The following is a 133263-nucleotide window of genomic DNA, read 5'->3' on the forward strand; positions in this document are numbered from 1 at the left end:
AGTACCAGGCAGTTTTGGACTCAGTCCCTGTCCAAAGCCCATTTCATTTCAGAGCAAATCAAACTCTGGTTGTTTTCTTCCAATTGTGTTTCTGGCTTGTGAGGAGCTGAGGCAATTCCAAACAACACTCTTTCTCTGGAATGCTAATGAATTCGGGGTTTTACAGAGCTATCAGAGGTCTTCCTGGAAGACTCGAGGTACTGGGCTTTCCGGGGGGGGTTGCAAGATTTTTTTCCTTTCCTAGCTTCGGTATCCTTTTCAGCGGTTGGGATGGCTCCCAGCTCCCTCTGTGCATCTGCACACAGTGCTGAGGCCCCCAAGGACATGTCTCCTTTCCCTGGGAAAGAAGCTGGCCCATCCTCCAGTGTGACTTCCAAACTGGGGAGGGATATACAGGGAAGCCGACATGAACCTGTGTAGCTGGACGGGGCTGGGGGGGGAACTGAATGTCAGGCTGGGTAAAGCCTTGAGCTCTTATTCAGGGAAACATCCAAACATGCATGTGTTATCAGCCAAGTTACCTCCCTAAACTCATTTGCACAGATGCATTTCAACACTCCGCAGCACTCTGCGAAAAGGAAAAAATTGATTTTTCCCACTGGTTCAGTGACCAGAGTGTTTGGGTTCTTTTTAAATCCTTATTTCACATTGAATGAAGCACTTGATTCTACTCAAAAGAAAACACTTTGGTTTTGTTCTGCAGTACTTACCATTCTCATTTAAATTTAGCTTGATTTCTAAATGAAACATTTCTAACGGATCACTGGAGCCTCTCAGGATTGCTTCTATTTAACATTATGACTTGGAAACCATAATAGTTTGGGGAAGGAAAAACACTTTGCCAAATTTACAATCATTTAAGTGAGTCTGAAAAGGCAAACAGCCTCTAAACAGATGACCATGTGTCCAGAGCCTTGTTTGGGGTCCACGGATGCTGAAGTAGCCAGGCTGAGCTGGTGTCTTGGATATTCCTTCCAGGCACACAGAAGCCCCAGATCTTTCTCTTTGTCCATGTCTGGCTGGATGCTGGTTTGGCATGATGTGTAGGCAGGGGACCAGCAATAACAGGCTTCCTGCTGAGAGGAAGTAACTGGTTTTGGTTGGGAGGCACCCCCAGCCCCATTCAGGCTGGATTCCCTGTCTCAAGTCATGGGATGGGACAGGATGGGGTGGGGTGGGGTGGGGGAGGGAGGGCTTTAAATCCTCAGTCCTCTTCCCCATTTCTCTCCCTCCTCCTACACCCCTGAATTATTCACTTCATTGCACAGATCTCATGAATTATTGATCTCAAGTTTGGTGTCTCCTAGCAACATGTTTACTTATTCCATCACCATCCTTGACCAGTCTCTTGGACACATGGATTGTCTCTGGCCCCTCTCCCAGGGACTCCCCTTGGTAGTTTTCTGCCTGGAGTCACCACGCTCAGATGACTGGGATCCAAGTGCCATGGTTCTTGGGACAACCTCTGTGCTGCACGGGGCTGGTGGCCACTGGCAATGGGAAACTTGAGCACTTGAGTCCAGATCCTTTATAGATCCCCTCTAAGCTTCTCTGTGCTTGCAGCTGGCTTTGAGGCTGGCATGTGTTTGCAGGGTGTGCTTACAGAAAAGCTTTCCTTCCAGCTCCTGCCGGAGCAGTCCCGCACTCTGTGCAGGTGCCTGATTGAATCCCCAGTGCCCATGTTAAGAAAGGACTGATGCAGCCCATGCTACAATTTCCTATAAAATGCCACCTTCTCTCCCTATGTTTCATGCATAATTCAGAGGATCCTCTAAAAATAAAGTTCCCCAGGCAGCCTCTGAAGCCTGAGTAATTTGCCTTCAGGATCATGGGAGAGGTGAAGAGCTCTGTTCTCCCTTGGGGCTGCTCATTAGCAGAGAGGCTGAGGTCTGCCCGAGGTCCCAGGGGGACACTTGCTGCTGTTACAGCTCAGAGAGCAGAAACCCAGCTGGTGCGGTGCAAGATCATGGTCTCTCCTCTGCGAGGGAGTCCAGGCTGGGCTCTGCCTTCCCCTTGCTGCAGGGACAGGCTGTGAAAAACCTCCACTCATATATTTTTTTCCATGTTGCGTTGCCATGCCACTGACTGGCAGTGACAGAATAATGCCATGGGGGTTTCGGAGAACCATGTCGTACTGAGCAAGAGTAGCAAAGGTTGCTCGTTAACAAGATAATAGCAATGAGAGGACTATATTTAGCTGTTACACGTTGACTTGTGCGCGTATCCACAAATGTCTGCTACCAAACTGAGAGCTGCATAAGGTAAAATACAGTACATCTGCCCATGGGAATGTGCTTTGAGTATGCTACGTCACCCCCAGTCCAAGGTTTAATATCCCTAGGTCAGATTTAAAGGGAAAAAGAGAAAAGGCAAAAATCTCAGCTTTCCCTCTAATGTCCCCTGCTTTCCTGAGATAACCTTGGTGTTCTGCCTTACTGAATCCAGGTTTCATGTACAGTAAAGATAGATCCTCCTATCCAGCTCACATTCAACTTTCATCCCTATTTAGTGACTCCCAGTATAACATTTAAAAGACTAGAAAGGGCAAAGTTGGAAAGAGTCTGTTCCCTCTTTATTTTTATTTTTTAGCATGCTGGCAACCCACTGTTTATCTGCTAGAAACTCTCTTCTCATCAATGGACTGATAAACCTAGAAGTTTCTAGGGCTCATCTGAAGGCTCCCTGAGCAGGAGTAGATGGATAGGTCAGGAATAAGAATATGATGGGCAGCAGACAAGGGTCCCTTTGCATTTTCTGCTGGTCCATTAGTCCTCTCCTGGTCTCTCAAAATAAAATCCAAAATAAATAGTTCTTTTGAACCAACATGACAATAATGAATGGTTTGGGAGTGGCTCTGTGCCCTGCTCGGGCAGGGATGCAACCCTGAGATCCTCTGAATCCCCTGTGTGCCAGCGCGGAGCTTTCTGCTGGTGAGGGCTGGAAGACCAGGACAAATCTCTGTATACTGGACCTCCTCACTCCTTTCCATGTAGCAGGTACTTAAATGGTGGGCCTCAGTATTGCAGGATGCAGTGTGTGATAAGCTTCTGCATGACTTTGAAAAGTTCCTAGGCAATTGTATGAAAATAAACCTGTCACAGGGTACACACACCAGCAGGGTTGGTTTTGCTCTGGGAGGGTTGCGCTCTGTCACGCTCCATGCTTTGCCCATGACTCTGCCATGCAGCTGATAATGTTCACTGGTTGCATGAGCATGTCGGCACAATTTCAGCTGCTGCCAGCATGCAGGCCTGCGGTTTGCACAGGTATGTGTGCAAAGGGGATTTCTCCACAGAAATGATAATTGCAGTGTTTCCAGGCAATGCTTTGGTTACCGACAGAGAGATAAGGTGACTGTAGATGAGAAAGCAGCTGGAGACTGCACTAGACAATAGCTCTTAATTTAAATTGTGTTTCCAGGCTGTTTCTGTTGGTTTGGGACTCCTGCTTCTGATGCTTTTGAAATGGACCTCATCTCATTTCTCCTGGTTTACTCTGATCTAAGCTCTCTGGAAGGCAATGGGGTGACTCTGGGTCTTGCTGATGGTCAGGACTCTCCTTGCCCATGCCAGCCTGAGCATGGGATCCAGCCCCACAGCTGTGACTTCAGTGAGGCTGGGAAATGGCCAAGATACATCTTATCGGATGGGAAACTGTTATATAGTTTTAGGATACTTTTCTATTGCCGTTGATTGTTTTACATCATATTCAGAGGCAGTATACTCAGTTTGCTACTGCATTATTTTAGAGCTTTGGAGCTCGTGGCAATGTTGAATGTATTTATTTTTTTTTTTTGGTTCAAAGATTGGGAATTCTTCCCCATCCCCTGACCTTCTATGTTAGCAAAAGTAATGCCTCTTGCTTTGCAACTAACGGTTTCAAAGTGGAAAATGTGTAATGGAATTGGAGACAGCTGCTAGGATTTGCAAAGAGCCTGAAATAGTTACTTCAAGATGCCAACTGTTGTGTGCATTTTGCTGTGCTCCTACTCACAGCGCAGGAGGCATTTTCATTATGTGCTTATCAGCATGTCCAAGGAAGAAAAGATCAGATAGTAGAGCTGTAATACAGGAAATGAAGGAGGGAAGAGATGGAGATGTAAAAATTCAGCTGTGCCATCTGGTAGCAGCTCTTGAAGGAACATCTCTAGGTCCCTTGATGTTGCAGGTGCATCCAAGTGCTCAAAGTTTCTCCTTGCCTGGGTCAGAAAGCTCAAAAAACCTTGCTGGGATCCAGGACTGAAGTGGCTAGAAACTGGAGAAGTTCCCAGCCACCCCCGGGCAGTAAGCTTAGCTTACTGGAAGATGCTGCTCCTTCTGCACCCAAAAGCTGCTGTCCCTGGAGTGTCTGGAGTAGCACACAGTTATCTTCTTTTCTTTTTAATCTAAGCAAAGCACGCAGCTGGAGGGAATGGCAGGGCACAAGAGCCTTGCTCAGATGCCAGGGGGGTGTGCAAGCAGGAATCGTTCATCTCATTCATCCATGGGAATGGCAGGATTCACCTTTTGCTGTATCCTTCCCACCAAGTTGCTGAGTGCAGGTGGCTGAAGCTTGCGCCACTGTGCTGGCAGGATTGCTCTTGCAGGCAGTGTGAGGGGCAACGGCTCTCTTCTCTCTCCTGAATGGATGGGCAGTGAGAGCTAAATGTGAAAGTACAGCGGAGCTCACATATGAGGGATGTGCAGGCTCAGACTTCTGCACGCCACCAGCTCCCTGTAGCCAGGAGGAGAGGGTGAGCTGTGGCTCACACAAGCTCCGGGCTGAGTCTCTGCTCTCCTCTCAGTGCGATGCGCCACAGGTCAGGCCAGCATCAGTGTCTGACACTGCTTCACATGTTTGATTTCCCGTGGAAGAGGTCAGCCGAGAATAACATTGGAATAGATGAGGGAAAAGAAGGGAATTTTGGGAACACTGACAGCCCCTCCCCATGTCTGCGTCTGGGGGAAACAAGGTCATTGCTGCAAGCCCAGTTCCCTGCAAAATGTTTCTGGCAGAGTTGATAAGAAGCTCTCTCTTTTGCTAGGAGATTCCTTCGGGCCTTTTTTGAGATGCACACAAAGACGTCCCCTGTCTCAGAGAGCATCTCTCACTACAGTGGGAACGTGCAGTGCATCGAAACAACCGGCCCCCTGCCACCACACACCTTGGCTGCGGTGTCCTTGCAGGACGAGCACCAAACCCCTGATGTCCTCCTGCCCTTGCGCCCTCTCTGCGCTGGCCGTGCTTATCAGTCCAGTATTGGGTAGGTACCAGCTTGCTCCTGGAGGTGCCATGTCAGAGAGTTCAGCGGACTGGAAACTAAATGGGCTCTTTTGGTCACTATTGAGGATCAGGGCTCTGCAGCCCTGCTTTCCATCCTGCCCACAGGTACCTCAGCCCCTGCCCTCCTGCTTGTTTCCCACGTGCCCTGGACAAGTGCAGCCCTGTAAAGCTCTCTCCTGCTTCTGCCATTCGTTGCTTTCAGACCCCTCCAACCTGCCCGTTTCATCGCAGTAACCACTCTGTCCCTTGCCAATGCGCTTGTCTTGCATGGAAACTTCTGTTTGCCCAAAAGGAGCCTCAGCCATGCTCCAGCACCTGAGCGATGCTGCAGCTGCTGGCTAGAGAGAGGCTCTGAATGCTGCAGCATTCAGATAGCTGTCCCTTTACAGTACTTTATAAATTTAGGTTGGGAATATTTGTTTTAATGGCATGACCCATTTAGCACATTCAGATGTCTCCTGCTGAACTGACAGTTTTAACGTTTCCCTTTAACCAGTACAGATTGTGCCACTCCTGGGTAATGTGTTAGCAAATCACATTGTTAGTGGTGCACAATAAACCACTTTTATCTCATGCTGGGAGAACCCACAGAGGCCTTGCTGAGATCACACTTGCTTCATGAGCTGTGGCCCAGGTTTGGAGCCAGCCAATGTTGGCTGGCCAGCATCATGCTGGGCCTCCAGTAAGAAGGTGATGCTATGCCTGAACTGGACGGGTCAGGCTCCCAGGGATGCTGCGCACCACTACAGAAATTATCTCTGCATCACCTGAGGGTGGAGCAAGCAGCAGAGGCTGAACTCTCCTTTTACCTCCCATTGCTTGCTCTGAATGAGTCCCCTTGTACAAGGGGAAGGCAGAAACAGTGAACACTGAATCAGTTCTTCATCTGTGGCAGCCCTGCTAGCCCCATGCTACATTCTTGCCTGCTGAAGATATATCCTAATTTGTGGTTCTCAAGCAGAATAGGAGTTGTCATTGGATATTCCTTTCAGGTTCTGGAGGAGAGAAAATGGGATAAGGTGCCTAAATATCTCAGCATCTCACCAGAAAGCCTGTCACAGGTGCCTGTGACAGAGGACGCCAGAGGAAGTTTGGCATGATATACTTATTATTCCCATAAAAGTGAAATATTCTTGTTTGTTGCTGTTGTTAGGTGGCTCCTTTGATACAGGCCTGTTTATTTACTGAGGTGGCCAGATCTATGTGACTTCAAACATCAGGGAACACAGTAAGCATTGGAGAGTACCAAGTTATTTAGGACTTCAGAGGGAGCCTTAATGTTCACCTACATAAAGACCTGCTGCCTCCTCCGTCTGTGTCCTCACACCCTATGCTACACCAAGAGAAAAGCTGCTGGACGTGCCTGGATTTTCTTGGCTGACAGAGGTGGGGTTTTGGTCAGCACCTCTGCTCAGCTGGGCAGTCATTCAAAAGCCAAAGGTTCTTCAAAGATGGCAATCTGCTTTCTCTGGAGAAGCTTGCAGACCCAATGGTAAATGCCACCTTAAGTCCAGTGAAACTGCAGCAATGCCTCAGGAGAAGACAAATGGCTTTGTCCAGAAGAAACACCACCAAATACAGATGGAGAGATGCAGCTTGTGCACTACCCCTAAACTTGTAGCCCCCTGGAAAACGTCTTCCTGCTAGGCTCCAGCCCGAGCCTGGCACTTCCCAGAGAACAAGGGCATCCCCACAGCCACCTCCCATCCACGCCTGCTCTGCACAGTGTCCTTGCGCTATGGGCATCCCAGCCTCTGCCCTGAGCCCCTGCCCACACCTCCTGCCCTTAGGGAATCAGAGACAACCCCCAGCAGCGCAGGGCTCACTGAGCACGTATCTGGGGAAGCACACAGGCTCTGTGATGCCTTCAGCTGGGTCCATGTTGAAGTGAGCAGCCTTCCAGTATCTGAAGGGGGCCTATAGGGATGCTGGGGAGGGACTCTTCGTCAGGGACTGTAGTGACAGGACAAGGGGTAACGGGTTAAAACTTAAACAGGAGAAGTTTAGATTGGATATAAGGAGGAAATTCTTTCCTGTGAGGGTGGTGAGGCACTGGAATCGGTTGCCCAGGGATGTTGTGAGTGCTCCATCCCTGGCGGTGTTCAAGGCCAGGTTGGACGAAGCCTTGTGTGGGATGGTTTAGTGTGAGGTGTCCCTGCCCATGGCAGGGGGGTTGGAACTAGATGATCTTGAGGTCCTTTCCAACCCTAACTATTCTATGATTCTGTGATTCTATGATTCTTGCATTCCTACGCACTGGCATGGCGCCATAAATCGTACCTAACTGCTGTCACCTGCAGAAAGAAAAAACAGCTCTTTGGCCAGGCATGCCTTGTGGGGCAGGTTGCTGTAGCTGTTCAGGGCAATTTTAGCATGTCTGTAGGTTAGAGGTTGCTGTGTTTTGATATGGGGAGGAGAGGGCTTGCTCAGGCCAGAGCTCTGCAAGAGCTCTTAAATCCTGCAGCAACACTAAAGCCATGCATATCAATTTGCACTGACCCTAAATGCCATGGGATGAATTTGCCGCTTAAGAGGGTTTTAATGTACTTTGCATGCTTTAGCATCGTTAATGACTTAATGAATTAGGCTAATGATGACTTCTGAGTTGCACGTAGGTTTACATACAAATGCTCAGCCTGCTGCATGGGACTGAAAAGATAATTTCCTTTTCCTTTCAGGCTATTAGGCAGGCTGGGAAGAGGAGGAGATGCACAGATTCCAGAAGGAGCTGGAGATGAGATGCTGTGTTAGGCAGCACTGGTGAGTCTGACCAGGAGGGCTCTGCAGGCAAGGGACCCCAGGAAGGCAGCTGAGGCCAAGCAAAGGAACCAGTGAAACACAAAGGAAGGGTGTATCCTGCCCTTTGGGAGGGAGAGGGAGAAAGAATGTGAGGGACCAGCAAGAGAATGAATGCAGTGGACTGAGCTTGGGATGGTGAGGCTGGTGAGAGTACCCATGATGGCTTCAGTTCCTGCTGAGAGACCAGTTGTGATAATGCTATGTGCTCTGGACCAAGACTGTTTCCAGAGCATTTGACCCAGGTAGCTCACTGGCATCCTTATGCAGCCAGTCACAGTGCCAGGGAACCTGGTCCGGGCAGGTTAATGACCTAGCAGCCTGTGTTTCTGTAGTGCTGCTATCCTGTCCCTGACATGGCCCTACCAAGAGGACTCTGCAAATCCTGCCTCTGCAGAGCCTGGAGGGCCTTGTTTGGCTGTCTGCCCTGTGTTGCTCAGTGCTCTTCTCATCCTGGGAAGGACTTAGCTGATGTCTCTTGCTAAAAGTACATGATACACTGCTTCCAGATCTGCAGCCAGCACGATTTTTTCTTCGCTAAGTAAAAGAAACTGGTGCACTCTAATGATTTTCCTCTCCTTAAGCTTGGCTGATTATTGATATTGGCTCAAACACAAGGAGGCTCAACAATAGCTAAGGAGCAGCAATCACAGGCAGGCTCTCAGAAAAGCCTTTCATCTCCAAACCAAGCCTGGCCACATGGCTGCCAGGCTCAGAGATAAGCAAAACAACTATTTCTGCCCAGACGTTTAAGAAGAATAGGCAGTGGATAGTGAAGGCTGTGGATATATTGGAGTGAGTCTAGTAGAGGCCACCAACATATTGAGGTGGACAGAGATAAGGAGAGGCCAAGAGCACCAGGTCTGCTTAGAGAAAGTAGCTTGAAGGATGATTCTGCTGTCTTCAACTACCAAATCCAGGGGGTGTGCGAATTGAGAGGGCAGATGAATGCAACACAAAGAATTCAGAGTAAAGCTTCCTGAAGGGCAGACCAGAAGGAAATGCAGTGCTTCCCACCATCCCCACATCCCTGTGCTCCCTTTCTCCTGACCCTCCCAAACTGGCACAGTGCCTCACATGGGTTTTTGCTTGTAGACTTCAGTATGTTTTCTCCTGGTGCAGTCTCTTCCTCTTTAAATAGCACTCCAGCAGCCATGAGACGGAAAGGTGAGTTATGTCTGGCTTATGAAGTTGCCAGCTGGAGTTACAATGAACTGTACTTGTATCATAAATCATGTACCCGACCCCTCTTTCAACCGAGGCTTAGCTACAACTTCTCTAATGTGAAAAACACTTGAAGGGTGGAAGCAGCACTTTGTCCTGGTCAGGAATAAGGAACTCACAGCTTCCAGCTGCGAGCTGTGAGTAGCTCACAGCTACTTGGGTGAGCATAGGTTAGCCCCAAAATCTCTCTTAGAGGATTACCCCTCTAAAAATATCACACTTATGATTCAATGGGGCATTGATCATGCAGGCTTTTATTAATGATCGAGGACTGTGCTGATCAGCCAGGTAGCAAATGCAGTGTAATTCTTCCAAAGTGCTGTGCGGTTGTGGATGAAGACACTGCCAGGACGCACAGGAATTATGAGTGCTCATGAGGAGTTTAATGCTGTGCACAAATGGACTGGTGAGATCCTTGGACGAATAAAAAGGAAAAAGCTAAGCAGAGATATGGGCCGGTATTGGCACTTACACTGATCTGCCTACACATCTAAAAGCACATGTAGGAAAACCAGGAGAAGGGTCATCTCTAAAAGCCACTTTACAGGGAGAAACCTAATGGTTTCAATCCATTTACTTTGTCCAAAGATTGAGATGGTTTGAACACAATTTTGTGAGAATCTTTGTAAGGAGATTATACTTCCAGGTCTATTCATTTAAGGGCTTGTTTATAAACAGGGCTCTTAAAACTAGCAGGCAAAGCCATAAAAAAGATTAAGGACAGGATGCCCTGATGCTTTTATTCAGGGAATGTAATTGACCCTCAGACGCTCCAGCACAACTTCAGGCAAGCTGTTCCTTTATACATCATTTCAAAACCAGATTTGATGACTCTTTAAAAAGCCAGGGTGTACCTAGACGTAAAACCTCTTGCTAAGGTGGCTGGAACAAGCAAACAACGCTCTGGGGGCTCTGAGCAATGATCAGTGCCATCTCAGAACAGACGCTCTTCTGTGGAGCAAAGGAGCACCCATGGGTGGCCAGGGATGTCCCCACATCTTGCCAAAGAGTGGGTTTGCTGCATATCAGCCTCCAACCAAAGTGCTGGGGAGGAGGACAGTGGCCAGCCAGGCAGGGGCTGATGGCCCAGCACATGAAGAAATTCAGGCCATCCATCCTTACATCAGCACGCAGAGCCTGCCAAGGGCATCAGGGAGAAAATCAGCTTTGCTCCTTTCCCCTCTTGCCTCCCATTCCCTTCATTTTTCCCTGCCTTGTTGCTGGGTAACTGTTTGCCCAGCATGGAAGGACTCCCTTTTCAGAAGAATTCAAAACAAAAGTGTTTCCTCTTCAAACATAAGAAATGATTAATCGGAAACTTTGCTTGCTTTTTCAGCTTAGGGAGTCTGCAGCCAAAAGGGAATGAAAGAAAAAAAAGAAGGCTTAAAAACTTTTGACTACAAACATGAGCAGATTTTTTGCTGCTCTTAGCTAACCTCACCTTAAAATTAAATCCAGCTTCGAGGTTTCAAGGCTGTCGCAGCACTTAAAGCAAGCAGAGAGTGAGGTGTTGATGTGGCATGCAGAGGGAGAGTCCTTCCCTGCAGCCAGGCAGGGGCCCTTGCCCTGTTTTTAATGTGTGGTCTTCCAGACCTCAGGTTGATTTTCGTCTCAAGGAAAACCTGTTGCTGCTCCTGCAGCATTTGTAAATGCCCAGGGGTTTCCTCTATGTTAAGCATCAGTCCCTCCACAATGCCAGGGAAAGCTCTGATTTCTTCTCTTCTTTCATGGCATAGGGGCTTACTGCAGGCTTAAAGTTAGCATGAAAAATGGGCATCAAGTAAGACCTCCCCAGCGCTTGCTTTGAGAACAGGTCACTCTCCGCAGGGATGGTGGTGAGAGCTAGCAGCGACTGCCTCGCACGCTGCCTTGGGGGACCTGGACTTTTCCTGGCAGATTTTTCTTTCCCAAGCACAGATCAGATTAAACTGTTATCTCAATCTAAAATGCAGTGGATTTCTCTTCTGGCTGGCGCAGCCCACGTCAGAAGCAGATATTACAGCACAACATCGCCTGTGAAACACTAATCAGGCACATAACGGGAAATGCTTAGAATAATGAGCTGAAAAAGAAAGCTCTGAAATTCATTCCTCGTGGCAAAGGGGAAGCTGGAGGGAAGTCAATTCACTGTGGTCCAGGAAACTGCTGTATCTCTCAAAAAGAGAGATGTGAAGCAGTCCTAAACCTATCTTCTGAGAATTACTTTGCATGCTCTAAATCAGTTAAAATGGGCATGATGGGATTTTTCATAGAGCAGTGGGTCATTGCCTAGCTTTTATTTGTGTGTACAAATAAGACTGTGCAGGGAAGAGTGTATAAATAAGAGTGAAGATTTCAGAAGTTGCAGGGATGCAGCTCTGCGCTTTAGCCCCAGGGAAGCATCACCATCTGCAGGCTGCCATGAATTCAGGGCTGCCCAGAGTCCTGGGGTAGGTGGTCCTTCTCTCCCCTGTTCCTTCTGCCTTCAAGCTGCGCCTTGCCCCAACCTACAGTCATGCTGCCAGCCATTGCCATTATGCTCAGGGTTCACCATGGTGTTCATTAAAGAGCAGGCTTTTGATGGATGCGGCACCAGTGGTCTCACAGAAACTCTGGTGAGATATGGATAATACATGAGCCCGGATTTAGACACAGCAAGCTGAATCACTGCCTCTTCCCCAGGACATTTTAAAGCCTCTTTTCAGCTACAGGACCTTGGGTTGTACAGGCGTGGCTGGATTTGCTGGCTTACACCAGCAGCAGATAAGTGTTCTCCTTGATGATCATTGAAGCACCTGCTTTCTCCCACCCATATGATGCTCAGCCTTCTGCCCTCAGGGCCGGGCAGCATGGGACTGCACTCAGAAAATGCATGTGATTTATTGTACCTCCCTGCAGGGACAGAAACACCAAAGGGAAAGATGACTGACATCAGTGCACATAACTCACCAAATTGTTTCATCTTGGTGCTGGTATTAGCAGCTCCCTGGTCACAGACTCTGCTCAGAGGCTCCCCATGGGAGGACTTCTCTTACATAGGTCAACCCTGGGCTGCAACCAGCTCCACCAAATAAATGGCTATAAACTGGGTAGAATGAGAGGCAGCCTTTTCCTCAATTCCTAATGCTTCAGAGTTTTGGGTTTAGTCAGTTCCTGCCACTGGGGGAAGGACGTGGGCCAGGGGAGCCAGCATTTCCCTTCACCTCTCTCTTAGACAGGCAGGCATGGGCATCAGCTTTGGGCAGCACAGCTCAGTCCTCCCGTGCGATTTACTCCTACGATCCATTGCCCTGGCTTTCTGCTGCTGCACAATCACACTTGATTAGTTCCTGGAAATACAGAGCAATATTTCCATTGCAATTTATTACAGTCACTGAGACGTAAATTCAGGAGGAAGGGAGAGCCAGGATGCTGCAGGAAAAGGCTTTCGGAAGGCGGGGGTAAAAACGAAAAGAAAATTAAACCCTTTCCATTTAGCAGCTTAGAAAAGCTTATTGTAATGTAATGCTGTTGAGGTGCCACACCTGCCTGCAAAGTCATTCCCAAGGATGCTGCTGGGAAGCAGTCCTGAAGAAAAGAAATTGGATGGCAAAGCAGAAAACAGGGCGCAGGACAGGCATGGTGCAGCAGTGAGTGCTGAGAAGGAGAAGACCTAATTGCGCTTGGAGTGGATTTAGCCACTGTCTTTGCTCTCACAGGATGCATTGCCCTTTGCGCTTTCCAAGAGGAGACAGAGGATATAAAGAAGGCAGAGGTGCTGAATGCCTTCTTTGCCTCTGTCTTTACTCCTGCAGACTCTCCCCGAGGGCCCCGGATTTCTATAGCCCCAGAAGGAGTCAGGACAAAGGAAGAGTTTGCTTTGGTAGATGAGGATTGGGTTAGGGATCAGCTATGCAATCTGGACATCTGTAAATCGATGGGTCCGGATGGAATGCACCCACGGGTGCTGAGGGAGCTGGCGGAGGTCATTGCTAGGCCACTCTCCATCATCTTTGGTAAGTCGTGGGAAACGGGCGAGATGCCTGAGGATTGGCGGATGGCAAAGGTCACACCAATCTATAAGAAGGGCAAGAAGGAGGACCCGGGTAATTATAGACCGGTCAGCCTTACCTCCATCCCTGGAAAGATGATGGAACAACTTATTCTTGACTCCATCACTAGGCATATCAAGGATGAGGGGGTCATTAAGAACAGCCAACATGGTTTTATGAGGGGGAAGTCATGTATGACCAACCTTATAGCCTTCTATGAGGAAGTGACTAGGTGGAGGGATGATGGTAGAGCGGTAGATGTAGTTTTTCTTGATTTCAGTAAGGCATTTGATACTGTCTCCCACAGCATCCTCATAGATAAGCTAAGGAAGTGTGGGCTTGATGATCAAGTAGTGAGGTGGATCGAGAACTGGTTGAAAGGAAGAAGGCAGAGAGTTGTGGTCAATGGCGCAGAATCTAGCTGGAGGTCTGTGACTAGTGGAGTTCCTCAGGGGTCGGTGCTGGGACCGGTGCTGTTTAATATTTTCATCAATGACCTGGATGAGGGAACTGAGTGCACCCTCAGCAAGTTTGCTGATGACACAAAACTGGGAGGAGTGGCTGACACACCAGAGGACTGTGCTGCCATTCAGCGAGACCTGGACAGGCTGGAGAGTTGGGCGGGGAGAAACTTGATGAAATTTAACAAGGGCAAGTGTAGAGTCTTGCATCTGGGGAAGAACAACCCCATGTACCAGTACAGGTTGAGGGTTGACCTGCTGGAAAGTAGCGAAGGGGAAAGGGACCTGGGGGTCCTAGTGGATAGGAGGATGACCATGAGCCAGCAATGTGCTCTTGTGGCCAAGAAGGCAAATGGCATCTTAGGGTGCATTAGAAAGGGAGTGGTTAGTAGGTCAAGAGAGGTTCTCCTCCCCCTCTACTCAGCCTTGGTGAGGCCGCATCTGGAATATTGCGTCCAGTTCTGGGCCCCTCTGTTCAAGAAGGACAGGGAATTGCTTGAAGGAGTCCAGCGCAGAGCCACAAAGATGATTAAGGGAGTGGAACATCTCCCTTATGAGGAGAGGCTGAGGGAGCTGGGTCTCTTTAGCTTGGAGAAGAGGAGACTGAGGGGTGACCTCATCAATGTTTACAAATATGTAAAGGGTAGGTGTCAGGATGATGGAGCTAGGCTTTTTTCAGTGATATCCAGTGATAGGACAAGGGGCAATGGGTGTAAACTGGAGCATAGGAAGTTCCACGTTAACATCAGGAAGAACTTCTTTACTGTAAGAGTGACAGAGCACTGGAACAGGTTGCCCAGGGGGGTTGTGGAGTCTCCTACACTGGAGATATTCAAGGCCCGCCTGGACAAGTTCCTGTGTGATGTACTGTAGGTTACCCTGCTCTTGCAGGGGGGTTGGACTAGATGATCTTTTGAGGTCCCTTCCAACCCTTGGGATTCTGTGATTCTGTGATTCTGTGAATATTGAAAATCAATGCTTCTGTTGGTGTTTAGAGAATTACTGGCAGGTAATAAGTGTCAGTGTTGCATCAGATGATGGAGCAAAGTATGGCAAGAGTTGAGGTTCGCTGTTGCGGCTCCAGGGTGCCCACCTGGGACCATGTGCCTCCCCCAAAAGCAGCATTCCACCTTGACAGCAACGTGCTTATCACCGCATGGATGCCTGCTAGAGCAGCAAGAGCAGTCCTTCAGTAGGAGGAGGAGGCGGTACTTCATTGGCACTTGGCTAATTCAAACTGAAGCCAGCCTGTGGGTGGTTGCTTGAATCTTTGCCAGTGGGAAAAAAGGGGAAAAATAAGATTATTTCTTTACAAACGACCTTTTTCTCTTTAGTTTATCTTGAGTCTCAATGTTGTTCTTGATCTGCTGAAGAAGACAAAATGAAAGGAAAACTTGTTCAATCAAAACATGGCTGAAAAAGAAAAGATACTGGTCAGAAACAGTGATATCCTAGTGTAAACGTCCAACACAACTCACTTTGCAAGGTCAGAAGGTGAATGGCCCCCTGAAACCTTTGTAAAAGCTCTGAAAATTGAGACACTTGAACAAGGGAACCCCAGGAACAGGTTGAGACAATTTTGTCCTACTTTGTGAGTGAGTCATGTCTGTGTGAGAGATGGGAGCTGCTCAGGACATCACGGGGACTTCATAGCTGTGCATTTCCAGAGCACATATGCTGTGCTGGCCATCCCACTGGAAGCCGGAAGAACATTTCCACACTCCAAACTCATCTTCTTCACGGGGTCCAGCCAGGCAAGGCAAGAGCTAAAGCTTTGTGGATTGCTTTGTGCCAAGAGACTTATCCAATGAAAACAGTGGGGGTTTTCCTTAATAATAGACATGAGGGGGAAAAAAAGCAAGCTATGAATTTACAGTTACTTCTAATTCAAGTATTGAGCTCTTTCTGCAGGCTGGGTCTTCAGGCAGGTACAGCTGTGATGGACATGCTCCCTCACTACTTCAGCAGCAGCAAAGGCCAGGGATGATGAGAATCCTGCACAAGGAATGTGTCTGGGAGCAGGCCCCAAAACCTCAGCAGAATCAGTCCTCACTATGTAGGATGTAAGCACAGGGTCTTGTGCTGAAAACCCAAAGTCACAAAATGCATGTAGGGGAAGAGGAATGAGAGGGTGGAAGTTGATCCAGGTACCAAGAATACCTCTGCAGAGTTGTGGCACTGGAGGGGCTGGGTTAAAGGATGAGGCTGGAGATTCTGAGGTTTCCATGGGCTGACTGAGGATGAGCCACGTGGCAATGAAACAGCTTAAGGCATATGCAAGTAGTGTACATCCTGACACATCATCCTTCCCATACCACAGAGAGCAGTGGGCAGAAAGGACTGTGGAGTCAGGGTGAGGGAGACAGGAGGGACGCAGAAAGCATTATAAATATCCCCCAAAACCTATAGCTATGCTCAGTAAAAAGGTGTCATTCTCCAACTAGATGAGCAGCAATCAGAAGTGAAGCAGGAAATGTGGTGAGGATGGTGACGCTGATGGAGTAAAAACCGCACTTGGGTGGCCATGGATGCGTGTCAGCGACTCACCTTCGGTATCTCAGTGGCTTGAACCATCCCAAGGTGCAAAGAGCGTGAACGTGAGGTCCCACCCCCATGGTAAAGGCTGTGTGCACAGTGCAAATGGAAAGAAGCATGGAGCGAGGCACGGAGGGATGCCTGCCTGTGCTGACCAGCACAATGGCCTCCGGCAAGGGATGCCAGAGCTGGGTGCATAAAGCAGTAATTGCTGTGGCACCCTGAAGCTCAGGGTTTCTGATGGAGGCAAAATTTTCTGAGCCAGCTGTCTGATCAGTGGGGAGAGTGGACAGGGTTAGCGAGACCCTGCCATAGAAATAGATCTGGTGTCTCCAAGTTGGTAATTGGTGATGATTTTAACAGTGTGCTTGAGCCCCACAGGACAAGCTGCTCTGCTTCAGAGAAAATGAGCCTTGACACAGGTTTCTAACCAGGCCAGGCAAAACGCTGCAGCAAGGAATGTAATCAGAGATGGGCCTGCTAGTGTCAGCATCTCACAGGGAAGCCAGTATCAAAAGGAATAGGGCCAAGAGGCTTAGAAAGCCCACAAGGTTCTGGTACCCGGCAGAGCCTCAGGCAGCTTGCAGGGCTGGGCAGGCAAGATGGGCATGCCCAGGCTGTGGGCAGAGCAATGGCTGGCATCAGCAGACAGTGCCCAGCAGTCCCTAGGACCAGGTTTCCTCTGGGCTTTGAGCTTGGCAGGACAGATGGCTCTGTGGCTACTGCCAAACCTCATTTATCCTGAAAGCTGAGCCCAGACTGCAGGCTGGGTTATTCTCCCAGAGAATAAGCTTTCAGATAATGTCTCATGCGCTGTGAAGGGCCAAGGCTGATTTACTAGCTTCCTTGCAAATTTAGTAACTTACAGTTAACTAAGCAAATGGAGTTAACTGAGCAAATGGAGGCTCAAACCATAAACACAGGCACGCAGATGACAGGTCTCTCCTCCCTCCACAGAAGCAGAAGTCTCTTGTGGCTGCAGTGTTGCCTGAAATGAGATTTTCAGTGTTTTAAACGATTTGCACTTGGGGATCCACTCCGGGAACCCTAAAACCAGCTCAGAGCTCCACAGTGCTGCCCCTTTGGCTCTGGGGGAGCAGGGTCTGGCACAAGCAGCAGGGCTCTCTGAAATGAAGCACACACCAAATAATTAATAAGAAGAAAAGAATTATTAAATAACTTCTTGTTATTGCCATTCTAATTGCACACTGTTAATTTCATACACAAAGGGTGCTGTAATACTCTTCTTGTATCATACCTTACTGGTCTCAAATTTGAGAGTTTCAACACACCTATGTGGCTGAAAGAGAAAAGCAAAGCTGGGGGGGGCAGAGCAAGCACTTCAGAGGCAATTTTACCATTCACTTTGCAGCAAAATAAGTAATTTCAGCAATCCCCTTTCCCCAAACCCTGAACAATCCTCAACCCCTGAACAATCCCCAACCCCCTAAATCACTGCTTTTCTTTCCCCTTGCTCCATACAACTAAAATGCATTTTAACAGGAGTAGCAGTCTGGAGGGTCAGTCTGCAGGACGAGGATCTGTTCGTAGGAAACCAAACCTTGTCCAAAGGTCCTTGCAGTGCCCAGTTACTCCTGTGGAGCAGCAAGACTGCCCATGGTGCTTCATCAGGCCTGGGGAGCTGGGTTTGCCTCCATGCTGGGACCTCTTCAGGCAGCTCCCTGTGGTGGGCCCTGGGCTTTGGCAGCTTCCCCAGTATCACCTGGGGCTCCAAGGAGCGCTCCTAAAGGGCTCTGTACAGGTCCCTGTTGCTGAGAGAAGAAAGGATCATTCCCGGGACATGGCAGTTTCCCTGATTTGTGTGAGCTTCTTTGCGCTTTTACGGCAGCCCATAAACCAGATCATCTGTCTTAAAATTCATGGGCAGGTAATTGTAAGCTCAGCTGAGGTCTGCCTTGTATACCAGTGCTGGCTGGGGAGCACAGGGGTGCCCAGGAGGAGGCTCCAAGCTATCGGCCCCATCCAGAGCACACCATTGTCACCAGCAGATTGAGCTAGCGGGGGACTTTCGGAAAAGTGCCTGGGCGGGGGGGGGTGCTCCATTCTCCTTGGGAGAGCAGGAGACAGCCACAACTCTTCTTTTCAGCTGAGGTTTCCAAGGCGCTTGTTTACCAGCACTGCCAACAGAAGCTGTTATCGCATTGGCACTGCTGACAGCTCTGTCTGGAGCTGACTTTTCAGGGAAAGCACCTCAAGAGCTCCGGAGGCAGCACTGAGGCTTTGTAGAAAGGATATTGTAGCTGCATGAATTTGCCCATCTCTGGAACCCATTAATCAGCACCTGAGACCAGGTGCTCTATCTAGCCTTGCTGGGATGAAACCAGTCCCTGCTGACTGGTGACAGAGTGCCAGTGTGTCCCTTTGAGGTGCTGCCTGCTCTGGGAGCTGGATCCTTACCAGCCATCAGTGCGGTTATGTGTCAAGGGGTGGCTGATGCCAGCATCCCTGCTCAGCATTGCCCTCTGAGCCTGTCTCATTAGCCAGATCCAAACCTGCCATGCTCATACCTGATTCTTTCCCCACACCTGGGATGTACAGGGGTGCAGGAGAGGTTTTTCTAGAGAATGTGGTGTTATATCTGCTGTGCTCCTCTCACCTAGTCATTAGGTAATTACCTGGAAATTCAATTGGGTTTGCCTGTGTGAATCCTGCTGATTTCTCCCAGGCCCACAAGCTGTGAAGAGCTTCTCCCAAGCAGTGATACCAGTGGCCAGGGTCCTCAGCAGCTGCATTAGGAGATACTCAGTTTCTCTGGTGGAGCAGTGAGCAGTGCCAGGACAAGAACAACCACCCTCTCGGTGCCCATTTCCAGGGTAGCATCCTTGTAGGGGTCTTGTCCCGTGCTCCAGCTGCTGCTGTTACCATCAGGACCCCATCCTATGCACCCCTACTGCCCACTGCCACATCAGGGCAAGCTCGGGAGCTGGTGTAGTGTCTCCCATGGAAACCCTGGGGGAGAGAGGGTATGCTTCTCCCCACAGACAGGGAGATGAGCTAGGGGGGTTGTGAGCTCCCAGACAGTCCCATTTCAACAGCCCTTGGAGCACAGTGGGGAAGACAATTTGGGGACTGTCATGTGAAGCATTCAGCCTCACGTCAGTCTCCCATCAATTTCCTGAAGTAGCAAAGAGGTAATTAAATTTTGCAGGGGAACGGAAGCTTCACCAATGGCAAGAGCGTATTGAAGCTCCCGATCTCATCAGGGGAAATGCTAGGCTCCAAATTAAATGCGTTTACTGTTTCATGTACCCTGGCTTACAATCGTTGTAATGAATCTGGGAATTAATTGTTTGCCCATTTAAAACAAGTCCCCTCTTGCACTGTGCCGTGCTCCCCTCCTCCCTGCCCTCCGTAATTTGATATTCCGGTTAGAAAACAAATTGGCATTCATTGGAAAATCAATCTTTTCATTGTTTAACTCTCGCTTCTCTGGGGAATGTGTGGGAATGGAATTACATCCTCTGATATGAACCCTCTCTGAATGCCTAATTGCAGCTGAGGAGCAGAGAGGCTGCCCACATCCCAGGAGCCGCCAGGACCCTGAGCCAGCAGCATCCAGGATGCTGCCTAAGGAGGAGTGTGGTGTCGGTCCATGCCGGAGAATATCAGCCAGTCACCTTAGTAATGACCCTAATAATAGATCCTGTCATTTATTAGCTGGGGTAAAATGGAAAGTGCTTGTTATGGTGGGGGAGACAACAACCATCAGTGTGAAGAGAAGTCTGAAGACCCACCGTATTGTGTTTACTCATGCCGAGGAGAGGAAGAACAAACAAAATATGCCCTTTTCATGCCAGTTCGAGAAGAGCTTGGCTGCTGCACTTCTACTTCCCAGCACTGCTGCTCCTGCAGCCCTGGCCTTGGGCCACCAGGGTCCCGAGGGACAGGGGCTGATTGGTCCCCTGGGTGCTCACACAGCCTACACCAGCCACCCCCTTTGCACAAGGACAGAGCAGTACTCACTTCGGACTTTGCTTTTTCCTTGTAAGAGGGCACTTTCGAAGCACACCAGGCAGCTGGCCTGGCAATGATGCTTTTGCTTCCCATGGAGACACTTGCTGCTAAAATAAAATGCTGTTTTTATGAGTAACATTGGTTTCTTTTATACTTACTGCAGGAAAATGAATAGCCACTTTTATGCAAAAAAGCTTTTACTGTGATATCACAAAGCGCTAATGAATATACAGAAACAAATTATATGGTACCCCATGCGTCAAAACTCCCGGCCAGAGATTTACAGCACAACGAGTAGCAGGCAAAGATAAAAGCCTGAACCAAACCGGGTCATATAATTAATCAGGCACAATAAATTTCTGAAAAATTGAGCTGTCAGACCCTTCATCCGGATGCCCAGCTCCATTTCAAAGCTAAGGATCTCGCAGCCGCAAAGAGTTAATGCAGCAGATAAAGCAACACCACGAAAACCAGCTTCTGCATTAGCAAGGGAAAAGGTTTCCTCACACCCATCCCATGGCGGCCAGGATGCACTGGGCAGGTGCTCTGATGCCCCTGGATCATTGCTCCCCATCACTCACTTGCTTTGCCTCTTCCCTTCCCTCCCTCGTTCACAAATTACACACAATTGTCCACACAGTCACACACAAATTAGGAACAAACACGTACCAGGTTGTACTAATGAGTTGTTTGGAAGATTTCAACGGATCATTTGGGCGAGCATATCCCAGCTCTGGCAGGCTGCCTCCCCACTGCTGCCTTCCAGCTGCCCCACAGCCATCCAGTTCCCAGCACAGTGGGTCCACCCGCTCCTCCTTATGGCCCTGGCACATCAGCAGGGAAGATTTAGGGTCCCTAAAGTTGGGTGAACAAGGTGCAGTCACGCTGCTGCCATCCTTTTGCATGAGGGGGCTCTGCCTCCCCACAGCCAAGTGTGCCTCCCACCCTTTTCAGCCCCAGTGTGCATTTGGCATGCAAGGTATCAGTGGAGGTGCTGTGAAAGATGGCATGCCACTGTCTGCAGCACCGTAATCGCATTCCCTCCCTTCTCTCATATTCTCACTTAGCAACACTATATGAGCATCTTTGTCAGGCACATATTAAGAACCATTCTTCATAAAAAATTAAGGGCTTTAGAAATAAAGTGACCTCTCCGAGGACTTCAATTACACTGTAAGGTAATTGTGTCTTCCCTAGGCCTCCATCACAGTGTTTGGGAGTCTTCAGCAACGATTTTTGTATTTATTACAGTTTAAGTATCCTTAGCCCTCAGCTCTTTCCAGTAATGAAAATATATAGCGCAAAACCCAGCAAATAGAGGCTGAGCCACGTGTAAAAGATGATGGCAATCCTCCCAGGCACCACACCACAGAGAGGAGCGGCAGTAACCCACCTACACCTTGCAGGGCTGCAAAGCTGCTCCATGTGCTGGGCCCCATAAGACCTCCACAGGGCATGTGTAGGTGGCAGAAGAAGGGAAACTATAGCAAAGGGTTCGGGCTAAAACAGTGCAGACTGTATCAGGGCAAGGCAGAAAACCTTTCCCGGGAAAAAAAAATGTATTTATTATTGTTCTTTGCAATAAAGGTTGCCTGGAATTGGGACAGGAAGGCAAAGCAGCCTCTACTGTGCAAAGCCTTTTTTGTGTGTGCAGACCATTTTTAGAGAGAAGGAGCAGGGCTGCAGAGGTTGGAGACAGGCTGAGCTCGTTATGCACCATGGGAGCATCTCTGGGGACAGCTGAGGCTGTCTCCAGCTATAAAGGGAGCAGGGCTGGGACAGTGAGGCTTTGCTTCATCTATTGAGGTGCTGCAGATGGGATGCAGGGGAACCCCAGCCCTCACAGCCATGCCTCAACGCTGCCATGTGTTTCAACCTAGGCAGGTGGATCCAGCCAGGGCAGCCACCATGAAAGGAGAAGAAATACTGTAAAAACCAAGGCAATTTGGGTTCCCCTCCCACCCTTGAAATGATCTGAACATGATGGCAGGGAAAAGTAGTGTGAAGGGACCAGACTTTCTTTCCCCTCAGCTCTGAGGGGCTGGTTCTCCTGGACCACTCAGCACAGTCTGTGCTGAAGATGCGACAGAGAAAAAGAGCCTTGTAAGATGCCATTGGAAAAAAGAAAGACAAAAAGCAAAGTTTTTTCTTGTCAGAAAGACACCAAGTCCTACACCTGGGGTGAGAAAGAGATGATTTAACAAGAAAAAGATGTCACTAAATCCCTGAGCTATAAATCACTCTTCTTGCAGTCTTGCAGCAAAAAATACTTAACAGCCGTTCTGTGCAGTACCAGCGCAGGAGCCTGTGGTGGGGATTGCAGCTGATCTAGGGTAAATGGGCAAACAGGGCCCAGCCGCTTGTTTTATAGTTGTAGGAGAATTATACAGCAGCTGGGAAATATTTCTTGCTCCTGCTGTGTTACAGGCTAATACCATGAAGACGGTGCAATAAGTATTAGATGTGCCTGAAAGCCTCAAGGACTGTCCAATGGGGGCACCCTGAGGGAAGCGTGTTGTAATAAAAACCTTTTGATCATTCATTCAGGTGGCATCATCAGGCCATTTAGGATTTTGGATTTTGTTCCAAATAAAAAGAAAGAACAAAAAAAGCCTGCTGAGTTACAGCAGAGACTGGTGCCAGGTCCCAGCAGCCTCCCTTGTGCGGGGTTTGGATGGTGATGCTGTGTGGAAACCTCCACAGGGGATGTGGGTGACCAGGGTGAGCATCAGGAGAATTTCCAAAGGGTTTATATCAACATTTCCCGATACAGAAACTGTTAAGCTGGAGGCAAGAGGATGCTGCATTGCTGTTTGGGGAAACGATTTAGCAAACAGAGGGCAGTCCCAGCCACTACTACAGCTACTAAATGTTTCAAAAGGGCTAAAATAAATCAGGGGAAATTACCAGTAAAACTGACTGGGTGGAAAAAACAATAATTAAATGACTGTGAATGGAAAGTTAAAGAGCTCTTTAAGAAGTGTTTAAGAAATGGCAAAGCAAACAATTTTGCCAGAAGTTTAGCCTGACAGCTGTTAAAAATCAGAAAACAATAGCTGGAAAACAAGGAAGAGAAAGGAGTCTGTGAAGAAGATGCTATGGGAAGCACAGGATATTGAGATGAGAAGCAAAGTAATAAGAAAGTTTCCAGTGTTGGTATAGATGCCACTGCTCCAAAGGGGAAAATTCCAACAGAGTTAGAAAAGAGAAAGCAGATCCTCCCATGGGCAGGAAAGGCTCACAATTCAGAGGGAGCAGGCAGGTGTGACGGAAAGAAGGAGGGCATGCATTTATACCAGTTGAAGATGATGGATGCTCTCCCTTCTATTTACACTAAAGAAGCGTATTTTAGAATTGGCTGGCTTACCTAGCTGCTCCTTCAGAGCCTGCAGCATTTCATGGGTGACTCCTACCCCATGGTTAGCGACTGAACCAGACCAGAGCTGCCTTTGCCTGGCTGGAGCATGTGAAAATGGATGGAAACCATGGGGCTGCAGACACCATTCGGGGACTGATTGATAGCAATGGGGATTGTGCCCAAGCCACAGTGATGCCACCACCCTCCTGCCCTGTGCTCCCCACCTGTTTTGCAGGGCTGATCTTCCATGGTAGTGTCAAGAGCAGCCCTGTGCCCACCTCTCCCCAGTGCCCACAGACTGGCTGAGAAAGGGCCAAAAGCAGTGTGTCCAGCTGGAAGCTGAGAAGACCACAGCAGCCTTGGCATGCTGGTTCTTAGGCACCAGGTATGGCCTTACTATTGCCTTGCTGCACCTGAGCTCAGCTTCTGCTTGAAGGGCAGATGAAGGAGGCTTCCAGGTCTATTGCAGCCTGGTGATGCTGGGTGCAAGAGGCAATGTCTCCTTAGGGGAAAGCCAGCTGGTTCAGCTGAGCAGTGGTATCCCCGCCTGGAGAGGCAGGGCCTGCTGTGAACATGCTGTTTTGGGAGCATCACTACACACCTACCCTTCTTCGGACAGTTTTGCTCACCCAAGGGAAGCCACTGTTGTTGTAAGCGACTGCTCAGGACTTCACTGCCCTTTGCCCCATGGAAGCTTTGTGGAAGAAAGCACCACTATCACCCTCTGCCCTGATTTTCAGGTTATCTAAGCATCAGAAAGCAGGTCTGCAGCCTAGCCAGAGCATAATTTGGAGATCTGCCAGCACAGCTGAGGACATCACCTCTTAATCGCAGAGCAGTCACCTCTTGGGTTGCCTGCTGCCATTGAACCAAAACAACTTGATCACATTTCACTTTCGGTTTAAAACTTTCTGGTTTGATCCCGAGGAAAGCAGCTGGGAGTTAATGAGTGGCACTTCTTTTCCTGAACCCTGCCAGTGCCACAGCAATGACAGTGTAATTATTGCAAGATGGACATTAACCTACATATGAGCCTGGTCTCAGTGCTTTTCATTCGCTTGGGTTTATTGATCCTTTTTTTCTCTTTTTCTTTCTTTGACTTGTTCTTGCTTCCTCTTTTTTAAAGATTGCTGAATTTACAGCCGGCTCAAAGGGAGCACTGCTGTTGTAATGAAAAAACATCGCAGTTTGGTGCTGTAACTTTCTGGCTGTTTCCTTGGGCCCTCATTACGTTTGTTTTCATCTGAACACCATTTCCGTATAACAGTTGCAAGCAATATTGTATTAGCCTTAATTTTGACCTTGCTGCAGTTCATGTCAGAAAATTGTTTCAGCTTGGAAATGGCCAGATTTACTCTTCAAGCCAATGAAAATAAGTCTGCAAGGTTGAAAAGAAGATGTCAAAAGCAGGCACTAAAGATCACTTTAAATGATAACAGTTGTACTTGAAGCACAAATAATACACAAAGCTTTCATCTTGCAATTTTCATCCTTGGACGGCAAAGTGCTTTACAACAGAGCTCACTGTCAGCAGCCAGCCCTGGTTCTAAAGGTGAGCAGAAATATGGCTTTTGCTTTCTTTGCTGTGTTTCTCTACCCAAAACCCGCTTGTTAATGAGACTCACTGGCGCTCTCCTTCTCCCCCAGGACATGCCTGTGCCCGCCTGGCTGAGCAAAGACATTCACAGCAACTGCTCCGCAGGGTCCAGTACTGAGGTCTGTTCTTGCCTCATTAGCTGCCTCCCCATTGAATAGAGAGAGTTGGCTTTAGTCTGGGCCAGGGGGAGGAGGGTAGTGCAGCTGCTTGGCTTTTGCACCCTGTTGGCTCACCCTCATGCTGCAGAGGTGGCTGGAGCACAGGTCTCACTACCCCACCAAAACATGTCGCATACGCCCTGGTGCCTGGTGTGGCCATACCTGGGGGCTGAGCACCACAGCATGGGGCCATGAGCCAAACGTTGGCCCAGGACAGGGCAAACCCAGGTGATGGTGCAAACACATCCAGAATGTCCCTGAACTCATCAGAGCAGCTCTGTGCATAAAGAAGATGCATCCTGCAAAAGCAAGTACCAGGACTGGCATGGACAGCCAAGACTGGCTTCAACCCTGGGTTCAGCATCCCTCAGCTGCCATCACATCCAATGGCTGTACCCTTCTTCCTATATTGAACGAGACAGTGACAATCTGCTGAGAGGGGCTTAAATAAGTCAAAATGGCAACCTCCTGCTCCCTAGGACTTTGGGGTTTGGGGACATGAGGTGCCGTGGGGCCTTGCTGCAGCTCCCATGCAATATCGCAGGATGCTTCATCTCTGTATGTGAATGAGTTTTGTTAAATAAACCTCACTGTCTCACATTAGTACTTCTGGAAAGCCTATTTCTTGTCTTTGTGTCCCTGGGGATAAGAACTAATTAGGGTAAGACACTCACTGCACAGACTGAATTAGAGGGGCTGCTGACAGGAGGTCTCCATTGCCCCAGGAGTGGCTGCTCTTCACTCCAGAAATGCAGCCTGCAAAACGCAGGTGCCTTTGAAGGTCCGATGCTTGGGGAAGTGCAGACAGGGCACAGCCCTGCACTGCTGCTCGCTGGCACCTACCTCTGCACGTAAATGTGGGTCCCATGGGGGAGAGAGGGGACCCTTCTCACCCGAGGGCTTGGCTAGGCGGCTGCACAGGGGGTGTGATGCCTCTAAAGGACAGCACCAAATGCCTGTCTCCTGCCCTGTGGCTATTGGGTACTTTCTCCCTGCCTCTGAACTGAACTGTGTGCTCCTTTTAATTGAGTGGTGTTCCTAAGTGCTGCTGAAAGCCGGTGGGTGTTTCCTGAGCAGAGCGTGGCTGGGTACCCTGCCACCTACCCACTGGTTTGTATCACACCTGCCCTATGCCCCTTCTGCAGAGAGAAGTGTCTGAGCAAGCCCTGAGATGCACCAGAAATGCCTGCTGATAGAGCTGCAAATGGCCTTTAATCCTATCAGCGGCCAAGAGGCAAGAGGCTGCACCTCTGGCTGTGCTCCTGCTGGGCTGTGACTTTGCACCTCCTTACTGCTATAGAAATGCTGGCAGCACAGTGTTTGCTGCCAGGTAAAGCTCAGCAAGGAATTTGTTCCTGCAGGAAGTTTAATTGCAGCCATTAAGCCTTTCATCTAACCATGGTTTGTGTCTCTAAATGGCGATGCTGTCCCTGAAATACAGGCATAACTCCACATACCTACTTACTGCTTGTTTAGCATTGTGGTCACGGTTATATTTAGAGACAGAAGCAGGTATTTACACATTCTTTTTTGGCCATAAAATTAGGAGTTTTTTAAATAAAGACAGACCCCCCGCACACACAAAAGCAAATCTGTCCATCCTTGACCCCCCAGCTCGCAGTTCCACCAACCTTGAGAGCTGTTTGTGGTTGGGGGCCTCTCCTGGTTTTCTGCTGTTGAGGCCCCATCACCTGAGCCCACACGGGACACTGGTGCAGTCCGCTCCCTGCACCGCGGCCGAATCCTGGCCCCAGGGCAGGGCTGGAGCTGTTCTGCAGGGTGTAAATGGGTGAGAGGGAGAAGCCCATCTGTGTATGGTGCTCTGCGCTCTCTAACCAGAACACATCAGATCAATCTGACTGAATCATAGAATCATAGAATAGTTAGGGTTGGAAAGGACCTCAAGATCATCCAGTTCCAACCCCCCTGCCATGGGCAGGGACACCTCACACTAAACCATCCCACACAAGGCTTCATCCAACCTGGCCTTGAACACCACCAGGGATGGAGCACTCACAACCATCCTGGGCAGCCCATTCCAGTGTCTCACCACCCTAACAGGAAAGAATTTCCTCCTTATATCCAGTCTAAACTTCCCCTGTTTAAGTTTTAACCCGTTACTCCTTGTCCTGTCACTACAGTCCCTAATGAAGAGTCCCTCCCCAGCATCCCTATAGGCCCCCTTCAGATACTGGAAGGCTGCTATGAGGTCTCCATGCAGCCTTCTCTTCTCCAGGCTGAACAGCCCCAACTTCCTCAGCCTATCTTCATACGGGAGGTGCTCCAGTCCCCTGATCATCCTCGTGGCCCTCCTCTGGACTTGTTCCAGCAGTTCCATGTCCTTTTTATGTTGAGGACACCAGAACTGCACACAATACTCCAGGTGAGGTCTCACAAGAGCAGAGTAGAGGGGCAGGATCACCTCCTTCGACTGCTCCCCTTCTTGTGCCTGTGGCAGTGACTTCCCCTTGCTGTCTCATCACGCTGTCTGCGGTCCCTCTAACATGGGCACGGATGCCCACATCAATTATCAGTCCTAGAACACATGTTTCAGACCTTAATAATAACAGGATGTGTTGCATGGTGATAAAAAAGGGGGAGCAGCATGGCTCACCTGGTGAGGCTGGAGAAGAAGATGATGGTGACCAGCACAGGCTCATTTGCCAGTGGGGGCTGCTGGTATGACTGCATGGCAAGTCCCTTCCTCTGGCTCCTTGTGGTCTTCATCAGCAAGGGAGAGCCCAGCAGAGCCCTTCGGAGCTATGTGACAAGCATGAAGCCTTCCCATGGGGAGGGCTGTCTGCCACTGGCTTCCCAGCCTACCTTGCCATCAGGGTTCAGGACTCTCAGCTGAAAAGAAGAAAGAGCTTTCATTTTTGTCCAGCCAAGCTTAAATGAGCTGTCCTACAATAAAACAGATGCTTTAAAATTACAGGAAAACACAGACCAAGTGCAATAACCCCCAAAAGGCTGCCTTAAATAGAGACTTCGTTTCATCTGGATGTCTTATTCCAGTAAAATCTTATCTGCAAGTTTCAGGGCTGCCTGGGAAATCTTGCTGCCTCACCAAGGAGGAGGATATTTAAAAAGGATTAAATCTGACAGTCTTATAATGAAAGTGGATTTTTAAGACATAAGCAAAGATTCAAGAGGAAAAGGTTAGTGGGCTGTTGAAAATGCAACCACATTTATGCTAATAAAGCTTAATTTCTAGTTAGATATTAACAGACTGACTGTGCTGAGCCATGCTGACTGCTGGGCTCAGGTACTGATGGAGGCAGGCATCTGCTGCAGTGGTGATGGGAGGGGAAGGGAGCCAGAGCCCCTTTTCAACACAGACTCCCACCAGGCCACTCACCCTCCCCAAAACACTGCTGGGGTTCTATGTGAGCACATGCAATGCAAGCACATTATGGGGCTCATGAAAGCATGCGTTAAGGAAGGCTTGGTTGGTATATCCAGATCCCAGAGGCAAGAAAAGCTGTGCCCTGAATTTAAAGCATATTAGGCACCAAAGAACCCACTAGTTGGAGGTCTCACTCTTTCCTCCATCCCACAGGAAAACTCATGCATCGATTAGGGCTCAGCTCACCCTGCAGCTACAGAGTAATTCAAATCAGTCAAACACATCGACTCTTTGGCCATTAAGTCTTGCTCCAATTAGCTTCAGCTTTAAAACAAAGCAAGTGAGGTATACATTCTGTTTCACAAAGCTCCTGTCTGTATTTCTCTTCAAATATTGAAATGACATTTCTGCCCACTGGAAATAGGACCTTGGAAAAGACTCTCTGAATAGTTCATTTACTGGAAAAAGAATTGACAGCCCAATTAATCTCACAGCCTGTGACTTTTAAACCAGGGCTGTCATTGTAGGCACCCTGTAATGAGAGCAAGGGAGGCTGGATAAATATCACAAGATGCTGCTGTCCCAGGGACATCAAGCCTCTCCCCTGTGCTTTGCACCATGCCCCTGCCTGCCCACCCATCCCAGGGATGGTGTAACTGCCCAAGCATCTATGGGCTGCCCTGAGCTCACATCTGGATCTGTGTCTCTTTGCACACAGCTGGCATGGGCATGTCTGATGGGATGGGGACCAGTGTCCCTGACCCCAGATCACCTCTGAACTTGCCCGGCAGAGTGCAGCCAGGAAAGCTGGAGCAAACACTGGCAGCGACCTGAGCCCAGCCATGCTGCGCCATGCTGCAGAGGCACCAGCACTGTCAGTCGAAGCTGCAGTCCCATGCAGGGTGCCCACAGCCTACAGCCAGCACAGAAAAGGTCCAAAGAAAGGAAATGCTTTGCTTCCCATTTTCCTCTCCAGCTAATCATCTCACTGTGCAATCGTCTCCCTCCTTTGCAACTGATGCTCCCCAGACTTTCTCTTCTTGTTTTCCCCATGAGAAACCTGTGGCCTGGCAAATCTGTGCACTCTAACCTCCCTATCCAGGCCTCTGTCAGGGGCACAAACACCCCTGGCAAAATAACTCTGCATGCGCTTGTGAAGAGCAGGCATCATTGCACAGCTCAGCCCCACCAAACAAGCCCACCAAGCCGCTGGCCACAGCAGCGGCAGCTCTCCAAGGCCAGGTTTCCATCACACGTCTGCCCCTCAGCATGGATACAGGGGCAGAGCTCACCCTGGTGTGCCTGGCCTCATGTGGGCCACGCTTCAGGGTGGCATGGGCAGCAGGAGGCAGTGATGGCTTTGCATCTGGATGTGCCTGTGACCTTACCAGGTACAAACCAGCCCCACATTTCCCACACAAATGATGGGATTGATCCTGCAGTCCATTTTAGAGCATTTATTACCTTGTTCCTCATTTTTATTAGTATTATTATTATTCTTTTCTCTACAGGCACAGAATCACCTCGGGCTAGCAGGCACTGTTGTGGCAACAGCTTAAATCCTCTCTGACTCCGGCACATAATATTTGCCATGCAAAAGGTCTCAGCTGGGTATGTTTCCTTGGCCTCATCACAAAGTGCTAGAAGAAACAGCATCACTTTCATGCTATTTTGTTCTTGCTGCTATCTCCTGATCTGCAGATTGAATACATCACAGTCTTCTCCTAGCCTTGATCCCGAGGCCAGATCAATGGGATTAACTTCCAGCTTTCCATAAAACCTTTCTCCCAAGAGCTGACTTAAATAACTTGCAGTGATGTCCCTTGGCATCCTACAGGATGGAGGACCCTTCGTCCTTCCCTGGCAGCAGTTTTTAGGCCAGAAGATGCCCCAGGAGGACAAGACAGTCCAAAAAGCAATGGCAGAAGCACTGCCAATGCAGGATTACTATGAGCTGAGCCATGTCAAGTGCTGTCAAGAGCCTGGCAATCACTGGGAGCTGCTCTCCCACCCGCCCACCTGCATCCTGTTTCTAAATTCACCGGGAAACAGAGCAGTTCATTCCAACGTGGACTGAATATTCCCACTGCAGCCCACACCACAAACGAGTTAGACCTCTGTGCTGCCCCTAACACAGGGGAAATTGCTTTCAACTCTGCGCTAACAGAAAGCAGCCGTGCATCACTTACCAGTACTGAGTCCGTTTATAAAAACATGGTTTTGCTCCGCTCTAATTGCTTCAAATGAAGCAATTGCATTACGCTCCCTCCCATTCATTGCACCTCACCAGCAGACGCTCTCCACCAGCTCGCTAAGGTTGCTCTCAACATGAATTAGATCTCAATGCTCAGGCAGTGGAAAAGTGGCCACCCTGCCTGCCATACCTTGCTGGGATGCAAACAGGCTCTTGCAGGTTTCCCAACTCCTTAATGCAGGCTGGCAGCAGGGGCTCAGGATCTGACCAGGCTGAGCAGTGGGCCTCTTCCATCTTCACCAAGGGGTTAATTTAGGAAAGAGAGGGACCCGTCAGGCCTCCTCTGCAAAGCAGAGATGCAGCCACACTTGTTTGCTCACTCTCAGCTCCTAACTGGGGCTTTTGGTGCTGTTTCTGCATCCTGAGGCCCAGCCTGGCTCTGGTCCCATCCCAGCAGGTTTCCAGGTACCCAGAGTACACCTGGAGTCTTGCAAGCACTAGACAGCAAGATACCACTTCTGCTGTAATCTAGTACTTAAGGTGAAAAGCAGAATAAATAGTCTTAGAGAGCTGTCACACTTAATTATGATACAGGTTAGGCCATAAATCACCTGGCCTTGTATTTCACATCATTTCTAATGACATATGTCATCAGTAAGCAGCTTATGACTTCCCTCTGCTCTCAGGCTGCTGCTGCAGAGCACAGGGCATCCCTCCTGCAGGTATTTACACCTGAGAGATGCAGGGTCACTGCTCTGGGTTTATTCCTTCTCCTGCCATAATTTTCCCTTGCAACATTTAGCATCCAGCAAGGGACACAGGACTGAATGACCCTTCTACTTTGGAATGGCTCTGTGCCACTACACACAGGCTGACAAGCAGAGGGACCGCAGATTCTCCAGGGACACTATCACTTGGGAAGGAGCAGGAACACTGCCTCCTCACCACCTGGAGCTGAGCTACCTGGGCTTTGATCAAAGAATCATAGAATGGTTAGGGTTGGAAAGGACCTTAAGATCATCTGGTTCCAACCCACTGCCATGCACAGGGACACCTCACACTAAACCATGTCACCCAAGGCTCTGTCCAACCTGGCCTTGAACACTGCCAGGGATGGAGCATTCACAACTTCCCTGGGCAACCCATTCCAGTGCCTCACCACCCTCACAGTAAAGAACTTCTTCCTTATATCCAATCTAAACTTCCCCTGTTTAAGTTTTAACCCGTTACCCCTTGTCCTGCCACTACAGTCCCTAATGAAGAGTCCCTCCCCACTATCCCTATAGGCCCCCTTCAGATAACTCGAAGGCTGCTATGAGGTCTCCACACAGTTTCTCTCCTCCAGGCTGAACAGCCCCAACTTTCTCAGCCTGTACTCTACACAGTACTTCAAGTGAGGTCTCACAAGAGCAGAGTAGAGGGGCAGGATCACTTCCTTCGACCTGCTGGTCTCGCTCCTTTTGATGCAGCCCAGGATACGGTTGGCTTTCTGGGCTGCAGGGGCACACTGGCGGCTCATGTTCATTTTCTCATCGACCAACACCCCCAAGTCCTTCTCCACAGGGCTGCTCTGAATCTCTTCTCTAATGGGGAATCTCCCTCTTGATGGGGAAGAGCTGTGCAAAGGGGAGTGCTGAAGCACAAGGGCTCAGCACCAGCAGGATCGGCACTGCTGGTGCTATGGCTCGGAGTCCTTCAGGCTCTGGCATGGGGCTGGCTGCTCTCCTGTGCTCCCCATGCTACAGCTCCCATGTGCGTGCACACACACACACACACACACGCATACTCTTCCTGCCTGCCTCCGGAATCTGCCCATTGCCATGGAAACAGCAGTGACATCAGGCGCTGCTAACGTTACTCCAATGACTAATTGCGTTAAGAATGGCAAGCCAAATTATGGCAACAATTCCCAGGCCCCAGGGATCTGCATCTAACATCGCAGGCAGACGACAAAATGTGTCCCTCACCTGCAGAGATGGCAGGCAGGGCTGGAGGAGAAGAGCTGGGGACCCTCGCCCAGGTTCATCTGTGGGGCACAGAAGGGCTGCTTGGGCTCCAGCCCGCTCTTACATTGAATCCTAATTTTCTGAGGCTCCTCAAGAGCTGTTTTGTACCTGTTCAAGCTGCCTGCGTAGTGCCTCAAGGGCTACTCTCCCTGGCACTTTGCTGCAGCAGGGCTGATGGCACTGTTGCTGCATGGTGTGCAGGAGGAGATGCTGCACAGCCAGGACAGGAGCTCAGACACCCAGAGAGAGTGACCGTGGACTGGTGGGATCTGCCCCGGCCAAAACAAAGCCAGGCTTCTTTATGTCCCCCCAACTTTGTTAAATTTATCCATTTCCCCAAAGCCTTTCAGAGGCTGGCTGGACACATTCCACCCTGTTGCTGCAGCAGGGAGGAAGGCTGTACCCAGAGCCATCCTACAGCACAGTGAGTGTCTGGCCTGGGAGATGCTTTTTATCCCCTCAGAACATAATTCCAGAGATTTCATCAGACTTCAGAGTAAGGAAAAGCTCTGGAGAGAAGGCACTTTGCCAAAACAGCTGATATGAAAGGCAGCCAGGGGGTTAGCTATTCAACTATTTTGCTTTTAAGTGACAAATACCATAAAAAGGGCTCCAGTCAGAGGCAATTCACAGGACGGGGTGATGGAACTCTTGCTCTAGCTGACAGCAGCTATGTGCAGAGCCGACTGCTTGTGGACTCCTTTTCTCACTAATCTGCTGGATACTGGAGCCATCTGAAATAAACCAAATCAGGCCAGCTCTACCTGTTTATTCATTTATATATTTTAAATCCCTTCCTTAAAATAACATGATAGCTTATTGCATCAGCAATTTATAACTCCTGGCTCCCTACAACATCCTGGCTGATTACAGCTCTGTATTATTTACTATCTGACGCCAAATAAGAAACATTATCAAAATATGCTAAGGAATTATTCGGGCACCCCAGATGCAGCCTGAAATACACCAGGGCTCACATCCCTCTGACAGCGTTAACCCTTCACCGCCCGCCCGCAGGCAGAGCAGTAGTGGTTCCTTCCTCCCTGCAGCCCTCACACACCCGCTGCATTCTCCTCCCGGGCCCTCCAGGACATCAGGAGCAGGCACTGACAGTTCGTAATCATGTTAATTAGCAGGAGACACTGATTTCACCCTTCTGCCACTCCAGGAAGCACTAATTACAGCAGAAAGCACCACTAATGCAGAGGTATTTCTCCTTGTGCCAGGCACCTTGGTGATATCCAGCCACTGGGGAGGCCAAGTGGTGCGTCAGTACTTAGATATCACCATGCTATGTTCCGACAGGGCTCTATGAATACATTTAACGCAGCAGCTCTACTCATACATCCCCATCCATCCCAAACTGTTAGTCCCTCCTTGAGTGGTGTCCTTTAAATTCAGGACAGACCGGTCGTGTTTTTCACCAGCAAATGAAAAATTTATTCTCTCTCCTTGTTTTTGTTTTTCTTTTCTTTCCTACACAAAAGTGCACTTCCCAGGCTGGACAGGAACACAGGTTTCCCTGCGGGCTGCAGCGGCTCAGGCTGTAGCCTGGGTGAACCACTTGGCTGTGGCCAACAGTGGCAGGGAGCCTGCATCAGCTCTTCCCCATTAATAGGCTCATTTAGGCAGCTGTCCCCCGCAGCGCCCATTAACACACATGAGAGAGTGCCCGGAGGTGAGAGCTTCACTAATCAAATGTGCTATTAAGATCCTAATCCATTTCATTAGCCCGTTTCATTTGACACTTAGTGAGGCTCAGAGATGCTCTGTGTAACAGGGACGAAGGCACAAGGCCTGTCCTGTGGAAAAATAATCCCTTTCATTAGGCCCGTAATTCCCCTTCATCCTTTATCAGTTTATTTCTAGAGCCAAAGGGCGCTGGGGGTGTGCAGCTCTGGCAGAGCTGCTGTGGACTTTCACTTTGTGCGATATGCACCATGCAGAGTGTGAGACTGGGAGGGGTATGCAGACAGCAGTAACAGCCAAATAAAACCAACCCCTGAAGAATAGGTGACCTGATTATTTGATTACATATTACTGGACTGTATTCTGGGGATGTTACCTAGAAGACAGGCTGAATATTTAGAAGACAGAATATCCTGGGGACTGACATGATTAAATACTTAAATCCCATCTGAAATCATTTCTGATTTCTTTCTCCTTTTGATTGGTAGCCACGTGAGAGGGTTTCAAAGGTCAGCAGAGGAGGAAAGAGGAATGAAACAGAGATTGCTCAGGAGGCTGATAAACCAGCGAGCTAAACTTGCACCAATGCCTGAGGCAGAGAGGCTGACACCAGTTAATTTTCAGCACAGATTCTGTATCACCTCTTCAAAACAAATGAACATGAGCATGTGTGACTCTGCCTGGGAGCTGTTCATGACTCTGGGGATCCTGTGCGTGGGGAAAGGGCTCAAGTTATCAGATAAGCAGGTTTTCAGTCATCAAATAAGCATTCCTAAATATGTAGTCTCCCTGCACAGAAGCACACTTGAAACTGCATTAAACCTTCACACTATTAAAGGAATATTTTATGAAACAGTAATTTTGTGAATATAATATTCACCTCAAGCACTAGGTTGTGGTAGTTCTTCAGAACAGAGCTGCGGAAAATTTCTACATCTTACTGAAATGTTCCCTCTGAGCAAAGCTGAAATGTTCCAGCCACAGGTTTAGCAAGCTCCTACCTGAAAGCAGCCTTCTCCCTGGGCATCCGAGGGTTATTTGGGAGCAGCTCCATGTGCCAGCAAGGCTTCCAGGCCATGTGCTGGCAAGGAGTCCTCCCTGAGCTCACCCCAGAGGGCTGATGCCGGCGGCTGCCTGGCAGGAGAGAAGATGAGCTGGCCACAGCCGGGCTGAGCACAGCTCTGTCCTCACTGTGTCAGACTGGTAGGGCATGAAGCAGGTAGATGCAGCCTTGGAGCACTTTGTACCATCCTCCCCGCTGGCAGAGCCCCCTGGCCTCCCTGACTCCACCTTGCTCAAGAACATATCACAGAATCATAGAATAGTTAGGGTTGGAAAGGACCTCAAGATCATCTAGTTCCAACCCCCCTACCATGGGCAGGGACACCTCACACTAAACCATCCCACCCAAGGCTTTGTCCAACCTGGCCCTGAACACTGCCTGCGATGGAGGATTCACAACTTCCCTGGGCAACAGCAGCACACACCTCGGTTTCCATACCCAAGCAGCATGTGAAAGGAGAAGACATACAGCCTGGTGGCCTCCGCCTTGCTTTTTCTTGCTGGGGTTGCTACTTGAAATGGGGAAATGAGGAGAGGCCCTGTCCTCACAGCCAGAGGTGGCCATGGAGGGAATGAGCGGCAGATGGGACATCTCTTACAGTGGGACTCTTAGGGGGGCTTGGGCCCTTTTGATAATTTATTAGCATACAGAGTCCCTGCAGCCAAAACATCAAAATCCCTGTTTCCTGCTCTGCTCTAACCCATTTCTTCTGAGACAAACAATTTCTGAGCATCTGATGCAAACATGTATTTTAAAAAGCATCTCTGCCCTCAGAAACTCAATCCCATCTGCTCCCTCAGCATTGCCCAGGGCAGTCACCTCCCCCTGAGCAGCCGGCAGAGGAAAGCCAGCTCCCACCCGGACCCCTGGGCTGCTGCTCCACAGTGCTCCCAGGGGTTCCCAGGAAGGTGGCTCTTCCACAGGCACCATGTTGCTCCATAGGGTCCCCGCTGGAAAGACAGACCTCAAAGCCGAGCACCACATTGCTGTGCTCAGGAAAACGGTGCCAAGAGAGGGGAGCGATGTGCAGCACTGCCGGTAGGGAGGGCAGCAGGGAGCTGCTGGGGGCTCCAGACCCACTAGTGCTGCCCTTGGCAATGCAGCCCAAGGCCAAGTGCATGTCTAGCCAGCGCTCAAGAGCAGTAGCAGTGTAGGCAGTAATGCTGAGCGGTAGCTGAAACAGGAGGAATTATCCCCACCAGCTCCTCAGCATGCCCCACATTAAGTACTCATGGCATGACTGCATTAAGCACTGCCAGGGCAGGACCAGGAAAGCTCAGCCCCAGGTTTTCTCTTCGAATGTACGGGAGAGGTTATTTTTCTTTTTAAATGCACCATCATCTCCAGACAAAATTAAACACAGGCGAGCAAAAAACCCCTGCTGAGCAGCGAGACCATGAATCACTCCCCTTCCTATCCCTGCCAGCTGCAAGGCTGGAGCGTGCACATGGCCGCCGGGCAGAGGCATGCTCTTGCAGATAGCTCCCCAGTCTTCTGGGCTCTGCAGTGTTTTCCCTGGGCAGTTTCACAGCCCCACGAGACCATCTCCTCTCCCACCAGCACTGTGCACCCCCGTGGCTGGGCTGGCCGCAGCAGCAGGGCCCCACAGCACCCTCCTAGGGAATGGCAGCTTGGGTTGATGCCATCCCACCCCACTGCGGTCGTGCCTTTCCCATCCTGCAGCCCCATCCTTCCCCACACCACTCACAGCCTAAATCACAGCCTGACATTCCCATGGCAATGGAAGTTTGTGCCCATCCTGTGCCAGAAGCCACCATCCGCCTGCCCAGCCACAGCCACGCAGTGGATGTGCGGGCCCCAAGCATGTCAATGAAAAGCTCTTCTTGATTTAGTGGTATGAATTACAGCATGATATAAAGGCCTATTAAGGGCTGCTTTCTAGAACAAATGCTGCCCCCGTGGCTAATCAGCAGAATATTTCCTTCATTGAGAGACAAAATTAATATCGTTTGGCAGATGCAACAACGCCAAGTAAATAACTTGCAATCGAGCTTTATTGTTATGATGCCTTTTGTTGCTGGTCTTGGCCTCAAGAGGATAGCAATGAAAAAGGGAGAATACAAATGGAAACCTGTAAGAGCCTGAAATAAATGCATGCCCTGAAACTGTGGGGAGCTGGGGATTAATAGGGGCTGTCAGCATGCATGGGACAGGCCAGCCATGCTGCCCTGTCCCCTGCAGAGGTACCCAGCAGGCAGGGGACAGGCACACAGCCTTGGCCAGGCTTCCCCCCCCCAGCCCCAAGGGCAGCCCAACCCTCGTCTGCAGGCTTTACATCATGCTTGCACTTTTAAAAGGGGTTTGAAAAGAGAGAAGACGCTGTGCCAGAGCCATGAAAGCTGGCGTTAATCAAGGGTGATAGCACGGTCTCCTCGCGGGTGGTTAGCATTATAAAACACATATTAGCAATTTTTATATTAATCAGTGTAAGTAAGAAAAATCCTTTAAAAAAGCTAATTAGAAAACCCATTTACTTAGAGGACAGGAACAAATTAATAGCAGGTCTCAGGGCCACGAAGCGCTCGCGGAGTGAACTTCCCCAGGCTCATGGCTCGTCCACGCCTCACATGTTCAGGCTCTTCCCACACTTGATGCAGGGACCTTGCCTCCCAGCTCGGATCAGAGGCTAATCCTGTTCCAGGAGTCACAAACCGTCTCATGCCAAACACAGGATGAACTACGCTTCGGAGCTCACTGTCAGACTAACACTTCTTCCAGCTCCCTGCTGAGCCTGTGGCAGCAGTGGGCGTTTTACAGCATTAACAGCGCAACCAGGAGAAGCCAGGTCATTACAGGGGCCTGATGCTGTTGAGTGATGGGGCTGGACCAGGGCAAGAGGCAGTGATTTCTTTACTTACAGAAAACGCACAGGCTTTTACTTGCCTTTCATCTTTCATCCCTCCCCAGCAAGGGATGCAAAGGGGTCATAGCAGCAGAGAACAGTGGGTAGGGGCCCCACCAGCTCCCCAGCTATGCTCCATGGCCAGCCCTGTTCAACAGGAAGCCTTCATGTAAAAGCATCCCAAGAAAAAGTCTGCCTGCCCCCGTTCCATGGCCAGACGCTTCATGCCCTGTGTCCTCCTGGGACGTAGCTGCTACCACAGCCCCAAAATCCATCACTGTATAACCCACGGAAGCTGCAAATCCCACATGGAGGGGAAGAGTAGGCATCATTAAGCAAAATCCTTTGCTTGCCTCCCAGGTGCTGGAGAAGATATTGCCAGCTGAGCAGCTGAAATACAGCAAATACCAGGTTTTTACCTTGGATTTGTGTTTGCAACATAAAGGGCATTTGGTGGCTCCTGCCAGCCAAGCCCAAGGGCAGGCACGGTCCTGCCTCACCGGCTCACCTGCTGCATCCTGCTCCCTCCCAGCGCTCCAGTCATGCTCCACCGAGCCATTCGGTCCTTCCAGAGGTTTCACAGCTTGGCTCCTTCCAGAGTGGCCGCGGGCTGCTGCAAGGCAAAGGAGGCATCTTGCAAACAACCAGACTGCATTAATAAGGTCAAATGGGAGACAGAGAGCGTTAGTAAGGGCTGAGAGCCTGCTTTGGCAGCTACCCTAGCGAATTCCTTGTTTGCTTGTCTTTGAGGCACTCAGCCACACCAGAAAGCTAACGCTCAAACATTTCTTAGCTGTACTTAATGCTCAATCAAAGCATGAGCCACCAAGTGAGCATGGCTCCCTCCCAGCCAAATGCCCACCTTGACCAGGCTGGCTGCCAGGGCCGAGCCTCTCCCCTCCAGCCCTGCCGCCCATACCAGCCCTGGGAGCCGCAGGGAGGTGCTTTCCCCCGCTGCTGCGGGCTGCCCAAGGCACAGACACGCACCCAGGGTCCTGCAGGACTGAAGAGAGGTCAGCTCTCTGCCTCCCACTTTAAGTGTGACACAAGTGAGAGCCAAGGGGCAATGAAAGGTCAAGCTCGGGGTAATTTGCCTTGCTGCCTTGCAAAGTGCTTGCACTCTGTTCATCTTCGGTGTCTGGATGGACCTGCATGAGGAGTATTTCTTGGTGACCTAAAGGCTCTCCAGCCTTGCAAAAGAAAGCAAACCAGAAGGACTGGATGCAGACCCTAAGATTCATGCTGGAAAATCAGGTGCACAATTAACAGTGAAGGTACCTGACTGCTGCAGCTCCCTGGCTTAGTGGGACATGGCTGCCTTGCCACTGGGGAATGATGGTGCAAGACTGGCGGAGTTGTCTGTGTGCACAAAGCCCATCAGACCCAAAGCTGGGTCTGGGACAGGCACCCCGAGGCCAGGAGCTTGCAGTACATGAGACTCCATGTTCACACAGTTTACACGGGCTGCACACCTCCGTTTTCCTTGTCACCCATTTCAGAGTATGGGGAACAAAACTCCTTAGGGATAGGGATCTGGCCATGGCCGAGCAGCTGGCACGCAGGAGAGGTACAGAGGGGTGGGAGGATAGGCATCTTCCCAGCTTCAGGGCTACAGGACACCGGCCACAAGGGCTTGTGCTGTCAGCCGAGGAGCTGTGGTGCTGGCAGACTGCTTCACAGAAGCTGTTGGCTCCTGGAGGCGAAAGGTGAGGGTGACAGACCCGAGACTCTCACTGCAAGCAGCTGAAGGTCAGAGGAGAGGGAGCTGAGCCATCAGGCATGTGTTTACTCCTACTAGGCGTGCACCATGCTGACACACACACACACTCACACCAACTGCTACCAGCTCATCCTCCTGCAGGCGCTGGTGGAGGAATCCCACAGGGAACCCAAAACACTCTAGGCTGGAAATCACTACTCCCAGCAGCTCTTATTTTTAAACATAGGTTGCAGCCCTTATTTACCAGCAGGCGCAATGTTGTCAGGAGCAGTGACTACAGATGCCTCGCTTGCCTCTTGCAAAGTAAACCTCCTGTTTTGACTGCAAGCTGATTGATGCTCAATTTTTTGGGGAGGAATATTTCTAGCTACACACTGTGATCCAGTTATCAGCCAATTAAGTATTTATGGCCAATTCAATTTTCCTAGCAAGATGTTTGGAAAGCAGGAACCTGTTACATCAGAGTAATGGGTTAAATTGTGCTCTTCTGTGAACAGCTCCATGCTTGCCTACCAGCACAGAAGTCCTGTAAAAGCCGCTCTTAAGGCTGTGCTTGAGAAGGAAGCCATCACCAGAGTGTGGTTTAACCACTGCAGCAGTAACTGAGCCTGTCTTCAGCAGGAAGATGATGAAGAAATGGTCATGAGCTCCCAGCCCCACAAGGAGGGTTAGTAGTTAGGGGAGCTTTCCATGGACAGACCTTGCTGTGAGCTATCACCAGATGAACATGTGGGACTGCTCTTTCCTGCCTGACCCTGGTCAGGTGTACCCCATAACCATGTGCAGCATCTTTGGTGACTCCTAGTTTAATCCCGGTTTCCTGCTTTTCCACCATGGCCATCATCTCCAATATGCTACTCTCTTCCTGAGATCACTTAGAAATGGTGAATCCAAACCCGATCTAAAATAACTCTCTAGGATGCACCAGGAGAGAGAACTGCTTTAGCTTCTTCAAGAAACAAAACAAGACAAAGCCTGCTGCCTATTCTACACCAGCCTTCCCCCACTACTTGAGGTTAGCAACCAGTTGCACACAATGTGCAACTCACTCTCTACCAGCTTCTCCAGCCAATACCCACTCTTCTCTGTTCAACTCCATCAACAACTTCAGGGCAGATTCCTGCTTTCACATGGAAACGTACAACCAGCCCAGTGATATGGCAAAGGACAAAACACTTAACAGCTTGTATCTTTGCTTTTCAGGCTGTAGTGGGTTGTTTACAACACTCTCCAATTTCTGTGAAGGAGTACTTCACATTTACAGAGCATGTTTGAGCCATGGATGAAAGGTACTGCTTGAGACATCTTCCACCTGTCCCAGCATCTGCCAGAGGCCAGCACGTCACTTGGTTGTTGGTTGCCGCACATCTCCCAGGGCAGCCATTCACCTTCCTACAGCATCTTCGATTCCTGACAGGGGCCCAAGCCCTGGTGACTGAGAAGGTCATTGCAGCCTTTAAAACCAGTGTGCTATGATGGCAGGTGAAAGAAACCAGGCTAAAACAAGGATAGGAAATCACTTCAGATGCCATGGTAATGGTATAAAGTGACAGACATCTATTTGTTCCTAGGTTATATCCCATTAAGTGTGACTGCAGTCACCCAGTACACTTTCCTGCCCTCACTGCAGCTAATGTTAATACAGGGAGGATTTTCTTGGGATTTTAAGCGGTGTTTATCATACAGCATCTCCCAGCAGTACTGGAGAGACAGCTGATGCCTTGTCAAGCTCACAAGGACTGGAAAGTATCTGCATTTCAGATGCAGAAGTATTCCTCAAGAGCAATCAAAAGTTGTGACCAGTCGCTGAGGCATGACCACAGCTCAGTCCCTCTGTGCCCAGCTCCTGTGGAGATGCTGGATTTTTAAAAGGCAGCCTTCACAGAAGAGCCACCCTCCAAAATTTGGTGCATTAGAACACCAAGCTCTTAAAGTACTTCCCATTTTGTGCTCCCGTGCTGGTGCTGAGAAGAGGGGTAAAGGAACAAGGGGACTGCAGGTATTGGTTTCAAAATCGCTGACAGCTTGAAAGACCGCACTGACCTTCAACAGGGACCACAGAGTATCTGCTCTGGTTTAAACTAACTGATACCTGAAATGAAAGTGGGAAAACAGTGCCAGAACATAGAAACTCTACTTGCCTGCAGTCTTTGCATGAAGTGTCTGAAGTGCGTAATGCCAGCACAGCACCACAGGTGGAAAGGTAATCTTTTAAGCTGCTTTCAGCTGTAGCCCCTCTGGATGTACATGCCAGCACAAGCAGCTCCAGCTCCTGCTGCTTCTTCTAACAGCTTTTCATATGGCTACCTCAGTTCCTGGGTTTGTGCCATGCAGCAAATGCAGCCAGCTGCAATTCTGTAGGCACTTTTATACATCGCACACGCAGATATATACAGACCTACTGAGCACCGTCATCTTCCACATTCCCCTAGAGAGCAAAAGAATTCTTCGCAGTCAAGCAGGGGAAAGGCACTGCCAGTTGTGGTCTCTGCTGAAACAGGATCCTGGGATGAACACTGAAGCACTCTGCACTGACAAACACTTGAAGGAAGTCATCCCATGAGTGACTACTGTCAGTTTAAGTGGATGGCAACATAACAAATTGTGGCATTCAGCATTAGGCCAACCCCCGTAAGCCATAGCAAGGCATGAACCAGACCTGCACTTGAACCTGAGTGCTTTTGCCATGCTCAAGAATATTTGCCCACTCTTCTTTGCTGAAAACCCCAGGAGAACAAAGGATCTTTTGAGAGCAGTGTTTTAAACCTAAATGTGATGCAGCTTGCATAAAAGCTGAAGGAGGATATAAAATGCTCAAAGAGAGAGACTGGTGCTAGCACTCTTGTTAGTTCTAGGATATACTGTCTCCTTCCCATCCATTAATAATTTTCTGTGAAACCTGTGTCTGAATAAGCCCTCTTGTGCACTGAATGTCAAGAGCCCTGAAGCCAACACCCTCCCAAAGCTGTACCAGCTTGAAACAGTTCAGTGTTTGGTATCCTGCACCTACAGAGGTGGTGTGAAAAGTAGAGTAATGTGGGTTGGCTTTTAAAGGTCAGGACTATTCTTTCAGAAGCAGCAGCCTGGGGCCACCTGCCCCAGAGATGGACCTCACTGACCCACTGGGGTCCCAGGACTATGCTTGTCATCCCCAGTGCCAGCTGACAGCAGGCAGGCTGGTTGTAAGCAACAGCCTTGGTCAACACACACCCCACTCCTGGGGGCTGTCCCATCTGTGTAAGGCTCACTTCAGTTGATGCCTTTAGCTGATAATTGCACTTCTTACCAGCTTTGCTCAAGCTTGGTTCTTGGACAAGCCTCCTGGTCCAAACAGAAGAAAGGCTGCCCGAAACCTGGCCCGTATTCAACTGAGCTTCTACACTCCCAGCCTACCAGAAATGGGGTATTCAAAGGGGTCAAGCCAAGGAAAACCAGCCCTCCCCCTGTGTGGCTCTCCACTGACATTGACATTGCCACTCACTCCTGCATAGACTGCATAAGAACCACAATGAGCAGTGTAAATGAGCAGTGTCTGGAAGATCCTGAAGTTTACTTGGTGCAGCAGAAACCAGGAGACCTGAGCCTTGTCCGCCCATTCCCACCTGCACACAGTTTCTCTGCAGAGCAGCAACTGTACTGATGCCAGCAAGAACGTCCTTAAAGATTCCTGATATTTGGCTGTTGAGTGAGCCAAGAGCAGCTGGTAATCAGTGACACCACTGAGCTGGGGTAGTAGACAGAAATCCAGATGGAGGAAAGCCCATTGCTCACAGCAATTCACAAATGAAAAGCAAGCTGTTTTCTCAAAATTTATTTATTCTGAAAGTGTACAACCAGAATATAAAAATATTCTTCAGTGAAAGCAAAACAGAAAAGGGTAGAAAATGAATACCAAGTGAGAAACATTTGCATGTTCCAGGGGAAGAAGTCTCCAGAGACAGAGCTTGGAGACTCCTCAAGCTTCGAAGTTAAGGTCGTATTTCTATTTTACAGGAACTTCCTATAGCAGATCCTATAGCAGATCCTTACTGTGACTCATAACTCGGTGGAAGAGGTTTTGAGTTTTTTCTCTGAGAACCCAATTACTTCAAGTGCAACACACCAGTAAATGAAACCAGTGTGCAGCTTTATTTATTATCAGGTATTTGTTTTTCCTTATGACAACTGCATTAGAGCTGCCACAAATATGCAAACCAGCATGCTTTCCTGAACATTTCCAATCTAAGCTTTGGTACTTTGCATGCTCTCCAATACCTGGATTTTTCTGACTAATTAACTCTTCCATTTGCTGGAAAATACTGAATGCAATTAGTACTTCAATGCGCAGTCTCAATGTATGCTGTGCCTAGCAGCGGAGCACTGTAAGAGAGGCCACTGCTTGGCAGAAGAACTAGAAATCTGAAAGATAAAAAGGCGATCTATGCACACTCCCACCAAGGCCTGCTGCAGAATTTAATTGGCAAGGTTAGCAATAAATGGGCTGCAGAGAGAACCACCAAGGTCATGGCCCCAGTGCAAATCACAAAGCAGTAACAAGTTATGACTGCCATGCTTAAAAATCAGAAACTACATTTGGTTCCTCACCTCACACTCCCCCATGCCAAGCTGCAGAGTATGTTCTGATCAAGTCAAGTCTATTCCTTTGCTCTTCTCAGTCCAGCTTTACCTCTTCAAGGGGAGATACAAATCACTCCATCCAGCCCTTCTGCAACTTCAGCCAGCCTCTGTCTGCTCTCTTCCCGCAGTTGCTTCAGCTCTCTTGCCAGGCTGGTCTCTCTCATCTGCAGTTTTCTGATCACCTCTGTAGCACTGACAATTGAAACAGACTCCTTAGATACAGACCCACCAAAGACCATTTTGCTGGCAGGATGTTTGCTTCTGAACACTAGTCTGTGCGAACCGTGCATTCTTTTCCTGGGAGGAGCACAAAGGTATGCAAGATCTAACAGTTTTAGTTCAACACTTTCCTGTATCTTTCTAGCAGTGGCAGAGAACCCCTCCTTTTGTAGCTCTTCCTCTCTTGTTTTCACCTGTAGAGAGAAGGAAAAAGGGGGAAAAAACCAGTATGGTAGATTTATGTGAAACCACCACCCCTGCCAAGAAACAACACAAAATGTCATAACTGAACTAGGATGTACCAAAGAGAAAAAAGCGCATTGTGAGTGTAAGCCTAAGTGCATGGCAGTGAAAACTCAATTAAGCTAACGTGCACTTTCTACCAGGTAACAGCCTCAGTGACCAAAAGCTGCCTGTAGCCTCTTTTTTTTTTTTTGCAGATTCACAGTCCACCAGCCCCTCCACTGATGACTGATACACAGGGGCTCTGCACGCTTCCCTCTTACCCAGGAGTGGGTGGCTTGACTTCAGAGGAAAACACACGGCACAAAAAGGGAGACCCATCAGAGTGACTTCCATCATGGGTGTACTTCAAGCCACCACACTGTTAGATTAATTGCCTCATGACTAACAGTCTTATTCCAGTTTGCAAATGCTTTCTGTACTTGGCAATTCTAAAAAGTAGGAATGACAACTGTAAGCGAGAAATTCCTTAATTCTTAATTCTCTTTATGGGGTAACAAATAGGAGAAGGAAAATAACGGTGCAGAGACAAAGAAGTAGAGGCTAAGACCATAATGGGTACCAGACAGCACACTCTCACTTGAAGATGCGGCACAGTAAAACAAAGCTTTTGTCGTGACAGAATCACAGTCTGGACGATAAAAGCAATTGTATGTACTGGGATTTCTCCAAAGCATTTGATTTAATGTTCTCTAACAATTTGATTTGAAGAACTTGCAAGATGGCAATTGCCTTGCCAGTTTTACTAGTGGATTAAACAAATTCAGTGACTCATCTCAAAAATGCAGTTGTCAGTGGGGAAACATCCATAAGAAGAGGTATCCTGTTAAGGCCTTCAGGGAAACAGCTCTTGGTCCAATGACATTTTCTGTTTCTGCTACAGCAACAAGCTGCCAAATCAGCTCAGCCAAAAAGCAGCAAAGTTTCAGAAAAGTGATGGTGCCTCTGCAACCTGCACAAATCCCAGAGCTCTCCTGGAACTTGTGCACAGTTCTGGAGTTCATGATTGAAAAAAAAACACAGAGAAACAGATCAGGATTCAAAAGCAGGTCACGCAATGACTTGCAACGCAGAAAAGAAGCCTTACAGTATGAAACTTCAAGAGCTCAAATTATTCTGTTAATAGAGACAGATACATAACTTGGTTTAGAGCCTAAAAGAAAATGATAAAGAAGGTGGTGAGAGACCAGACCTTGCTGACAAAGCCATAAGAAGATCAAATGAATGAAAATTTGAGTTCGATATTCTGCTTCAGAGTAAGACATTGTTTCCTACTGTGAGGATAATGGACCATGAAATGCTTCACTGCAGCTCCAGGGATGAATCCCTCGGCCAAAGCTCAGCTCAGGTCAAGCTCAGTGCTAATGATACCCCTTCCAGCCTTGAAACTGCTGTGCAACCCTTCCCTTCCCTGGCTGTGGGTGAAGCTGAACAACTCCTTAGGGTTTTAAATCTGCAGATCTGCATTAAGATATTGGTACTTCACATATTAGGGCTTTGACAAATTCCCTGTAAAGTCAGGGATTCTCTCTGGCATCTCTCTGAAGCGTCAGAGATAGGTCAGAGCTCAAGGCAGCACCAGCTGCAAGGACAAGAGTCCTAAAGTAGCAAAGCCGGCCCTGCCTTTGCCACTGTCAAGCTACAACTGCTCAGCTTCCATACCTGGGGAAAAGAGGTGGGTTTATTCCCATAGATTAGTCGGGAGGGTTTCACTACTGAAACCAGTTCAGAAGCTTATGACATACAGAGGATCAGCCTATGTTCTCTTATGGTATGAAACACAGGAGGCACAAGGGCTGCAGTCACAGTTGAATTTCCTCACTGACACCAACTTCACCACAGCTTCACTCATCCCACATCTCTCATCAGACTATCTTCTGGAGTTTTTCAGCCAAGTAATTAATCCTCTCCACAGTCTTCTGATGCGTTATTCTCCCCCCTGCCCTCGCTCAAAAAAAGATTAAGAAAAATCAATCAAATCAGAAAAGGAGTAAATTTCTCTGAATTTTTCCTAACATGTTAAAGGACTCACCAATACAGAACCATCCCTTAACGGAGACCACTGTTGATTAAGCCATTTGAACAGAGAGTTGATGCCAAGAGAAGCCTGTCTTTATCTCTGTCCAAAAAACAAGGGTCTCTCTTTACCATAATCCCCAATGAATTCCAGGACATCTGTTGCTGTTGGCTAAAAGACTATCCAAGGTCCAATTCTGCTACACCACTTTTGAAGAAACAAAACTGAAAAAAATAAATTCAATGTTATCTGGTCTCTCCACTGCCAATGAATAAATGGAAAATTTTGTTTGCACAAAATGGATTTAACGCTGGATGGGAAAAATTTCCCATTACTTACAAAGAATAAAATCACTCAGCAAACAGAGCCCAGAAAATGTGATTTATTTTTCACATTAAACTCAGACAGAATACTAGTAGGGCTATGTAGAAGTATTCTAATGGAACATAGGTTTTCATACTCTCCACTGTCCAAAACTGGAGAATTTTTCATTGTGCAAGACGCATGATGGAAAACCATGCTCCTCTCAGCATTAAGTACCTTAAGTTCTAACTCAGTGCAGTAGCAGGAATAGGAATTACTACACTGAAGCAGGAGCACCTGTAAGGACAATGTCAACAGCCTTACAGTTAGGCAGTCAGGAAAGCAGAACTAGTATACCAAATCCTGAAATCTGAGTATCAGAAGGGTACTGCACGTTACCTTCTGCAAAGAAGAAGAATATTTCCTGAACCAACACTAGATAAATTTAATAGGGTACATTTTTAAAGTAATAAATATGAAATAAGAGAACAAGTTTAGCAAAGCACTATTTATTTTGTTTCAGCGCAATCTGGAGCTGGAAAGCTAGCTCGAGTTCCTTTTTGCACTCTTCTTCCTGGTAAGCTCTGCAACCATATGCATGTCCACAAATACTCTTGTTACTGTCTGTAGATTTCAATAGCTAAAAATCTCCGAGGGTTACCTTGAAGTAATATTCTTTACTCTTCACATACTGAATGCTTGTGATAATACTCAATAACCTCCTCTTGTACAGTTAATTGATACTCTTTAACAGCTTGCTGTCTCCCATTAGTCAGCACACAATGATTATCCAACACTGCAACACAATCTCAGCAGACCACTTTGTATTAAACAAACATATTGTAATAGATTAGGAGCCTCAGCATTTTGTGCCTGCCCGTCTCTATCCCACTGCTATGCCTTTCAGTCTCAATCTACCAGCTGGAAGTTGAATTCCCAATTAGGTATGTAGTGCTGTCTGACAAATGCTGCACATCATCTTTGCATAAATACAACAACACAATAATCATTGTTTCCACTTCTACACCACCAACCTCATCCCAAAGGGACCTGCTGCATTTTGAGAAAAGCCATACCAAACATAAGAGGGAATCAGCTGAAGGGGAACCAGCATCTTCAAGCTGACACAGATCCCACTCTGCAGTGAGTACTAATCTGGTGAGCTGTTCACAATAGCACAACAGAGCAGTCACTCACAGATGCTGTAACTGCATCTATGGAAGTGTGGTGTCCCTCTGTGCACTCCATGGTCAACGTAGAATCATAGAATACTTAGGGTTGGAAAGGACCTTAAGATCATCTAGTTCCAACCCCCCTGCCATGGACAGGGACACCTCACACTAAACCATGCCACCCAAGGCTCTGTCCAGCCAGGCCTTGAACACTGCCAGGGATGGAGCATTCACAACTTCCCTGGGCAACCCATTCCAGTGTCTCACCACCCTTACAGTAAAGAACTTCTTCCTTATATCCAATCTAAACTTTCCCGATGAAGTTTTAACGCGTTACTCCTTGTCCTGTCACTACAGTCCCTAATGAAGAGTCCCTCCCCAACATCCTTACAGGCCCCCTTCAGATACTGGAAGGCTGCTATGGGGTCTCCACTCAGCCTTCTCGTCTCCAGGCTGAACAGACCCAGCATTCTCAGCCTGTCTTCATACAGGAGGTGCTCCAGTCCCCTGATCATCCTCATGGCCCTCCTCTGGACTTGTTCCAGCAGTTCCATGTCCTTTTTATGTTGAGGACACCAGAACTGCACACAATACTCCAGGTGAGGTCTCACAACGGCAGAGTAGAGGGGCAGGATCACCTCCTTCGACCTGTTGGTCACACTCCTTTTGATGCAGCCCAGGATACGGTCGGCTTTCTGGGCTGTGAGCGCACACTGCAGCCAGCTCATGTTCATTTTCTCATTGACCAACACCTCAAGTGCTTCTCTGCAGGGCTGCTCTGAATCTCTTCTCTGCCCAACTTGTAGCTGTGCCTGGGATTGCTCCAACTGTCCTGGGTTCAGCAGTAACAAGTCACTTTTTTCTCCTTCTTAGCTGGTGCAGCGCTGTGTTTTTGACTTTCGGCCTGGGAACAGTGCTGATAACACCGATGTTTTCAGTTACTGCTCAAATGTTTAGACTGACCAAGGACTTCCTGAGCCTCATGCTCTGCCAGGGAGGAGGGGAAGCTGGGAGGAAGCAGAGACAGGACACCTGACCCAAACTGACCAAAGAGGTATTCCATACCATGGCATGACATGCCCAGGATGTAACTGAGAGTTACTCGGAAGGGCTAGTGACTATGGGGTTGGACTAGGTATCGGCCGGTGCTCGGTCGTGTGGAGTGGGGCGAGTTATTGGTCAGCTGGTGGTGAGGTGTTGTATTCTCTTCCCTTCTTATTTCCTTTATCATTATTATTATTATTGGTGGTAGCAGTAGTGATTTGTGTTATACCTTAGTTACTAAACTGTTCTTATGTCAACCCGTGGGAGTTGCATTCTTTTGATTCTCCTCCCCATCCCTTCAGGAGCAGGGGGAGGGCAAAAAGGGGGGTGGGGGAGTGAGAGAGCGACTGCGTGATTTATGGCTCACTGTGTTTAAACCACGACACCAACCCAGGTGCAGGACCTTGCACTTGGCATTGTTAAACTTCATAAGGTTGTCATACCCTATCAGGCTTCCCATTCCCAAGACCATGATAAGCTATCAGGAACCTCCCATGACATACAACTGTCCTCACCAGCCCTACAACGGCTGCAGATGGACAGATGCCACAAGTGAACACCAAGGCAACTACTCCAGCCAGGTTCCTTCTACCTCGTCACCTCACCATGTCACTGACCGCTGTCTGGGACACGATACTGGCCAAACTGCCCCACATGCTCCTAGATGATTTCCTTTAAAATAACTTCAGTCTTCCAAAAGACCAGTGTAGGTTTTCAAAAGGTATTAAAAACTAAAGAGTAAGCTATAATAATTTTCATGTTCTAAGGAGAAGCCAGTGAATGAGTGTAGTTGCAGATACAACTATCACATCTTAGATTGTGGAATGAAAAGGGATGGAAGTGACAGACAGCCTGCACTGCCCTTCCCAAACCTGGTACAGTGCAAAGGGTTGCAATGTGCACAGACACTGCTGGCAGATTCACATGTGGGAATATGCAAAAAAAGCACTAGAATGAAACAGGTCTCTTTAACATCAGCTGGAGAGTGAGCAGAGACAGGTGGCCTCTAGTTCCTGACATCCTGGAATTAAGCCAGGCAGGACATCCATCAAGTGCGGAAAGGATTTCCATCTCCCCAGGGACAGCATCATCACTGATGCTGCATTTCCAAGAAAGTTTAGGCTAAGGAAAATGGGCAAGCCAAAACAGAAAAGGGTGAGCCCACTCCAGAGCTGGAAAGTGGCAGTGAGGTGAGGCATATCCAGAAAACAAGCCAAGCAGACAGCTTGGCTCAGTTTGCACCATGGTGGATTAACTGATGCACTGATGCGCAGGAGAGACTTCAAGCCTGCAAACACCTACACACATGGCTCATTTTCCCAGCGCTTCCTCATTCCCACCTTCTCTGAAATTTCTTTTAACCTGAGATACTACTGGCTGTCCTTTTCATCCAGACAGCTATCTCAGCTATTTTCAGTCCTGGGAATCTTCTGGCTATGAATAAATTTTACAGCAATGAGTTCAGCAGGCAAATCATGGAAAAGGTGTCACACATTTTAAATAAGCTGCCATCCAGTTTCTTCACATGTTCCACTGTTTTGAGGCCAGAACAGTAATACCCCAATTCACCTCCTCTGGACGTATGCAAATTCACCATGTGGACAGTCCCAGGCTTTCAGCTGCTCATCTTGTAGAGGTCTACTTCTATAAACTGCTTAGCTGACCTACACATTTAGCTCATTTATCTCTCCTCAAAGAGGAGACCTTCCGGCCCTCCACAATTATTGCTACGGTCTCCTCAGTTCTCTCACATTTACTTGCAACCTTGCTGGTAATGAGCTTCCCAAGCACTTTGTGTCGTTCTGCATGGCTCAGACATCCCTGAAAGCCTGATCTGTCTCAGAGTGTTAACAGCTTACTAATGAAAAGTACAGTAAAAATTATGCACAAAATGATTCTTTTTTGGTTAAGAAGCAAGCTGAATGTGAACTTACTTGGAGAGATTTTTACCAACATGCAAGACATCCCAAAGAGATGCTAAGAGATCTAGATCTCTTTTTAAAGATGTTATTTAAATATCATGTTATTTAAATAATTTACAGTAATGACCTAGAATCACAGAATCATAGAATAGTTAGGGTTGGAAAGGACCTCAAGATCATCTAGTTCCAACCCCCCTGCCATGAGCAGGGACACCTCACACTAAAAAAACCTAACAAAACCTAACAAAAGTGACAATCTTCCAAATGCTGAAATCAACATTTCAGCTTTTAAAACTTCACATGGCAACCTAAAAGCCCCAGAAACCAAATGAATGTTCTGCCTTTCGGTTATGTACTTGAAGGAAGCCACTAGCTAAAGTTTAATATGCAACAGCAATTGAAGATCCAAACACCTATTTTGAGCAATAGAGCAGGGGGAGGCATAGGAGCATTTCTATTTTATGACTGTGTTGTTGCCAACTTCGAGGAAGGAGCAGCAAAGCAAATTGTTGGTGCTCCTTTCGAAGTGGATGATAAAGACCAGAATCATGTCATTATTTTTAAATCACAATCTCTTCAAATTATTCTAGCTTTGCAGAAGTGGCTGTAATAACAGTATTGTTCAGAAAAACAAACTGCACAAGCCTAGCAATAGCATTTTCTGCCTCCAGTCCTATGTGTCCACTCCTCCTCTCTTGTATTTCTGAGTAGGGAGAAGACCCCATTATGCATACAGCATGAAATACAAATTATTCTTGCCATTGTGTACAGATACTACACAGAAAAATCTCAGATCTTGTCTTTTTGGGTTGGGGAGTTAAAGGAAATTAGGAGATATAAATGGATGCAATATCCAAGCCACCAAGTCATACTGCCTTTTTTTATCAGGGCATAATCACCCAACACCTTTCATAAACTCATCTAGTTCCTCTGGAAACACCAAACAGCATTTGACTTGCGAAAAGTTTTATTCCTAAAGGAAGCTAATTTTCAAGCTTTATTTTAAGCCCGTCACATCTAAGATGGCCTCTTGTACCTGGGGAGTTGAAGAGTGAAGTGGAATATGACATGCCTGGAAATAAATTCTTAATGTATTACATTAATGTAATGTAATGGGCCAGATTGCAGAAATAGAAGAGACCCGCCAGGCCAGCCAGTGCCCTCACCTGCCTGGCTCCCAACAGCTCCTGAGCACATTGCAGTAGCCCAAGCACAAGCACTGAGAGACATTCTCCAGTTCAGAGGAGCTTCTTGGAGCTTTCAGTCTCCATGTATACTGAGCAGGCTCATTCAACAGACAAGCATCAATTATAGATAAAGATCTGTAAGTTAAAAATGAAAGCACGATAAGCACAGACATATTGGCATGCTCGAAAACTGCCATGAAGAAATCCTGACAGCTGAGTGCTGGAAACCAGGTGTGGCAAATTAAGGCTAGCTTAGGAGTTTTCAGTCTCCAGGCTGGAATCCAGATCTGTCCAGGGACTGAACCTTGCTAACACTTGTCATTAATCAGTCCAAGCCTGAGTAACGCTTTATAGGTGATCACTGTTCATACCTTTTGCTGTCTTGCAGTTTGTATCTAGTTGTTTATTCCACTACTACCTAGCAAGAAAAGCCTTGAAGAACTGAAATCCCAGCTGAAAGTCTATTTGGGATTCAGAAAACAGGATACAGAAGGATTTGCAGACTACTTGTAAGAAAGCCCTCCTTATCAGCACTGTAAAAACAGCACCAAGTACAAAAGGAAAGAGAGCAAAAGGAAGTAATAAGCAGAGGTATATCAATAACATAGAAGGGTGAAGAGCAGAGTCCTCTATAAGCACAGCAGAAAGATTTGTAAGCATTAAATAAAAGTGGAACACAAGAAAAATAGTCACAGGGATCCTGCAATGCCAACCTGCAACCTCTCTGTGCTCCTATACAAGAATTTCCTGGCTATACAATACACATTCTGCACACTTTGCTGCCTGCAAAGCAGTGCTGAAAAACATGCACCATGTGAAAGGAGATGCCCAAGCAAAATTCATCTTAAAGATCATTAGAGACAGCACAAACTGAACAAGCCAACCCCATGGCTCTCCATGTTTGGCACTGTTTTCTCTACAGAACAGTTAAGTGTTTTGTGTGCTTCTGTGTCCTCAAAAGCATTAAAATAAAGCCCTTTTCACACATATATAGAGTGAGGGCTTTACACTTCCTTAACAATAAACAAATAGCAACTTGGCTACATGGACAGTTTCTTTTGTTTGCCACCCCCCCCCTTTTTTATTTGAACAATCATGTTTAAGTGTATGACAAATTCTTCCTTAGCTATAAGACAGTGACCCATCCAGCTTCCGACAGGGACAGAAAGGCACCATTTCAAGGGACGCTGTGAATATGCAAGTGATGGAAAATCAAATCCCACAGCTCCCACTTCAGAGAAAAATTATGGAGAAGGGGAGACAGGACCCTGCAGAGACTATAAAGAAGTTCAAACAGTTGCTGAACAGTGAATTCTAAGAAAATCAGACCCCCAATCTTCAGAAAAACATCTAAATGGATTTTGCTGCTTATATAAAAAACCAGAAACAAAACCAAAACCATGAGTTAAAGCAAAAGCAGTATCTGCATTCAGCTGTTCTAGAAACACTACAACACTGAGTAAGCAGGTGTTTTAGTACAAAAAAAAAACCACCTTACTCTAATTTCAAATTCATGTTTTATAGTAACTTGCCAAATGTAATTTCAAACCTCTAAGAAAGTTACAGAGTTATTCTGCAGCTCTATAAAACTTGTCTTATTGAATCAAGCTTCTTTGCTGTAAGCTTTCAAGGCTTTTAATTTTCTGCTGCAATTTCTGCACACTGAAGAGTAACCAGTTAAAAACGCTGGAAATCATAATTTTCTATTTTAATAGCTGAACACTTCCCACACTGTCCTGCCCAAATGAGGTTTCTTTCTTTTTGTGAGATCCTTGATGCTCTTCTGAAATAGCCGATTTAATACCAGTTCTCATGCATTTATGGATTTAAAGCCATAATAAACTGTTTGATAAGTCTAACCTACCGCAAAGCACAGGCTACAGTATCTCACCTAGTAATTTCTGCAATGTTCTACTACATTTTGGCAAGCTACAGGGTCTATTATAGAAACATGTACTTCTGTGGTTTTTTTTTTAACATAGGCTCCAGCAGATTGAGAAACTACCCTATCACTGTGTTATCTCAGCAGTGAAATACATCTATGGTTAAAAATAAGTCCCTTTTTAGTGAGTTCTGCCTTAGCCACTGCGTCTTTCATCTGAAGTCTTATATCCTCAAAACTCCACTTCTGTCTAAGAACTTGCAGAACATGATCCAGCTGTAACTTTGCTTTGGTTAAATTACACTATTCTCACCTGTCAAAAAGACAGACCAAATAATTCCTTTATTATGCCTCCTTTAATCCTTTCCAACCTTTTAACCATTTTCCAGTTGTGATGGTGGTTTAAGTGGGGCCAACACATCCCATTAAGCTCCAAATTGTGATCTATATCTTATCCTCCATTTAATGACCAGAAGCAGACAGCAACACTTTGTTGCCAGTAACCTAACAACTTCTCCGTAACCCACTACATTCTATTTCATAAGGCCATTAAATGGAAAGGTTTGCATGTATCCAAAACCTGATGCTGTAGCCCAGTCAAACTGGTTTGAGGTATACACATGGGTATTTCTTACTAAACCAAAAGCCCAGCAACAGTAAGAAACTCATATAATTTCTTTTGGCTTAGCAGTAAACAGCTAAAGCAGAATTTCACCTTAATATAGAATCATAGAATAGTTAGGATTGGAAAGGACCTTAAGATCATGTGGTTTCAAACCCCCTGCCATGGGCAGGGACATCTCACACTAAACCATGTCAACCAAGCCTCTCTCCAACTTGGCCTTGAACACTGCCAGGGATGGAGCATTCACAACTTCCTTGGGCAACCCATTCCAGTGCCTCACCACCCTTACAGTAAAGAACTTCCTCTCTTCTCCAGGCTGAACAGACCCAGCTTTCTCAGCCCATCTTCATACGGGAGGTGCTCCAGTCCCCTGATCATCCTTGTGGCCCTCCTCTGGACACCTTTAGTGTCCCTGCCCATGGCAGGAGGGTTGGTTACTAGATGATCTTAAGGTCCTTTCCAACCCTAACTATTCTATGATTCTATGTTCCAACAGTTCCATGTCCTTTTTATGTTGAGGACACCAGAACTGCACACAATACTGCAAGTGAGGTCTCACAAGAGCAGAGTAGAGGGGCAGGATCACCTCCTTCGACCTGCTGGTCACGCTCCTTTTGATGCAGCTCAGGATACGGTTGGCTTTCTGGGCTGTGAGTGCACACTGCAGCCGGCTCATGTTCATTTTCTCACCGACCAACACCCCCAAGTCCTTCTCTGCAGGGCTGCTCTGAATCTCTTCTTTGCCCAACCTGTAGCTGTGCCTGGGATTGCTGCGACCCAGGTGTAGGACCTTGCACTTGGCATGGTTAAACTTCACAAGGTTGGCATCAGCCCACCTCACAAGCGTGTCGAGGTCCCTCTGGATGGCATCCCTTCCCTCCAGTGTAACAACTGAACCACGCAGCTTGGTGTCATCGGCAAACTTGCTGAGGGCGCACTCAATCCCACTGTCCATGTCACCATGTCAATATAATTACTAATTCCTAACTTGTTATTAGTTCAGCAAGAGGAAAAATTTTAGGCCTTAGGAACTGGTGGTGAATAAATGAAACAGGTGATCCCGAAGTAGTATTAACGGGTGCATTATTTGTACTATAAACTATGAAGACATTTTAGAAGGGCTGTAAAGCTGAGCTACAGCAACTGACAGAAGATGTAATTATACAAGCAGCTGCATTCCAAATTTTGCCAGGATTTGCAATTTCCTGCAATTAGAGAGGAATGTATGAATCTCCATCTTATGCATACTAAAGCAAAATATTCACTACTGAAATGCTAGCTCCCCAGCATACCTATTGTCTTTCCAAAACAGATTGACAGGGAAGCCACGGAGAGGCAATGAACCTATTTCATACAGGAATAGAAGGCCATCTTTTAAGTGGGGGAGGAGTCCTCTGAGAAGAAACAAAAAATATAGTTGTAATACCAGGAATGCACATAGCTGCATCCAATGAGAACAGCTACCATAGGCTGGCATGGCACTGCTGCTCTGTGCTTCCTTTTATTGTATACACTGAATACTGCAAAGCCCTTTGTAAGCCTTCAGAACAACATCCACACTCTTCTCCAATGGCAAACTCTTAAGATGGTGAGGACGCAGAGTAATGGAAAGTTAGAAGTTAATTAAAGCATTTGAATGAAAGAACTTTATAAAGACGAGTGACCTGAACTTGCCTGAATGGGTTTTGTTGAAGATTTTTGTTGAGTTTGTTTAGTTTGTTCTGTGGAGTTTTTGCTTTGTGGCATTTTTTAGTTGGGTGGTTTGGGGTTGTTTTTTTAAGATATAATCAAATGGGTCTGTATTTAGACTCATGTATCTAAATACCACATTGATATGAGTCAGAAAAGTCAGTTTAGCTTAAGATAAAGGAAAATGATACAGGATTAAGAAAACAGGAAAATAACAACATCAATATTTTTCAGGGTCTTTACCAGAAAACTAAAAAGGTATAGCTCCAAATATCAATACAAAACACAAAACCAAACAACTGATAAAAGCATTGCCTGTTTGCTGAGCTTACAAATATCTGTCCCACAGGCAAAGCAAAAGGGAAATTAATCTTCTTAAGTCTAAAATCAACTGAACTCTGTGAGTGCTGTGAGCAGACTTGCTTTCAGTAAGGGGTTCACCCAGCCCTCCTGCAACAGAGATGGCACTGCATCTTACACAATCACAGAGTGGTTTGGGTTGGAAGAGACCTTAAAGATCATTTAGTTCCAACCCCCTGCATGGGGAGGGACACCTTCCACTAGATCAGGTTGCTTAAAGCCCTAGCCTGGCCTTCAACACTTCCAGGGATGGGGCAGACACAACTTCTTGGGGCAACCTGTTCCATACCTCACCACCCTCAAAGTAAACAATTTCTTCCAAATATCTACTCTAAGTCTTACCCTCTGTAAGCTTAAAACCATTTCCCCCTGTCTTGTAAAAAGTCCCTTTCCAAATTTCTTGTAGGCTCCCTTTAGGTACTGGAAGGTGCTCTAAGTTGTCCTAGAGCCTCCTCCTCTCCAGGCTGAACAGACCTAACTCTCAGCCTGTTATCATAGGATACGTGCTCCAGCTCTTGGAGCATCTTCATGGCTGTCACAGTTTAAGCCCGAGCAGTAACTCAGTATCATGCCGCCACTTGCTCACTTCCTACCCTTACTCCTCCACAGGTGGGATAGGGAGGAGAATCAAGAGAATGTAAAACCCATAGACTGAAATAAGAAGTTTAATAACGAAAATACAGTAAAATATAGTGATAATATTAATACGGGAATTACAGAAATTAAAAAAAAAAGAAAAAACCCTATAAATAAAAGCTCAGAAAACACAAGTGATGCACAATACAATTGCTCACCACCTGCTGACTGATGCCCAGCCTGATCTGAGCAGCAACCGGTCCCTTCTGGGGTAACCCTCCCCCAGCTTCTATCCTGAGCACAATGTGCTGTGGCATGGAATATCCCTCTGGCTACTTTGGGTCAGGTGTCCTGTTTCTGCTCCCTCCTGGCTTCTTGTGCCCCTCCTCACTGGCAGAGCATGAGGTCAAAAAGTCCTTGATCGGGATAAGCACTACTGAGCAACAACTAAAACGTAGGTGTGTTATCAGCATTGTTCTCAGACTAAAGCCAAAACACAGCACTGCACCAGCTACTAGGAAGAGAAATATCTCAGTTACAGCTGAAACGAGGACAGTGGCCCTCACTTGGAGAGTGATACCCTCAAAGAGATACACAAAGAGGCAGGTGCTTCAAGGTCAGCCTTTGGGTTGGGCTGCTAAAGGACAGACTTGAGGCAAACAGCCCAGAACAAAGGCAGTAATGCTGAAAGCCTCATGAGACAAAAACCTCTCAGGCAAAGCTACAAAGTTTCCTGTTGTATGGATATTTTCTGAACTGTGTTCCTGAGATTTTTGGCATGAGTAATTTGCTTGTGCAGTGGTTAACTTTTGAGGAGAACAACTGAATGCAAAGAATGTAATGTGCTTATTCTATTGACACAACTCTGGACTGAACCAGCCAGCAACAAATCTTAAAATAATAAATGGTCTTCAAAGAAATCAGCAACTTCTACATCAGCTCTGTTCAGCTAAAGAGGATGCTCGCAGTGCCAGCATGAAAAGCACAGACATGAAGCATCAGCAAGAGCATATAACAAGATGGCCAGAATCACTGTGCTCTGGAGCCAGAAGTTCAACTAAACCTCTTCAGCTACTTTCTGAAAAGATACACAAGCCCATCACCTGGTACAATCCTGCTGCTCTCAGGAAGGTGGGACAGCTCCAGGCAGCAGCATCAAACTTGCAGATTCCTTACTGTCAACTACAAGGAGACAAAGTTCAGGCTTGTGAAAGTCCCATATGCCACACAAGTCTGAATGTGCACCACAGAGAGTAAGAGATAAACACCTATTTCCTTCTCCAAGTTACAGATCTTCAGCATTTTACAGTAGTAAAAAAAAAAAAATCCATTCTAACAGGCTGGCCTTTTATAATTAATTTCTTTTTAACTACAGTTTTATCTCTAAACTTTTCAAAATCCTTGAATTCAATTACAAAACCACACAAATTAACGTAGTAATAGGCACACACTGAAAATACATGATATGAAAACTGGAGTGTGTCAGTGTAACTAATTTAGACACTTGCAAAAAGGTTGCAGAAAAAGACCCTGACAACTACAAATTACAAAGGAAGGCAACAGACAAGTATTGCTTCGTGTAATAAATTGCTCACTTATTTTTCAATTTGTTCTTCCAAACTTTTATCTTGGGCAGCAGAGACAAACACTGATGATACATCATCTCAGATCTAAGTGGCCTGCAGAGGCTTGGAGAGGGCCCCACATTGTTTTAAGCAGAGCTTTGTTGCTGGGCAATGTGGAAGTAGCCACTCTAGAAACACTGCTGCTTGTGACTTGCACTTTTCTCTATTATCCTGCTTTGGGAGAACAGGATGTGAAGCAAATTCAAGCAATGCAGTCCCTCTACACAGACAGCCAAACAAAAGGAATGTTTATCCAAGCCACTCCTAAAACACACTGATGAAAGGAAGGCATTGTCACCTAATCATACAAACTTACAAAAAAGGGTCTTTCTTATGCAAAAATACAAGGCAAAAAACAAAACAAAAACCATCAAAGAAACCCCACACAAAACCAAGCCACAACTTTTAGTGAGTTTCTTTACCCCCAGACTGGTTTGGTTTTCAGTTAGAAAACACTCCCTTGTCCCTTCCAGGGGCTTTGCACGACCACTGCAGAACCACCACCAGCATCCAATCCTGCAGCTCTTCCCTCTGCTTTTGGGGGAGGCAGCAACAGTGCATCCAGAGCAGTAAAGGTCACTCCATCAATCAAGCCTGTCCACAACTAGCATGAGGTAAATGAAGATTTGTCTACATAAAACGTTTTCAAAGTTTAAGTGAAAAAGCAGACATTTTCTAAAGTCACTACTCCTAAAATGCATTCAGCAATTTCTCTTATTAGCTCACAGTTCTGGTGGTGAGTAGCAGCTGTAGGTGGATCTGAAACTGCCTGAATGGCCATCATGACTCGTGCAGCAAAGGCCAGGCCCCACAGCTAACCAGCAAAGAGAAAATCAAACAGCTCCCGGTGTTTTGAGAGAGTTGCAAAGATGAAAAGTTAGAAATGGTGAGTTTTGAGCTCAGAAGTGTACTAAAGCTTTATTTAGATGGATTTCTTGCTGGGAAGAAGAGATGTGACAATATTGAGTTACAGATCTACTTTTATGTCAGCTCTTCTACAAGCACAAGGGACAAAGACACAGAAATGAGTTGAATACTTCGTTCTCTCATGATCAAGTACCCTTGATTTCAGCACAGACAGAGAAAAAGGCCAAGGTTGAGGGGAAAAAAAAATATTAAAGTTAAGCTTTGAATGCAGAAATGCAAACAGTCCTCCTTAAAAGCACCTCTATCAACTCACCTAAAAAGCAAACACTACAGCAAAGTGCACAACACTTGTTACTCTTGCTGGAGGAGGAAGAACCCATCCCAGCCATCTGCCCAGAGTTGTAAAGTAAGCCAGATACCTCCTGGAAGTTATTGTCCCAAAAACCCACTCTGAAAGGTTCAGTAAAACACACTAATAGTGTTTCTGGTAGAGCTGCTCTAAAATCCAGCCACTGGCTATGGTGTTTAATATGGCCTCTGTCAGCCAGAATTAGCTATGTCCCCAAGATACTGTCCTTGTAGAGGATAATATTTGTTGCAGTGGCTCGCCAGTTGCAAAAGAGTCTCAAAATCCAGCAACCTTGTGCTCACAGGTACCTCAAATCCCACCCACCAGCCTCCAAGCTTTTCATATTCAAAAGGTAAAGGTGGTGCTGAGACCTGTGATCTTACGTATCTCAGCCCTACAGGGCTCAGTCTTCATCCATGTTTTACTGTGCACTTTAACTGTGTAAATACCTAAGTACTACACTTATTTTCTAAAAATGCACTAAAACATTTACAGTGTCTATGAAACACAGACTCTCATTGGCATAAGTTTTTTTACAGTTTATCATTAAATAAAGCTCATCTAAAATTTACTGGAGTGTAATTCTTCAGCTGCGTTTACTACGTTTCATTGCCTTGGTCGGTATCCAAAATCCTGGCAAATAACACAAGTAAAATATTAACACTGGTTATTGATTATATTTTACTTGATACTGTCACCTGAGCAAACATTCTGCATTTCAGCAAACGAAGGTGTATTTTGGGAAGCAAGAAAAATTCACCCACGCTTACTTCAAACCCCAGATTCTGCACACAAAACAGGAGACGGCTCTCAAGTTTTTAATGCTTCTCTCTTCCCTAAGGAGCTGGAGTCTTTTAGAATACATAAGCCCCATGAAAAATGTCAGGCTAGGTAATTTATTTCCAGTTACAGGTTTTGTGTGTTTGAAATCGGTTTGCTGATTTAGCTACTGGTGCATTGTCTCTCTCTCTCGCACAGTTCAGCACTCATTCAGCAATCTGCACAGTAAGTTCCATCTGCAAATGAAGAATCTTTTTAATCTCTTTTTATGCTGAAAGCTTAACACTGACTATTCCAGTCTGACCAACCTGCAGAGAGTTCACAGAAACAAGCAAGATCCTTACAAAAACATTCTAGGTCTGCTTATCTGCAAGAACTTTCCACATGCATACCAGCCCTAATCCAGGCTAGCTAGGGGCTTCAGGTCTAACACAAATGTTAGGGTCCTGCTGTTAAGAGGAGAACCAACACATGGAGATTGCTTCTTTCCTCCTTTCAACACAAGATAAAGCACACTGCCCTCCAGGAGCAACCACTTGCATCTCCATGGGCAAGCAGACTCAGATCTCCTGCTAGGACTATTGGCAGGTGACAAATAAACCAGTGCAAGAAAATACATGAGCAAAAAGTGAATACTAGGATTAGGATCTCACTTCCCACTGCTTTATAGCACATCCATGCTTTCTAATAACCTAAATTGGCTAATAACATGCAAATTCCATCAACAGCAAATTTAATCCTACATTTAACTAAAGAACTACACATAAAAGCCATTAGCCTCGTCCCTCCTTGCCATCTTCCTGTCCATGTCCTCCATTGCTCCCTTTGACGGATGTTTCTGCTGATTTCTCTGGGTTTCCTCCCGCTTCCAGGCATCTGGGCCCAGCCAACCATGCACTTCCAAAAGCTGCTCTTGTGGCCTTGCTAGTTCTTCAATTTCTTCTCGCATGAAAAGCTCTACTGACAGCTGCTCGGTGCTCCAGATGGAGGTTTACAAATACAAAGTAGAACACAGAAATGCTCTGGGACCAGGGAAGGGGCAGCGGAAGGGAATGTGCTGACTGAGGAAACAGGCCAGCACTGAACCATTCCATACCACTCCTCCACTTCCTGCACGCCAGACAGCCTGGATAATTAACTACTCACTACACTAATATCTTCATATTAGCAGAAAGCCCAGAGAACTCGAGTAAACAGCAGCAATAGCAAAGATGCAGTGTGAACAGTTTATTTTTAAAGAAAGAGCTTTTCACAAGCCTGCAGAGAGCTCAGCTGGCCCTTTGCTGCAAGTCCCGGGTTTAAGGCAGCAGAAACATCCTGACCCAGCACTGGTGCAGGAGGAAACACAGCAGACCAGGAGCCAGTCCAACCCCACCAGTGCTCCTCATCAGAAAATAAGACTTCATACTTTCCTTCCCCACACACATACACTGCACGTGCCTTCACTTTCATGCAGGTTAGCCACACACACAGCACAGCCACCAAGCACTAGCAGCGGCTACTAGGGTACCCACAGCTCCAATTTATTATGAGGCATATAGAAAAACTTTGGAAGTGCACTCATTTGAGTAGATAAAATTCAACTCAATCTTGGTAAGAAAACAAACAAACAAAAATGAATCCCTAAGTATGTAGAACTGTTTCAGCATCAGCCTCTGGAGCTGTTTCCCTACTTCAAATAATGAAGCCTTAAATCAAAATGCATTAAAAAACCATTCAGTATTTTATAAATGCAAGATCCTTAGGAAAAAATCTCCTTTTATTAGACTTCACGAGGTCTCCAGCAGTGTGCTGTGATGAGCTGGCAGTGGCAAAATGTTTGAGTGAATCACAGGACTCTTGGGATGAAGTGAAAGCCTCTATGTTCCAGTCCCCGCCATCCCCACGTGATGGGGTGTCCCATGCCACTCTTGCCACCATCAATGATCACTGCTGCACCTCCCCTCTCCCCAGCAAGAAAAAACTAAGCATCCCTGTCCTAATACAGCCCACCCCACACTGCCCCCCCCCCCCCAGCACATTATGAATCCAAAGGGCATCTCTTCTGAATTGGGCAGCCCTAAATCCTCTGCCGTCCCTATCAAGTCTGTGTGTTGCAACAGTTTGGGAAGCTTAGGGGCTACTGAATGGAAGGGGAGGTGACTAATCAGAAGAAAAACACAGAAACAAAGACAAAATTCAAGTTTCAGTGTGCTCTTCAACTGTCATTAAGGAGGCCTGATATGGGACAGAGATTATAACCTCTGAAAGTCTCAACTCTTGGTACTAAGGCACGACATGAGCCAACAAGCATACAAGCACAGCCACCAGTACTTCTGGAGAGGACTCTAGTGTGTAAAGAGCACATTCAAGCTCAGATTAACGGCTCTAAGTCTTTCTGGGCCATGCTTCAGATGTGTATGCATGAGCAAGCTCCATTCCATCATATTGCCATCTCAGAGGAGCCTGGCTTGCTTTTAATTGCTAATGAACACAGAGTATCCCAAGATGCAATATCCCAAGTTTCAACAAAAGCTCAGTATGATGTGAGCTTTTATGTGATGCAAACTGAAACGATCAGGTGGAGTCAAGTGCTCTGCATTCCAGTCTGTGGATGCCAAAGATTTAATACAGACTAAAATCAAATCCCCATCTCAAGTAGAGGAGTAGGTAATAAACTATTCAGAAAGGAAAAAGCAAACAAACAAGTTCTCTTCTGGAATTAGGAGGTTTCATCTTTTACAGTTAAGTTTGTTTCTAGGAAGAGAAATATTTTTAGAGCTTAACCACTTCAATTAACTTTTTGATAATTTGCAAATCCCCAAAATGTCACCAGAGAAATTATGAATATTTGCCCAGTACTGCATGGAAGAAAACAAAGCTAAGAGTAACAAAGCCACATATTCAGATCACACTTCTGTCATATGCCTTTTCTCCTCCAAGATACTGAACATATTGCTGCCCAGAGATGGCTATCAGTTAAAATGTCATATTAATCAGGGTTTCACAAATCACCCAAATCCCGTGGCAACATTCAGATGTTTCCAAGTGAATGACCTTGAAAAGGAAATGGTTTCAGGGTCATTCCAAGCACACAACCAAGGAAAGAGCTGGGGGCTGGCAGAAACAAACAAAAGAAAATAAGGAAACAAAGAAACAAAAGAAAATAAGGAAACAAAGAAACAAAAGAAAATAAGAAAACTAAGTTCCTGGATTTTAAAAGATTTACAAACAACAGTTTTAATTACCAGAATCAGTGTGCAAATGATCAGACTTGCAACAAATAGACACATCCTGAAACCGCATTCTGAATAACCAGACATGGTGGCATGCCAATGACTTTAACACACTGAAATACCTCTACATTGTCCAAATAAATCAACCAGTCGCAGGCTTGCATAAGTGAAACATACTTCAACAGGTTTTCTAGCCCAATCCAGTCTTAGAGCAGGTCCAGCTCTTCTTCAGCCACCCTTGACAAATATGTGTATAACCTGGTTTGTGCAGGGTCCAAGAATGACACTTCACAGCTCACCAGATAACCTACTCGAATGTTTCTCTGCCCAAGGCATTAGGATTTTTTTTATTAGTATCTAATTATAACCTCTGTGTTGCAATTTACACACATTTCTTGTCCCATTTACTGAGGACAAGAGGAAAAAAACCCTTAAGATCTTTCCCCCACAGAAAATGTATTCAAAGAATCACACACCTCACTTTAGTCTTTCCATTGTTAACATAAAGACCTTCAAAGACCTGACATTCTGACTTACAATGATATTCATTTCTCTCTTCTGGACTCTTCCCCTGTTTCACTCTCAAACTGTGATGCTCAAAACTGGATGTGAAGAGCGAGCAACTGTACCTTGTTTTAGCAAAGCTCCATCTAACCAAGCACTATCTGCAATAGTCTTCAATAGCAAATAGTTAGGGAATAAGTTAAGGACTAAACAAATAGGTAATACCTTCCTGGAAAATACAGCCTACTTAAACTCTAGCAGTTTACTGCTTAAGAGTTTTCTTGACCAGAGAATACTTCCTATATTTCTTGCTTAACAATGGTTTTTCGATTTAATTTGTCCTGTAATTCCCTCTAGGTTCCCCCGCTATGAAAATCAAGTAGCATCAGAAGAACAATGAAAAATGTTTCCTCCTGCTCCACTATGATATCCCTCTTATAGTGCAAAAAGCCCTTGCCTAGGTAAATTTCCCCACAGAGAAGCCCTTTCACAACTGGGGTCACCACTGCTTCCCCTCCCTGCACCTTTTCAGCTTAACAACATCTTTGTTGCTTCTTTTTGAGTTACAACTACGACCAGAACTGCACATGGCATTCCAGGAATGGATGGGAACATTGTAAGTTTTGCTTTCCTCTGTTTTTCTAGCACTTCTTAGGATTCAGTTTACTATTTCTGACCACTGACATTTCCACAGAACAATCATTATAACCCCAAGAGCTCATTCATGTGCCATGACAGACAGCTCAGAAAAAAACACGTGTAAAATTATGATTCTCCCTTCAGATGCATTTTGTTAGATTTATCTCCATGCAATTTTACCTGGCATTTTACCACTTCACTACTCAGTACAAGGACCCTCAACAATCCTGTGCTATTGTCCTTCATGCGCTCTCAGGGATTTAGCCTCATCTCTCCACCTGGGCATCTTGCTATGCACCTCCTTTCCCACAGCAGTTACACACGTGTTGAGCGGCATGATAAGGCTCCACCAGCGACCGCCTCTGCAAACCCATCGCAGCCGCCTCCTCTCCTCTTCCTGCTCTGCTGCTTGCTCAAGGGTAAGAGGAAAGACAGTCACGTGGGCAGTTTATTTTTGTTGAGAAGCTTTTCAGGGACTCTATTAAATGCCATTTGTAAATGCAATTAAACTACATCAATCCAACCTCCCTTGCCCACATGCTCACTGGTCCCTTCCAAGAGCTCCAACAGATTTTAGATTCATGATTCTTTGCAAAAACTGCTCTCTTCCCCAGTATATCACATTCCATCATGTGCCCTCAATTCTGTTCTTCAGAACAGTTTCTACTCGGTTGGCTGGCACAGACATCAGGCCTACTGACAACAACAAACACAATTACTCTGTGGATTATCACAGTTTTTGTGAAGTACATGGTAGAGGGCACAAGAACTATAACAAACTGTACTGTCCCTCAGCTGAGCAACGCTTGAGAGAGCCAAGATAATTTCCAGATGTCTCAGTATCACAAGATACAAAGACGGGGTAATGTCAACTTTAGCTATGTCTGTATCTTCTGTTTGACTAAAAAAATATAATATAGAAGGAAAGACTTGGTAAGCTTATTTTTCCAGGGAAAAGTCTGAAGGGGGCAAAACCATAAAATTGATATAGGAGCCTGCATTCAACAAGCATCCTGACTGTGGGTAACAAAAAGACAGACTACAGATAGAAAGCATCACATAAGCAGCAACACTATTCAAAGGAAGGACTGATATAAAAAGTATTGATGGAGAGTCATCTGACACCCCAGCATCCCAAAAAATGCTGTCATGTAGTGTTACAAAACAATTCTGTTCCAGGGCACATAAAAAGAGGAGACACTAGTGATAAACCATCCTTTTAGCAACACACATAAGATGCACTCCATTTGCTACCCACAGTCATAAACTAATGTGATGTTCACTGAATCTCAGGAGCACAGAAACTTAACTGACCATCATTCAAATCCAATCAGTGCATCTATTTCAAAGTACAATGAAGAATTCATCAGTTAATCTATTTAGACTTCACTTCCAAATTTAAACATAAAAAACGTAAAAAAAATAATAATTAACAGCATGCATATTGTTATATATAAGAGGAGTCAGAGCATATCTTGCTTTGGAAATTAATGCATTGGAAAATAACAGTCACATTCATTTTGCCATAAAAGCAACCAAATCTCATGACGTTACAGACCTGCCTGGTCCAGTACCCCATCACTGACAGTGATCGACAGCAAGTGCTTAGAGAAGACTACAAGACAGAGGCAAACATGGATATACTTCCTCAGAATATTTCCTCAGCCTGCAATGATTTGTACTCCCGCAGCTGCCTAAGTTTGTAATTCATAACAGTATATTTGATAGCCTGTGATGAATTTCATTTTCCAAGAATGTGTCCAACGGATTTCAAATCCATGTACAGTACTTAGATCCACAGTGCCCTGTGGGAAGAAGTTCCATATTCTGTGTGAAGCTGCAGCTTCTTGTGCCTATCCCTGTCAAACTGAGCCAAATTAGTTCCTTATCCTTACAGCCAAAGAGCGCAATTAGCTCTCTACATATGTTTTCCACGCCAGACCCTTTTGAAATCTTAGGCAAATACCCCTTGATCTGACAACATGCCACTTTTCATTTTGTCAACTGATCTGCAATCCTGTCTACCAACACTTCAACCTTAAAAAAAAAACCCAAACCAAAAAATACCTCACACAACCCCAAAACCAAAAAAAAGAAAAAAGCCCAAGCAAAATGAAAACCCTCCCCTGAGTTAATAATGACACAAAGCAATGATACAGCGGTTTTGTTAGTGCTCTATCTGCCCCAGCTACCTCTTTCACTTTTTCTCCATCCATAAGTTTCATAGATTCTCTGGTATCCTTCTTTCCTCTTGATGCATGAAAAAAAATTAACAGCGTTTATGGCTGCACCTTCATTGTATCTTCTCCTTGTACCAGCATGTTAATATTCAGATGAACGTTCTACACCTACATTAACAGCTTCTTTATTTATGTCCTACCACCCCCACTGGGTGCTTCCCAGTGTCTCCCCATCCCTATGTCAGAGAACACCGTGTATACTTCCTTCATATCACCTGCCTTCCTCTGCAGCCAGCCTCCCACAGCCAGTCTGTTCCTCTACCAAAACTTGTGCTTAGTCCCCTCTCTCACTTCACAGGTTTCAAATCATTCTTATTCCTTCCCCCATCAGATATTTCAAAGACTACTAACTCAGTGAAAGATGACAAGCTCTGGCCTCTCACACCCTCCTTTCCCTACAAATACCTATCTTCATTTTCCTCACTATAACCATTACTGATGCTTTCAGCCTGCTGCCTCTATCCCCTCTGGGGGCTGCCACGATCCTTCCTCTTCTCTCCTCTGCAACACCTATCCTTTGATGCCTTCCCTTCCAAAAGAATACTCATTTTGTTTCAGCATGCTGCTTCTCTGGGACAGATGCCTACTCTGTTTTTGAAAGAGCACCTGGCATGCTATGGGCATAAACAGACAAGTAACTGTAGATCTGATATCGAGATTGCAGCTATGTTGACACACAGCAGACACAGGTTGGCTGTCTTATGATGAGCCATAGTGAGACCTGAATAATATAGGATCTTAAAAGTCACTAATGGTCAAGAAGGCCACCCAAAGCCTTACCTTCTCACACCACGCAGCCTTTCGGCGAGTTACAAGCTTATGCAGTTGGTCACGGAGTGTCATTAGGTCTCTGGATAATCTGTCAATTTTCCCAGTCAGACTGTCAGCCCAGGGGCAGCATGAGGTCACCTTTGGCAGCTCACTTCCCTCTACATGACTGTCCTGGGACTCACGCATATTTCCCTCTTCAGCCATATTATCTAACACAGTTTCCTAGAGGAAAAGCAATAAGAGTTACTCTTCATCAGAAGCAGAAATTGTATGTCCCCCATCCTTCTGGTAATTCATCCGTAGAAATTCACCTCTGCCATCTCAGTATACAATTGCTCCACAATTTCAGAGTTATTTTAAGAGATAACCTCCTCAGCTCACTTTAACATATTTCTATGTTAGCAGAAAACTTATGCTGCTAATCTAGCTTATTTTAGAAAGCACTGAATACTGTGAGATAGTTCATGCTTTAGTGCAGTGAAGAGTAACACTCATGGGACAGAGATCATTACTGAGGAAGCTCTACATATGCTCCTTCCCCTCAAACTCTGAGGTTGGATGCATTTCTATAGTGTTTTGGAATGACCAGTAAGGAGGTACATGCTTACACTGTTCAGGACAGCCCCATCTGGTACGTGGCACAGCGAGCTATAACACCCATGAGATCACCTGTGCCCATGTAAAACTGCAAATTGAAGAAGGCGGCCAAGAAATCTCTGCCCAGGCTCTGTCAGCTCTACTTTGACCATGAGCGCGTAGCTGGTTCTATAAGTAATTCTTCAGCTGCCATCAGAGATAGCAACTGTTACTTGAAATACTAAAAAAACCCCACCAAATAACTTCAGAGTCCTTGAAATGCACGCATCTGTATACACTGTGAGCACGGATTATGCAGAAACACAGTTTTCAAGCCAGGGTAGCACAGCATAACTAAAAGACCCAGGCCTCTTCACTCAAAGAGTATTAAATATTTATTTCCATATCGTTATCAAGAAGACATTAAACAGGAGAGGTCATAATCTCTTTTAAGGACATAATTTACATTCAAAATTATCTTTAGAAATTGGAGGAGCGATATGAAAACAGTGAGGAGAAATTCAGCAGTTGAGCAGCATGATCTACACACAGGCAAGGAAAAACCAAATGCATAATTAATGGCTCAGCAGCCACACCACTGGAAGAGACATCAGAAAACCAGAAGTCACCAATGCTGTACTGTTAAAGTCAAGCATCATTTTAGAAAGTATAAACACAAGTCTCTGTGACAGAAGAGCTCTGACTATAACACTGATATACAGGGTGAGGCACCTGAAGTTAAACACAGACAAATGTGAGGGAAAGTCCCATATGAGAATAGCAACAGCCATCAGAAGTTTGATTGAATGGCCTACAAGGAGACATTGAGAGAACCAATTTTGTTAGCCTAGAAACAGAACTGGGAACACAGCGACATGCAAACAGCCTTCACTTATATAAAAGATTGCTATAAAGAGGATGGGAATATTTTTATTCCCCTCACCCCCTCTTTCTCTTCTCTGCAGGTAGGTTAAAAACTCTGGCTTCATGCACAGCAAGAGATTTTTTGGCTCATACAAGAAAAAAAAAATTAGATAACTAAGAACTGCAAAAGATATCTTACAAAACCTCCCTTCTTAGCAAGCATCAGAACTGCAAACTGCCACAAAGGAGTGCTGACCCCAGCAGCTGATGTTGACCAAAGGTCCAGCTCATGACAACACATATTTTGGACACCCACAGGCTAACAAACTGCATGGTATAAAACAAGACTTTTGTTGTTGTTGTGCGTTTTGTTGTTTCGTGTTGTTTTTTTGTTGCTGTTGTTGTTAATCTGAAATTCACTGAATGACAGAATTTTAAAGGAACATTACTGCAGTCACAACATTTGCTGTAGTTATGTCTTGCTGTCACGCTCCTGCCTACAACCACCAGAAAGACCTGGCAGTAGCCATGCGAGCACCATCCCAGCCATGAGAGCAGCAATGTAAATCATGGGTTAACTGGAAAGAGAAAACTACTGTATCGTCAAAGCACATCTCATTCCCTTATGTCCTACAGCATCCAGGAATAACCACCATCATCAGCAAAACAAAACAAAAGAATTCAGCCTATTGAATTATTGAGAAAGAAGTGCCAGTTAGGTTTTTGCATAGGACTTAACTCCAGGAAGCACACTAACATTCACAATACTCACCACACTGTTCAACATGTCAGAGACAAACATTTTGGTGGATACACTGAAATGCCGTAACATTTGCTGTTACATTTTGCCTATTTGGAGTCAGGCTTATGCTAGCATTGATGCTTTCCAAATAACCATAAATTATAGACATGTAAAGCAAAAATCTCTGCATTGGAATTACCCTTCAAGACAGGTGATGTAATTTTACGTTCTTTGCCTTGCTTTCAGTGCAGAACAAGGCATATGGGCAATTAACAGTCAGCTCACTGATTCTCAAAATTTTGTAAACTCATATGGCTAATGTGGCGCTCTGAGGAACTATTTTCAGCAGCTGTGAATGGGCAAAAGTCATAGAGAAAAGTGAGATGGATGGTACCGTTTACACTCACTTGAGAAATCTTCAGATGCACGAAGAAAGGCTTATTGATTTTCTTGTGATCATTCAACACAGTTCAAGGGGAAATCGACAATGTCGACACCATTTGCCTAAGAAAAATGAAGCTGTTTTCAATATCAGCTGCTTGCAAATTTAGTTGTTCTCAAGTCTGCAATAAAGCTTAGAGGCCCTCTTCTGAAAAGCCATTTAATTTTAAGAAAATGTACGATTGCTGTGTTAAAAAAACATTAAAGAGATGAAGATCAGACATTTTCATTTGTGTTAACGATATGAAATTCTGCCACTCTGTCCTGCAATTCCTCAGCTTAGATGAGTGAGTCTTATTGAAGAAAACAGAAGAATGAAGGCAAACTAAGGAAACATGCCTCACTTTACCAAAAGCTTTCTTCCTTTTTTTTTTCCATATGCTGTTGAACAGTTGGTTTGCAGCATTTATTTCTGTGAGAAGGGGCCTTTGGAAGTGGTCAGCTATGCTAGAATCAAGAAAGCTGCATCCATCAAAATCAGTATGATTCATTACCATCCACTGCCAATAAACTGGTTCCAGTTGCTTCCACTCCAGAAAGGCTTCTAGTTGCATGGTTTCAGACTCCAGAAGCTGTAATAGCTAGAGAAAAGGAGACAAAGGAAAGAAAATCAGGTAACATTGATCACTTGTGAACTAAATGAAATGTGTATTTGGTCTGAAGAACAAAAAGTGTCAGTGGTACACAGGAAACATCATGTTCCTTCACATAAACACCGTAAAACCAGCTGCAGAAACATGATGTGAAACATTTTTCCCAGCATCTCTGATTTGTTACTCACCTCAAAGGTACAAACACCACCAGCTTTTATATACATAAATGTGAGTTTCCATATTGTTTTAAGGGATCAAAGAGCCATAATTCTGATATATTAAGGCCTAGATGTGTGGCCATCTTCAAATCTACATTTCCTGACTACCAAAATAAGCTATGTTTCTCCAAGAGAATTTTTTCATCTATCCATTCACTCATATATATCAAGGCTGTACAGTCTATAAACACCTTCTCTTCCAGGCCACGTACAGCCTTCTCTCAGCTAAAACTTACGTAGTTGGCTTTGCTCCCTTACCTATAGAAATCTCAGACCTCCAGTATCCCCTGTCCTCTCTGCCTTTCCCCCAAAACCTTTCAGCCTTATCCAGATCACTCAAACTGAGATGATCTCCAATGCTCTGAAAGCAGCATGAAAGAACTCCCTTTAAAAATGTTATGTATTTTATACATTGTCTGATCTGCTGCATGAGAAATCCCTCCCTTTACCTAAGAGCATATAAAGGAGAGAGGTTATGTTATAGGTGTACAAATTATAATTTTTTCATAAACATATACGTAACATGCCTGTATGCACACGTGTGTATGCAGAAAGAGACATCGCAAGACTAAATATTTCCATATAAGTAAAACAAAAGTTCTTGGGAAAAATGACAGATGAACAAATTAGGAATAAATCAAGAGCTTACCAACTTTAACAGTTTCAGTACTGGCCATATATTTGAAATGAAGAATTTTAACACCAACCTGACACCAAAGGCAACTTTTTAAGATGACAAATAACAGTATATAGTCTCAAGGAGAATGGTAAGGACCAGATCAATACCAGTTAAACCCACCTTATATAGACAACTATCTTCTGCTAGCTTTGTTGGGTTTAGTTCTTACTATATAACATGGAATTCAAGTAGCTGCAAAGCATGAGTTGACTTTGCAATTTTATTCTGCAGATATAACTTTAAGATAAAGACATCCAAGAAGGGAATGTACTTCGCAGGACTAACTGCTGGAAATTATGAGCAGTTTGCTCTAAAACACTGCTGGATCCAAAATACAATTATTACACATTTGTTCACAGAACTAACACTTGGCATTATGCTTAATGACTCTGCTAGTTTCAAACTCAGCTGGTATATGAAAAGTGGAAGAAAGGGTTTCTGTCTCCTTTTCTTTTCCATAGGTATATCTACAGCACAAATGGCTTACATTATGGGATCTGATCCTGGCAATAAAACCCAGCCAAAAGGTTGATTAAATATTCAGGCAACAGCTAAGTTACTTGATTTTAAAGTAGCTTTGTAATGTGGTCATGAACTCTGTGTGACTGCAGTATGAACGTGTCTTGTGACAGCTGAAAAGGGCTGAAGGTTGCAATGGGGAGCTTTTCATTTTAAGCCTTCAAAACCAAACAGAAAATCTTAGCAAAAGCAAAGTCATCACCTTTGGTTTAAGTCTCACTAGAAAAGCTCCTGAATATTAAAAAAGCCATATGTCACTTGCTTTCATTCCCCAACTGAAAGGAGATGATTCTGAAACTTCACCAAACCTCTAAATGATCTGTTGGAGTTAACTAACCTTACAGCAACCAAAGCTTTCTAAGCAGGCTCCTAACCTCAAGCCTTTCAGGATATTTTGCAATTTTTCTTCTTTTTCTTCACACCCCCCCCCCCCAAGCTGCTCCATCGATTACACAAAACTTGAACAGCTCATTTGAAAGCATTCATTTGACTCACCTACTCGTGGCATCCTCATCTTTCAGTAAAGTATTATCACCCTCTGAAATATCAGACCAGCAAGTCTGTGCTAAATTGTTTCAGCCATAAATCAGCAATGGGGTGACTATACCACTCATCTTAGGAGGACAGTTTTCAACCTAGTTGAAGGACTTAAAGCACTGTTCCTGGACACCAACATCCTCTGCCATCCTTTAAATGGGCCTTGCAAGACTCTGATGTTATTGCAGCATGGAAAATAAAGCAGAATACAATAAAACCTATGTATTACAAATATCCTTGAGATACCTTAGCAAAACCACAAAACCAAATAAACATTCAAGGCAGGGACAGGGCAACAGATTGTATGCCTGCATGCCATTCATGTGGTCACAAGGTCAGGCTCCACATGACCTAGGGTGACAGGCTCTCACTACCTGCACTTATGAAATGAACATCTATCTGGATCAGTGAGTTTGAGGTTAACGGTGTACATTTTCTTAGGTCACTCGTTGCAGTCACAGCACAGCCGGTATTTCAGCTGTATTTGCAATAGTGGAAACTGAAGCCCAAATTGTACCTCTGCATTTTCCCCAAATACTGCTCCTTTTCTCATTCATTTAACATGAACAACAGTTCACCCAGAGATGCCTTTATATGTGATAAGCAGTTCCATTTCTGCTGCTACATAAACATCTAAAAATGTAAGACAAATTTGCACACTGCAACTAAAGCTGCCTGCTCATTTCCAATGACCTAAGGACCCAGATATTGTCACGCCTCCTAATGAAATTTAATGACTAATATCTGCAGAAAAGCATTAATTTTGTCTCATGAACAAAGCGAAGCAGGAAGTCAAAAGTGTGCCTCACGTAGATATCTAAGTCATGCTTATGGATAACGCATGAAAATTGTCTTTCCCTCCTTCATTCTTCTGGAGGAAGTTATTGCTCTAAAATACTTACACTGAGATAAAAAGTAATGACAAATTCAAATCGCTAATCTCTGTGGAGAAGTAATTCCATAATGAATGCTGAGAGCAAACACTTTGCAGTAACAACTTCTCTAAACCATTGTAAAGAAATCATCACTGGTGCAAACAATTTGCAAGCAACAGCTTTGCTATAGAGGCTAAACTGTGCTTAACAGAGCTGTCTCAGAGCAGGCTGCCAGGAAACCTCAGAGTGATGCAGAAGAATGCGAACTCTGTAAAGAACAAGACCTGCTTTCTCTGACATGTGGCTGTGATCTCCAAAGTCAAACATCAAGCATCCAACACAGCTCATGGACCTCAGGAAACTTTGGGAACTTCAGCTGCAAAAGTCCTAGGTGACCACATCTTCTAAATGATTTTGGATACCCAACGAAAGGCCAAAGTTGAGTCCTCTATGGTACCCACAAATCTAACATGCACCAAAATCATTATTTGAACATATTTCTAATTACTTTTTATGTTGAGACAGCAATCTTTTTCATATTATTTACTAGCATACTACTAAATTCATTAATGCCTGTAGACTGTTACAGAAATCAATATTTAATAATTTGCAGCATAATGCATCCTTTTCATAAGCTCGGCTCCAGAGAGCTCCCCGCAATGAGTATTTAATCTCTGATGTCCCCAGATCATAATTCAAGTACCATATCACTGGCAAAAGTACTTTTAATCAAAAATTGCTCTGCCTAAATATTCAGAAAATCATCCTACTGTCAAGACAAAAAACAGTCTTTCAGCAATAAATTATGTCTCTTGGCTCAGAGACAAAATACTGCTGATTCATCACCTATTCACGTATGACTGTAGATAGAAAACTTGCACTGGACTCCAGATCACCACAAACCTCACTCTCAAGGCTTGAGACAAGCTTAGACAGGGGTGGCTTAGTGTGAAATCTTATATGGGGAAAGTATTGAGACTATTTCATACTTTTATTTGTTTGGTAGGAAATTACTTTATCCAACTGAAAATTTGGTAATCCAGATACAAGTTCTGAATATGTAGCAACCAAAAAAATGCAAAGAAAGGAGTAAACACTCATGAAAAAGTTACACAGTTTACATTATCAGAAGTAAACCATAATTGGGATTAAAGCTTTAGAGACCTAACCAAGCACCAGACGAAATAAAATAATTACAATACAGCTGCTATCAATACACAGCTCCCTTATGAGAAAACCCAGCATTCCTTGACAAATGAGAGCCTCTTGGCAGGCTGGCTGTTAGGTGGGTGACATTTTGTTTCAAATGGCACATACTGCCCAAATTGCACATTAGCAGAGATAAGTTTTGAGACCTCCTCGCAAAAAAAGCAGAGAAAATCTTGGTATCATGAACATCTCAGGCTGGGACAAAAAAGTAACACTGTAGGTGGACACGCTCAGTGCTCCAAGATTCAGTTTCACATTGCGATTTATTGAGAAGCAAAGCTCATTTAAGACATTCCCATATACCTCTTGAAGCCTGAAGCAAAAATAAATAGGCCTGAAAACTAGAAAGTCACACTGGAGTAGTATGAAGTACAAGCAGCTGAAGAGCAAAACCCAACAGACCAATAAGCAGCCTCTAGCCACAAGGCAAATAAAGAACTGAAGTAATTTCTCTGCCTGTGAAATATCACTGAGGGTTGAGACACAGCAGGAGAAACATTCTGCCACCCAACCATCACAAAGCAGATGGATCAGAAAGGCTCCTCAGTGACAAAAAGTGCATGAGAACTTCTCCCACAAGCTATGGACCCCATCGGGACCTTCACTGAAACACTATCAGGGACGGGGGAAGGTCCTCTGTAGCTCCAGAAGCAGGTATTTCTGTGTTTAGTGAGCATCATCTTTTCTGGAACTGTAATGCTTTGGGTTTGGGGGTTTGGTTTGGTTTGATTTTGTTGGTGGGGTTTTTTGTGCTACAAACTGAAAGGAAAAACAGGATTTGGATCTTTTGCTGAAGACAAAAAACATAAAAATACAAACCACATCAGCTTTGGCTGAAGGAGTGTAATTCCAGATGCTTGGATGTGTGCAAAACCTCCAAACACCTAAAACAAAATCTGTACCTTTTCCACTTGCCAACACCAGTTTTATATCACCGCAGCTTGAACGTCACTTGAGCTATCTCAGTTTTACATTGCTGAGAACAGGGAATCAAACCACCAGTTAAAAACTTAAGTGACAAAAATCATCATTATAAAACATAATTACTATTTGTGAAGGGATTTAGAAAACAGCTGTTTAAAATGAAACTGAAAGAAATGGAATTTAAAGCAAACAAAATGAGGCATTTGGCACATAAAAATTGTACCACAGCTTTCACATTGATAAGCAATGAACTGGGATGTACTAACAATGACATTCACTTGCCAAGCAACAGGTCAATGAATGGACCACTTTGCATTTTTCCCTGTAGAAATGTCAGATATTAGAACAGGGAAAAAAGATCAGAAAAAAGAAGACTGAAGTGCAAGTTTTACACTTTGACAGCCAAGATCAAGATGTATGAGAATGGAAAAGGTACGCATTTTCTTCCCCAAAGGTACCACCGATTTTGGGTGCCTAACTTGGCATACCTAAAGAGCCAAATTTTCAGAAGTACTAAGTACCTTTAGCTGAATATATACTCAATTATGCACATCCAGTAGGTACCAAAATAAAAATCACACTTTACTTCAGAGAAATCCCAGCCAGAGGATTTCAAAGGAAAGCACCAAATTGTATCGCAGCACTGCCTGACAGCTGTTTATATTGTACCGCCAACCAGAACCTCCATGTAGCTGATGGCAAAAGAAGACCATTATTCATCTGCCTTTATTCACAGTTTCCGTACACAGAACAAAGTATTATCAATACTCAGGTTTTTTCCTCCCCCCACCCCCCATACTTGCCCATTTTCCTATATTTTGAAAAGACCACAGAAACACACATAGAAATCAAGAGGAATAAGCAATTCCTGATTTGCTTTTTAAACTTACCTAAATTCAGAATTGATGCTATATTTCTGAACAGTACCAATATCCTGGTTTCCATGTGCTTACACACTGGATGGTACTACATCGTGAAGAAGCGCTAATCATATGAAGAGCATTTCCTTTTCTTTGGGTGCGTGCTATGACTACTAATTTCAGCAGGGGAACTAACCCTCTAGGTTTTACCCTGCTCACTTTATTATTCCATCCATCCTTGCCACCAGCTTATTATATTCACCTACTGTGCCCTTTCTTGACATTCTCATTTGGCATTTGGCAGTGAAGAGACAAAAACAGTACCCTTACACCAAGCCAAAGAAAAGCCTGTATTGCAAACACCTCCTAAGCCAAGGGGTTGGCCTTTTTTCTTCCCTTCAGATTTAGTACTTTCTCTTCAAAATATAGCGTTATGTAGCACAAGTTGTACACAGGAATGTCTTAAAACTCCTGTTGAGGGTATGGGTTCACCCATTCTCAACTGAGTACACCAACAGACTGCCAGTCCCAGCCACCACACGTAAGGCTCCCAAGCTTCCTTTTACCTCAACGTCTCCTCCATGCAATAGGGGCTCATAGTCATATGGCAACTACCTTCTGATGCAGACCTTCCCACAGATGCCTGCCAGCTCTCTGCCACCTTCTTTGCCCACTGGCCTGTAAGGACTAGGTGATCCTTAACCTAAGACTGAATGAGCACTGACATACAGGGCTTCCCAGTTCTAAGGGACAGCTCATCAAAGACAGAGCTACGTGGCTTCACCTGCACTCCCAGGGCACCATCAGATGGACATCATGGCTAGGACTGGCTTGTACAGCATCCACAGCAACAGAAACGCAACCTCTGAGCACTAACAATTATAAATGTAAAACAAAATTTAGCTCTCCCACAAAAAGAGAAAAAGAAACATGAAGACTGGCTTCCACCATTGTTAGACCCAACAGCACACGTAATTATCACAGATTTCATTCTAGTGAAACAATGAGTTTAAGAAGTTATTCGATATGGAGACTAGTCTAAGCTTGCCAACTTGATATGAATAGTTTCTCCCAATCTAGCTGTTCTTTGACAAGCCATCATAGCCTACCATGCATGCAGGTATTTCACACATTTTTAAATATGCATTATTGACTAGAGACACGACTAATTTAAAGTCTGCTACAGTCTCCCTTATGTCAATTAATTTCTCTTGCTAGGCTCTTAACACAGTCCTTTAAATTAGCAACAAACATATTTTAAAAGAAGCACAAATCCGAAACCACTTGCAAAGCATGAGTAACAGCTGATTGTATAACTCTTATTTCCTTGGCTATTTAAAAAAAAAGAAAAACTACCTGCCAGTGGAACTAACATTAAAGGCAAACTGCACACAAAGTTTAATTTTACAAGGCTATAAAAAAAGCTTTACCTGTCTTCTCCTTGAACCGCATTCTCACCTCTGAAAAACACAGTTTACCTCAGCTTTCCAGCAACAGCTCAGTTGTGACCAAAACTATATGAATTTAACACTAGTTTCTTTCTTTAACTAGCACAAGGCTAGAGAATGCAACAGTCCTGTTTTGCTTGACTTTCTGAATGGGCGTGTCTTTTAGATGCAGCTGTGAATGCAGGACAACAGAGGTTGCAGTGAGGGATCACAATATTGTCATAGCTCTGGGGCACTTCAGGAACAGCCTTCATCAACAGACGTATTTTGGTACTAGACTGACAAGCCTAAAGTCTCTTTTCCAATAGAAATGGGTGATTTCTCTTTTAGATGAAAACAACAGTAAAACTCCACAAGCAAAGATGCTCTGCACTCTCCAGTGGCTACTGAAAGCTTCAAGACACAACTGAAAATATGGGTTGTGAGTTTTAAAGTTCCTCACCTTAACATTTTTTCCCTGAGATTTAATTTGTTCCCTCAGGACCTAATTTCCCAGCTAAGATCCACTAGGCTGGACCACTGAAACCCTTTCAGACTCCATCAGAAGAGAATGGCAGCAAGTAAGCAACTCTCACTCTGAAGTCTCCTACCAAGGGAAGTTAAGAAGCAGCATGACCAGGGTATTTCAATATGAATGTAGAAACAAGACACCTCGCACACCACGCATGCCCCTGCACATCAGCCACAGCTGATAAATGGGAATTTCATCATTTAGCTCACACACACCAGATATGATGCTGATACAACTTTTTCTGTAGCACTGTAAGGGACCATAGAGCCTGCCTGGCCTCCCTGTGTTGGCCCAAAGCATCACCTGAGCTGGGGCAGCTTGCTCCCACCACTGGGTTTGTTAGTACTTCCACAAAAAAAGGTTATCCAGTGCCAACTGATGACAAAGCACCTCAGCCTTGTCTCTCCAACTTACTAAATCCAGCTGCATTGTCTCAGGTGGAATTATATTATGTCACTGTCGTTGTCAGAGAATTCAAATTATGTTAAGTATGGCATAAAACAAGCAAAAGCACAAAAGCAGCAGCGAAACTCAGTATCATCCTATCAGTTTTTCTGTCATTGGCAATCACAACTAAGCATTCATATCAGTCAAGCCATAGAGTGCCATATATATCCACTGTGTCTCAGAAATAGCTTCCTTTCTTACGGTGTAGGAGACTAAGCAAGATATTGCTGCTACACAGTCCAACAATTTATGGAGTCCGTGATGAACCACTGCATCATTTTTCAAGGACCAAGAACTCTACATGCTTGGTCAATAAAATGTACTAAGTAATAACTCACCCCCAAAAAATGGTGATGGCAACTCCAGAACTGCAGCTCTATTAACTCCTCTTTTTTTTTGTATGGCTAAGTTCAACTGAAGGCAATATTAATGACTAATTGCAGCCTAGGGAAATTTTCAGATGAAGGTAATAATGCCATGAGGGAGAACGATTTGCTTTAGTGTAGCTATATAGTGCTGGTAGGTCTTCCAACAGGACACTAATCGCAGCTAGAGACCACCTTGCTTAAAAACTACCTAAAGAAATACTTTAGCACTAAAACTGTCTGGAAAAAAAAAAATAAAGCATCCATTCCAAGAAGGGGGACTCGGAAGTGAAACCGGGTACAGAGTTCAACAACTGCATGATTCATGGCTGCGTGACAAGCGAGCACTTGTCATCTGAAGATGCTCTCATGCTAATTACCATCAGCTGCCGAGAGAACCACACAGATGGCAAGGCACCGCTAGAGGTCCCTAATCCAATCTCCTTCTGAAAGCAAGGCGCTCAGGTTTCTGACCAGCAAGTCCTGAGCATCAACAACAGAGATGTCACTCCTTCTCCAGGATCTAGTTCCACGTTTTGACCGCCCTCATGGCAATTTTTCCCCCCTTGTACTTGGCGATCATTTCTCATGTTCCAGCCTCTGCCTGTCATTCTCCTCCTGTCCTAGTGCACCTCCAAGAAGAGCCTGGAGTGTGCTCCAGCCCCAACCACATCAGTGGCCTTACTGGACTTGCTTCTGTACGACACTGTCTTTGCATTGGAGAGCCCAAACCAGATACCTAGCACTCAGTGTCATGAGCACTGGACAGGTAGCAGGGCCCAGGGTGCAGTCAGCCTTTGCTGCCTGGGCAGACTGCTGGCATCTGGGCAACTTACTGTCCTCCTGGACTCCCAGGTATTTGGTTTGGTTGGGGTTTTTTTTGCAAATCTGGTTATTAAGCAGTCACCGCCCAGCCTGATGCAGGCCTTTGCACTAGCCTTTACTAAGCTTCATGAGCCTCATCCCAGTTCATTTCTCCAGCCCCTCCTGGTCCCCCTGAGTGGCAGCACTGCCCTCACGTGTATTCAATTTGGTATTGTTACACACTTCCTGGTGGTGTGCTCCATCCCATCATGCAAGCCACAAATAAGATTTTGAACAGTACTAGCCAAGAAGCTGATGTCAGAGAGACACCACTAATAATCAGGCACCAATTGGAGTTCAGTGGCCCAAACAATTTTCTACTCCCATTACAGCTCACTTATCCAACCCATCTCTAACTAGTTCGGCTATAAGGATTTTCCCTTAGTGATACATAAACACAGGCACATTCTCTGTCCTTGTCTTTCTCAAACTGCTTTAATTACATGTCTTTGCCTCCTTCTCGGATGGAATACTCCACACTGCTTTGAAAGGGAACCACAAGCAGGAGCTGAAGGGACTGCGGAGGTGGAAAGTGTCTGTCCCAGAAAAGGTGGAACCAAACCGGCTGGTAACAGCAGGCATCAGATGAGCAGAAAACCATCTGACACCACAGACAGTCGCAGGGAAGGAGAAACAGAGGAGATTGTTTTGATCATATTTATTCTCTGAGATTTAAAACAGTTTAGCTCCTGCAGAGGCTTCTTTCTCTCTGCAGCATGAGGAAAAGTCACTCCATATGTTTCTAACCTCTCCAACCTCACTAAATTAACTCTCCCATAGATAGTAATTCATCCCTTCTGTCATCAACTCCAAACACCCACCCTGACCCTCCAACCGCTTCTTGGCTCTGGACAGTCCCTGTCCGTCTTCCAGGCAGGATATGGAAGCCAAGCCCCGCTGCTTTCAGAAGGGAGCAAAACCTGCAACAGCAGCACAACAGGGATGACCAGGGAAGTTCGGAGAGGAATTCCTCTCCCAAGACAACTGGTCCACTGCCTGCCCCAACAGAGAGACTGCTTTGTGAAACAATACAAAGCATACAAAGGTAAATCATTCATATTTAACTATTTTTCAAAGCCATCCCTTCTAAAACTGACTTGAATCTGCCTTAGAAATACCAATATGTATTATCTTGCACAATTTGATTGCTCTTGCTTCTACAGTGCACAGCTGGCCAGATCCTTCCATTTTCTTAAGGATCAGGAACCCAGCTACAAGTAGACACTCTCTAAAAGCAGCTTTGAAGCCATTTGACCTCTAATTCTTCCTGATTTTACACAGATAACAAGGTTTGCATACACTCTGCCTCATTTTTGCAAATGATCTACCATTTCCAAGAGGTTTTAATAGCTACTATAGCAAGCCATGTTTTATATGATAAATGTCAGCAAATGAACTGAAAACCAATTGCTGTGGTATTTCAGAAGGAAAATGACATGGCAGTTGAACAACTCCTTCTGTAGAGTGAATCATTAAAAAAATGCAGGAATTAAATTCTTTGTTCCTGCCATGCAGCATGGGTGGGCAGCACATGCTGTCACTGACAGTTTCTTTGCTTTCTTAGTGCTTATTCTTTCCTTGCAATGAAATGTGAGAAGAGAAAAATGATACCTGAATCACTGAGAGGTTTTTGATTTCATTTTTGAAGTGTTTTCTCAAGTAGCCACTCTCCTACTCTACAGGTAATACATAATAACAACCAAATCACTCCATTTGCAAGACAGTATCCACTGCTACTCCAGTAATTGTGAGGAGGGGTTCCCATATACACAGCTGGAAGAGAAAAATACAACAGCTTTTTCCATTTTCAACAACCTTCAACATACCAAGCTTCAAAGCAAGGGCCTTCTCCCTCAAAAAAAAATCAACAATCATCCAATTACTGCTGGATTTTAAAGGTGATCCAGGCAGTGCCACTTAGAGAACAAAAACTCTTTAATGTATTGAAGCATCCTCACACACAAGGAAACTGAGGGTTACCCAGTATAGCTCATCCTCCCTGCAGGCTCTGAATCTCTACCTACCCCAGTGTAGCAGACTTCACTGTGCACAGTACCATGGCAGGCACTCTGCTCCTGGCATTGCACAATCAGAAGACCAAACCAGAGATTATCCAGAGAGAAAGAATAAATCTTTCAACAAACATAACCCATGGGGATTTAAAGCCAGCTCTTGCTCCGTTGTTCATCTTATCAGTATCAGGGCACCAAGGGGAAAGCAGTCGTCTAGGACACAGCAGGACCCTCAGGCAGGGTCAAACAGGCAGCTCAGACCAGCCAAGTACTACAGATGTTCTCCTGACCCTGCTCATCATACAGCAGCACAGAGGATATATTCTGTTTGAGCCTGCAGGTGCCCTTCATATTAAATCCGTTCTTACAAGCCTCCACTCTTTCTTGTTTGAACAACCACCATTAAAAATCAAGAACTCTGGATCATTCAGCTCCCTCGAGCTTTCTTGTGAGCCTGCAGGCCTCCTGCATTTAGGTGCTGGAGCCCCATGTATAATTCAATATGTTATCAGATCTGCTCTTCTCTGCAATATTAATGTCAGCTCCCATGTTAGTTCTCACCAATCTGACTATGATGCATGTAAAACATCTAAAGTAACTGTGGCTGCAACACCACCACAATACATGAAGTAATTTAACAGGCTAGGGGGAAAGCATCGGCTTTGACTGGCAGTGTTATTCAGAGCTCATAGCAGTAAGCATGTTTTACACTTTTAATACACAATCCAGCAAGAGGACTGCTAAGGTTAGAAATTTAAGCATTCAAACTTTAAAAGTGCCACAATTCAAGCTGTCTAAACAACACTAATTTGACCATCCCTTGTGTATAAGGTCTAGAATTACATGACCAAAATATTTCTCTCCAAAATCTGTCTCATCCAGGGCACAGAATGGCTGGTGCTCACTCCACAAGCTATTCCTTTTCCTTATAAATTGCATATTATTCTGTCTATTCTTCAGAGGAAAGCCATGGACTTATTTGCCATACATCACCCAAACCCCATTCTGAAGACAGAATTTTTATCTTCCACACAAACAAGTTCTCCTTCCTAATGACCCATGTGAGACGAAATGATAATATTATTGTCATTTTACAAATGGGAAATGAAAGCAGAGAGATGAAAGTGAAATGCTTCCATTTCTTGTGGTTGCATCAACTGGGACTTCCGAGACCTGATTTTCGGAGAATTTTAAAATTACCATAAAGCACTTCATGGATACACCCAGAGAGCGCAACTCAACAGCTTGCAGAAATGCTTTATGTAGTTTTCACTGAGTTAGTTCCTGAGCCAACGTAGCTCCTTCAGCTGAGCAGCTCAAGTGGAAGACACAAGGCAGCTGGCCCAGGCTGCATTAACATTCACAACTCTACTGGCTCTAGGATCCAGCCTAATGCTTCAGCAGAGCAATGTGCTGAAGGACCTATGATATCATCTGGGGTTAAATCTGACATTACTAAGTGATGCTGCCCGCATGCTCAAACTCTGTAGGAGATTCAAGCACAGGTCCCACCAAGTTCAGCAGCAGCTGGGAATACTCAGCATTTCCAGAAATCAAATCTCTGAGCATCAAGTTGTTCACAAAGAACGTGAACATCCCGTTGGCAGCCCACCATGGAAAGCCTAGCTGAAGTAACTTGCATTATTTAATGTGAGAACTGAAAGGTACAGAAGACTGCAGCTCTCCAGGACAAAGCTCTGCTGTCTCAGCTATTAAGGCTTCCTCCTCTTCCAACAATTTGCCCACTAATACAACTACTTCTTCACCTTCCTCAACCATTTTCTTCACCACGGCTCTGACCCAGAAACAAGGCACTCTGCTCTCCATCTGATATAATAGTTCTGGGATAAAGCATCCTAATAAACATGCATTGCACTGCAACACTGTACTCCAATTTAGACAATATCTTTGGTGTTTTTAGAAAGATATTTCTGAAAATTCCTCCCGCAGCATCAGAGATGCCCAGATAACTGCAGAACCATAATCTCTAGAGGTACCAGATATGCTTCAGACTCTTGGGTCAATAGACTAACTAGCAGTAGGAGTAGGTTATCCACCTGGACCACTGCTGAAAGGGGATGACGTTTTCCTGCAAGTAGGAAGTTTCTCAGAATCCCACAAGGAGCAAGACAGTGCTTTAAGTCTTAGAAAGACTCATTTTCCCTGTTCACAGCTCCCTATCCTAGTTCTCCTCTCTGGTCTTGACGTCCCTGCCCATATTCAGCCCCTTCTGCCACAGCCTCTCTTCAATGCCTCACTCAAGTCTCTTTCCACCCAGATAGTCTGAATTCTTTCACATCATCAGGGCCACCTTGCTTCCCTCACTGCCCTCATGCAGGCCTCCTACCCAGGGATCTCTTCCAGCTTCTGACTTCACTGAGCAAGAGCTAGAGCAAAGAGGCTCTCCACTGTCCATTCTATCCCTTTCCATCGCCTGTCTAGAGCCCAACTTCTGCTCCCAGCCTGCAGCTCCTAACACAGTCACGTTTCCCATGTTCTTCAAAGAATAATATTAGAATGGCTTAGTAAAAGCAAGTTAAAGACAGGAAGAGAGGAAAACCTGCATACTTTAAAAGGGCAATGCATTTGCTATTTTTATTCAGTGATGTGGCAAGCATAATGATGCAAATTCAAAAAACTTGTCATAATTGACCTTTTCAAAACATATGTGTCCATGGGTCTAACATCCAATTCATTGGTAAACCCTGAAATTCATTAAAGGTCAGCAGTTCTAGAACTTCTAATTTCATCATTAAAGTACTTAAGATGTACCCAGCAGCAATCATCAATGAAAAACAAACTTGCTTAAAATGGGTAAAAATTTTGATGTATTGGGTTAGAAAAACCTGTGCCTTAAAAAAGTTCTGTAAAAGAAAAACAAATGTTGTTGCTACAAAACCTATCAGCTTACCTGCTGTTCTGAAAATTCAGTGCCAGAATCCAAATATTCTGGTCATCTGAAGCCCTGTAAGCAGATTTATTAAGTGGTCAGGAGTCACTAGAGATTCAAACTAAGCTTGTTCTAGCAGTGCATAGAGTAAGTCTAAAAATCTCATTGTGTTCCAATCCTTTGGGGCTTGGCTGTCTCTTCTGCCCTACTGCTCTGAGAATTGTGTCATAGCTCACACAGAGCCTGGCATAACACTTAGTAAAGTGAATCTGCATGAAGATTTTTGTGGAGTCAAGACTCACCACAGAGGAATTTCAGACAGAACATGCGCAGAAAAAACAAAACGCAACAAATCCCCCCACATTTTCACAAAGCCTCACAAGCCCTGATGCAATTACTCTTGAACTTCCTGCTGTAGCATTTTTTATGCAGGGTCCACTTGAAAAATTTCAAGTATTTTTTTTCCTTTCAAGAAATTGAAAGACAATGACAAACAGGCAAAGCTTCCCTTAATTAGAACTGTAGTTACAACACGAAATGCTGATCCTGTTCCATGACAGAAATGGCAAAACCATGGCTTTAACCAAGGAAGTGAAGCAATGAACATATAAAAAGCTGAGTGCAGACCAAACAGAATTAGTTGCCAGAGCACTGCAGAAGGTAATGAATCTAGGCCAATTTATACCAATGAAGGCAGTTTGTCCTTGAAGCTCAAGGTCATTCTTTCAGAAAAGATAATTATTTTTTTTTCTGGAATTCGCATGCAGTGCAAGCCTTTGCTTCCTCAATTCATCTTCTACACAACAACATCACACACTGTAGCATGAATGTGACTTTTTCTGTTGGTATCTACACTGAGAATCGTGTTGGTTCAACTGCTTTTTGTACAACAGATGAAAGGACATCATAAAATATCAATGGTCCCCTAGTAGGCTCTTTGAAATTCAAATAAGGTTACATACCCTTCACCCCTACCATACAAGACGATAACAGGGTTGATTCCAGAAATACTACAGGCTAGCACAGGTCTGTGCCAATCAATAAAGTGACACAGTGTCAAGCTTAGCAGCAGGGTTTTAACTGTTTATTTTCATTTAGTGGCTGCCTGCAGTGCCTGTCACCATCAGGAACATTCCATGAAGTACCAACCAACCAGGAAAAGGACATCAAATATCACCTGAAACACAGCAGCTAGAATTATTCTGCCATAGGTACTCCATTTTCACCCAGGACAGTCAGCAACTTAGAATCCATTTCTGGAGATAATGCAGTAGCATTGCAATTATTCAGTAACCAGCTGAATAACTTGTATTAGATAACAGGCTTCACTTTTGCTGCTCTGCCTTCACAGACATTCCAGGAGGTGGTGCTGTCACTCAGGTGGAAGTGGACCAAAAACTCACATGGTGTTTGTGCTCTGAATATACTAGTTGATCTTACCATTTAACATGCCTATGCAGATAAAATACTTCAGCAGATCAGGAAGACTTTATGCATGAAGTGCACAAGCCCATATGTGCAGGCATATGATGCAAAGTAAAGACTCGAATTTCATGCAAAGTAACTAGAAAATGCATGTTCAATATTTCTGAAAATTCAAAGCCTACCAGCTCCCAATCTGAATGAACTTGTTCTGAAGAGAACAAAGCTCTTTAGTGCTTTGCATTAATTAAAACCATGGGCTATTACTCACAGGGAATAAACCTGTTGTGTAACCCATCTCTAGCAGCCATCTGGACACATTTTTTCAATGGAAACTGGCACAAGATTTAGGGTCCAGAATCAGCTTATCTTACAACTTGATCCTTTACCCCTTGAACATCACAATAAGAAATTATGGAGTTCCATCTGACTGAAGGAAGCAAGACACGTACACTGGCTTCCTTCCATGATACATGAACAGCCCAGAAGGCAGAGCAGTGCTATGCCTGTACCATCCTATTCCATCCTACCCAATCCCTGCTACATGGAGAGCTAAAGCTTACCTGAATTTTTTTATGGGCATGGAATTGACCATACATTATGTATGCAAAGTCAGACATTTTGTTTGCTCCTATTTACTTGTTACCAAGGACCTTAGTTCCTTAAGCCAAATATATTTCCTTTAAAATGTGTTAATGGTCAGGTTTTTTTTTTTCAAAAAATTCTAATATAAAATTATTAGATATTGACATCCAAGTTCTATAAATTCCTCTGCATGTCCATCTGGCAGACAGCTGCATTATTTATTTCCTGTCACACTCAGTAAATTGATCTACCAGCATTTAAAGGTGTCACCTTTACTCATTACAATTTCAATGTTACTCCTGCACTGCCAGCACTGTACCAATCACCCAAATTCTGACTACAACTTTCAATCTCTGCTAATCACAGAACCTGTGAGATTGAGTTCCACATATAAAGCAGTATATGAAGAGGCAGAAGAAAACAAAGGAGTAGGCTGTTTTGCCTTAAAGTTCATTGATCTCTATATGGTAACAATTTGATGACAAAGTTAATTTAATGACTCTTAAGTGCAACACACAGTTCATAGAATAGAATCATAGAATAGTTAGGGTTGGAAAGGACCTCAAGATCATCTAGTTCCAACCCCCCTGCCATGGACAGGGACACCTCTCACTAAACCATCCAACACAAGGCTTCATCCAACCTGGCCTTGAACACCGCCACTGATGAAGCACTCACAACCTCCCTGGGCAACCCATTCCAGTGTCTCACCACCCTAACAGGAAAGAATTTCCTCCTTATATCCAATTTAAACTTCCCCTGTTTAAGTTTTAACCCATTACCCCTTGTCCTGTCACTACAGTCCCTGACAAAGAGACCCTCCCCAGCATCCCTATAGGCCCCCTTCAGGTACTGGAAGGCTGCTATTAGGTCTCCATGCAGCCTTCTCTTCTCCAGGCTGAAAAGCCCCAACTTCCTCAGCCTGTCTTCATACGGGAGGTGCTCCAGTCCCCTGATCATCCTCGTGGCCCTCCTCTGGACTTGTTCCAACAGTTCCATGTCCTTTTTATGTTGAGGACACCAGAACTGCACACAATACTCAGGTGAGGTCTCACAAGAGCAGAGTAGAGGGGCAGGATCACCTCCTTCGACCTGCTGGTCACGCTCCTTTTGATGCAGCCCAGGATACGGTTGGCTTTCTGGGCTGCGAGCACACACTGCCGGCTCATGTTCATTTTCTCATCAACCACTTTTTCAAGCTCAGGGTAAAACATCAGCTCTGGTGACACTGCTATGGGTTTCATAGACAAGAATGCGATTATATCATGCTCAAATGATAAAAAACTACCTAACTGGTCACACATCACAACCACAGTCCTACAGTCACAAGAGGAATGTGAGAGATAGGCCATACTGCCCTGGAAAATTTCGGGCAGATGTCACTTGCCCCCAGCCACATCTTCCGCGTGCTCTCCGCAATACACTTCCAAGCCATTTTAGCAGTAGTGCCAGAGATCAGAACTCCGTTTCTGCCCTAAGATACTTCAGGCTGGCAAGTAATAGCAGCCCTCCAGCCCCCCAGTTGACATGGAAAACTATTCAGAAACGAGCAGGACCACTATGGCTTGGAAAACATACCAGAACACAAGATGTACAAGATGCTCTGGGCTGTGTTGTAGCACACTTTTATGTGATGCATCCAAGAGGTTTCCAAGAAAAGACACAATGAACATCCAGGCCATGCTCCCTAGCAATGCACAGGCTGTTGCACGCTGCTATGCTGTAATTATCCCTGATTTGCACACTCTGACACAGCCTTGCAGGCAAACGGCTCCATAACCATCACCACTTACTGAGGCGCTTCTGATGAGAAAATGGCCACCAGCATATCTTCTTATGCAACACTCTGCAAACTAGGGGCTGCTCAAAAAGACACAACAGTATTCGGGGAAAGAAAGGACATACACATAGAGGTCAAGAGCTAACACAGGCATGCACATGTACTTCAACTGGAAATTGAAGCCAGCTGGAATAATGTCACATCATATTCACTGACACCCCTGGGCAGCACAGGAACTAAACTCAGCAGTGACCTGCAATTCACAGCCAAACACATACAGATAAGCACAGCCAAGCCAAATTGCAGGAAAAGTTGTAATTTTTATCATGCCTCACTGGAGAAAAAATATAATTAAAACTATTATACTTGGAATGCTTCCAGCTCTATAAATCTGACAAAGAGATTTATGATGATAAAAGAATAATAATGTCCAGGAAAATCCCTGTATATAAAAGCACTAAAAGAGTTTTAAATCAAAAATCCAAGGCAAGAATGTTTTAATCATGTTAATGTGCAACTTTTACAGAAAAGGAGTAGCATGTCTTATTTCATTTCATAAACTGAAGTTTAACTTCACAGCTATCTGTATCCTATCACACTTTTCCTGTCAGACTAAACATCTTGTGGTTTATTACAGGTCAGAACAACTTATCTCCCAGGATATTCTTGATGACAATGAACCCTAGGCTTCAACAGAAACAGCCAAATGTCCTTTCTGTGATAGCTAATTTTTGACACTTCAATCCACTTTGCATTTCTAACCTAACATGAGAAGAAATTCGTAACACCATCCAACAACAGGGATGCATTACAGTAAGACATATTGACGTGCTTGCTCTTTTTATTGATCCATGCAGCAGGCTGTTATTTGAGGTAACATTAACAGAAATGTCACATTACTTAAGAGGAAAAAAAAAATATTATTTCACAGTTTTTGGAAAAAACATTTGGCAGAGTGCTGCCATCTGCACCAATATTTGAGAACCAATCTATTCAAATACGTATAATTTACTTTATCTTATCAAGATATTTCAAAATTAGAGGCTTTTTATTACATTTTTCCAAAGAACTTTCATTTTGCATATTGAGTATGATATCCATCTGGAAAACTGACACTTGAAACAGCCTTGCTTTTTCAAGTCCGTACTACCTTGTTATAGCAGGCTCTTCGTACATACTGAGCGTATGACTTCTGGAGGCTACTTTTGGGAAATAAGGGTAGGGGGAAAAAAAAACTATAAAGATTGCTCAAATGATGACAGTAAGAATTTTAAGCCTCTCAAAAATATGCATACAGAAGTGTTGTGATGATTTCCTGCATTTTTTCCTGCTTATTTTAGAATAAGGCACAAGAGAGCAGCTTAGAGGAACCCCTTTTCTTTAACAGATTCGGGAGCTTCAAGTAGCTAAGAATTTCACAGCTGATTATGCTGACAAACAGTTCCAATTTTGGACCATTCCAAGCAGTAAGTGACATAGGAAAAGAGTTTCCAACACACATGCACTGGAGCTGGAGAAGCCCATTTGGGACAGCACCTGTCAGAACCCAGAACCGGTGATGGAGATTGTGGCCACTCACAGTTTTAAGAAAACATCTCCTGCCACCCCACCTCTGTCTCTCATATTGATCACCCTTGCTTGAAGGCGTATCCCTTTTATCACATGTTTGCTGCTTAAGCCTAAGAAATATAGAATACAGATTTCAACAAAGCAACACAGCTACCCATTAAACCTTCATGACTATAGCACTCTATCTAACCACAATGTTTAAAACACAAAAAGATTCTTTCCATTTTATCCCGGGCCTCCACTGAACAGCACATCTGAAGCAGACATTCAGACAGGGAGCATCATGCAAGAAAGAAAACTCCTGGAATAATTCATCAACAGTGCAGTCTAAACCAAATAGGCTTTATTAGAGTATCATTATGCTTTACTGGAACAGATCAGTGACATGTTCAGGGTAAGGCTTTGGAAGAAGGTAGTTGTAAAGTCCTTCTACACAGCCTGGAAGTTTCTAGTACCAGCACACCAGACCTTTCTGGACATTTGCTAAGCTCTGGAAGACTATGATATATAAGCTTCAAAGGACTTTGCTGCTGTGTGTTCTGAGCTGCAGAGCAAACCATAGGAGAGAGACTGTGAAGCACAAATGAGAAAGAAATTTCAAGCTGACTTAACCATTTGCTCTAGAAAAACACTAAATTTCCAAGAAAATCTTCTCAACAGTTGAACCTTATCAAGAGGCGGGATGTGAACTGTTCATCCAAGGAATGCTCAGTAATGAAAGATTATCATGCACTGTACTTTAGGGGTTTGAACAGAAGACTATATCCCATCTTCAAATCTACTTTTCTGAATTTCTTTGTGTGTGGTATTTACAATCTCTACTTCTGTTCTTAAGGCAGCAGCAGAAAGAGTATCTTCTTTGGGTAAAGAGATTTGGACATGCTGCAGAAATTTGCCAACTATTGGTTTTGTATAGGCTGAGCTTAAAATTTCAATCTTATTTCACTTTCACACAGACTAAAACTTTTAAAAACCGATTTGTAAAACAAATGTATTATGTTATATTAAAACAACTGAATTGTACTACTTCAAATTATAAAATGAAACGTCTATAACTGAGTATATGAGAGTACCAGAAATATATACATGGAACAGCAAAACAGTACATTAGGAAAAATTATGTTGGCCTAGAAGGTTCTGGCTGAATATGTAAGGAAACACTTTATTACTGTGAGAATGACTGAGCATGGAGCAGGTCACCCAGAGCAGCTGTGAAGTCTCCATCCTCGGAGATATTCAAAAGCCATCTGAACATGGCCATGGGCAGCCTGCTCTAGGTCACTCCACTGGAACAGAGGTGTTGGAGCAGGTAAACTCGAGGGTCCCTTCCAGCCTCAACCATTCTGCGCTTCTAAAGTACTTTTCAAAATAAAGCTTCTTACTACCAAAAAGGTAGTGAACTTGTATAATTTCCGAACTAAAGAATGCTAGCACAGGTATGTTTTGTCTCTCCCTGGAGAGATAAATCAGGTCTCTCCATGTCCTCACTGACAAGTTGCTCATGCAAGATCACAGGCAGACACTCTGGCTGGCTGGCCCAGGTGTAGCCACTGGTAGTATATAACAGCAGTCAGCCAACTGATCTAAAATGTTTTAGTCTACAAGCCTTTTCTTAAGTGGCACTTTCAGTCAGGTCTCTCCCCACTTCCTGTCTACCAGGTTTTACAAAACTTTGCTTAATAACTTTGTGTTCTATCAAACTGGAAGAAACCATTTGGTGAATACAAGTTGTAATTGAGGAAACTGACAACTCAACATAAATAAGCCGTTATTTCTGTTGGAAACCAAATTAAAAACATGTTACAAGGAGTGCAGTCTTCTGCTTAACAATGTTTATGAAAAGCACACAAAGCATCCAAGAATTACAGCAGAAGAATTACCTGCTTGTAGTTCTCCGGTTGTCTAACAAGATCTGTTTCTGTGACAGAAAAATGTCCAAGAATCTGGTCCATATGGGAGCCACTAGTGAATAAATGGATCTGGAATAGATTAATTTAAAATATATTTGTCAGTACAAGGAGCAGCTTATTAACATGATTAGTTAACATGGAGCAGCTGCATAGATTGGAACAGTGACATGAACCAGTGGTTACAAGCCCACTCCCAATGGACAAGTACAAATGTAACTACTACCACCAACACGACAGACCTTTTTTAAAACAGCCTGCAGGAAATGACGATCATGTACCACAATCATCTCACAAAATGGTCCATCTGGAATTGTTACCAGAAGCACATGCAGGAATTGCTACGGCTGCTACCACAGTAAAACGGAAAGATTTCTCTTTTTGTCCTGTCTTGAAGTCTTTTTCCTTACACTACACACACTCTTGTGCACAGCATTGAAAGTAGAAACAATTTGACACAGCAGAAGACTTATCAGAGGTGAAAGATATCCTCAGAGTAATTTTTTATTTCTTCCTTTAAAGCAGAAAATGCTACCAAGTTACAATAAGTTTCTTTTGCTGCTATATATTGTTGTCTATTGCTTACTGGGACCTTGTCCCAGGTGGCTGGTGACGGTATCATCAATTATTTGGTGAAGAAGCTTCCCAAGTTAGTCAAGGGAACAATAAAAAGCAATTCCTCCTATTCAGAGCTGATCCCTTTGTTACTGTAATAACTGCACCTGCCAAACAAGATAGCACTGCACATTTGTCAGACAATCGCTCATATTTCATTAATATTTCTGCCAGAAGACAGAGAATGTTTCCTGCTTTTCTTCCTTTATTCTAATACGAACTTTATCATACACTTGGGTGTTGACAACTATTTTAAAGTTGACAGGCACTGGGTAATTATCAACCCTTCCCTGAAACTTCAGAATATTTTAGTGCTCCTTTCCCAAAACTCACTTCTGGTGACAACCATCTGTCACATGTGCAGAGCTCTGTGAGTTTAAAAATAAAAGAGCACCTCCCCACACAATGTTCTTCCTTTCTACTTGCCACTCCTCACTCTCCCTGCTGCATTCTTGCATAACTCTGGCTGCCAAACCTTTGGGCCTCCAGCACCAGGAATTAATTTCTGCCCTTCTTCAAGTCTCTTGCAGCAGCATCAATGGCTAAAGCCCAGAACAAATACTCAGAAGCTAGAATGACTGATGAATAAGGTGTTTCCCTGAGACCTGACTTGATGGATACTCGAATAATCCAGTATTTGTATTTTTCACAATCTGCTACCGATAATCACAACACACTAAAGATAAAATAAGGCTTAAAGAGGAAAACAGCACCAAGGTACAAAAAGTAGGTTAGAGAGAGAGACAGAGCTTTTGCTTCGTGGCACTGGAATGGACATGGAGGCAGATCTGATTTAACCATACACCAAAACACTGCATGAGAGTACAAGCACAGCCCCCCACTGAGCACCACTTCAGGGGAGTTTCCAGTACCAATTCCTAAATGCCCTTGAGCTTAGACACCCTGCAGGGAGATCAGCTTGCCTAGTTCACTTAAGAGGAGATGAAAAGTGGGCTTGCTCATAGTTCACACACACTTCCACAAGACAAAAAACTTGTACTGCATTAAAGAATGTGCTACTGAGATCTAATGGCAAATTCACTTTCAGAAAAAAACAAAGATTTTCAAACCAAATATCTCAAGATAAAAATGATATAATAAACCAAAAATGATGTAATAAACCAAGGCAGTAATTTAGAGTAACATGGTAGATTCTTCATTCCAAAATACTGATGTATTTAATAATTGCAGTTTAGCTCACTCATAAATTACTGAAAATGAGGTAATCACCCAGCAACAGTCTCTGACCCCTCTGTTATTCAGAGATCAAGACTGTCCTTGTCCCTTTACTCTTTTACTCCAACATCAGATATACAAACACTAACAATCTAATCCACTGTAATACATGTTATTTTATATTGTTTCTCTTAGAGGAGGCACAAGAAACCCCTCCATTCATAGGAGGTATTTCCCAGTGCATACTGACAGAATACAACTCTTGCTCTTAGTTTCCAAGCATATTACAACCATTATTTTTATTCTACCATGATCTGATAACACCAAATATGCTAAACTCTCCTTCTAACATAGAATCATAGAATGGTTTGGATCGGAAAGGACCTTAAGATCATCTAGTTCCAACCCCTCTGCCATGGGCAGGGACGCCTTCCACTAGACCATATCACTCGCTCAAGGCTGTCCAGTCTGGCCTTGAACGCTGCCAGAGATGGATCATTCACAACTTCCTTGGGCAGTAGTCAAGAATTCCATGTAATATCATTTTATTCCTATTAACTGATACACATATTCTACAATCAGATGTTCACCTCCTTAACAAAATTCACCCAACCTAACCCTCCCCTTTTTCAGGTGTAGTTTGTGTCCTAGTCTTTTAGTAGATGAAGTATAGCTGAACACACCCCCAGGAAATCCACCAGTTTTGCAAAAACTTGCTTGTCCTGCTGTTTCTTTTCACATGCTCATTGTGGCACAGTGCATTTAACAGACCTCAAACAATGCCCGTTTTAAACTATACGGGTTCCTACCCTTTTTTTTTTCCTGAAACTATGCAAGGCTTCTCATTCAAATTTTTTAAGGCAAAATGGCAATTCAAAGCCTGACTAAAAACAGCTGCTCTCCTCTACGAATTCAAGAAGGATCAAAAACCAGGCAGATATTCCTGTGGCACTTGACAGAAAGAAAAAGAAACAGAATATAAGGAACCAAAAGGCATGACTTAACATGGTGATTTATCCTTCATACTTCCATATATCTGAAGGTATATCAGGTAAATATATACTACTGAGAATTTTGAGGTAATTATAATGGTATTACTGCACTATATTTTCAAAGCAGGCCAAGCTGTTCATGTTGAGAAGCCATTATATTATTCAACAGCTCACAGCCTCAGGCTGCAAAATTCCTCAGGTTAAGACTTCCCTGAGGAACTCTTCCTCCTACAATAGGACATGTGTACGTGTCTGTAAGCTTCAACATGCCTTCTGGGAGCTGAAGTCACTGAAAAGAAGCTCATCAGAAGAACTAGCAAAGAGGAACAGCCAGTCAGACCACCTAACAAGCCATTCCCAGCACATGACCTCCAGGGAGGCTTCCCTCTTCACCAGTTACTGCAGAACTTCATACCATCAAATTTAAGGGCCTGCATGCAGGACAGAGTAGATAGAAGCCCCAGCTATCACTTTCAATTATCATTTGTGTACTTTAGAGAAAGAACAACCATTTATTTTTGCCTGTTTCCCCCTCATATTTCCCTCCTACTGCTTCCTAACCCTTTCTTCAGGCAGTACAGTACTATTTCGTTAAGACATGAGTCATCCCTTCTAACCTGAAAGTACATGTCCCTGATCACCCAAGTAATTCAGAATTTTTTCCACAAAATCACAGAAACAGGAAAGACCTTTTGAGATCTTTAGTCCTACTTCCTGCTCCAACAGCGATTATCACCAGCATCAGTTTGTGACTTGCTGTATCTAAGCCTTGGAAACCTCCAAGGATGGAGGTATTCAGCATCTCTGGTGACCACCTCCAGTGCTGCCCATCATTCCAGAGAAGCTTTTTTTTTTACTGCTGCAAGATCATAGATTCAATGTGGTAACTACCATCCTTGTAATGTCCCATCAAGTGGCTGAAGACAGCTATTAGGTTACCTCTCCCTCAGCTTCCTCTACACCACAGCAAGCAAGCCCAACTCCTCAACCTCTCCTGGGAGGTCATGTTCAACTTAGCTAGTCCTTGACTATCTTGGTAGCCTCTTGCTGGATCCTATGTACAATTCTTACTTCCAGTAAGAGCGGGAAACAAGTCATCTCCTGATCTTCCAAGTGTGAAGTGTTTTTCTCAGAAAGCCCCAAATACAGAATATGGTATTTTAGAGCTTCCGTGAGTCACAGAATGAAATCTGTGGAAGTGTCGCCACTACTTGGCAAAAATTATAACTCGTGATCAGCAGCAAATAAGGCTGTTCCACAGCTGAGATACATAACCTGGTAAGTTATTAAACAGAGAGAGTAGAAGCCATAATCACAATTTTGTAGACAAAGCCCTCTTTAAATCTCTCAGCATAATTAAAAAATGTAACACCTATTAGCCTTTTGCATACTGTTTGTGTTTTATATGAGAAAAGCAGCAGTTCATATAGAGGTCATATTAGGTCAACTAGTCTTCTAACAGACTAGTTTAAAAGCCTTCAAATCAATAGAGTAGCATAGACAATTTCCCTACAAAGAGTCACAAAATATCAATTATTGTTTATGCAGCTGTTAAATTGTCTGTTTTATTTTGTTACCACAAATGTTAACATTAATGTGGCACTGTAATAAAGTCCCTTCTAAAGCCACTTTTACCTTCCAATTTCCCTGCTTTTAATTCAGACTAAAATATAAAGCAGAGCACTGCACTTTATTACAGCTCTGAACAGAACTCCCACAGTTGCACATACATATCTGAGCATGCATAATATCAGCATGGAATCACATATGGAGGAGCTCGGCTCCAATCTATCTTCCTATGTATAGATCTGCAATGGCAGCCCTCTACATACACTGCAGAACATGGTCTGATCATACAAATCACCATCAACACCGCTTATTGCTTTCAATTTAGTCCAGTGATGACTTTTGGAGAAAACAGTAATGGCAGCTTTGGGAAACTGGATGAACAGGGAAACACTGCCCCTCCTACTTATTCTTTCAGATTCTAGAAATTGTGGTCCAAGGAACTGCAGCATAGCTAACTCATCTCTCATCTGTGTCTGACTGTTAACAGTCCTAACTTGGGCAAACATTTTTCCTTAGATAGCCACAGGGGAAAAGAAAGTCCAAGTTCATTCCAAAGTACAAGCCCTATAGCAGGACATCATCTTCACTGTCAACAAGAGTTGTGCCAAATAAGCACATCTCTTCATCATATCAATACCTGATCTGGACCATCGAGAGTACCTCTGTTTGTACTTGTGCTCCTAGGTTCAACCTGCTCTTAATTCTTCCTTGGTCTCATTAACTGCATAGTGAGGTACTGAAGCTGCCTAATGATTTGTTACTGCCAAGTACTACATAAATCAGAACACTGACGATGAGTTATAGAGCTATTTGCCTCACTTACTATAAAAATCAGCATACCTTAAATAAAGGTAGTTACCGAGGGGAGAAGATGCCAATCATTTCATTTGCGTTTTATAGCACTGAGACACCTCTTCCAATAGCATCACTGTCTGTATCTTAGTGCCAAAGCCAAAGACTGCAGCTGCACTTAAGGTGAATTGTTATCTTCATTCCCAGATCAGGAAAGCACAACTGCAGCGGGCAATGAGAAGCAAAAGGTTATTTTAGATGCTGCACACACAGTACCTGATCTTTGCCTAGGGCTGTCAATGAGACATCTTCCCTAGCAATCAGTTCATGGTAAAGAACAAAACATAACCTCATTATAGTTTTCAGCATTGCTCTGTCAGACACAGGATTAAAACCAAGAAGGCATCTTCATTCAAAACCATCCTTTTCTGATCCTGACAACCTTCTGATAAATGTTTTTCTTTGAAAAGAAATTTCTCAAAACTATTTTGAGTCTCAGAAAGGTTTTCTGTGAAGGTTCCGGGTACAATACCAAGTGGCTTCATAGAAGTTACCTGAAGAGATATGAATGGAGAAAGGGGCCTTTGGGAAAACATTACTGATAACTGTTAGTACTATCTTTAGAATAATTTCTTTCACGTTTGTCTCTGCAGTGACCATCACTGTCAACTTTGGGACTGCAAGCTGTTTCCATCCTAAGCAGATATAATGCTCATAGATGTTTATGATTTTCACACAGGCATATAAACATAATTCATAAACGGGAACAGAACTGGAGTCTTGGATGTAGAGACTTCTATTGATTCCTGACTTAAAAGCAGGCAGATTCTGGATTCTTCTCAGATGTTGCCTAGTATTTCAGAAAGGGAAACTGCATTCTACCTTGCTGTTATTACGTTCAACATCCGGGCTCAGTATTTTGATCCTACATTTCTAAGTAAGTTGTAATAAATACCATAGTGAGTTAGAAGAATTATTTACCTTGTGCAAAAGTTTGCATTGCTCTTGGTGCTGAGCATGCAGACTTCGCCACTGAAACCTCAGCCTCCCATTTAACCACTGAAGGTATCGAACATCTACTCCACCTTCTAGCCCAGGTTCAGGTGCTTTTTCAGTTGTACCTTTCAAGCTGTTACGCAGATCATCTTCACACTAAAAGCAGAAGAGAATACCAAAGTTGGCATCAACACTTTCAAATTATTCAGTAGTGAAGAACATAAAAGGCAAACAGGCCAAAGAGGAAAAAATAACCCAAAACCAAAGTCATTTCCAGCAGTAAAGAGAAATTGTAATCATTTAGAATACAGGACTGGGAATAGCCAAAACAAGTACTGAAGTCTGGAATAAATATCAGCTGTTCAGCTATCACGTGGTGAGCTGTCTCTACTCCCATCTTTCATTTTCCATACCCAGGAAGACACAGCATTATTGAGACAGAAAGCATGTCCTTTACCCCAATGGGGAAAATCACATTTTTCCTGGATTCTAATAAGTCAAAAAACATAAAAAACAGATCTTGCTCTTCCACTGTCTTTCCAAGATCCTATTTTGTAAATCAGTACAGGGACAAAACCGTGGGCCTGTGCTTAGCCAGCTATTTTATTTTCTCCATCCAGCATTTCCCTTCTTGTAGGATAGAGGAAAAGAAACAATCATCCAGCTGACATTGGCCAAGAGTCCACAGAGGCACTCCCAGCTACAATTCCAACACCTATCTAGCTTTGTTTAGCCTTTCTCTAGAGTACTTTGGAAGGAAGGAGGGAGAAACCAAGAGTTTCCTTTTGTTCATCCTGTCCCACCTTCCTTCTGCTGCATGGCAAAAAAAAACAAACCAAAAAAACACCTTCATCGTCCAAATAAGATTTCTGCTTGGCCAATGGTATAAAGCAAGCAAGACATTTCTCTTGTTTCTCTTTTCCAAGGAACATGGGGTGAATTGAACCTCCTCCAGCCTCTTGCACAAAGAGATCATTCACATTTACAAACAGATCTCCCTCTCTGTTTTCAGCTAAGACTCCTGCTGATTGCAAATTAGAAAGGAAGACACGGGTTATTTTACTTCTGATGCCAGTAACAGCACTTAAGTAAGGCTGAGCTGTCAAATTCATCCAATCTATAGAAAGTACATACAATAAACACACTCCGTAATTCTAGTTTTTTTACTACAGTATATCATAGGAAACAAACACAGAACTGCAGAGGCCTGGTTATTCAGAATGGGTGCTCACCAGCTAAGAAAGCGTCTCCCAGTTGTTGGACTCTCAAGGCACTTCTTTAAAGCAGAAATTTAAAAAGCTTTTGTGAAATATCACTGTTTTCAAGAAAACACTTAAGCAGATATTTGGATCCATAGACCTTGATGGTATTTAAACATATGTGCTCCCTTGCTTCACAGACTTCCATGGTCAATAAAATCTTAAGAAGAGTCAGTTGGTAGGCAAAGCTTGAACGTAATTCCAATTTAGATCCTTAAATTAAAAATGCAAACTGTAGAATGAAGATAATTTAACCTTGTCTTAAACACAGATTTCAGCAGAAGTACATCTATAATTGTGATCAAATAACCCCCTAATGCTTGTTTTAACCTAAATACCACCTCAGCTGACATGGCCTCTGATACAATGAGTGTTCATATTGTTTATAAGCACAAAAGTGCTGTTCTGGTCACAAAACAAAATGTATCAAGATTACAGGTTTTTTCCCTTTGCTCTGTGGCTCAGATAAATGCACACTATAAATCACAGGGGCAGGGGGCTGGTAAAGGGCTTTTCCTTTTAAAGGCACACATTCATCTTGGTTTTTAAAAAAAGACAGTATCTCTTTTGTGCCAACTGCAATATCACTCTTTTTGCACAGATGCCATCAGCCCAGTGCCCCTAAATCAAAAGGCACTGTATCCTAGGGTGCTGCAGTTCCAGCTAAGTACCTTCATGGTTCTTGCCCCCACCAGGCGGCATCAACCATAAACCATGGTTTATGGACTATGAAACCATACAAATATGATTACCAGGTTGCCCATAAACATGATAAGCCAAGCAACTGGATATTAGTCACTACCACAGAGAAAACTCATGTGTAAACATTAAAACATTTCATGTAAGCAGCCAGAAAGCCACAATTTCCAAGCCACGGACTTGGAATTTCCAGACTAAAATCTGTATTTTCCCTAATTTACAGTTCAACTCCCAAGTTCCCTGGTTAGAAGTTTAAGAATGGCACAAATACTGCTCTCCTGGGGATTCATTTCAGGAAGGAATGGCATTAGATTCGATTGCTTTGGCAGTAAGCGACAAACACCAGGCAGAGTTAATTTTATTGTCACAACCTGCCTTATTAATATTAAAATAAGGAAGCCAGCCAATGCATTTTTAACAGGCTCTTTATTATTTATTTCACAAACTGCACCAAAAAAATTACTTTTGATATGAAATTCTTACCCTGGTCTAAAGCAAACAATGCAAGGGGAGGGGGAGGGAAGGTCTTGCGTATTATACTGTAACCTCAATTTCCAGCTCCATCTTTACAATCTAAGACTATTTCCTGTTCTCCCAGAGCAAGAAAAATCACTAAAATCTAATCTACGCAGCAATATGGGTACATACCTATATTCACTTCTGAGGTACACAAGTGACAGAAGTGTATATTTTTTAGTCAAATTCATAAAGAGAACAGCCAAGGCAACTACCTAGGGCTCTCAACTGCCTCCCTGCACTTGTGGTGCGCACGCTCCACAACAGCTCTGGAAGAGATCATTTCATAGCCACTTACCAGGAAAGCTTTTTGCTTGTAAGTTGCTTGTTGCAATTAATGTTTCTCTTTGTTTTTCGGAGAAGGAAGGCGCATGGACTCCAGCTACAGAATGGTGCCACAGGCTTGCAGAACAAAAGCCACATCAATATTGATGATCAATATGAGTATCGATACCCACACTGCTGTGTCAGAGCCTTTTCCCATCACACTGTTGACACAGGAGCTGGTTTTGCCAAATTGGATGATGTAGGCTCGCCAGAGTACCTGTGATTAGTGTAACTTAAAGAGAGCCTAGAATGAAGCCTGATGAAAGTGACATGCATATATCTACATGAACTGTCTTCAAGCTAATTCATGAACTATCACCCTCCCCTCACTTAGGTGGACCTTAAACCCAACTCTCCTGTGGCAAAAGATCTAAGCAAATATCCTGCTAAAGCCTATGATAAATACATGTTCCAGGACAGTACACGTCACCATCCCAACTAAGGTAGCTCAAAACATACCCCAAGCTCCTAAATACATCTCTGGCTTCATCAGAGCTAAACACAGTTTATACCCTAAAAGGATATATTTATAACTTTCGCAAGGCAGCCTAGAACTCAGTCTCCAACACCACAAGAGTTTTGCTCTAAACATTCCTCCCCAGGCTATTTCAGGTCCAATTTTTATGAAAAAAAGATGCCAGATCATTCTCAAAAAGTGTGAATGGACTTGTGGTTAGACAATGCAGCAAGTGCAAAAAAGCCAACGCAGTCCTCATGGCAGAAGTGCTCTGAGCTGACAAGTCAGAGTCACGAAACACACTGAACTGAAAAAAGCCATCAGATATAAAAGTGCTTAGAGGAAAAGAATAAGGCGTGAGAGAAAGGAAGGTGTGAAAAAAAAAGACATGGTGATACATCAATTTTCATTCACATTCCATACATCTGAGCAAACAACTTGCATGCAACGTGCTTAGAGAGAAATTAAAGATCAAGAAGTTTCAACTTTTATAGCAGAAATAAAGCTCTTCTTTTTGTTTTGAAATACAAAGCAATCCCATGTTATTGGAAATCAGACAGCAGGTCTAACAACAGTGGATGGAGATAAACAAATACTTCATCATATAAATAGTTTATCAAAGAACAACATAAACATCAATGCACTTGTATGCATGCAAGAAGGAAACATTTTTTACACTACTTGCTCCATTTGAGAGTTTTAGTGACCTGGCATGTGGTTAACCTTATTCTGTTCATACACTTTGAATTAAACTCCAAGAACTGCTTTAAAATAAAGTTCCTTGCACATTCAGTGGAGATCTCACAATATGCCATAAGCAGTACTGCCAAAAAAAAAAAAAAAACCTTTGCTGTGCAACTTCATCACACTTTTACACTTTCTGTTCTTTTCCAATTTATATAGGTATCTTAATGCTTACAAATTCTTGCCTTAATAAGCTACTATGGCCTGTACACACAATGTCCATGGAAAGGCCTATGCTGCCTGCGCTGCTGTCAAATCAAAGCAGTGGCAGGACTGAGTCCCCAAGAGATGCTCTTCCCCGACTACGAGCTGCCACCTGTCGGTAAAGGACAGATCTCGGCTCACCAAGGCGAGCCGTAACTTTCCTGGACATCTTCTAAATCCCTCCACAACTCAGCTCTCTGCTTCCAGATCTGGACAGCCAGCAAACAGCTTGCTGCTCTTCCCACGGAGAAGCAGCCCTACTGGAACACGGACATCACATTTAACCCACAGATAAATGCATTAAGTCCCAGACATTAATCCTTGAGCAAAGGAAAATAAAGCAACCATCAGTTGAAACTCCCAGTGCTGTCCTCCCAGCCCATGCCTTGCTTGCACCCAAGTTAGTCTGGGTCTGGATAGACACTATGTACTCTCAGGTACTACTCAAATCTTAACTACACTAAGTTTTTGTATCACAAAAGCTGGGAGCAGCATATCTAGATCCCCCGCTGCAGGACTCAGGAAAGGCAAAGCAATCACATAAATCAAGCCAATAATGTGCTCCTGCAGCTTTTACTGAGCACCCATTTTGAACTGCTCATAAATCAGACAATGGTTTTGATGTGACAGAACATATGTTAAGCTGTGTAATTACAGATCTTTAAACAGAGCATATTTTTTTCTAATTAAACACATAGAAATAACACTATCAGACATGCTTTCTTAATACAGCCATATATCTATCTGCAGGAGGGGAAAATGTGAAAAGGAGCAATTTGAATAGATGAATGTGAAAGGGACACTATTTTTATTAATAGCACCATCAGCAACACCAATAGGAATTCCTCCTAGACAAGGCAGGATCCAGGTTAAATGTATGCATAGGAAGACAGATCGTGTAAGAACCCACTTTCACACAATGCACATACCAGTTAAATATCCACATATTTATACAGAAGAATGTTTTCCACAAACATAAGTGCTCACAATGTAGAAGTTACACTCATAGCATATTCAGCAATTAAAAAGAACTAAAACCCCGTGTTTCTGCAAGGCCTTTCAGCTTTCAAATTTCAATGCCTTTTGTAAAAATCACTACTCACAACAGCACTCCCAAGAGCCCATTCTTGGCAGAGTGAAAAAGAGAAGGTGCTGCAGGAAGACAGAAAGTGTGAACACAGCTCCTACCCATTCCAGTCTTGTTCAAACAAGCCTGTCTGGCAGTAGCCACAGGCCTGAGGCACTAGAGCAAGTCAGTCCCTTAGCACATCCCTCCTCACTCATTCAGGAGGTTACTTCAGAGCTCTGCAATAGAGCAAAAGCACTATGCCTTTGAATTGCCTAATCTTTGGAGCTGCAAGGTTTTAAAATAACATTTAAATCCCAAAGCCCACTGCATGATGTATTCAGACTAAACAGAGAAACCAAATACACTAAAACAAACATGTGGCACAGTAGGCCTTAACTCAGAGCATTGCATTTTGCAGGGCCCAAGAAATGCAATATAGATAATGCCTTGCACTACATTTCCTCTGCCTGCAGCTGCAGCCATGCTTGCCCACATCCATTCTGCTCCACTGTGGCAAGGTGGCAAACAAGGGGAAACCAGCAAAGAAAGATGCAGCATGCAAACACGAGCAGCAAATCTGGAGCAAGGGGCCAACAGGAAAAGAAACATTATCTGCCCTCCTGGAGAAACAGAGCTCTGCCATCTGTAGAAAGCCTGCCATGCCCTTCTTTTGTCCTAGTGAGGAAAAAGTGCTCTATTTCAAAGAAAGATCCTCTGCGATCTTTCTTTGAGAACTAAATGAGAGCTAAACAATAATCATTTAAAGTGGAAGAGCAAAAGCACAGGATGTTCTCGTTTAAATCAAAACGCCATAGAGCAAAGCTAATCAGAAGGCACCAAAGGTATTGGCTGCTCCCTGCCACTGGAGGGCGGGCGAGGCACTAAAACATCCTAAAATCACTCGGATTCCCCAACAGACAAGGAAGGAGCTCCCTGCATAGGATTTCAGCAAAATAGACAGTACCCGTAATGACCGTGCTAAAGCCTTCCTATTAGCACTCCAGTCCTCCTCTTCCCCCCGACACGTGAAAGCTCAAGTGCCTGTTGGTGGAACCCCGTCCAGAACACCTCAGCTGCAACATCAGGTTCAGGAAATTCTGCATCTATGTGAAATTCAGCTACAATGAGAGGTGAAACTGAAAAAAAAGGAAGGCCCAAAACTGCTCTTAAAAGTGTATTTACTGTGTCAGGCAAAACTAAGCGTTGTTAATCACACATTTTCCAGTGCACCACAGGAAATTGTTTTTCACTGGCAAAGGTTTAATGACAAGTCCAAAGCATGGAATTAAAAAGAAAAGAAACCCACAAAAGATCAGAAGGAATAGCATGTACCTATGCATTACATTACAACAGGGAGATAATTTCAGCTATCACCTGTAAGTTGTGGTTTAACACCAAAAAGAGTGCATTTCAAGAGTCCAAACTGAATTGTGCTCCAGCTCTTCTATGGCAAAAACAAATTCCTAATTTTATAATCCCTGACCACAAAATATCTTCAGCTCTACAAGCAGTATCAGTAAGTAAAGACAAAAATTAACACTTCAGAGTTCAAAAGTTACCTATTCAGGAAGTGATTTTAAAAAGCACAAAGAGCAGAAAAGTAAAAGTCAGACATTTTTATGCCTTAGTTTCTGGTAGAAGCCTTTACAGGGTGGATAGCAGTGCAATGAGAGTGCTGCAACAGACCTATCAGCCACACAGCAGCCCAGTGAGCTGCAGATGTTCAACGCTAGTGCTATCCCAGCAGAGGTGTCATGGAGAGGGGTGCAGCACACCGCAAGCGCATCAGTCTGCGTGGGCAACCAGCACTGCTCAGTGGCAAAAATTAGGTGGGGGAAATTCTGCAGGAGAAACTTTAGGTATCCTGTGCCCTTTGTTTCAGGGACAGCTTTACTAGAAGCGTTCTTTAGCAGCTACCGAATACAGCAACAATAGTGGCAAAAAAGGGGGAAAAAAAGATAAATGGCGAGAGTACAAGGAAGACAGGAGGACAAAGAGAACAGAAGTACAAGCACAGGGAAGAAGGGTGGGAACTCAAAAAATGAAAGCTGACAGACTAATACAGCCCGTAAAGACCTGCAAAGTAATTATGCTTCGCATCATCATCAATAGGTTAATAAAATTCCTTCCTCCACCCCCACTCGGATATGCGAAGAGGAAAAAAAAACACCAAAAACAGAAAACAAACGGAAAAATTGTATTTACTGACACTAGTGCCAGAGGTTTCCCAGTTCTATGCAGGGAACATCAAGCTTGGCTACTCCATTAACATTTTTCTTATGGAACAGCAGTGACAGTCAAGATTTCTGTAAGAGAAAGCCATTTCAACAACAAGGTTAGACTAAGCATAAGCCTTACACTATGCTGGAACTCGCCATTCAGCCAAAGTAGGCAGTGACAAAGAAATGATTAATCAAATTGCAGACCTAAGAGTCAGAAGGCATGCTGAGTTTCATCTTTCCCCACCAGAAATAATTAAATTGAGTTTGCCTTGGCATGCTAGAGAGATATGCGTGAATTCCAACTATAATTGCCATAATAGCCCTATTTGTTGATTACTATAAATTCACAAAAAGGGGAGGGGCATCCAATTTCACTTAGAGGTCAAGAAGCAGAACAGAGGGAATCAGAAGAACCAAGAACCAGTGTTTGTACAAAATATCCTGGTGATAAGGGATATAACACCACTACTCCCCATCTAAAAAACTCAACAGCCTCCACGCATAATTAAATTATGGAGCACACAGAGATTAATTTCAGCTGTAGAGATAATACCAGTACAGGCAGTATTTCTCCCTGGAAACAGAAAGAATACATGTTCACAGAGTACTGCTATTATCTGCACAACCCATCATAGATTTGGAGAAAGCTGTGACAATCTCACTAAAATTTAAGGGTGGGGGAAGCAGTCAAATACTGAATGTGCTAAAAAGGCAAGTTTATATCAAACAATTATCTGCTGCTCAGAGAATATAAGAACTCCTCAGGTCTGCCTTACAGGTCCAGCAAAGGACAGCATTTCATCTACAGGTTTTCAGATTGCTTTGAACTCTAGGATTTCCATGTGCAAATAGGAATCAATGAACCCAGGGAACTACAGACCAGTCACGCAGGGAATTACAGACCAGTCAGTCTCACCTCTGTGCCTGGCAAAATCTTGGAGCACATTCTCCTGGAAGGCATGCTAATGCACATGAAAAACAACAAGGTGCCTCGTGACAGCCAGCATGGCTTCACTAAGGGGAAATCCTGCCTGACCAATTTAGTGGCCTTCTATGATGGGGCTACAGAACTGATGGACAGGAGCAGAGCAGTTGATGTCATCTACCTGGACTTGTGCAAAGCATTCGACACTGCCCAACAGGACATCCTTGTCTCTAAATTGGAGAGACGACAATTTGATAGGGGGACCAGTCAGTGGATAAAGAACTGGCTGGATGGCCGCATGCAAAGAGCTGTGGTCAATGGCTCAATGTCCAGCTGAAGGACAGTAACGAGCGGTGCCCCTCAAGGTTCTGTGCTGGGACCAGTCTTGTTCAACATCTTTGTCGGTGACATGGACAGTGGGATTGAGTGCGCCCTCAGCAAGTTTGCCGATGACACCAAGCTGTGTGGTTTGGTTGATACGCTGGAGGGAAGGAATGGCATCCAGAGGGACCTCGACACGCTTGTGAGGTGGGCTGATGCCAACCTTGCGAAGTTTAACCATGCCAAGTGCAAGGTCCTACACCTGGGTCGCAGCAATCCCAGGCACAGCTACAGGTTGGGCAGAGAAGAGATTCAGAGCAGCCCTGCGGGGAAGGACTTGGGGGTGTTGGTTGATGAGAAAATGAACATAAGCCAGCTGCAGTGTACGCTCACAGCCCAGAAAGCCAACCGTATCCTGGGCTGCACCAAAAGGAGCGTGACCAGCAGGTTGAAGGAGGTGATCCTGTCCTTCTACTCTGCTCTTGTGAGACCTCATTTGGAGTACTGTGTGCAGTTCTGGTATCCTCAACATAAAAAGGGCATGGAATTGTTGGAACAAGTCCAGAGAAGGGCCACGAGGATGATCAGGGGACTGGAGTACCTCCCGTATGAAGACAGGAGGAGAGAGTTGGGGTGTGGAGACCTCATAGCAGCCTTACAGTATCTGAAGGGGGGCTATAAGGATGCTGGGGAGGGACTCTTCATTAGGGACTGTAGTGACAGGACAAGGAGTAACGGGTTAAAACTTAAACAGGGGAAGTTTAGATTGGATGTAAGGAAGAAATTCATTACTGTTAGGGTGGTAAGGCACTGGAATGGGTTGCCCAGGGAGGCTGTGAATGCTCCATCCCTGGCAGTGTTCCAGGCCAGGTTGGACAAAGCCTTGGGTGAGATTAGTGCGAGGTGTCCCTGCCCATGACAGAGGGGTTGGAACTACATGACCTTAAGGTCCTTTCCAACCCTACCTATTCTATGATTCTATAAGCACTTGAGAATAATCTGACTGTACGTGATCACCAAAGCAACAAAAGATGTTGAAACTGCCAACATGGCAGTGCATATTTGAGACAGAAATCCACAAAGGGTGTAAAAAGCATTTGAAGACAATAGCCATTAATTAATCACCCAGTGCTTTAAGGCAATAACAGGCAAGAATTCTCAAGTAGACACTTCAGTAAATCAATGTGAACCTCCAAGTCAGACTGTACTCAAGTCTTCATAGATCTAACAGAATTAGTGATTACTTTTTCTAAACAGTTGACCAATGCAAGGCTTGAACTTCCACTTACTACTTCTGGAGCCATCAACCTGCTGGCAGATCAGCACAGTAAATTCAGACAATAGATTTACATTATAGTAGCCAGATACTAGATTTTGACACATACCATCAATCCCCTCCTCCCTCTCCTGCACATCAATGCAGGTTCCAGCCTGTCCTTTAAATTGCCTTCCCCCTCAGTCTGTAAACATCATACACTGGAAGAGTGGTATGAGTGGAAGACTGGAGAGCGCAGCAGCTCCTTGAGTTCTGCTCACTGGGCAGCCCTGTTGCAGGCCTGCAGTATTGGCTCAGGAGATACCGCAGCACTGCCCTTCTGAAAAAAATGAGCCCCATGAGAAAAGGTGTCCTGAAGGATTTTCTTACCTAACACACAAGAGCATTCAACCCATATAATCATCCTAGACAACTAACCATACCTGTCCTTACCAACAACTACCTCAAGACTATTATTTTTTAATTATATTAGCCACATTAAGCACTACTTCCTACCATCTTAACTCTTTCCTCATGCTTTCACCACTGCTTAGTTTATAATTTTAGGTATCACTTAAACTTGATTCTTAAGATGTAAGTGTATGTAAAAGTAAACTTGTGGAAGCTTTCCCCAGCTCAGTATCTCAAGATTACGAATTCCATGCAGCAGCTGAGCTTCATGTCCATCATGTGTCATGAATACCCTTGTCCCTCTATAAATAACCAGCCTGAAATCCTTTAGAGCTGATGGAAGTGTTCAATTTGCAAGGGAAGAAAACTGTGTTGCTAAGGAACAGCAAAGAAAAAAAAAAGGCGAAAGTGGTAATCTGAAATGAAATGAAAGGAATTAATTTAATGGGCCCTTGATATGTTGGGTGTTTGGCATACCATCAGCAATTTAACAGGCTGTAGGCTTTGTTTCAAACTTAGGCTGAAAGAACAGTCAGAACATGACTGCACCCTAAATTTTGGAGTTAGCTGCATTCTCTCTCATTCATACAACAGACCCTGTCCACTTTTGTAGATTTTGGACAAAATTTTAAAAGTAAACCACATGAATATCAGTTTGAACTACAGCTATGCCTACAGCTCTTGACACTCCATTCTTTTAGATGAAGACAAAGGGTGAGGATTTTCTTCACATTTTTCTCACTAGCAGACCGAGAGATGTGCTTTGCCAGTACTGGCTTTCACGATTTGCTGATTTTGGCAGAGATCTCAGCAATGCACAGAACCAAACACTATTTCTTTTTTTCTGTTTTACAGTAATTTCAGGAAAATGTTTTCCATTGTTTGTAATCACTTTGAAAAAAAGACTCGTTGCGGTAGAAGATTTCTAAAGCTCTTCCTCCACTGACAATTTTAGTTGTTTTGAAGAGCATTTCCTTTTCTTCTTGAGACAGATCTTTCTCTAGCTGTTTTTCTTCTTTTACCTTTTTCCTTCAGCTTACTTAAATAGGAGAGTTACAACTGCAGAGACTACATCTCTGGCATATTTAGCAATGCCTTTACAATTTCTTACATGTTTTCCAACACTTCAGTTTACGTATCACAAATGCCTGGTATTTAACATTCCCAAGTCGAAATTCCAGTACTTCAATTGCTCAAGTTGTACTATAACTCACAAAATGATAAGTATCAAACTAACAACTTCACCTTCTTCCTTTCTCACTATGGTTTTAGGGACTAGTTATTGAACACTGTCTGATAAGTAGACTTTGCCACATGAAGGTTTCCAATTAAATAACTATCAAATAACAACTAACAACCACGAAACTATCACACTTTTGTGCAACAAACAACAGGTAAACCACTTCATGAGTGATTTACAAGGAACCAACTTACCAAAATGAGGTAGGTGACCCACCTATCTTCTCATTTGCACCCACCACTACCTCCTCGTGTCCTTAACTGTGTATTCCTAGATCTTAATTCAGTTGGGTCTTACTGGTTGAATGTATTAGTTTTATAATGCTTAGTTGATTAAATAAAAGACAAGAGTTCTCCGTCAAAATTCCGTCTGTTTTAACTTTGTGATGTAGAATCACAAAACATACTAGTTATGCTGTAACTACACTTTTTCTGAAAAGAATTTTATCTGTCATTCTAAAGCTTGGGCTTATTAGGTTCTGCTGTAACTATCTTTTTTTTCCCCCATGTGTATCTAATTTTACTGGAGCATGAAAATGTGCTAGATGAACACCATACAACAAATGTTGACAGTAATACAATGAGCTTTACATACATCTGTTAATTGCAACTCCCAGTCTATGCTATTTCATCTCACCCATTGAAAAAAATTTTCCAGACCTGTAAACCTTTCCAAGCACTGTTTCATATATTATTGGATAAAAACATGAACTCTGTATTCCATGCTTTTTGAGAAACACAGGTAGAGCAAGTTAGAATTGCAGAGAAAGGTACAGCAATAAACTTCTCAATGTGCCTTTGTGTGGCCATTACAGATAACATTGTATTACCATAGTTCTTTCATCTCTTTTTGGAAATGCAAAACTTAAGACCTTCAGAGAAAATAACATAGGCCCTGCCCCATTTCCTGAATTCATGTCGCTGCTACGCTTCACTCATCCCTCTTTTGTAATAGAAATTAAGGACGCACAAAATAATTTGCTACCATACAAGAAAAACAAGAAAAAGGTTAACAGATGTTTAAAGTCAAAAGTTCACCAGACATGCTTTTTCCTAAATCTGAAGATGCCGTTCACATCACCAGAGGGCACCAGAACTCATGCCCAGTGCACCAAGAAAGGCCTTTTGTGTGCTGCTCCGTCTTCAGTGCAGCAGTCAACTGTAGTTTAACAAGAGGGGTCCATTTTCCCAAAAAAATGTTGTTACCGTTGCTATAAAGGTGACTCATCCCTTTCAATTGTTTTCTATTTGTACAAGTGTTTTCCTTCTGAAGATACTGTATCACAGCATTACAAACTCTCCCTTTCCCGCTTTGCTGTCCCACAAAAAGATTCTAGAAAATCAGGCAGCCTACATTCTAGGCACTGTAGAACCACTCATGCTACAGTCTGGAAGCACAAAACTAAGAAGCACAGAGAAGGAAGACATTCACTTACTTGCACTCCTCCACACTGGTCTCACCTATACTGGAATTAAAAATCAGGGAGTTCCAACAGGGATGGGAGTTTTGAGATAGAGAAGGGAAAGAAAACAGGTTCCAGATACTGGCCCCTGTAAGTTTTTTTTAAAGCTGGAGTAAAGCATTTATTTGTAAAGGTACCAAGACACCACACATAACATGATAACATGGCTGCTGTCACAGAACACTACTTATGGACAGATAAGATGGAAAGACACAAACATGCTCACCGTGCACACAGAGGTCTCATCTCCAGTCTTTACTCTGTTCTGAGCCAAAATCTGCTCCAAGAGGCTTATTCTGTGCAGCAGCCAGGAAAATGCCAGCAGCAGCTCCCGACTACCCGCTGAGCCGTCAGAGGGGAGCCGATAGAGTTCTGGCCTGTCATAGCCATGGTACCACAACGCTGCCTTCACAAACCTGATTTGGTTATCTGAAAAGAAGAAAACAATTGAGAATAACATACTGCACTACTCAGTGCATTTATGCTTCAGTTACAGAAACTGCTGCCTCCTCTGAGAGCAAGATTTTTAATCAAGCATAAGATTTGTGTAAGACAGTGGAGGCTACAGCCTTTATCAACAACCAATAGATGACAGTAGTGTAAAGGGTAAAAGCTTTCCTTATGCTGCCCCATTCTCATCTACAGAACTACTGCTAAGGGAAAAGAAGAAATTCAAAGTTGAGATCAAGGCCAGTAATGGCCTCTTGGAGATTAAAAAAGGCAAAAAAGGTAAATAGCCATCCCCACTGTAACAGGACTCCAATTTACCTATTCATTTTTTATGATCCACCAAGCATGCGATGAATTAATAAATACTAAGTCACTTTACTCCTGAATGAAACTGGAATTTAGAGACTGAAGTTTCGCAGCCTGCTGCAAATCTCTGAGCACCAGTGAGCAGGCAGATATAATGCAGCATGCCACATGGACTGTTTAATTCTCGGGAACGCTCTGATCTATATTCCGTCACACCAGCAAATGTTACCTGACAGCTACAAGACAGGCACTACAGAACTGTAAAATACTGAGGAAACAGAGAAAATTTATTTAAAAAGGTTCTGACCAGTAATCCTCAGATCTGTACTACATCAAAACTATAATAAAGAACATAATTAAGGGGCACAATGATAAACAATACACACTGGGGAAGAAACAACATTTGTAAAAGGAAGTCCTGCTCAAAAAGCTACTGAAGTTCTCCAAAGGCAACAACAAGCAAGTGATTAAGGAAAAGTCAACCAATGCAGGACATTTAGACTCCCCAACAAGATTTAAATAGCACAAAGAAACTAAGCCACTACAGCGGAGGGATAGGGAAGGCCCTTCAATCAATGACAAGTGCCTAACAGACAAGAACCAGAGGGTAGGAACAAATGGTGGTTTCAGATGAGGGCTCTGTGCTAAACAGTTGCTGTTCAACCAACTCAAAATGACACACAGACAACATGATAGTGACAGAAAATTTGGTGCTGATGTGCTATTACTCAGTAGTAAGGAATGCAGGCAGATCATGAAGGACTACAGAACCTAATGAGCCCAGGTTTCAGAATGACAGACAGAATTCTTTTTTAGAAAAAAAGAAAAAAAATGATACACACAAGAGAAAAAACAATCCTAACTGTACCGACACAGCAATGGGCTTGGTGCTGACCACTGAACTCAGGAACACAATCTTAGATGATAAAGATTTTTCATAACTATCACATGATACGAGAACTACATGGTTCTCATACGCATTCAAAACCAAACGTAAGAAACCTAGAAAGGAAACTAAACAGAACACAGGGAATAACACTGTGCTGTTGTCTACATATATGTGCCCCCACATCTCAAGTTCACAGTGTCATTTTTACTTCTTCAGTCCCAAAAAACAAAGAGGAGATGAGTACGATCACAAGTACAGAACAGCTTCATTTTAAGAACTGATGATGTAGGCCAAGAAGATGACTGAGAATGGGTGTAACAAAACTCTTTCAAATGGTAAGTACTGTGGAATGGATGAACAAGGAAAAATCTGTTTGCACAACATTCAATAAAAGAACTGTGACCCACCAAGCAAAGTTAGCAAGTCTATGAATAAAAACAAGTTAGAGATGTTCTCCACACACACAGCAAAGCCCTGAAATTTCTGGCCATGAGATATTATGGATACTGAGAGTTACACAGGCTCACAGAGGAACTCGACTGACAGAACAGGAGTGCATGGAAGCTTATGATATGCAAAGACAACCTTTATGGTTTAGGACATCTGAGATGTAAATTACTGGGGGTCGAAAGAATACTCCTCTGAAAGAATCGTTCTATTCTCGCTCTTTCCCCTAGGCATCCACTTCTGACAGCTGGAACAGCTGGATGAAGCTAGAGCAACCTTCAATTTGATCCAGTTTAAGCATTTTTACAAAGTAAGGAATAAAGCTGCTCTCCTTTTCCAGTGTAATGCTTCAGCATTTCTGTAGGGTTTCATAAAAAAGGTACAGTAACAGACACAAAAGTAACAACAATTTTTTGCAGGAATAGTGTTTTGCATAGCAGAGCTTCTGCAGAGACACGACAGTTGTACAACTGAGTTTAAACCTAGCCTGTTTCTGCATTACAGACGCAAAAAAGAAATCCAAACACCTGAATCACTTTGCTTGTTCTTTCTGCAGAACCTGTGAATGTAAAAACAAGCAGCTTACTTTCACGATGTCAGAGTGGCAGAAATGCCTGTGGTTTGCTAAAAATCTTGCTATGTAATTATAATCCTTTAAGCACAGGGAGATCTCTCAGATATTAGAGTTTTTATTTTGATCCCTCTTGAATATTCTCACGTGAGCTATGTTTCCATGTTGTCCTTTCCTTTTCTTCCTGCATTTGTCAAAAAAGGAACTGCCATAACAGATAGTGAGAAAGACTCCAAAAGGAAGGAAGATCAGTACACACTTTCCTCCTTTTTCAAAGCAAACCAGCATCACATACTGCCATCTGGAGTTCAGGAAGCTCCACAAGAAATCACCTATCAAAGAAAAGGAATAGAGCAAGCCAGGTGCATTTCTCTGATCTGATATACCACTCAGGACCAGATCCACACAGGCAATTTGCCACCTGAACTACTGTGTTGCTCTGGTCCTTTATCTCCCCCTATTTCACCTCTCCCCCTGCATGAGCGAGTGTGATTAGTGTATGAGGCAGGAACTGTGGGCGAGTGGTGAAAGCATGGGTCTGGAACTGGGGCTCAAAGAGCCTTTCCGTAACCTTATAGAAATCACTTTCCTCATCTCTAAAGCACTCAGATAAACGGCAGCAGAGGCTATAGAAGTACCAAGATAGATTTGTCCATAATGTGCAGCCGAGAGAGAAAAAGAAACCCCATCACTCACATATCAGGTAACACCAGTCACTCAAACACCTCCTCTTTGAGATCTTCTTATGGCATTCCATTAGGATTGGGCAATTTATAGAGAAAGAACCACACAGTCCTTTCAACTTAACACCTTCTGCATGCATATTATTTATTATATTCAGCAAGTAAGACCAAGCTGTGGATGAACCTCAACGTTCAGCCCTCTTAAGACTATACTCAAGCTGTGCTGTTCTGCTTTATGAATCCTGCAGAATATATTCAGTGAATTACAGCATGATATTCAAATAAGGGTTATGCATTATCCTGGCAGGCTAAAATGGAAGGGAACTAAATCAAGTACAAGAACACACAGATACATTACTGCATGCACTCAGGCAAGAAACACCTGCATAGGTAGTGGTAGGATGAGAAACTATTGCTGCAGAAAAAAAATTTCTGCTTCATTTGTCAAACACACAAAAATATATCGCAGCTATAGACCTTTTTCCCATACTATAAAAACTGAATGGCACCTCCAGAAAAGAAACATTTCCTCCAGCTATCTAAGTGAATACATAGCACTGCTACCTGCTGTGGCTGTCAGGTTGTCCTCAGCCTCTGTGAAGAGTGAGCAGCAAGAAAACACTGATCATGGCTTCATCAGTAAGGTTATGCCTGGAGTACTATTACACAGCTTACTTGGACTCATACTCCTCTGATGAGAGACCCATTGTTCTAACATGTTTAAGGGGCTGGATTAACAGCTTCCCACCAAAGTTTACAGTAAATGCTTTTCACTGTGTGAAGAAAAATTTTTCCAAAACAAGAAATCAAGAGACATTTGCAGAATTTTATAACCACTGGCTGGGGCTTCTGGTTTTCACAAGAACAGTTCATACATTTTAAAAACATCAGACTGTGTGGGGCTTTTTTTTTCCATATGTGATTTTTCTAAGAGTTTATTTTCTCCTACCTAGGCAATGAAATACATCAACCATTTAAAAACATGATGCAGAAAGTCTTCCTGAACAATATGACAACCATAAGAAGGGAATGACTAGCAGCTGGTGTATTCAAAGTAAATTTTAATCTCCTCTAAAATTCACTTACATTACAAGGTCAGCTCAAAAACGACCTAATGAAACTACTAACTCAAAGCAGAAACACACACTGCAGTGCAATCTCATAAGTCACTTGATAAAAAAAGACTTGCCACATCACGGAGAAATTTTCTGGAAAAGAATCTATCCTTTTCTATGGGCAAAATCTGTAAGAGTATTCTGTCCCTGCCACACGCTGCCTGCTTATACCACCTTGCAACTGCTAAAGGTCCAATATCTAGCACACAGTCCTTGAAATACAGGTCTCAGTTTATGGAGTAGCAAGAACCACCACTGTGACTGCAACAACACATGCAGACTATAGACCAGAGGTCAGTGTTTCCTCTAGAAAAAGGGTACAGCACCACCTGAGTATGGCTTCTCTTTTCCAGAAAGCTGTTCCTACGCACGTAGTAACCCTTATACTGAAGGAGTCTTCAAAGCCCTCTTCTGGGACCTGGCAATTGCTGCTCTCTTTGTTTTAATTAAGAAAATTAAGAGGTTGTACAAAAAGAGTAAAGACAGGAAAGCCTGATCCATGGACTAAAGCACTAGACTTGGATTAGGGAAATTCATTTCAATTCTTCAATGTGCAACAGGATCCTATAACAAACCAGAGAAAGTTATTTAGTCCCTATGCCAAAGGCTCCACTTCACTTACATGAAATAAATACATGAAAGACCACAAGTGCTCCAGAGCAGAGACAGAGAAGGAAAGCAGTAAAATACTGATCACGTTCGCAGCAGACAACTCATTCACTTGGCCAAGCAAAGGTAATTAGCGTAATTTGTAAAACAGTATGGCTCTCCAACCTGAATTTCAGCTTTAATCACCATGTTGTGACTAAACAAGGTTCTTAAAAATCAGCTCAGCAGTTCTAAGAACCACCACAAATTCCTACCTTGCAATCCACCATCAGAAGCTGCATTTGCCCTCTCTAGTCAGCAACCTGCCACATGCATGTGGAAATCCTGTCTCCAAATGCGACAAGGAAGTAACATGGGAGCAGCCACGATTCAGCAAGGTTGCATTTGTGCAGGACCATGCTACAAAGCTGTAGGAGACAGCCAATAGGCTTACCAGTACACAGCAGATTGTGTATGAGTAGAAAAGCAAAAACAGCCAAATGAAAAATAGCAGTCCTGTGAGTAACACTGAACCATGATGATTTCCTACTGAGCTACCAGCAAAACTATGCTGGTTTTGCTCCACACTCCACAATGTTTAGCCTTTTTTAACTCTGCTTCCAGAGCCATCAGATTCCCGGCTCTTCAGGGGCTTAAACAGTGTTGTTTAGGTTTCTTTGCTTTCAAAGGCAGAAGTGGATTTTACAAGATTTTGGTCTGAGAAGACCTTTATCCATGATAGAATTCTATTCTCAAAACCTCCTCTGACAAAGAGAGGGCTCTAGATAGACACCTTTCATGAGAGAAGTCTGAAGAGTACTGCAGTTGGAATAGCATACATTTAAGTAAATAGTTCTCTGTGATTGTGAAAAGCCAACCTGTAGTCAGCTTCCCTCTGAAGCAGCGGCCCTGTCCATAGAGATATTCGTGGTTCCTCTAAATTAATCACACACTTTTTGTTTTGTCAATCCAGAACACTACCTTTATCGTAGAATGGTTTGGGTTGGAAGGGTCCGTAAAGATCATCTAGTTCCATCTCCCTGCCATGGGCAGGGACACCTTCCGCTAGACTAGGTTGCTCAAAACCCCATCCAACCTGGTCTTGAGCACTGCCAGGGATGGGGCAGACACACCTTCTCAGGGCAACCTGTGCCAGTGCCTCACCACCCTCACAGTAAACAATTTCTTCCTAATATCTAACCTAAATGTACCCTCTTTCAGCTTAAAGCCATTGGCCCTTGTCTTATCCCTACAGGCCCTTGTAAAAGGTCCCTCTCCAGCTTTCTTGTAGGCTCCCTTTATGTACTGGAAACTGCTCTAAGGTCTCCCCAGAACGTTCTCGAGAGCCCCAACTCTCTCAGCCTGTCTTTACAGGAAAGATGCTCCAGCTCTCAGAGCATCTTCATGGCCCTCCTCTGTACTCACCCCAACAGGTCCACCTCCTTCTTATGTATATGGTTCATATGATATAATTCACAGTTTTGATGGCAGGGGATCAGCTCCAATCCCCAGCTTCCCACCTTCCTCTCAGTCCAACAGGGTGTGATGCAGGCAGCTCAGGTCCCCAGCCATGTATAAACTCTTAACCAAAGCAAACCCAGGGATTAACCCTTTGGAGGACAGTGGGGTAGAAGCGGTTCTACCTTTTGGGAGATATGCTACAATTCACAGACCCGACATAGGGCCTGATTGAAAATTAACCACAGAATCACACGTCATATGTGGAATGTGGAAAAGAAGGAACCAAATGAAAAACAAATCAATTTCTGTAATTACCTCTGCAGATGCTGAGAATGCATAAGATCATTGGAGAGATTTACCTGTGATAAAGCGTCAAAGGGAAACAGGAGCTTCTAGCAGACACAAGGACATCCCAGTTTCATAGACAAAGCAAGCCAAAGAGGTGTAAACCTGCCTGCACAGCTGTTATGCAATAGGAAGTTGGTGGCACAGGTTTACAAAACGGACCACTCCTGAGAGGAACTAAGGGGCAAAAGGAGAAGGGCTACAAAACCAGTCCCAGTATTTCCCTGGGACAGATGGAAAGCACAGCCAGCCAGACTGACTAGGTTACCTATGGCATCAGACTCTGCCCACTTGTGTCCATGGATTTGTTTCAGAAGAGTGTAGAGCAGCCTCCAGAAATCCAAGCTCTGCAAAACAGAGGAGTGGGGGAAGATGAGCAGGCAAAATATATGCCATATATTTAGTCTTAATTAGGCAATTAAACCTGTATCTGAACATCAGCAGTCAATCAGAAGAGCACACCTGCACCCCGTCAACACTCTTCGATGAGGCAGGTTCACATACTAGCTATCTTCTGAACGCAACGTACAGTCAGGTGCACTCAAAAAGAGAAGGGCTGCTAATGCTGGCTGTACAGCAAGACCCAGCACTTCTACTTTGAGGCACATGCATACAGGAGCACAGCTTCCAAAGTATCTGCCCTGATATAACCACATATGGCACAACTTGCCCATAGTCAAACTAGTACTCAAAGACACTCTAAAGATCTGACAGCGATAATATCAAAAACTCACAAAGAGGCAACACAAAAGGAATTGGACCTTGAAATCACTTCTTGGCCACACAAGGCCAGCACACTGACAGACTGAAACAGTGATTCTTACAGTTGGAATTTCAGTCATCACTCGTAAAATGCTTAAAATAGATAACTGAGCAAGAGGAGCACTCTGCGTGCAGGCTGGAAGCCCTGTGAGCATCACCCTCTAAAGCCCTGACGCGAAGCCCCAAGCTGGTGTAGAGTAAAGCGGAGCAAGCCTGAGGTGACCCTAGAAGGTGCCACAGACCACAGTGAAACACCACGCCTTAAGTTAAAGCCGCAGTACGATAAAGCCGTTCCAGGTGCAGCGAGCTTGCGGACAGCCGCACAACGGCTGGGGCGCACACGGAGGTGCGCTCCCACTCGGGTGTCCCCGTCCCCCCCACCCGGGCCCGGCACGGGTATCCCCGTCCAGCCGCGGCGCCGCCCCCGCATCAGGCCCGTGCCGAGGGCGCGGAAGGGCCGGTCGCCGGACAACAGCGGGGGCGCCGGCGCTCACCGCCTGCGGCCGGTCGAACTTGGCGCGGCGGAGGGTGTCGGGGGCGGGCCGTGCGCGGGGCGGCAGAGCCCGGCACAGGGCCCCGACAGCGCCCGGCAGCGGCCGACCCCGCCGCTGCTCCTGCTCCGGCTCCTGCCGCCGCATCGCTCCGCGCCGCCCTCTACCGCGGCGCGCCGGACACATGCGCCCTGCAGCGGCACGGCTCCTTCCCGCTGCTCGGCCGAGCCCGCCCGCTGCGGTGCCCCCTGGCGGCTGGGCGGAAGCACTGAACCGCCGGCCGCTGCGCCGCGTGGGGGCGACATATGCGCGGCCCGCGGCGGGCGCGGCCCCGCCCCGGCACCGGCACCGGCACCGGCAGCGGCTGGGCGCGCGGGTGCGGGCGCTCGGCGCCTGGCCCCGCAGGCGGCAGGAAGTGCCCAGGAGGCGGGCTCGCCGCGGGCCGCGGCTGGGTCGCCCCAAGCAGAACCCCGAGCGGGCCCTGCAGGCTTCGCCTCCCGTCCTGGCCGGACGAGTTACTGCAAACCCGCTCCAGCTCCTGCGAGCGTACGACCGTGCCGCTGTCGGGCCGAGAAACGGTTTCCCGGCCGGTGGGAGAGCGCGCAGTGTGGCAGCGGGGGAGCGGCTCCGATGCCCGGCTTCCCCGCTTCCTCTCAGTTCAGTGAGGCATGATGCAGGCAGCTCGGGTCCCCAAGCATGTGTAACTCTTGACCGAAGCAACCCCAGGGATTAACCCCAGGGCGGACAGCAGGAAGAAGAGGTTCTGCCGTCTGGGAGATGATAGCCTGAATTACTGAGATGGAAAGTCCACCTCTTGGCCAGGGTTTACATGGCCAAAACCTGGCCATGGACGGATTCCTGCTGTGGTCCTTATAGAGGGACCATCGCCAGAGCATGCCAGGGGTGCTGGTCTGCTCCACTCACAGTGGGGACCCTGCCTGAGCCTGTACATAAAATCTGCTAGAAAGCCCCACTGATGGTTTCTTGGCCAAGTACCCAGTTCATAACCCGTTTAATGTACTATCCATGGATATAGTGTGACGCTTTTCCTTTTTCCAACATCTGAACACCAGGAAACAACCTGTGAAATTCCTTCCAGCTACGGAACAACCTCTTGCAGCCAGACGGCTGCTTGCAATGAGGAGAGAAATCACACCGGTCCAACAAGACCTTCAGCTAATGTGAACTGCGTTTGCACTCTTTCCCTCTGGTTGCTGCCTCTCCCACCCCTGTGCCGAGGAGGACAGCCGCTTCTGATGCCGAGTACTGCATCAGTCCTCTCCCAGTCCCGCGGATCCAGGCTGCTGCTCCAGCCAGCCCTGCAAGGACCCCTGGGTGTGAGATATCCAGCCTGAAGGATTTTAAAATATCTTCTCTAGCAGCTGTTGTCTCACATCCTCCCTTGTTCCTAATGGCCTGGAAAGCATTTTCCTTATTCCTCATCCAGCTCTAGCTCAGCAATCTCTATTCGCTTCTTTGCTCTCCTTCCTAACAGGTTTGGCATCTCCATATGGTTCCTTGCCTTTGGTTCCCAACAGCCCATAAAGTCCTTTTTTTTTATTTCCTAGAGCCTTATCGGACCTGGATAATCCTCTGCTGTCTTTGGCAACCTTCTCAGCTTTCCATACCTTGCTGCTATCGGGTGCTGTCTGGTCCCTCCATGACACATTGCTTGTCTATTTTCCCATCCCCACTGCAGTCTCTGGGCAGGAGGACCTTCAGCTGGAGCCAATTTCCTGTGTTTTCTTGACCATTCCATAAACCCTGCTCAAAGCCATCCCTGTCCCCACACACATTCCTTTGTCTAGGCCTTTCCTTCTCAGGGCAGCTGCCTGCTTTGCCGCTGCCTAGACAAGGGCTCTCCTGCAGCACCCAGCGCACGCACTGCTGGTTGGTTCTCCCCATCACGTCCTCTCTGGGTTCCTGTCCCCCGGTCCAGTGAGCATCATCACCCAGCACAGGAGCAGCAGCTGGGATGCACACCATCCTGGCACGCCAACAGCCCCCATACAGCTCTCCATCCCACTGACCAGCCCAGCCCTGTGGCGCCCCAAAGCCGGGCTGGCCGCCTTCCCGGCCATCATCCCCCAGTCCTCGGCCCCACATCTCCCTCGGCACGCAGCACCGTGGGCGCGGCTGACACCAGACGCCTGGCGCTGCGGAGGGTTGGCACCCGGCCACGGGCAAGTTGGACGCCAGGCAGCAAATCCCAGCCTCTCCGGCGCGGCACGGTGCGGCGCGGCAGGGGCTCAGTCCCAGCACGCGAGGCCCCACTTATCTGCTCTGCCGGCTGCCTGGGCGGTTTTCCCAGGATGGGAGAAACCGATGGGAAGGCGATGGTTTCCTGCCGTAGAGATTGACCTTGTGCTGTGGACAAGACAAAGGAGGTGACAGTGCGACAGCCCACAGCATGCTGTCCTAGTAGGGACGGCGATGCCATTCCACTGGCAGCAGAGCCTCTGCCTCACTGCATCCAGGCCACCTTCACCTCGCCTGTCCTGAGCCCTGGTCCAGCGGGGACTGACAGATGCAAACAAACAATTACTGGCTGATGTCAGCACACTGCTCTGATGTCACTTTGTGCACATGGGAGGTTACTGGGGATGGGTGCAAGCCTACAGGATCCTCTGTATAGCAGGATGGGGCCGGCTCATTGGTTCGACCTGCCCGGCTGCTTCTCTGGGTCCCTCAGCAATGCCGCGGCATTGGGGCAGTTTCAGAAGGCGACAAGCTGTGGGTTGCCCCAGCAGTAAGCACAGCAGTAGGGACCATAGTGAGAAGGGAAGATCCAGGCACATTGTGAGAGGCCAGGGATGCTCCTGCTGGGGAGAAGTCACAGACTTCGCCCTCTCTCAGTTCCTGGGGCTCATGTGATGCTGCACAGCCTCGGAGCTGGCCGTCTTCAGCGCGATGTGTCAGCTGGGGTCACTTCCGCCCTGGGTGACTCAGCTGGGGCTGAGGACGCCTGTTTTCACTCGTGCCATGGCAACCCACCACCGCAGACAGCCCCACTGTTTGTGGCCGTTGCCAGAGATGACGGTGGCCTCCCGTTGCCTCATGCAGATTGTATGCGATAGCAGCGATCTCTGCTTGCTCCAACAGAAGCACAGCTTCCTGATGTCACCTTGGCCCAGCCCTGCCAAGCGGAAGGTGTGAGCTCTCCTCCCGGGAAAACAAACCCTTTTCTCTTTTATTTTTATTATGCTTTTCATGGTTGTATCCCCGTGAAGGCGCAGGCAGGAGCCAGCCTGTCTCCAGGCCAGGTCCCCAGGCCATGCATCGGTGCTTCCCACGCTCCGCTGCCAGCTCGGGCAGCCGGAGCTCCTCGCTCCTCTCCTCTCCTGTCCTCTCTCCTCCCCTGCTCAGATGGCTGAGCAGACATCAGAGCAGATCACAGCTGCTCTCCCTGCCAGCATTAGGGAGGTTTTGGATGGCCATAGCATTACACAACCTGAGCAGATCATGCAGGCTGCACCATTTCCATCTCCTTCCCAACGTGCTCCTGTCTCTTTTATACACACACTCTCTATCCCCTCGCTGGGACAACAAGCCCGGCAGCAGGGAGAACATCACGCCAGCAGGAAGGAGCAGAGCAGCACAGGGCTGAGAATACCTAGTGGGGCAGGCCCCACACCGCCTGGGGAAGGGTCAGCGGTAACAGCTCCCACCAGGCACAGATCAAGTCTGGTCCATTGTGGACTCTTGTCTCCGTTAGCTGAGCAGCACCGCCCTGGCTGGGGAGAGGATGGTGCCTTTTAGACTGCCCACCCTGGGATCTCTGCTGTTGTAGCCCAGCCATGTCAGGTTACAAACAGGCACCTTCTTGCCAGACGGCAGTGAGCTGCCTCCTGGCACTGTCTTCACCAGTGGGTGCAAGGGGCGCCGGTATTGCTGGCTTGGCCAGCACACTTTCAGCACACCCAGTTGCATCATGTAACGGTTACACATCACTGGATCCCTGACTGCAACAGCTACACTGCAGCTGCACAAATGCTCTAGTCCAGGTTTTCCTGGACACAGTGAATTAGTCTGCAATAGGCATGTGTGTGGGCTGTAGCGCCAAAATTCAAGGTCATCTCCCAGCAGTTGGATGCTTAAAACAGGCGTTGGCGCTTTGGGCCCTCTGATACAGGGTCTGCACTTTCAGTATGATAAGTGAACTGGGAAGGATTAGGTAAACAAGATCTGAGGTCTCGCAGTTCTCTGTTCTCAGAAGTTTCACCCTTTATACTTAAATAGCTAAGTTGACAGCTCTCTGCACCAAGGGTAACTCCCTCTGTCCTCTTCTTCCCTGGGCTTTCAACACAAAGCTCACCAAAGAAAGTGGCTTTGGTGGGAAGCTCTTCCCTACATCCTTCCCTCTCTCTCTTTCCTTGAAAATAACACAAGAGCTGTCAAAGTAAAACACAGCTCTAGTGCCTGATGCCAATTTTTCTTCTTGGGCTCCTTGCTGGGGAAAGCCACCCAGGGCTCTTCACAGTCAGCTCCTCACTGGATCTTCAGCATCGGGGATGGGGTGATGGTGGTACCACCTGTCCCTTCCTCCCCTTGCTCCCTGACTAGGCCTCAGTCTCCAGTACCATGGTCTTGTCCACTGCTCGTTATGCCCTGGCCATCTCCCTTATCCAGAGCCCCTCTGACTTCAGAGTCTTCAGCTGCTTCAGTATTTGCTGGGGTCGTTGTTCCCCATGAGGAACAAGGTTTGACTCCCTCTTTGCCACCTCTGCAAAGCTGTTTCCGCTGGTGGGATGGGGTTTCCCCAACAAACTGCTTTGCAGAGCTGGGCCAGGAAGCCCCAGCTTGCTGCACAAGCTTGCAGAGTTCCTGCTGCCCAACATCAGCAGCAAGGTCCCTCTTACCGTTGCCTGGATAAGCAGGCAGATTTCTGAGGTGTTAGGTGATAGGCAGACACTTTCTTGACCTAAAAGATACCAGAGCTCTTTGAGCTTAACACAAACCAGCCTTAGAAATATCCAAAGCAGTAGTGAGCTGGATATTACCCAGTTACAGACCAGCTTTGTCCCCAGGAGCCCCACACAGCAAAGAGCAGGAACCTGCTGCAGCCACAGCCCCCGCGACATGCTCCCTGCCCCTGCCTGTCCCTGAAAGGGACACAGCTTTATTTGCAGAAACGCATCGGCAAAGAAACAAACTTCTCACCGCCCCATGGCAGCTGCCTGGCCTCACCTGTGTGCAGGGGCTCCTGTGTCTGCGAGGCGCTGGAGGCTGCATGAGTAAGACACAGAACCACCTCAAGGGAAATGCCAAGGTGGGACATCAGTGTCCCCATTAGTGCTGACAGGGGTGGCACCACTGGCATCTCAGCGAGGCAGTGTTGAACCAAACCCAGCACGTGTTAGCCCAGATGTGCGCTGCAGCTTGCTGCTGTGGCCATGCTGGCAGGACACAGCCATGTCCCCAGGCTGTGCCTGCTGCTTTCGCTAAGGACAGCCCTAGGGAACAATGCTGAGGGCAGCACCCTACTGTAAGGCTTCCAGCCTAAGCCGCCCTTCTCCCCTTGCCAGCTGCAGGCTTAGGGATGCATCTGTCCCCTGCTTTGGATTAAGGTCTGTCCAATCTGTGCTGGGAGAAAGACTCAGGGCCAGGCAACCCACACCGGCCCCTCCTGCCTGCACTATTCAGCACTGGGGGCTGAAGCAACATCCACACCTCTTATAGGTCAGCTGAAAGACTCCCCCAGACTTCTTTCTGCCCTCCTCCCCTTTTTTCTTCTGTACAGAAAGCCGCAGAGCCAGGGTGGAGAGCAGCAGCAGTTCAATTTCTGAACCCATGCTATTTCCTGTCCTTTGCCAAACCCTCTTCTGCTTCCCTGCCTCAGAGCATTTGGGCTCACCCACACCCAGCTGCCAGAGAATTGGTGGTGATGTTTGTTTTTTTTGTCACAGTGATGAAGTGTTTATAGCAACCATCGCTCAACAATCCACAAACTTCACTGATCTCAGCCCAAGCTTCTGAGATAAGTGCAGGGAAAACACAGCTTCTTCCTCCGGGGTCAGCGATGGTTGCGTTTCAGGTTAACAAAGCTGGGTATCACCACACCACCACCACCTTTTGCTGTCCCAGAGGAGCACCTTGGGGCTGGGGCAGTGCCCTGACCCTACCTGTGATAGCAGCAATATCCCCATGGCTGCTGTCTGGTGACCAGGCGGGACATGGGGGCTGCCAGCCACCTCCCGAGGGTCTGCTGTCTGCCTTGAGCGGTGGAAGCAGCTGGTAGGGCACACGGAGCCAGCATCCTGTGCCTGCTCAGGAAACTGGTGTTTTCCGTGAGCATCCTGCTCTCTCTGGCTCCCTTGTTGCAGGAGCAGCACCACCAAGGAGGCTCCTGCCATACTGGGAGGGAAGGGACCATTCCTGTCCATCCGCAGCTCCTACCAGGGCTGGGAGCTGAAAGCACCGCAGATGAGCTGTTCTGGAAGCCACGCTGCTGCCTGTCTGCACAGCTCATGCCCCAGGCCACGGAGATTTACTGTTCAATGGATAAAAGATTGTGTCTGCTGACAGCTCACCTCCCCGGCCCCTGCTGAGCCTCGGTGCGCATCAGAGGGGAACGCCGAGCTTGGGCGCGGATTTCCTATCCAAATGCGATACAGCTGTTCCTGCTTCCTCTCCAAAGGCCGAAGCAAGTTTTACAAAATCAATTTATCATGTATTTTCTTTGACCAAGGCTCCTTGTGGATGTAACCTGTGCCTGAACTGCCCAACCTCACGGCATCAAGGCTGGAGCAGGCAGAGAGTGTGACTTGTACAAGCACAGAGCTCAGAGGGGAGTATCACAGCAAGTCCTGGGGCTAAACACCATCTCAGTGGGAGTGCCTACTGCAGGGCAGACAAAGAAACAGGATGCTCAGAAGGAGCTTTTTGGGAATCGATACCCAAGGGCTTGCCCTCAGATCTTGCTTGGGAGACCCCAGTTTTTAACCTCCTCCATGTGGAGCACAGTGAGACAGCTCCAGGATCAGGTTTAGTGCCTTTGCAGGCAGAACTCAGTCCCTACATCCCTCTGTGCACCCAGAGCAGAGTGAGCATCCCCAGCCTCCACACCTACAGTGCAAATCGGTGGCAGGGACCAAAGCAGTCAGCAGCCCCAGGCAGTGTACTGCAAACAGCAACACACTGCCTCCTGCCCCAGCCTCTGCCCACAGAAAGGACCTTTAGCTGAGAGCTGGATTGCCCCAGCCTCTCCCTGTGCAGCACCTGCTTTTCCATACCTCTCACTGGTAACTGCTCATCCCTACTGGCTTGGACCCTTGCATCTGGAGTTAGCTGCTCCTGAAGTTTTGGTGCTGGACCCTGTTGGGAAAGAACAGAAGCCCAACTCATGGGTCCCTTTTCCAGCTGGACACACTTATGCAAATCCAGAGGATGATGAGACTTGTGCTTGCCATCATTTTTAATGCTGAGGGTAAAAAGCTATCTCAGTAGCTCAGGGCTGCTGGGATTATATCACTAGTTTGCTTTGAAGCCCAGTTCACAGAGGAAAGCCATGTCCCAGAGCCCCAGGGGCGGGCTGCATGCCAGCAGCTATGCAGAGCAGGACTGTGTCTTGCTGGCCAGGAGCTGTGGGTGCTGGCATTCCCAGGAGGCTGGTGGCAAGGATAGCAGTGGTGGGAGTGGAAGGGCAGGGAGCCCTGTGTGCTCTGGCTGGCTGGGAGCAGTGGAGGTGACCAAACAGCAATGGTCAGGATTTGCCTTTGACACAGACGCCTGTATTTGTTGTGCTAACTGGGTGGGAGGCAGAGCAGTGCCAGCTGTTCGAGTTTATCCCACTGTAGTGTGCTTAGTGGATGCAAAGACTCTTGACATCAAGCACATGGGATGTTCTAAGATACTTATCAGATCGGGCTGCTTTTGACACCAAAGATTTTGACACTGGATGCTGGATGTATCTCTGACCCCTGAGGGTTCTGGCTAAGTCCCAGGAAGGCTGGTGTGACAGTAAGATGCAAAGAAGACATGCACAAACCGTAGACAAAAACTGTGTTGTGAAATATACCTGAATATGTAAATGGGGTGGTTCAGGTTAGGAAAAGACATGGTTAAGAAACCATTTTAGAAACATCCCTCAAGTCAACATCTGTTACATCTGTCAGTGCTGCTCTTCCAGCAGCACACAGAGGTTGAAACAGGAGAGAGAAAAGCACTTGTGAGCCAGACCTCACTTTGTAGTACTGCATCTTTGCTTTCCCAACTGAGGGAGGCTGGCTCTGCCATGCCAGCAGAAGCAGCGAATACTAGGTTTTCCTGATGTTACAATCAACCACCTCCCAGGAAGACACCTCACTGCCCCAGCTGAGGGCTGCAAAGTGCCAATTCAGATCGAGGAGCAAAGAGCTGGGGGCTGCCCATGGGCATGGATTTCCAGCAGGCACTGCCAGGGGCTGGGACATGGCCAGGAGGCTGCTGCGTGCCTCAGAGACCTCAGGTCAGCAGTCTCAGACCCTTGTCCAGCAGCACTGCGTGCCTCTGCATTAACCCCGTGACAGCCGCAGATGTTAAGAGGTGGCTCACGGCAGGAACCACCATGCTCTAGACTTCTGCAAACATCATGACACAGACCCAGTGAGGCCATGAGTGGGGCAGGAACTTCTCCCTGAGCCCAGGGACACCCCAACCCCAGACAAGCACTGGCACAACACACACCATCCCTTTCCTTTGGGGTGCACTCTTCACCCGGGTGCTGTTCTCACACCTCAGGGCTCAGGCAGCCCCTGGGGTGGGCTGGGCTGCCCAAGGTCAGGACCCTGCACGCACCAGGAGCAGAAGCACAGGGAGCCATCACACGGTGTCTTCAAGCAAGTAGCAAGTGTTTTGCAAGCAAGTCCCACAGTACCCCTGTTACAAAGAGCACAGCTGCTACATGGGGGAAGCATCTTATGGTTTATTAAAGAATAAGAATACAACTGTGGGCCCATCCATGAGAGCTGGGTGCCAGAAGCAGGGCTGGGTTTTGGCTGGAAGGGTGCGGTCTCCTCTCCAGGCGGCCTTCAGCAATACGGGCCAAATTTCCTATCCGGCAGGGCGTCCCAACGCCCCCATCCCAGCAGCGCTCCATCTGGAGCGGAGCCCCTCTCCACACCAGCCCTAGCCTTGGTTACTTATTGCTTTTAATGTGCTAGTCTAGTACAGAGTGAGTTAAAATCAAAAATGCATGTCTGTCGCAGTGTGTTTATGCTGTCTTCAGGCTGTGCTGGGTACCTTGGCCATCAGACCTGGAGAGGGACGGAAGAGAGGGGCAGATTCAGGCTGGGCAGGGAGCAGAGACATCCTGTGGACAACAGTGCTCCAGGACAGGCTGTCTCCACCGACAGGCCACAAAGCAAAAGCCTTTGGCATCCACTGCTGGAGCTAAGCAGGTGGTGACGGTCGTTTGGGGCTGGTGGAGAGGAGGAGCTGGCACCCAGCAGGTTCCTCGGAAGCACAGGCGTGAGGGCTGGGAGTCACGGCCAGCCCAGGGAGACACCATGGTACACGTGCCTTGCCCACTCGCCTGGGGGAGGACAGCCCTAGCCAGCCCATAGAGGCAGAGCCAGAGGGGAGCTCCAAGGGCAGGCACCAACCTGAGGTCTACTTGAATGTGTGGCTCTCCGCTCCTCCCCGGCCAAACCCTGGAACAGAGTCAAGCATCACCGCTGGGCAGCAACAGGAGCCCCAAGCCCCCCTTCCCCTCACAGCCACAACGACCCTACCTTTGGGCCCGAACAAGGCAGCATAGCAGGGGTGGTTGCAGTATGGTTTGCCGTCATGCTGCAGGGAGAAAGAAGGAGCATCAGCCCTGGCTGCCCTTCGTCTCTATCTCTGTCCATCCCTAGCTGCAGGGGACAGGGACCCCCTGGGCAGCAAACCTCACCTCTGCATGGCCTCCAGATGTCAGGGTCTTGTTACATTTCTCACATCTCAAGCAGGGTCGGTGCCAGTCCTTCCCCAGAGAAGTCACCTTCTCGGCTGCCATGGAAAGGAGATGGGTTAGCCAAGGCACTGAACAAGCTGGTTTGGGCAGGCTGGCCTCCCTGTCATCAGCCTGAAGGTGTATGTTTTGGGGCATTTTCTCAAGTCTATTTGTCCAGGATAGAGGGCACCGTGTTTCAAATCCAAGTGCTTGCTGTGCACACACGCTGCCGTGTACATCCAGGCACCAGGATCTGCAACAGCAGTGCCATGCCCAGGGTGAACATTGCCACATCCATGCAGACAGACTGACTTATATCCATCATCCAAGGATTTGAGGATATCCCCACTTCCGACATTTCTCCCTAGCTGTCTGGAGCCCAAGTGATCACTGGAATTGGCAGGGGTGAAGGGGAGATGCTGGCAAGGATCAGGATGGCAAAGCCATCACTGCACCCTGCCAACACAAACCAGTTCCCCCCAGCCACCAGAGCTCTAGCCCCAGCTCTGATTCTCCATGCACCATGGCAAACCACAGCGGGGCTGGAGCTTGGATGGGGTTCAGGCAGCAGTGGGGGGGATAACATGCTGTTTGCTGCAGCCGGGACACATTTATAGAGAGAGGGGGGAGCACAGAGTGGCTTTTAATTGCAGCACAGTGGGTGAGGAAGGTATTTTCTGCAGGCACACGTGCTCTTCATATTGGCATATGCACTCTTGGGGATTTACGAAGTGATAAAGCAGAGCTTTCCGCGGGAACCCCATCAGAGCCCGGTCTGAACACACTCCTCATGCCTCCAAAAGGACATCAAGCAATGGGACTGGGTCACTGCTGGCACGACATGCCCAGGGGAGAGGCCTCAGCAGCCTAAAGCATCTCTTCTTTGGAGTCCAAATATGCCCACAACAGCTTATGCAAGAAGCAAGCTGGCGGCTGCAGAGGTGGGAGCGCGGGCAGTGCCCAAATGTCATGAGGCAGCCCTGCTGCCATCCCCAAACACCACAAAGAGCCTCCTGTGCCCACAGCCCTGTGGGGGCCACAGTGTCCTCCCCCTACATAGCCCCCCTGAGCCTGGCCCACAGCGGAGCCCTCCCATCACTGGGTTACTGGAAGGAGCTCAGCCTCCCCACCTCTCACACAAGTATTTGCACCAACACTTGGACAGCAACTCTGCCAAGGCTCACTGCAACGGGACCCTTCCAGCCCTCAGCCATGCAGGCAAGGCTTCCCTGGTAGTGGCCCTGCAAACCCCATCCCCAGTCCTCAGCATCATCTCCTCCTCACCCCTGCTCTCTATAGACATGATTTGGCTGAAAGCAGCCCATGGCACGCCCAAGCAGGACCACAAGGCTCTGAGAGCCCCGGCGTGCCCAGGAGCAGGGCTTGCTCTGCCTCCTCTGCCCGTGCTCCTTATCTGCAGGCACAGATATCAGGCAGTGAGCTTGGTCCTCCTGCAGCTTTTGAACCCTCCTTAGCCTCTGCACCAACAGAGATGTTTCATAAGAGCAGCATGATAAGCATGGGGCCAAACCCCTCCTTGGTCAAACAGCCCCAGACCAGCACCTCCACAGCCACACCTGCGGGCATGGCAAACCCAGCTCGCCCTGACTGGGATCAAAGCCCATCCACAGTGAAAGGCAGACACTGACACCAGCACCTTGGTAGCTCCTGACACCAAGCCACATGGGTAAATGAGGTGTCCCAAGACCCTCAGTTGCAGGAGGGCGCCATGAACTGTGTTGTGCCAAAGCCTCACCTCAAAGCCTGGCTGCAAGTGGCAATCTCAAGTTCAGGCAAAGTGGTGTTCCCCAACCACAGGAGCCACGTTTCCAGCCACCCTCCAGGCAGCGCCCATGGCAGCCCCAGCACACCTCCCGAGGGTGAGCCTCACTAACAGACAGTTAGTCCCTCTTTGACAGGGAGGGCAGCTCTGTGCCTGAGCCTCCAGATTCTTCGGCAGAGCACAGGCAGAAGTTGGGACATACACATAAATAGAGCAGAAATATGGCAGAGCGAGCAAAAGTGATGGTACTTGAGTCCCTTATGTCTCATTT

General features: G+C 45.6%; 2 protein-coding genes across 5 annotated transcripts in view; both read right to left on the bottom strand.

The window, feature by feature from the left end:
* Positions 1-44053: 44053 nt before the first annotated feature.
* On the bottom strand, positions 44054-121535 carry TEDC1 (tubulin epsilon and delta complex 1). Of its 3 annotated transcripts, XM_065673898.1 has the most exons (8): positions 121303-121530; positions 120315-120393; positions 113418-113620; positions 100066-100236; positions 93914-94012; positions 72221-72307; positions 69113-69325; positions 44054-45287 (listed from the first exon to the last, which is right to left on the bottom strand). In XM_065673898.1, exons 1-8 carry the CDS (start codon positions 121483-121485, stop codon positions 44928-44930), a joined length of 1395 nt encoding a protein of 464 aa, XP_065529970.1. In that variant the 5' UTR covers positions 121486-121530; the 3' UTR covers positions 44054-44927. The 3 variants fall into 3 exon arrangements, with proteins under 3 accessions (XP_065529970.1, XP_065529971.1, XP_065529972.1); XM_065673899.1 differs by lacking the exon at positions 93914-94012 and having other exon boundaries at positions 121303-121535; XM_065673900.1 differs by lacking the exon at positions 69113-69325 and having other exon boundaries at positions 121303-121533.
* Positions 121536-130181: 8646 nt separating this feature from the next.
* Positions 130182-133263, bottom strand: part of CRIP1 (cysteine rich protein 1) — a 3834-nt gene continuing 752 nt past the window's right edge. For both annotated transcript variants that reach the window (XM_065673905.1, XM_065673903.1), the window contains 4 exons: positions 131171-131265; positions 131010-131067; positions 130881-130928; positions 130182-130532 (listed from right to left, as the gene is read on the bottom strand). In XM_065673905.1, coding sequence (XP_065529977.1) covers positions 130888-130928; positions 131010-131067; positions 131171-131265 — 194 coding nt within the window. In that variant the 3' untranslated portion in view covers positions 130182-130532; positions 130881-130887. The remainder of the gene's footprint in view (positions 130533-130880; positions 130929-131009; positions 131068-131170; positions 131266-133263) is intronic.

This window comes from Lathamus discolor, chromosome 3, assembly GCF_037157495.1.
Source record: "Lathamus discolor isolate bLatDis1 chromosome 3, bLatDis1.hap1, whole genome shotgun sequence".
NCBI lineage: Eukaryota > Metazoa > Chordata > Aves > Psittaciformes > Psittacidae > Lathamus > Lathamus discolor.

Bases quoted from the DNA above. Each gene is read 5' to 3' on its own strand.
- TEDC1 (XM_065673898.1), bottom strand. From the start codon at position 121,485: ATGTGTCCGGCGCGCCGCGGTAGAGGGCGGCGCGGAGCGATGCGGCGG. The intron at 120,394-121,302 runs GTGAGCGCCGGC...TCTGTTTTGCAG, and splicing joins AGTTCGACCGGCCGCAGGCG to AGCTTGGATTTCTGGAGGCT. The intron at 72,308-93,913 runs GTAATTCTTCTG...CCTTTTCTCTAG, and splicing joins AACCGGAGAACTACAAGCAG to CTATTACAGCTTCTGGAGTC.